General features: G+C 38.9%; 1 protein-coding gene across 2 annotated transcripts; it reads right to left on the bottom strand.

Moving 5' to 3' along the window:
• Window positions 1-30,993: 30,993 nt before the first annotated feature.
• LOC128655669 (gastrula zinc finger protein XlCGF8.2DB-like) lies at window positions 30,994-101,503 on the bottom strand. Of its 2 annotated transcripts, XM_053709255.1 has the most exons (6): window positions 101,475-101,503; window positions 88,946-89,117; window positions 88,571-88,697; window positions 79,002-79,085; window positions 74,091-74,206; window positions 30,994-33,874 (listed from the first exon to the last, which is right to left on the bottom strand). In XM_053709255.1, the coding sequence occupies exons 2-6, from the start codon at window positions 88,994-88,996 to the stop codon at window positions 33,737-33,739; spliced, it is 516 nt and encodes a 171-aa protein (XP_053565230.1). In that variant the 5' UTR covers window positions 88,997-89,117; window positions 101,475-101,503; the 3' UTR covers window positions 30,994-33,736. The 2 variants fall into 2 exon arrangements, with proteins under 2 accessions (XP_053565230.1, XP_053565228.1); XM_053709253.1 differs by lacking the exon at window positions 74,091-74,206.
• Between the last annotated feature and the right edge of the window lie 42,676 nt (window positions 101,504-144,179).

Genomic DNA, 144,179 nt, shown 5'->3' with positions numbered 1-144,179 from the left:
GAAAACGTTTAAAAAAAAAAAAAAAAATAAAATAAATATATACATATATATTCTGCAATATTCTGAAATAAATCAACATTCATTTGATTCCTGCAAAACTAGTTGGCATATGGATTTGTCTACAATTTCATGGCCGCCAAAATGTGGTTATTAATTAATTTAAAATATCTTTACTTTATACTAAATATAATATACTAAATCTCTATGGTGAAACCACTAAAACCAACACAAATAAATTGTGAAATAAACTCTATGAGAGGGTCTCCATTATTTCCAAACAGTTTATTTAGGAATCAATATATGTTAATAATAAGAGAAATATTTACAGGTATATATACAAATCTATTTTACAGCAACAGTCCAATTTAAGACAGGGCAACTCTACTACAATAACCCCAATTTGTCCAATACTGCTAAAATAATCATAGGAATATACTTAGCCACATTTTCCAAGGGGTCCACCATCAGCCACCTTTCCAGGATAAGTAAGATAAAGAAAAAAAGAGAGAGATAGAGAGTGCTCCACCCTTCTATACCACAATTCAATAGGGAGTGGCCTATCAAATGCCAGTCAAAGGCCATTAGAAGTGTCTTTAGTTCAGAGATCTGGGGGAAGGGGTTTTAATAACAGCTAGGTCAGCAAGCTATGTTACCACACAGGAGTATCCAGGTGCAACATAAATGCGTTTCAGCCTCTCAAAGGCCTTTATCAAGGTGACATGGTCTTTCACTTCCTTCCTTTTATAGGAGTTTTCCTTCTGTTGTGGGAGTGGTTATCTTGGGTTTACTTGTGCGGTGTGACTTTTCAGATTTCAATTAGCCTCAATTATGTCCATTGCTGTCTTGTTGCATTATATGTAACAGTTTTGCATATTAGAGAAAAAAAAGTTGCTATCATCTTATTTGTATATTGCTGTCTATACATTTAGATAGTTCATTCTGAATCTATATAATAACAGTAAAAAGTTTTCCTAAATATAAAAAAATATTGTTGGAATATATATATATATATATATATATAAACCCCCCAAAATAATATGTAAACCTAGAATACATCATTAGACAGTGCATCATAAGGCTGTACTGAGGAAAAAGTTGGGGGTTTTACCTAACGTTGTTTACACCAACAATATCAACCAAGATATAGTTGTTCTGTCTCTTTGTCCCAATTCGTCTTCTTCTAAGGAAAAGTTGTTACATAATTTGGATGTGGTCAGAGCGTTAAAGTTCTACCTTCACGCTACCAAGAACTTTCATCTTCCTTGTTTGTACTGTTTTCTGGTAAGTGCAATGGGCAGAAGGCCTTAGCTGTTACTCATTCCTTCTGAGTTCAAAGCCTGATTCGCGGGGCTTACACAGAAGTGGTCCAGCAGCCTCTATCCCGAATTACGGCACATTCTACACGTGCAGTGTCTACTTTCTGGGCCTTCAAAAATGAGGCTTCAGTTGAACAGATTTGCAAGGCTGCTTTATGGTCTTCCTTACACACTTTCACACACTTCTACAGATTTTATGTTTTTGCCTCAACAGATTAAGGCATTGTTTGGGAGATGGGTTCTACAAGTGGTGGTGCCTAGTAATTAGGACCGCTTTCCATACTTCCCTCCCTAACATTCTTGGGTATTGATTACCCACAGGTTTTTGAACGTTTTGTGGATTCTCACTGCCATTAGATGGAAAATATAATTTATGCTTACCTGATAAATTAATTTCCATCTTGGCAGTGAGAGTCCATGAACACATCCTGAACTTGTGTAGTGGCGGCAGCCTTGGCACCTCTGTACCCCTTGTGTCACTTCTCCTTATCCTTGGCTTGAACTATTGAGAGGGTACGGAAAGTGGGAGGGATACTTCAGTGTTCTGTTTGGGGTGTCTTTGCCACCTCCTGGTGGCCAGGTGGAGTATTCCCACAGGTTTATGAAGATTGCCAAGAAGGAAATTAATTTATCAGGTAAGCATAAATTAGATTTTTCCTTTTTAAATATATTTTTCTATATAACTGATGTTTTTTTTTTGTAATATATATATATATATATATATATATATATATATATATATACACACACACACACACACACACACATATATATATATATATATATTTAAATAGATAGATAGATAGATAGATAGATAGATAGATAGATACAGGTATAGGCGTATAAATAGAAATATCTATTTAAAAATACAATTAACATTTTCCCCTATGTGAAGAACATTGTAATTTAAAATATTTACATTAAATACACAGTAAAACACATTAATACATATTAAAATTGATTAAACATGATTTTTCATGTTTTCAGGAATTTGAATATACATATATACACAAATAAACACATAAATACACATGTATATATATATATATATATATATATATATATATATATATATATATATATATATATATAAATATAGTGGCCGGATTTGACTAAAACCGTGCTAGACCTGCATTATCTACTGGGAAAATGAGATTTTAGCTAACAATCAGCTAGATTACGAGTTTTCAGCGCTATAGGGAAATAAACGACCGCCACAAAAGCGGCATTATTTCACCTCCCTATAGCGCTGCTATTACAAGTTTAAAAAAAACAGGCTTGTGCAGGCAATATGGTGGCATTGAGCTCCATACCGCCCCCAAATACAAGCGCTGCTTTGACATGCTCGTGCACGATTTCCCCATAGACATCAATGGGGAGAGCCGTCAAAAAAGAAGCTTAACACCTGCGATCCCGGAAACAAAAGCTCCGAAACGCAGCCCCATTGATGTCTATGGGGAAAGAAAAAGTTATGTTTAAACCTAACACCCTAACATAAAAACCACGTCTAAACACCCCTAATCTGCCACCCCCGACATTGCCGCCACCTCCATAATGTTATTAACCCCTAATCTGTTGCCCCTATCATCGCCGCCACCTAAATAAAACTATTAACCCATAATCTGCCGCTCCGATATCGCCGCCACCTACATAGTTATTAACCCCTAATCTGCTGCCCCTAACATTGCCGCCACCTAAATACACTTATTTACCCCTAATCTGCCGCCCTTAACGTCGCCGCCACCTACATTACAGTTATTAACCCCTAATCTGCCACCCCCAATGTCGCCGCCACTATACTAAAATTATTAACCCCTAAACCTCTGGCCTCCAACATCACTAACACTAAATAAATATATTAACCCCTAAACCTAACCCTAGTGTAACCCTAAACCTAAGCATAACCCTAACGGAACCCATAAGCCTAAGTCTAACTCTAACACCCAAGTCTAACTCTAATAATTAAAATAAATCTAAATAAACCTTACAATTATTAACTAAATAATACCTATTTAAAACTAAATACATACTTACCTGTAAAATAAAACCTAAACTAGCTACAATATAACTAATAGTTATATTGTAGCTATCTTAGGTTTTATTTTTATTTCACAGCTGTTTGTATTTATTTTAACTAGGTAGACTAGTTACTAAATAGTTATTAACTATTTAATAACTACCTAGTTAAAATAAATACAATGTTACCTGTAAAATAAAACCTAACCTGCCTTACACTAAAAACTAACATTACAATAAAATAAAATAAATTAAATTATTAAAATACAATTTTCTATCTTACAAAAAAAACAAACACTAAATTACAAAAAATAAAAAAATAATCAAAAATAAAAACGAATTACTCCTAATCTAATAGCCCTATCAAAATAAAAAAAGCCCCGCCAAAATAAAAAAAAACCCTAGCCTACACTAAACTGCAAATGGCCCCTAAAAGGGCCTTTTGTGGGCATTGCCCAAAAGAAATCAGCTCTTTTACCTGTAAAACAAAATACATACACCCCCCAACAGTAAAACCCACCACCCAACCAACGAACCCCCCCAAATAAAAACCTAAGCTAACCATTGCCCTTAAAATGTAATTTGGATGGGCATTGACCTTAAAAGGGCATTTAGCTCTTTTACATTGCCCAAACCTTAAGCTAAAAAAAACCCACCCCAAAAAAATTAAAAAAACACTAAAATGCTATATATACACAAATATTTGCTTATGAAACCATTGGAAATCAAATAATAGTCAAAATCAGTGTCATCTTTTAGTTCTTTTAAAGCTTTTCTCTGATTTTTTAGTAAGATTGTCTGCAATCTGTCCCTCAGTATTTAATGAATCTATGTCCCTTTCTACCAGCTTGACAAAATTATGTATCATATATTTTGACTTGCTTTGAAAATCACTAAATCCTATATGGCTTTCTTCAGTTATGACATTTGCATGATCACTACTTTCCTCTGCCAACTCTTCCAAACTTTTTAAACTTTGTTTTTCATGAATATTTAAAACGGTTTGCTCTGTTTTATTTTCAAATACTTTTTTCAAAATAATTTTTCGTGCAAAAAGATGAAGGTCTTTAACCAAATCAAACTTGTCAATCCTATTGGTGAGAATGTTAAACCTTTCTCTAAAATTTCAATCTGTGAGGTTGTCAGGATTTTGTTTGATAAATTAACCACATTCATTGTTAAGTTTTGTTCTTCCTCCTCTGTCTAAGGGGATACCTTCGTCTGCCTCTTGGATCTGTGTTTCCTCCCCCCTCTCCTATATTTGTGGGTCTCTGTCCTAAAAAACGTTTTTGTTGGTCTCTATATGTTTTACTTGTCTTATTTTCATCTCCACTTGATACTTGTTTCTGAACCACTTGATGCACTAAATGCATAATCGTAGATTTTATTATCCTGTTAATCTGACCAATCTCGTTGGTATTTCTTTTTCTTCCTAAATTTTATTGAATCTTGAATTTTTCTTAGTTCTATTTTTGTTAACCCCATTAATCGCTCATATTCATCCTTTCCTTTACAAGCTTCCACATCATTTTTGGCTGTTATTAAATCACTTTGTATTTTATTTAGCCTTAATTTATTAAGTCAAAATATATGCCAGCCCTCTCTAGTATACCACTGATACATAATTTTGTCAAGCTGGTAGAAAGGGACATATATTCATTAAATACTGAGGAACAGATTGCAGACAATCTTACTAAAAATCAGAGAAAAGCTTTAAAAGAACTAAAAGATGACACTGAAATTACCATAAAGCCACCTGATAAGGGGGGAAACATAGTTATCTTAAACACCAGTGACTACATTGATGAATGTCACAGATTATTAAAAGATGTAAATCAATATAAGACACTACGCTTTAATCCTTCAAGGCAATATGGTGATGATCTGTTAAAAATATTAATCAGGGCCAAGGATTTGGTCTTATAAACCAAAGAGAATTTGACTTTCTCTATGTGAAATATCCAATAACAGCTACTTTTTATTGTTTACCAAAACTACATAAGAAGAAATTCCCACTTCCAGGACGCCCTATAATCTCGGGCATGGGATCCTTAACAGAAAGAATTTCCCAATATGTGGACTTTTGTCTTAGACCAAGTCTAATTAGCCTCCCATCTTATGTTAAAGATACCCTTGATGTACGGAAAAAACTAAATGGTATTACAATCACTTCAAAAACGATTCTAGTGGCAATTGATGTTGAGGCGCTCTATTCCAGCATACCCCATGATAAAGGGGTAGAGGCAAGCAAATTCTTTTTGATTCAGAGAGGTCAAGAACACAATAAGCATACCAATTTTGTTTTGGAACTGATGTCATTCATTTTAAAGCATAATTATTTTGTTTTTAAAGAGAAATGTTATGAATAAACTCTGGGTACAGCAATGGGGACCTGTTGTGCCCCAACATTTGCTTGCCTTTACCTGGGAAAGTGGGAGCATGACTGTATCTTGAACTGTGATGAGACATTTAATGCATCAATTGCTTTATGGTTGAGATTCATCGATGATGTGTTCCTCCTCTGGGAGGACACTGAGATGAAACTAATTGAATTTATGCATCGACTAAATAATAATGATCAAAATTTGAAATTCACTTACAATTATAGTACAGAGGAAATTACATTCTTGGATCTGAGAATCATGAATGTAAATAATGAATTAAAAATGGCCACATATAGTAAGGAGACTGCAGGAAATGTACTACTATCTTTTGATAGTCATCATCCAAAAAAACTTATTGAAAATATTCCATATGACCAATATTTGAGGCATAGAAGGAACTGTACAGATTTTAATCAATTTAAGACAGAAATAAACAGCCTGAATAAGAGATTTAAGGAAAGAGGGTATTCCCAACAATGTCTAAAAAATGCCTTAAATAAAGGTAGAGAAGTACTACTATACAATAAAACTGTAAAATCTGAAGATGTTTATCTAATAAGATTTATAGGTACATATAATAATAAATGGCAAGACATTTGTGCAATCCTTAACAAACATTGGCATGTTTTATTGATTGATCAATCTATAGCCAAATTTGTTGGAAATACCCCTTTAATGACACCCAAAAGAGCGCCGAATTTGAAAGATATACTAGTTCATAGTCATCTTAAAATAATGGCCGTAGGAAATTGGTTAAGTAATAAAAAGAAAGATGGAAACTTTAAAGGTACACATTGCTCAGTCTGCAACAATATGCTAACAGGGAAAACTTTCTGTGACAAATTTGGCTAATTTCATACAGTGAAGGGACACATCACTTGTAAAAGTGAAGGTGTAGTATATATGGTATTATGCAATTGTCCCATGTACTACATTAGGAAAACATACAGATAGCTCAAAGAAAGAATAAAAGAGCATAAAAATGATATAAAAATTAAGTGTATTAAAAATAGCAGCGTTGTTAGGAACTTTATGGAGCATCATGCAAACAACAAAAATCTTTTACGATTCAGAGGTCTGGAACTTGTTGATCTAAAAGGTAGAGGAGGGAATTTGGATCAGATTCTTCTACGTAAAGAAAGTAAGTGGATATTCAATACAAAAAGTTTAAAACCCTCAGGTCTAAATAAGGAAATAAACTTTGGTTCGTTTTTGGGAGATTATTACATATCATAAATGAATAGTATCAAATAAAATATTATGAAATATAATTATTAATTTATTTGACTTGAATAATCTCAAATGTAAATAGAATGTTTTTAAATTTGAATCTTCATAAATCTCTACAGCAAATAAGTAGTCCTTTACGCTTCACAGCGCACAATAAAAATTCTTAAAGAATAACAAAAAGATAATATATTGTAACTAAGGATTGTTGCTGTTCAATTCTGTATAAATTTATTGAATTTAACAACATTGTGCATAAGCAACGTGTTATTATATTTCACCGAGGGGCTCTACAATCCTAGTAGGAGAAAAAAAGAAGGCGGAGTATCCTGTTTAAAATCTAAGGAAGTAACACTCCAATCATACACAGCCGGAAAAAGCCCATATGAAGCATGGGTGAAACGTGCGTAGCTGAAAGTCTGTGGTGTCTTCAGCTGAGCACCACTGCCTTTTTCTCTGCATAAAGTTTTGTTATACATTCATATTGGTACCACCAAAGGCGTGCTTGTAACTTAAGGGCCTTTACATCAATGAGTGGTAAGAACTGACCAAAGTTTTACAGATCATGTCCGCTGCGGAAACCGGGAAAACTTTATTTGGATGGATGAAAAGCAGGTAATACACAGCTGATCTATGGCCGTTCGACAACAGGTAAATTGAAGCTTCACTCGTGCTGCAATGTTTGAATAATCTCCTATGACTACAGTCACACAAGTGATTTAAAAGGAGTGTTTGAAAGCATACAAGTGAGAAGTTATTTGTGCTGAATTAACCTGTTTGTTAGTTATTATGGCATAGTGCCGTGCCTGCATGAACTTTCCATTTTCCAATGTGGATTACAAATATACATCAGTTGGGATGTTTTCTTTTTTATAATGGATCCGGATAACGGACTTCTTTAAGAACTGATTACAGAGTATCTGTATACAAGGGTTGTTATACTTTTATACAGAGTTTTGATGTGATGTTGCTATAATCAAATATATTATTCTGTTATAAATGTACTACCTTGTTTGTTTTTCTCTTTTTTCACCTATGGCAGTGTTCATTACTTATGAGTTATAGTCTGTTGCTGGAACATAGGGATCCTTTTTCTCTTTATAGTTTTATATATATATATATATATATATATATATATATATATATATATATATATATATATATATATTAAGTTATACTATTATAATATTTATTTATTTTTTAAATTATTTTTATTGAGGATCAAGAAATAACAATACAATGCTTCATGAGACATAGGATGATACAAAAAAAGGAGAAAAGAACAGTCCAAATATCCATAATAGAAACAGAATATACAATTATGACTGTTACATCACAGATCAGTTCCAAAACATGAAGTAAACCTCGCAGTTTCTAATTCCTATATCTCAATAGCCTATCATCAAACTACACAATAGGATAAATGAAAAAAATAAATAAAAATCCTTAATGATATAAATACATTAACATTCCTAGAGAGAGACTTTCCACTACCTGATAAGACAAGCTCTCTGGATTTGGAAGGGATATCAAGGAAGGGGGGGGTTAAACTTACAGGCACTGGGAAAGGAGGAGAGAGGGAGGGAGAGGGCGAAAGAGAGAGAAAAAAAACAAAAAGAAACCCTGCAAACATCTTTTATTACCAAATGTTAAGGAGAACTGTATCTGAATGTCTGAAAGGATATATTAAGTAATTTATTTCTTCAACTGGAAGAATTCTAATGAAAGTGGACCATTTTTTTTTTTTTAAAAAGTGCTATTTCATGTTCAGAAGATAGGTTGGTATCTAACTGCTCTATGATGCATTGTTTTTTTAAAAAGTTTTTAATATCTGGAATACTAGGTATAGAATTATCTTGCCATTTAGAGAAAATTAAGCTTCTTGCTACCAAAATTGTCACATTCACAGTCTTTTTATGTTCAGGAGACAAAGTGCCATCTATGAAAAAAAACAATCTCGGCCAGAGAGAGGGGGAATTGGTACTTTCAATACACTAATAAGCCAGTACTCTATTTTCCGCCAGAACTGCTTTATCCGTGGACAGGACCAAAGCATATGAATTAGATCTGCTGCTGGAAGAGCACATTTAGGACATTTATTAAATTTTGAGTTGTTCCAGTTAAATCCCTTTAAGGGCTTACGGCTTACCCTCTCTATGCTGATATTTAGCTCAGGAGACGTAAGATTCCATTTTTGTGCAATGTTAAGTAGGTTAGTTTCACCAAACTGACTAACCATGAGGTCATACCAGGTTGAGATGGAGAATAAGTCATTCTGAGCTGACTTCCGGGGCGGTGCTCACAGGACCTGGCAGGTAGCAAGCCGGTTCCTCAATTGAGCGTACCACGCCAAACCGCTAGTGCACTCATCCCTGCCAGCAAACGGACCATTGCTGAGCGGATTCTGGAGCTGGATTGCCGGCTTCCAAGGCACTGAAGTCCCTAAAAAGGCATGAGGCCGATTTGCCACGGCCACGGCTCGAGTGTTGGAGACCATCGGGTCTAACGGCTATTAGCCGTCAAAGGATTCACAGCGTCCTCAAAACTACCAATAGACGCTACCTCGAAGCGAGCCTATTTTTCTACAGTTGCGGTATCTTTTGCAGAACTAAGTACTTGAACTGTTATCTGATTTACAGCGCATTACTGGATTGCCGGAGCTCTGGGTGCTGTCTGCTACTGCTGGGGCGGCCGTGCTGCCAGAACACTAAGTCTTTGTAAAAGAAGCGGGGGAGAGTTATACTTGGACCAGCCCTCTATTGAAAGAGAAAATTGACCGCTTCTCAGCTTAACTCGATATAAGACCTACTAAAGGCTGGAGTGATTACTGGAGAGACTCTAAGTTCCCTTAGGCTTCAGACATTTCTCACTGTGATAGGCTGAAGCTACAGGAGTCATCGCTGAGCCGGCTAAGGTTATACTGCTGCTCTCCCTATGCAGGGAAACCGAAAATCTATTTACCAGTGGGTATATTCAGCGCTGAAAGTGGTTATCTCTTCTTCTTTCAAGTAAGACGAAGCATTCAGAATCCGTTGCTCTCCTAATACTTTCAATCTATTGGAATCTCCAAAAAGCATAAGGTAGCCCTTTCCTTTTGCACTAAGCCAGTTGCGCAAGAAGATGGAATTTCTGGCTAACCCTCAATGACTGCCTAGGAGTGGATCCAGCTTAACATCCAAGGAAGGTGCTCCTTTTATCATCCAGGAGAACGCAAGTATCTGGGCCAGCCCGGCCTTCTACTGTTTTTTATTTTTTTTCTATTTTTTGGACATTGACTGTTTATCCTTAATAATTATGGAACTGACTGCAGTTTTTTGTCCCTAGATGGAACTATTCTATCTGTGGTCTGTTTTTTGTTTTGTTTTGTTTTTGCCTTTTTTCTTTTATCTCTGTTGTATTTTGTATCTGTCTAAGTTAAAATCCTTTAAATCATATTCTAGGAATCACACTATCTGAAAATACTTTGCAAAGAATATCCCTAATATTACAGTGATTTTTGTATGAAAATATATTTCTTGGCAGCAAATGGTTGAATTTCATAGAGAGGTCTCTCTCTGTCTAATGATTTAATATAGGGACTGTTGTGTTTTGTCAGCAGTACAATGTCAATAGCAATGTAAATTGTTAATGTTTAAGAGCTATTGCGGGTTGTATTATATATCCTTTAGTAACATTCTAAGATATATTACTATATTCTGATAGCTGTTGTTTGCTCCTGTTTCAGGTTATAATCGAAAAAAGTTACTGCAGATTTAATTAACCTGGATATAGATACAGAGAGTTCATTGTCTCTCTTTTTCTTTTACAAATAATATTAAAACTGCCCGACTGGAAATTTAAGAATTGTTGCCCTTAGACTTTAATCACCTATAGTCCCCAGGAGAGACCAACCAGTTCTGATAAGGTTAAATTAATTTGCAGTATATCTGCCTCAATTTTTACTGATATAAGCAGGCACTAGTCTCACAAAAAAAAAAAAAGGAAAAAAAAAAAAAAAGACACTTAAACACACATATTTGCTAGCTTTTGTGTTTGGTTTATCACTTATTTTATTCACAGGAATCTGCCCGACTCCTATTTTTTTTCTCTACACAATAAATGTGATTGTTTTATTAGAATTATTTACAATATTGTACTGGTATAGTTATATTCACTTTAATGGAAAGGTTTGTCACTCAGGTGAAACAAAATTCACCCATAATGCCTGCTAAAACTAAAGAAAAAAAAAGCAAATTAATTGAAGCTAATCCAGATTTTATGTCAGAAGCAATGGCTAACCCCTCTGACTCACAATTGCTAATAACACAGCTAAGTCAGTTGTTTATTCCCCAATTTGACTCTATCAAAAAGGATCTATCTAATATTACCTCCAGATTAGACTTGATTTCATCAGAAGTTAAACAGTTTGCTACTAGAATTTCAGATGCAGAATCTAGAATTTCAGACTTAGAGGACTTAGTTGATACACAGGATAATATTTTGCAAAAACAAGGAGATAAAATTTCTATCTTACAGACTCGCCTGGAGGATCTGGAAGATCGCGCCAGGCGCAATAATATTAGAATTGTCGGCTTGCCTGATACTCCAGAGTATGATGATTTAATGCATTTCACCTCGACTGTCCTGCCACAAGCGTTAGGATTTCCCTCCCATCTACTCCCTCTATCAATAGAGAGAGCCCATCGAATAGGCCCTAGGAGGTCTAATCAAGATGGTTCAGCCAGGAATAGAATTTGTATATTTAAACTTCTCAGATTTCAAGACAAAGTTCAAATGATTAAACTGTTCAAGAAAGCTGATCCTTTTACTATAGCGAATAAAAAAATATTATTATTTCAGGATTTTTCAAACGAAACTGCTTTGAAAAGAAAAAGTATGGCCCCTTTTTGTACACAATTGATTAACAAAGGGGAAACTGCTCGTATGCTCTATCCTGCAAGAATAATAATAATGAAAGAAGGTAATAGGATCACGCTTAGTTCTGTAGAAGAAGCCCAAAAATATCTATCTGATGGCTCTCAATCTTAGTTTTAAAATTCATGCCCTTTTGTGTATGTTTTTTTTCTCCCCTCTCCGCTCCCCCTTGTATTTATGATATTGGTAACCATGCGTGTCTTGCCAAATTTTAAAATATATGTTCACACCCGAATATTTCTATCTTAGAAAAGTAATTATATAAGATTAAATTTAGCTGAAGAATTTAAACTCCTATCCTGGAATGTAGGAGGGATTACCTCATCAATAAAACGTAAATCAGTTATTCAAAGACTCGGGAAGTTAAACCCAAGTGTGTCTTGCCAAGGATAGGAGTTTAAATTCTTCAGCTAAATTTAATCTTATATAATTACTTTTCTAAGATAGAAATATTCGGGTGTGAACATATATTTTAAAATTTGGCAAGACACGCATGGTTACCAATATCATAAATACAAGGGGGAGCGGAGAGGGGAGAAAAAAAAAAAAAAACATAGCCACTCCTTGCAGTACCAGGAAAAGTGGTGTTGCAATCCTAATTAATAAAAATCTTTTTATAAAGTTACAAAGATTGAAAAAGATCCGGAAACAAGATTTATACTTTTGCAAATCCAAGTTCAAGACGCTGAACTGTTTTTATGTAATATTTATGCCCCTAATAAGTTTTCCCCTAAATTCTGGAAGACAATTCAGTCTAAAATATTTCCCTTTATTAATCAACATATGATAGTTGGTGGAGATTTTAACATGTCTCTTTGCACTGAACTTGATAGATTTGATATTAGAAATAAAAAGGAATATGATAGACAAGCTAAATATTTCAGATCTTTTTGCTATAGGATGAAACTTATTGATATATGGAGAATTAAGAATCCAGAGTCCCGTGTCTTTACGTGTGAATCTAAAACATATAAAACATTTTCTAGAATCGATTATATTTTAATATCGGAATCATTATCTATCTTTAAGTCAGTCCCCCAGGTTAACGATATTGTTTTATCAGACCATGCTAGTATCTCAATACTGTTACCCTCTCTGACTCAAAACAAGAGTAATAATCAAACATTATATTTTCCTAGATATCTCTATAATAACTCTAGATTTTCTTTATGGCTGAGGCAAGTATGGAGAGACTACTGTACTAATAATTTATCTTATCTTAGCAAAATAGAGATATTCTGGGAAACTGCGAAGGCAGTCTTAAGAGGAGAGATAAAAGCCTATATGTGTGCCATAAAAAAGAAAGCTGCTGACCAAGAAAGATCTTTGGCCAACCAGGTTAAAAGCGCCTATAAAAGATATAATAATTTGCGTAGTGACCAAAACTGGAAAAAATACACAGAAGCTAGGCAGGAAAGAGATGTATCAATTAAGCAAAAAATTCAGGAGGAAGAAATAAAAAATAATCTCTATTATAAAAGCTTTCACGGGTGTTCGGCTAAATTTTTGGCTAAGTTAACCAGGAATAGGAAAAAAAACAACTATATTCTATCTTTAAGAGAAGGTAATAAAAAATACTTAGACCCTCAAGAAATTAGTAATTTCTTCCACTCATATTATCAACAATTGTACTCAAGTACAGAAATAGATGTTTTACAGGAAGAAATGTTTTGGTCAAGGATCAAGCCGCCAAAGATGCTAGACACAGATTTACTTTCATTAAATGCTCCTATATCTCAAGATGAAATAAGGAAAGCCATAGAAAAAACTAAACTTAATAAAGCAGCGGGTCCCGATGCTCTTCCAGCAGAATTCTTCAAGATCTTATCGGAAGAGATTATAGAGACCCTGGAAAAACTGTTTAATAATTATTTCATTAATGGTCAACAGATGTCGAAAAATTTTACTGCAGCAAATATTTCTTTAATTCTTAAAAAAGATAAAAACCCGGAAGATCCTGCGTCATATAGACCTATATCTGTTCTTAATACAGATTATAAGATCTTAACCTCTATTTTAGCGTCCAGGCTCTCAATCTCTTTCGATAAGATAATCCATCCGGATCAAACGGGCTTTATGTGTACTAGGTATTCTTCAAAAAATATCCGCAAAGTTTTAACATGCATTGATTATATCTATAATAGTGATCAAGGCCAACTGAGGCAATCTCAGCAAGACACAGCTTTAATTAGTCTCGATGCCGAAAAAGCATTTGATGCGATCACATGGAATCATTTATTCAGAGCGCTTGAGGAATTTGGCTTTAAGAATCAATTTACTCATTTTGTACATAATATTTATAAGAATCCTATCTCATATCTTCTAGTTAACTCTAGTATGTCCCCACCATTGACTCTAGGCAGAGGTACAAGACAGGGCTGCCCACTGTCGCCTTTTTTATTTAATATTGCTTTAGAACCGCTAGCGATATGGCTAAGAGATGCAATTAACGGTATTAGATTTGGCACACAAAATCTAAAATTACTTATTTATGCAGATGACCTATTAATATTTTTAGGTAATCCTGGCCAGGAAGTTCCTGTAGTTTTAGATAGTCTTAATATCTTTAGCTCTTTCTCCGGATATAAAATTAACTCTAAGAAAAGTGAGCTAATGTGGATTAAAAAGGTCAGCTCTACCAAGTTTAATTTTCCTTTTAAATCAGCGGAAACATTTAAATATTTAGGAATCCACTTGCACGCCAATCCTGAGTTATGGTATAAACTAAATATTCCTCCTCTTGTTAAGAAAATCAAAAGAGATTTAGAATCCTGGATCTCATTACCTTTGTCAATATCAGCTCGCGTCAGTCTTATCAAGACGATTATATTTCCTCGTTTATTATATCCCTTACAGAATCTACCACTATTTATTTCTATGTCAGATCAACGTAAATTATACTCTATCTTTTCCAGATTATATGGAAAAATAAAAAACCTCGTATTGCGCTTAAAAAATTAATGCACTCTCGCGAGTCAGCTGGACTCGCACTACCAAATATTCAACTTTATAATATCGCTTGTTTAGCTAAAATCGCTATAGACTGGTTAGCAGATACTAATATTTTTTCCTGTGCGGCTATGGAAAACTTTATGCTATCCCCGTTTTCTATCAAAGCCAGCTTGCATTATCCACATAAGGATTTACCTTATAATATTAAAGGTTTGTTAACTATTAAAAATATTATTTAAGCTTGCCAAAAATGTTGTACTCTGATAGGAGTTGATTATTCTTTCTCTGAATTTCTCCCAATAATTGGCATAATAGATTTTTCTCCAGGCTATTCCCAGGCTGTTTTCAAGAAATGGGCCGATAAAGGACTCATTAATATATATCAAGTCTTCCAGGAGGACGGCTATATTCGCTCCTTTGAATCTCTTGTCTCACAATATACTCTCCATAGACAGGACATGTTTGCTTTTTTCAGTTAAGGCATTACTGCAGTAGCCATAATTGGGAACTTAATCAATGTCTAGCATGGTCTGATATTAAAAAATGTATTTCGAAATTTAAAGTAGGACTCTCATCAATTTCTCTCATGTATGATATAATGCTCAATAAACAGAGCCTACTCAGCTTTAATAATATTCTTAGCTCTTGGTCGCGCGACTTCCCAAATTTGGAAGATGATGATATAAAAGCTAGCTGTATCTTAGTAAACAAATGTCGAACCCCATCGAGCTGGAAAGAATCACATCTTAAAATTATAAATAGATCTTATATAACGCCATTAAGACTGTCAAAGATGTATATCTCCCTATCTGCTTATTGTCCTCGTTGCTCATATCCTAAAGCTGATATATTACACATGTTTTATTATTGTCCCAGATTAAGACAATTATGGAATAAACTATCTTTTTGGTTAAAAAAGTCTTATGGTATTGATATACTATTTAGTCCAGATAATATTATTTTTTTCAATATTCATATTAACGGCTCCAATTTAAGGCTAAAACCCCTGATATCTATCATGCTGTCAATCAGACATCTTATAGCAAAAAATTGGAAATCCAAATCGGTTCCTCCCTTCTCCGTAGTCATCCAGGAAATACAAAATCAAATAATTTTTGAATCCTACCATCTTAAATCTGCCAAAGAGAAAAAAATTAAAAAATTTATAATAGACTGGCTACCTATTATTAAGTCTTATACACTTAATATCCAAAAACGTATCTTGTCTCCATTTTTAACTTCAGATAGTTTTGCTGAATTTGTACTACATAATGAATTCCCTGCATATTGGGTCTCCTGCTATAGGGAGCAGGGGACCTCATGAATATAAACCAGGATTGCACTGTATAACAAGGATTTGGGATAGGAGAGAGGGCGAGAGGGAGAGTTGTGTGTTTTTTTTTTTCGTTTTTTTTTTCCCTCCCTTATTGTTTAGTATCTGACTGGTTCTGTTTTTTGTTAAAGAAGAAAAGAAAGACAAAATTAAGTTAGTCTCTGGTTCTGATATTAACCATTTTGATAAAAGATTTAAGCATGTTAAAATTATGGTTGATATCATAAAGATTATCGCAAGTCAATTTAGGGCTACGATATTAATTATCTATGTACATAAGATATGAGTTTAATTAGGATTGATATGTTATAAATGATGACTGTCATTTGCCCTGCGTGGCATATATTATTTGAGCCATGTTCTTCATGTCTGTGGACTTCTCCTAATTTAACGTTATAGTAATTATGTAAATGTAACTGAAAGATTTAAGTTTGTCTAGCTAAAGAGTATATGTTCACACCATTAAGGAGTACTTTTAGACAATTTTATGTTGAAGACTCTTGTGTTTAATGATGTATGAATGTCGTTTAGATCGATATCTATGTATTAATTTGGTCAATATTATTATTTTTTGCCCTGCGTGGCATATACAATTTGACTTGTGACTCTATATTACGCTGACTTTCCCTAATAAAAAGTTTAAAAAAAAAAAGTAATTCTGAGCTAGAATGAGCCAGCTATCCAGTTTCCCCCACGACCAGGTCCATCCATATTTTTTTAATAAGTGTAAAAAGATAATGTCTAGCTTGGAGATGTGCGAAAAAATCCCTGTTATCAGGATTAAATTCTTGGCTTAGGATATCAAAGGTTTTTATAGATTGAGAATCTTGAGCGATAAATTGAGTTAAAAATGTTAAACCTGTTTTGTGCCATTTTTGGAAAATTTGAGAGTAAATGCCGTCTTGGAATTCTGGGTTGCCCCGCAGGCCTTGAAATTTTGGGATAAGTGTATTAATATCAAGTTTTTGACTCAGCTTTTTCCAGGCCTGAATTATATTGTATATAGAGCTGTACATTTTTACTTGCTTCGGGATTAGGTTCACAGGGCAATGTATTAGAGCTATAGAATGAAAAGGATAAAGTATATTTGCTTCTAGATTATTATTCGTAAAGCAGTCCTTGTTTAGTATCCAATCTATCACAATGCGTGATAGAAAGACCAAGCAATAGCAGTTAAGGTCCGGGAGAGCCAGTCCACCGAATCTTCTAGGAAGATAAAGTTTGTTGATGGAGATTTGTGGTCTTTTACATCTCCATATAAAGTATCGAAGTGCAGTGTTCAAGGTTTTCCAGTCCTTGATTTTAAGAATAACTGGTACATTTTGTAAAGGATAGATAATTTTTGGAAGTAGGACCATTTTAAACAGCGCTATGCGTCCTGACAGTGTTAGTGGAAGGTTTTGCCAACTCCTCATGTAATCTATTATTTTGGTTAAAATTGGTGAGATGTTAAGACTGTACCAGACCTTGTGATTTACTGATATGTTAATTTCAAGATATCTGAATGAAGAGACGACATTTTTGAACGGCATTTCAGTTAAGGAGGAGTTATTCTTATTTAGCCATAGAATCTCAGTTTTAGAGTTGTTAATTTTGTAACCTGAGAAGGTTCCAAAGGCTTCTATGAGTGATAATAGCTTTGGAATATTGGTCCTAGTGTTAGAGATATATACCAGGACATCATCGGCATATAAAGCAATTTTTTGTTCTATCACTCCAATCTGGATCCCCTGGATCAGCTGTCTGATCCTAAGAGCTAAGGGTTCAATAGCAAGATCAAAAAGAAGAGGTGAGAGTGGGCATCCCTGACGGGTGCCTCTTTGAAGACTAATTAGCTTAGATTCCAGTTGGTTAACACTAAGTTTTGTTGAGGCGTTTTCGCAAAGGCTGTTAAAGGGACAGTATACACTCATTTTCATATAACTGCATGTAATAGACACTACCATAAAGAATAAGATGCCCAGATACGGATATAAAAATCCAGTATAAAATGGTTTAAAAACTTACTTAGAAGCTGTCAGTTTGGCTCTGTTGAAAAGGTAGCTGGAAAGCCCACTGCAAGTGGCAAATAAGACACTCCCCCCTCCCCCTTCTTTTGCATATAAAAAGACCCTTTACACAAAACAGGAGCAAGCTGGAGAAGGTAGCTGACAGTATTCACATAAAACTTTTGGGCTTGGTTAGGAGTCTGAAAATCAGAGCAATGTTATTTAAAAATAAGCAAAACTATACATTTATTTAAAAAAAAAAACTTTATGAGCTATATAAATAGATCATCTACAAAACATTTATGCAAAGAAAAAATGAGTGTATAATGTCCCTTTAACATGAACCAAAAATTGTCTTTGAATTTCGAAACGAGCGAGTGTTGCTAAGAGAGGTTGATAGTGCACTGAGTCAAATGCTTTTTCAGCATTGATCGCAATGATTGCAGAGTCTGCTTGATCATGTGCACTATCTTTACGTAGATTATGGAAGTAATCAAGAACCAAGAATAGCTCTCTAATCTTTGATGCTGAATTGCGTTTGAATAAGAAGCCCACCTGATCTTTGTGAATAAGGGTCCCTAGTTCCTGTTGCTTTCGTTTAGATATAATAGATGTAAGTATTTTATAATCGGAATTAAGTAGTGCAATAGGACGATAGGACTCCTTTTTCAAAGGGTCTTTTCCTTGTTTTAAGATTAACGTAGTAGTGGAAGCCACAAAAGCTAGGGGGAACAGGATTATTATCAGTGTAAAAATAATTAAAAAGAGTTTTTAGATGAGGAGTAATGACCGGAGCCAAAATTTTATAAAATTCATTTGGTAATGCATCTGGACCAGGCGCTTTGTCCAGACGCAAATTTTTTATAGTTAGAAGAATCTCCTGATCCGTAATAGGGGCATTAATTCTAGCCAGTGCGGCAGCATCCAGAGATGGGTAACTAAGGTCTTCCCAGAATTGTACTAAAGCATTCATGTCAGAACTTCTGTAGGAGTATATGTCCTTATAATAATTGAAAAAAACCTTGATAATTTCTTTCGGGGTTTGAAACAAAATATCATGTTCCTGAATTGAATCAATTGCCGAATTCCCCCGAATCTTTTTAACTAAGCTGGCTAACAATTTGCCTGCCTTGTTACCATGACGGTAAAATTTAGCTTTAGTTCTTAAGTCCGCCTGAACGGCTGAGTGTAATAGATAAGTGTCTCTCTCTCATGGATGAGATATATCTTTTCCAGTTCACTAATGTAGATTGACTAAGGTATCTATTATAAGCGTTAGTAAGGGCTTTCAGGACTTCAATTTCTCTGGCAGTAGCCTTTTTCTTAAATGAGGTCACATAGGCAATGATGTCTCCCCTTAGGACTGCCTTCCCAGCCTCCGAAAATAAATTTGGGTTCTCTACTGTTCCTAAATTCATAGAAATAAATTTGGTCATTTTAGAGTTTAGCCAATTTTTTAACTTTGAATAGGAATTTTGGGAAAAAGAAGCGGCGTGGACTATGTGATTTTTTTAAATAGAGGAATGTCTAAAATAATTGGAGCATGATCTGAAACAGTAATTTGCATAATTCTGGCTCTAGCCCCCTTCTTAAACAAATTATCATTAACTAGAAATAAATAGATTCTAGATAAAGAATTAGTGTTTCTAGCTCTACAGGTAAAATCTCTTTGAGTTGGATGTTGTATTCTCCAAATATCCTTGAGAGCCAAATTTCTAAGTAGTATTTTAAACATCTTAGCTTCTGACTTGTCTCTTTTGGAGATAACGGAGTCCCGAGCGTGCCTGAGTCTGTCAAGTGGAACCTGGGGAGCCATATTAAAATCACCTGCTATAATTATATCTCCTTCTCCCAGTTGTAAAATTTGAGATTGTAGGGTCTCCCAAAAATGTATTTCAACGGTGTTGGGAGCATAGAGTCTGGTAGGGTAGCTGGTTATTTCATAAGATCTATAGGCACAATGTTCACACTGTTTTAAAGTTTTCAAAGTTTTTCAGACTGTTTGATCAGAATTATAATAGACTCACCTTTCTACTATACTCGTATGTTCAGAATATTTGTCTTGCTGATATTACTGTCTACGGATGTCTTTCTCTTTATTTGTATCATTTTATAAAACCTCAATAAAAAAACTTATTAAAAAAAAAATAAAATAATAGAATTTGCCATTTTGATTTTTAATAATAAGAACCTACTTTCCGGGTCGTTAAGTACCAAAATAACTTCATAGGTTACATTTTTACCTAATAAAATGGCCACCCCTCTTTTTCTACCTATACTGGGCGTAAAAAAAATTTCAGGGATTCTTTAGCATTAAGTTGAGTTTCTTGGAGAAAGGAGATATCTGCATTGAGCTTCTTTAGATGTGTAATAATCACTTTACGTTTTATTGGAGATGATATGCCTCCAATGTTCCAAGAAGTTATATTTTTAGGCATAACCATATGCCTTTAAAGTAAAAATATATATATATATTAAAAAAAAAAAGAGGCGCCCTCCTACCCCCAATCCCAGTGCCTGATCTAATTCCGTACTAAATAAGGGAAAAGGGAGAAAGAAAAAGAAATACAAAAAGGGCAAAATTCTTAACAGAGTCTTAAGAACTGATTATAGGATTGGGTACTACCTGCAGATTTATGACTCAAAACCTACTTTTTAATGCATTTTTCCTTACAGAATTTTTCAGCCTCAGAAGAGGAGTCAAAAAAGTACACTTGGCCATTCAGTTCTACCTTAAGTTTAGCAGGGTAGATAACTGTGGCCGATAGGCCTTCTTTAATCAATCTGCCGCAGACTGGGGAGAGATCCTTCCTCCTCAGGGATGTTTCGTAAGCGAAATCTTGAAATAGCAGGATTTTAGATCCTTTTAAAAAAATAGGTGCATTCTTGCGAAATAGCTGCATAATCTTAACTTTGTCCTGGAACTTTGAATATTTCACTATTATGGGTCTTGGTCTTGAATTAATACCATCTGATGAAGAAGGTCTCCCCAGTCTGTGCGCTCTCTCCCCCGAGAGGGGTAAAAATTCCTGAGGGAGATTAAGTAGTTGTGGGAGGCCCTCAGCAGTAAATTTTATTAAATCTGTGTATTGTTTAGACTCGGGGACCCCAATAATTCTTACGTTGTTTCTCCTTGAACGATTTTCTAGGTCTTCAATCTTATTCTGGAGCTTTGTCAAGGAGAGGGAGTTTGTCTGTATCCTAGTATTCTGGGTGTCTACCAGGTCTTCTAAGTCAGATACCCTTTGTTCCACTTCCTGAATTCTTGTAGAAAACTGCTTGATCTCATTGGAAAAGCTAAGCAGATCCTGCTTAATCTCTACCTTCAGTGACTCAAATTTAGGATTTAAGGCTTCTAAGATGCTATTGACTAACATTTGCGAATTAGTCGTGTCATTGCTTCTTGTACTAATTACTAACTCAGGGTGTGAGTCAACCAGGGTCTCAGATGAAGTTTTGTTCTTTCGGTCTCTAGGCCTAGAGTAGAGGCCATGGCTGGAGAGCGAGTCTTGTGGTGTATTGGTGAATTTAGGAATTTGTCCATACGAATACATCGCAGAGGAGAAGGAACACGAAAAAAAGAATTTAAATGAGTGCCAAGAGTGATTGAGTGAACAAGTGAATGAGTGAAAGCGATACAAAAAATAAAAATAAAAAAAATAAAATAAAAAAAAATAATTAGGGGGAGAGTGATGAGTGTTGGGATAGGGAAGTGAAAGGTGCTCAAAAAAAAAAGAAAAAAAAAAGTTGTGCTCAAAATGTGCACTAAGACCAGCCAAGGGCTCAGAGTCCAAGAGAGTTATGGAGATCCAAAGATTGAATTTAATGTCTACGTAAATTAGATAAACAAATATGAATTAGGCAGGAGATTTTGCTTTCTCCAGAAGGAGCCTCGATTACAAGATTTAAGGATGGAGAGGCGCAGTTACTAGGGATACTAATTAATCTAGTCTAGTTATAGTAAAAACAGCGGAGATATCTCATGCACTTTTGTAAATTTAGTGCCCCTTATTAAGATGCCGAGATCCAGCAGGGTCAGGAACAACAACAACAACAACAACAACAGCAGCAATATAGCCTAAAGAAGCCTAAAGAAAAAAATAAGTAGCATATAAATTTTTGTTCTGATGTAAGGATTGCTATACAGGAAAATTCAGACACACACAGATGTATCATAAAGCCAAATTATCTTCTGAAATAAAAGTATTTGACTAGATAAGAATGAGAGGCCTTAGCCCTAATGAGGAATTGGCTTCCCTTTTAAGATATTAATATAATTTTACAAGAAGAGTAGAATTAACCTTAACTAATACAGGGTTTATCAGCTTCTTAACTATACAATATCTTCAAAGAATTATAAAGTAGCTGGTAAATTTCAGAGAAAGCTAAGTCAAATTATACGCAGAACATTTTCAATAAGAATCATCTTAACTACCAAATACAGCAATACCAATATAGAGAAAAAAAATAAAATAAGAAAAAAGTGGTAACAACTTAAACCTATAAAAGTAACAACAAGGCGTCCTTGCTTGTACAAAGAGATCAAGTTATTGGAGATGATTCATCCTCAGCCAATGCAGGCAACTATAAGATCAATGCTTTAAGGACTTTTCCCTTTTATTAGAAATATAAAGATATGGGACCCCAATGCGCTTGAAGACAGGACTCCTTTATAATCCTCAGCTATTACACCAGTCTGAATTTAAAGTATTATGTTTCCTCCCCACTATCATTGAGGCTTCTTACAGAAATATTCAGGCTGTAGTTAATATGGCTTGTTAGAGAGTTATCTCTTGGAGAGGGCAGGGGATATAGGTAAGATAGAAAAGATTATAAGTCCCCACAATGTTTCCTTTATTGCCCCTCCTCCTTGCCCCCTTTCACAATTCAGGAGGTCCTGTAGCTGGAGCAGGTACTGCGCTTACAGCCAGTTTGAGAAATGTGCTTCTGTAAGTCTTTAGGAGGTAAGTGTACTTAAATCAGGGCATGAGCAACCTCACTTGCAGGTAAGAAGAGGGCGCTTCACAGCAGAGCCCCTGCAGTGGTAACCAGACAGGCAGGTAGTGGGTTATTTGTATTAAGACAATTAAGAGATGCTGCATCAAAGAAAGAAAAGATGCTTACCACTTCTCATTTGGAGACAATTCCTTTAACGGCCTGTCGAGTCAATCAGGCTAAAGAGAGTGCTTCTCTCAGTCAACCAGCCACATGTATTGTAGATTATAGAACCCCCCTCACGCAGCACCCGCGGGGGGGGGGGGGGAGAGCAGAAGACTTGCCAAAGTTAAAAAACCTTAAGCACAATCCTCTCACTTAGCCATTCTAAAGTTTGTCTTTAAAGAAACAACTCTGTTGCCCAAGAGATAAAGCACGCACACCCCCTCACACAGCACCAGTGGGGGGGGGCAGTCCACAGAATCAATTTAGAGAGCAACGAGGCAGAAGCAAGTGAGAGTACTGACCAGATTAGCTCCAAAACACTAGCGTGATGGAAGAAATCACTAGTGAGAGATCCGGACGGGTCCTTCCTTCAGTTCCCTGCCTGCCTGAGTCACTCAGGTTCCCAAGCGCAAGTATTGGCGTCCTCCGCCTCGGGTACAAGCTGGAGCAAACTACAGACGAACTCCTCAGCGTGACTTGCCGTCTGGCTCCTCCCCGGAACTCTTAAAGCACTAGATTTTTAGCATACTATTATAATATTACATTACTAATGTCAATTTTGAGAGGGGCCTGGAACCTAACACATTTACTTCCCATTGTATAATCCCAGTTTAAACTGAGGGATATATATATATATATGTATATATATATATATATATATATATATATATATATATATATATATATATATATATATATATATATATATATATATATATATATATATATATATATAAATAAATCATGAAGACACAGGTCCTTCTTTTGCAAACGTGTTTATTCCAACATTTTGGCTCCCATTTAGGCCTTTATCATGGTTACAAACATTTCCCACAATCCCCTTCCTTATATACCCATAAGCCCTTAATTACATTCAATACCTCACTCACAGATACAGTATTTCATATACTTTGCCATCTAATGGTCATTTTGTATATTGCATCCTTTGCATTTAACTTAAAGGGACACTGAATCCAATTTTTTTCTTTCGTGATTCAGATAGAGCATGAAATTTTAAGCAACTTTTTAATTTACTCCTATTATCAAATGTTCTTCATTCTCTTGGTATCTTTATTTGAAATGCAAGAATGAAAGTTTAGATGCCGGCCCATATTTGGTGAACAACCTGGGTTGTCCTTGCTGATTGGTGGATAAATTCATCCACCAATAAAAAAAGTGCTGTCCAGAGTTCTGAAAAAAAGAAGCTTCTTTTTCAAATAAAGATAGCAAGAGAACGAAAAAAAAATTGATAATAGGAGTAAATTAGAAAGTTGCTTAAAATTGCATGCTCTATCTGAATCACAAAAGAAAATTTTTGGGTTCAGTGTCCCTTTAATTTGTTATTTTTTCTTACTAAAGTGAACATAAAATGGGCATTTCACAATCTCAAAATCACCTAAATAGATATCAATTAATTTTCCCATATTCATTATATTTAAAGAAAGCTAGTCAGAGACAGATAGGTATTCAGGCCCTTAAGTTGTACTGTATCTAACTCATAGTCAACTTGGCCTCCCTTTGCAGCAACATTTTCCTCCTATCCTCTCCCCTTTTAGATGGGTGGATATGGTCAATTGGGCTACATTGTAAGCTTGAGCCAGAGTGTCCCTTCTACAAAAAAATGTTTAGCAACCAGCTGGTCTGTTTTAAAGGGACAGTCAACACCCACATTTTTGTTGTTTAAAAAGATAGCTATACCCTTTATAACCCATTCCCCAGTTTGCATAACCAACACAGTAATAACACACATTTTACCTCTGTAATTACCTTGTATCTATGCCTCTGCAAACTGCCCCCTTATTTCAGTTCTTTTGACAGACTTGCATTTTAGCCAATCAGTGCTGACTCCTAGGCAACTTTCCGTGCGTGAGCTCAATGTTATCTATATGACACACATGAACTATTGCCCTCTAGTGGTGAAAAACTGTCAAAATGCATTCAGATTAGAGGCGGCCTTCAAGGTCTAAGAAATTAGCATATGAGCCTACCTAGGTTTAGCTTTCAACTAAGCATAACAAGAGAATAAAGCAAAATTGGTGATAAAAGTAAATTGGAAAGCTGTTTAACATGCCCTATCTTAATCATGAAAGTTTAGATTCAGAATTAAGAGGATATTTAATCTTCTATATCTTTCCTGAATGGCTGTTTAAAAATGTGTCACCTAAAATCAGGTTGTCACGTCACACATCCATGGCAGTGATATACCCCAGGTTTTCTCAATAAAAAGTGTGGCTTCCTGTTCTCATATTTCTCCAATGGATCGGCATGTACCAATATGTCTTAAATACTTTTACCCTTTCTGTAAGAGAATATGGGGATATTTGCAACTATTGGTGTCAACCTCTCATCTGCCTGTAAAATCTTCCAATTATCAATAATAGCCTTCCTTATCTTCCAGTGGTATAATCAGTCACAAAATATAATCTTTCCTCACCTTTTTTATGTGTCACCTGTACTGTCCTCTCTCCTAGAATCCTTGCTTTACTCTCTTCCAGCATTTCCTTAGGATAAACCCTATCTGAGAAGCATTTTTCCATCTCAGTCACTGCTGTCTCTACCTCCTCTTCCACTGATGTTAGCCTCTTGGCCCTAAGCATTTGTGCCCTTGGCATTGACTAACAAATTATGCTTGGGAAAACTCTCAAGCCTAACCAATGTATTTCTGTCAGTTGCCTTTCTATATACCCTTGTCTCCAACTTGCCACTCCCTTTAAATAATTATATGCCAAGAAACTCAACACAAATAGGACCCGGAATGCAATTTAGAGCCTCAATCAAATTTCTTATCTAATCCTCACTGCCATACCAGAAAAAGAACACATCATCAATGAAGCGTTTATAATATTTACCATACTGTGCAAATTTTGGAAGAGAAAATATGTGCTTCAGTTCATAATGGTGCTTAAAAATATTGGCATAGCTGGGGGCTACTCGAGATCCAAAAGCCGTTCCCATTTGCTGTAAATAAATGTCTCCCTCAAATTGAAAGTAATTTTTATGCAAAATAAAATGTAGCAACAGTGCCACATATTCAATAGGGGGACCGTTATATTTACCCTCCTCTATCAGTTTCTCCCTTACTGCCTGCATCCCCTCCTCATGGGGTATACATGTATATAAGTTAGAAACATCAAGAGTTACAAACAAAAAGGTCACCATTCTCTATGTTAACCTCTTTTAATGTTTCAATAAAATGACTAGAATCTTTTATATAAGAAGGGATCTTTTTAACACTTAGTTGTAATATTTGATCTATAAAGCTTGCTACTGCTTGATTTAACAATTCCATGGCAGAAATTATAGGCCTGCCTGGTGGTGCCAGTAGGGATTTTTGGATTTTAGGCATCACATAAAAAACTGGAGTTTTTGGGTGTTCAGTAAACATACTATTTCTTTGCCCCTCACTGATCCAGCCATTTTGCACACACAGTGTTAGAATACTATCCAGTTCTTACTTATATTCAATAGTGGGATTTATATTTAGCAACAAATAATCTCCATTATTTAATTGCCTCATTATTGTATTCTTATAATCTTTATAACTCATCATCACAATGCTGCCACCCTTATCAGCTGCTTTCAAAATAATATCTTTATTAGCCTTTAACACTTGTAGGGCATCCCATTCATATTTACTTAAATTAGATGCATTTTTGATGGAATCTGCATAAAATCATTTACATCCTTTTCAACCAACTTCAAAAATGTGGTAATGTTGGCATTTCGTGAGGGGGGGGGGTGGGGAATCAAATCACAGTCTTGTATTTTTTCTCTCTCTCCCATATAGTTCCTACTACTGTGCAGAAAATAATCCTTAAATCTCAAATTCCTTCCAAATTTGTATTAATCAATCTTAAATTGAAACATATTGCCTCTTGATTTAGGAACAAAGTTCAAGCCACGGGTTAACAGTTTCTCTTCCTCCTTTGTTAAGATATGCTCAGAAACGGTAAAAAACATAATTTATGCTTACCTGATAAATGTATTTCTCTTGTAGTGTATTCAGTCCACGGATCATCCATTACTTGTGGGATATATTCCCTTCCCAACAGGAAGTTGCAAGAGGATCACCCAAGCAGAGCTGCTATATAGCTCCTCCCCTCACATGTCATATCCAGTCATTCGACCGAAACAAGACAAAAAAGGAGAAACCATAGGGTGCAGTGGTGACTGGAGTATTAATTAAAACTTAGATCTGCCTTAAAAAGACAGGGCGGGCCGTGGACTGAATACACTACAAGAGAAATAAATTTATCAGGTAAGCATAAATTATGTTTTCTCTTGTTAAGTGTATTCAGTCCACGGATCATCCATTACTTGTGGGATACCAATACCAAAGCTAAAGTACACGGATGATGGGAGGGACAAGGCAGGATCTTTACACGGAAGGAACCACTACCTGTAGAACCTTTCTCCCAAAAACAGCCTCCGAAGAAGCAAAAGTGTCTAATTTGTAAAATTTTAAAAAAGTGTGAAGTGAAGACCAAGTCGCAGCCTTGCAAATCTGTTCAACAGAGGCCTCATTTTTAAAGGCCCAGGTGGAAGCCACAGCTCTAGTGGAATGAGCTGTAATTCTTTCAGGGGGCTGCTGTCCAGCAGTCTCATAGGCTAAACGTATTATGCTACGAAGCCAAAAGGAGAGAGAGGTTGCCGAAGCTTTTTGACCTCTCCTCTGCCCAGAGTAAACGACAAACAGGGAAGAAGTTTGACGAAAGTCTTTAGTTGCCTGTAAATAGAATTTCAGGGCACGGACTACGTCCAGATTATGCAAAAGTCGTTCCTTCTTTGAAGAAGGATTAGGACATAATGACGGAACAACAATCTCCTGATTGATATTCCTGTTAGAGACTACCTTAGGTAAAAACCCAGGTTTAGTACGCAGAACTACCTTGTCTGAATGGAAAATCAGATAAGGAGAGTCACAATGTAAGGCGGATAACTCCGAGACTCTTCGAGCCGAGGAAGTAGCCATCAAAAACAGAACTTTCCAAGATAAAAGTTTAATATCAATGGAATGAAGGGGTTCAAACGGAACTCCTTGAAGAACTTTAAGAACCAAGTTTAAGCTCCACGGAGGAGCAACAGTTTTAAACACAGGCTTAATCCTAGCTAAAGCTTGACAAAAAGCCTGGACGTCTGGAACTTCTGCCAGACGCTTGTGCAAAAGAATAGACAGAGCAGAAATCTGTCCCTTTAAAGAACTAGCTGATAAGCCTTTTTCCAAACCCTCTTGGAGAAAGGATAATATCCTTGGAATCCTAACCTTACTCCATGAGTAACTCTTGGATTCGCACCAATACAGGTATTTATTATTTAAAGTGAAATCAATACATTTAGTACACATATTTCTATGGGGCTCCACACTGGCCTTCAAACATAGTGAACAAACAGATTCATCTGTGTCAGACATGTTTAAACAGACTAGCAATAAAACTAGCAGACTTGGAAAACACTGTAAATAATTTTACAAGCAATAAAGAAAAACGCTACTGTGCCTTTAAGAAGCACAAAAAAACTGTCACAGTTGAAATAACAATGAACCAAATCAGTTATAGCAATCAAATTTTTACAGTAAATGTATTAAGTTAGCAGAGCATTGCACCCACTTGCAAATGGATGATTAACCCTTTAATACCCAAAACGGATAAGTAATAAAGAAAAAACGTTTTTTTAACACAGTCAAAACCACTGTCACAGGTCTGCTGTGACTGATTACCTCCCTCAAAATGACTTTTGAAGTCCCCTAAGCAATCTGGAGACGACCTGGGTCATGCAGGAAGAAGCAGGAAGACTGAGCCTGAATTTTTACTGCGTCAAAAAAGCGCTAAAATAGGCCCCTCCTACTCAATATTACAACATTGGGAGTTTCAGTTAACTGTTTCTATGCAGAAATACCGGTCAGCCATGTGGAAAAAATTTATGCCCCAATAAGTTTTATCACCAATGTACCTCACAAAACGATTAAACATGCCAGCAAAACGTTTTAAACATCCTTTTTTAAGGAGTATGTATTTCTATTGATAAGCCTGATACCAGTCTTCCTACTGCATTTAAGGCTTATAACATCACTTCAGTATTAATAGCATTTTCTCAGTCAAATTCCATTCCTTAGAAAATTACTTTACTGTATATATTTTAATCAGCCTGATACCAGTCGCTTTCACTGTATTAAAGGCTTTACTTACATTACATCGGTATCAGCAGTATTTTCTTAGTCAATTCCATTCCTTAGAAAAATAATTTACTGCACATACCTTATTTGCAGGAGACCCCGCACGCTATTCCCTTTCTGAAAGTTACCCCACTCCTCAGAATGTGCGAGAACAGCCAGTGGATCTTAGTTACTTCTGCTAAGATCATAGAAAACGCAGGCAGATTCTTCTTCCATACTGCCTGAGAACAAACAGCACACTCCGGTGCCATTTAAAATAACAAACTTTTGATTGAAGAAATAAACTAAGTATAAAACACCACAGTCCTCTCACAACGTCCTATCTAGTTGAGGGTTGCAAGAGAATGACTGGATATGACATGTGAGGGGAGGAGCTATATAGCAGCTCTGCTTGGGTGATCCTCTTGCAACTTCCTGTTGGGAAGGGAATATATCCCACAAGTAATGGATGATCCGTGGACTGAATACACTTAACAAGAGAAATTACCTTCTCTTCAGTGTCTCCTTGTTGTTTTGCTGCATGTTACCCTTAGTTGCTCCTCTCCTCCCTCTCCTTGATCTCAGGGATCTAGCCTCCCCTGTTTGTCACTTTCTCCTCAAAAAGGTTCCACAATTGCTACTGCTTCAGAGTCACTCCCTGATAATGCCGAATCAAGTGTGGTGCCTTCGGGACGTCTCACACGCTGTGGCTCTCTCCGCCTTCTTCCAGGCATAGGGATCCCAATCTGCCACGGGTACACCAAGTTAAGCCGATAATCTTCCACCACACAGCGCTTATTCCTCTTGAAGGCGGTGAGTTCCTCTTTGTATTTCTGCACCTATTCCTCCAATTTACCAAGCCAATCCTCTGATTTATCTGTGGATAGGATAGGACGATGTTCCGGTTCAAAGCTAGAGCGCACCTGTTCAAGCAGGGTTAGTGTTCTCCTTAATTCCTCCTCTACCAGGAGGATAAGGTCAAGCAAGCACTTATTAAGTATCCTGCACCACCTCTCACAGTAATCCCTGGATATTTTGTTCTCTTTTAGTAAAAAAAAAAAAATATAAACAAAAAAATAATAAAAAATATAACAAAAGAAGATACATGCAAAGGATGCAATAAACAAAATGACCATTAGATGGCGCAGTATATGATATATCTGTGGGTGAGGTATTGAATGTAATTAAGGGCTTGAGGGTATATAAGGAAGGGGATTGTGGGAGATATTTGCAACCTTGACAAAGGTTCAAATGGGGACTGAAACGGTGGAATAAATACATAATTTTTGCAAAAGTAGGAGCTGTGTCTTCATGATTCTTATAAATATTTGGAATGAGTACAGCAGAAAGGTTTGTGAAGGCATGCTGACCCTTTATAGATGTGTATATATATATATATATATATATATATATATATATGTATATAAATAAAATAAATAATACACACACATACACATTGTGTGCAGTGTTAACGTAATTATTTGGCTCCAATTGATCATGGGAATCACAAAGCCATGATAACAGGAAAAGGTGACAACATAAATAATTAAAGTATATTGCAAAGTAGTTTTAATTCACATAATTAAAGATTTTATATTACAATCACAAAGTGTTTAATGTCCATTTAACCCCTTAGCTGCTGAACCATTTCCCACCCCTGTGCTGATTTGTTTTGGAACATTTAGATGCTGCTCACATTCAAGCACTACTAGAAGTAATTTTTCATTGAGAAACCCACACAAACTATATGTTGTTTTCTTTTTTAGCAGACCCAGAAGATTCAGACTGTACCATAACTGTATGTAAATATCATAATGTGAGAAAACTGTTAAAGGGACAGTCAACACCAGAATTTTTGTTGTTTTAAAAGATAGATAATCCCTTAATTACCAATTCCCCAGTTTTGCATAACCAACACAGTTAGAATTATACACGTTTTACCTCTTTAATTACCTTGTATCTAAGCCTCAGCAGACTGCCCCCTTATTTCAGTTCTTTTGACAGACTTGCATTTTAGCCAATCAGAGCTGCATCCATGGTAAATTCACGTGCATGAGCTCAATGTTATCTATATGAAACAAGTGAACTAATGCCATCTAGTGGTGAAAAACTATCAAAATGTATTTAGATTAGAGGCGGCCTTCAAGGTCTAAAAAATTAGCATATGAACCTCCTAGGTTTAGCTTTCAACTAAGAATACCAAGAGAACAAAGCAAAATTGGTGATAAAAGTAAATTGGAAAGTTGTTTAAAATTACATGCCCTATTGAAACATGAAAGTTTTTTGGGACTTGACTGTCCCTTTAAAATTACAATAAAAAGATGAATGTCACACGTTTTGTTACAAACAGGTTGTAAACAATATAAAACACAAACAGTATACAGAAGTGTCAGATGAAATAAAACACAATATTGGAAAAAAACACAATATTCTGTAACAAATGAACTAAGAACTGATACTCTCCTTTAGATTAGACCGCAGCCTTCTTGCAGTCTCTCCTCTGTGACTGTATAGAGATATGGTAATGGTGATAGATTGCTTAGAGCAAATAAAACCTTCTTTTACCTAAGTTGAAAGATTGTTAATATCTTTCTTTGCTGTGCCGGGCCAGATTCTCCTTTTATATGGAGTAAGTTAAATTTTTTCCATTTTACATTGGATATCTTTGTCACTTGGGTTTCCATTCATTCCCAGTCTAGTATTTGGATACTTTTTGGAAGATTGGCATTTGACACTAGAATCCTGTGGACTCTTGCCACCTGTTGCTACATTCCAGTTCAGCTGATCACATACAACTTATGGAGTGAGTATACTGCACCAATATTAATTGGCTTTTATATACACGTCAAGCCTTTTTCTCTTCATTTACTAGAGAAAAATCATCTAAACAGACCTGCGTCATCTATCACCATTACCAGATTGTAAACAATACAGTGTTTTTTCTTAACTCTAAAACTTTTGTGGATCTATCATTGTATTAGTAAAACCTTTTCTTATATAAGCAGAATTAAGAATCATTTAGTGTTTTTCCATTTAATTAATTAGCAAATCAAAAGTACATTTCAGTACAATGCATTTTATACAGACAAAGGGCTATTTTAATACAAATAAGAGCTTTTGGATGCCTCTTACATGTTTGATTTTAACATAGGGACTTCAGCATGTACACCTATACAACTGGTCAATTAAAATTCCACCTAGGGAAATACTGTCACCTCAGTGATCACCTGACTAGAATACCCTCAATAAATAATGATTTATCAACATAAATAAGGGTTTTGGGGTATATTTATAGAACTTTGATCTGCACATAAGGGCTCCCTTCTATAACTCTCTACTCAAACATACCAGGTGATCACTTGACTATTCAAACCTATATAGGAAACCCATATGCCCCCCCGGGGATGACAAACAAACTTGGCCACCTCTCATAACCACTTGAGCTCCCAAAAGGACGAATCATCAGCACTCTAGATATTGTGTGTCGCCCTGTGCATTTAAGTGGTTAAGCCGTAATTTATGTTAAATTAATTTTCTGATGACTAAAAAGATATCCTTTCAGGGTAAAATATTTCCCACATTCAGAACATGAAAATGCTTTCTTTCATGTGAGTTTTCTGATGAGCAACAAGATTTGATTTACGGTTAAATCATTTGCCACATTCATGAAAATTCTTTCTTCCCTGTATGAATTTTCTGATGCCTAATAAGAGTTGACCTCTGAGTAAAATATTTTCCACATTCAGAACATAAAAATTTGTTATCCCCAGTATGAATTTTCTGATGCCTAATAAGAGATGATTTCTGAGTAAAATATTTTTCACATTCAGAACATGAAAATTCTTTCTCCCCTTTATAAATTGTCTGATGTCTAATAAGAGATGATTTCCGAGTAAAATATGTTCCACATTCTATACAAGAAAATGATTTTTCTCTTGTATGAGTGGTCAGATGAGCAATAAGATGTGACTTCCGATTAAAACGCTTTCCACAATCAGAACATGAAAACACTTTCTCTCCTGTATGAATTTTCTGATGGTTAATAAGATATGATTTCCAAGTAAAAGATATCCCACATTCAGAACATGAAAATCCTTTCTCTCCTGTATGAATTTTCTGATGTTTATTAAGAGCTGACCTCCAGGTAAAACATTTGCCACAATCAGAACATGAAAATGCTTTCTCTCCTGTATGAACTTTCAGATGATCCATTAGAGTTGATTTCTGAGTAAAACATTTTCCACATTCAGAACATGAAAATTCTTTCTCTCCTGTATGGGTTTTCTGATGTTTAATTAGAAGAGATTTCCAGATAAAACATTTCCCACATACAGAACATACATTTCCCATCTGATTTCTTTGATTTTGAAAAAGATTGAAAGAAGTATCTCCACTCTGTCCATGACTAAGATTATTGCAGTTTGTGAATTTACCTGTTGAAAAGAAACACAATGTTATTTATTATTGACATAATTATTTTTTCTTGAGAATATTTTAACTGTACTGTATTACAAGGGGAAGGGACACATTCACCAGCTATCATGCTAAGGCTTAAAGGGACAGTCAACAACAAAATGTTTATTGTTTAAAAAGATAGCTAATGCCTTTACTACCCATTCCTTAGCTTTGCACAACCAACATTGTTACATTAATATACTTTATTACATTTAAACCTCTAAATTTCTGCCTGTTTCTAAGCCACTACATACAGCCTCTTATCACATGTTTTAATTAGCTTTTCACAACAAGAGATTGCTAATCCATGTGGGCCATATAGATAACATTGTGCTCTCTCCCGTGGAGTTGTGGCTGACACTACACTAATTGGCTAAAATGCAAGTTGATAGATAATAAATAAATAGCCATGTGATCAGGGGGCTGTCGAAAGAGGCTTAGATACAAGGTAATCAAAAAGGTTAAAAGTATATTAATACAACCACGTTGGCTGTGCAAAATTGGGGAATGGGTAATAAAGGGATTATCTATCTTTTTAAACGACATTTTGGAGTTGACCGTCTCTTTAAAGGGACACTGAACCCAATTTTTTTCTTTCGGGATTCAGATAGAGCATGAAATTTTAAGCAACTTTCTAATTTACTCCTATTATCAAATTTTCTTCATTCTCTTGGCATCTTTATTTGAAATGCAAGAATGTAAGTTTAGATGCCGGCCCATTTTCTGTGAACAACCTGGGTTGTTCTTGCTGATTGGTGGATAAATTCATCCACCTATAAAAAAGTGTTGTCCAGAGTACTGAACCAAAAAAAAAAGATTAGATGCATTATTTTTAAAATAAAGATAGCAAGAAAACAAAGAAAAATTGATAATAGGAGTAAATTAGAAAGTTGCCTAAAATTGCATGCTCTATCTGAATCACAAAAGAAAAAAATTGGGCTCAGTGTCCCTTTAAGTACATTTTACTGGACATTTTAAGGACTCCATGGCATTTCTCACTCACTGAAATAGATAGAAATTAATATTTATTTTCTTTATCTATTTTTTTTTTTATTGAGGTAATTAAATCAGGCATACATTATGCATACAGTTATGTGAAGATACTACTTTACTTCGGGAAAACAGTACTTTTAATATTACTGCTGCTTTAACTTGTTTTTTTTTTCAGTTTTACTGAACAATGTTTTCAGATTGTGTTTGTGATAATCTTTTAGGTTTGCCCAAGAATGCTAATTCTTTTATTGATGATGCTGTATTTGACATTATGAAAATTAATGTAACAAGCATGTATTTGCAGTTCTTGCCAGTAGAGCCTTAAAGGGATACAAAACCCATTTTTTTTCTTTCATGATTCAGATAGAGCATGCAATTTTAAGCAACTTTTTAATTTACTCCTTTTATACATTTTTCTTCATTCTCTTGCTATCTTTATTTGAAGAAAAAAAAAAAAAAAAAAAGAATGTAAGCATATGAGCGGGCCCATGTTTTGCTCAGCATCTGTGTAGCGCTTGCTGATTGGTGGCTGCGCTTAGGTTCCATTGGAGCCTATAGAAACACACTCTTGTGAGTGTAAAGCTTCCATGCAATGCGAACTTGCAATACCAGCGGACATTAGCGCGCACTAGTATTACTCAGTGGAGTGCAAATATCGCTTTTGCAAAATTTAGATTCTGCTATTGGAGCCTCTTTTGCCCTTAGCATTAATAATTTATGGGTAAATCTAAAGCCTTTAACCATTTCTGTTACTCTAGTCAGAATAAGGTACAAATGAGTAAAGTTTTCTTTGTTCAATAACTAGATACTTATAGCTCAGTAAGACCCCGATGATCGAAAGTGCTACAAGGCGGTGAGATATTCTAAGCGATCCGACGCTAAGTCGACCGAGCCTGTCGGAATATTAAAAGCTCCCGACATATTGGCATTGCCAAGAGGCGTTTACTATACACGTCATTGGTCAGCGATGCTGGCTTAGGCAACATCCAGCATTGCCGACCATGTTGGCAATGTATAGCATGGGATCCCTAAAATATCACTGACGTCTGCCTAAATACTAATCCTAATACCCCTAAACCGAAGTACCCCACAATCGCAAACTAACACTACACTAATAAATATCGAAACCACCAGATACCCACTGCAAGTCGCTAACTATTAACCCCTATGACGCCACATACCCACAAACTCTCTGTTTTGTAGCCACACAGGTTACTTAATTAACATACACCGGTGGGTGTTTAATCAATTATAATACATGTTAAGGCCAGGTAAACAATCACCTACCCCATCTAATGGTAAATCCTGAGTACTACAAGCTCAATTTATCAAATAGAAAATATATACAAAAAAGCAGTTTAAAAACATTAAGAAAAATACTTGCACACTGTACTGAATCGAATGAACTACATAAATACTGATACATCATAATCTTTATTCATTCCAAAAGGCCTCATTGAGTTAAGTGTAGATATCCAAAACAATTCTTTTCTTTTTAATAATAATTCCCTATTACCCCCTCTTCTAGGCAGTTTAATGTGATCAATGATCTGCCATCTTAATTGACTGATAGAGTGCCCTGCTTCCAGGAAATGAGATGAAACAGGCGCATCTTTATTATTGCGCCTAATGTTTGATTTATGTTCATTGATACAGTCACGTATCTTCCTTGTGGTCTCTACTAAATAAATCCTGGAACACGGGCACTTTATCAGATAAATCACATAACTTGAGTTACAAGAAAAGAAATCTCTAATATTATACAATTTACCAGTTCTAAAGAATTACAATTAGAGCATCCCAAAATATAGCAAAATTTCTTGATAAAATTCTCTAACCTCATGTGGAAAGTTTATCTTCCTATATTAAAGATACTGGAGACTTTATTAAAAAGTTGAACAATCTTGAGCTGGGCACAGATAAGTATATACTCTACACACTAGATGTTCAAAGTCTTTACACCTCTATCAAACATGAGAGTGGTATTGGGTGTGTAAAAAAAAGTCCTGTTAAATACAAACACCTACAGTATTGAACAGATATTATTCTTAGAAGAGCTATTGAGATTGGTCTTATTTTGTAACTATTTTTTATTTGGAGATACTTGGTATCTCCAAACCCAGGGTACGGCCATGAGATCGAATGTTGCCCCCTCATACGCCAACATATTTATGTGAATCTTTGAAGGGAAGTTTGTATATGAACATGAATTGTTCTTACAAAATGGAGCCAGATGGTGGCGTTTCATAGATGATGTGTTTGGCTTATGGGGGGGCAACCTAGATACCTTGTTGCAGTTTGTGACAGATCTAAATCAGGCAGTAATAGGTATAAAGACACCAACGGCTAGATTACAAGTTTTGCGTTATGAGCGGCTCGGTGCTAACTTGCAAGTTATTTCCACCGCTCACCCCACTATAGCGCTGCTATTACAGGTTTTCAAAAACCAGGCGTTAGCAGGCAATATAGCAGCGTTGAGCTCCATACCGCACTCAAATACCAGCACTGCTTTGAGCTGGTTTTACGTGCTCGTGCACGATTTCCCCATAGTCATCAATGGGGAGAGCCGGCTAAAAAAAAGCCTAACACCTGCAATAAAGGAGCATAAAGCTCTGTAACGCAGCCCCATTGATTCCTATGGGGAAAGAAAATTTATGTTTACACCTAACATAAACCCCGAGTCTAAACACACCTAATCTGCCGCCCCTGACATCGCCGCCACCTACATTACACTTATTAACCCCTAATCTGCCGCCCCCAACATCGCCGCCACCTACCTACACTTATTAACCCCTAATCTGCTGCCCCTAACATCGCCGCCACCTACATTGCACTTATTAACCCCCTATCTGCCGCCCCCGACATCGCCGCCACCTACCTACACTTATTAACCCTTAATCTGCCGCCCCCAACGTCGCCGCCACTATACTAAAGTAATTAACCCCTAAACCTAACCCTGATTCTAACAGCCAATAGAATTCAAGCTCAATCATATTGGCTGATTGCATCAGTCAATAGGATTTTTTCACCTTTGAAGGAACCTTCATTCTTCAGTAGCCTTCGTCAGAAGAGGATGCTCCATGCTGGATGTCCTGAAGATGGAGCCGCTCCGCGTCGGAAGGATGAAGATAGAAGATGCCATCTGGATGAAGACTTCTGCCTGTCTGGAGGACCACTTCTTGCCGCTTGGATGAAGACTTCTCCCGGCTTCGTTGAGGATGGATGTCCGGTCTTCAAAAACTGGATCTTCAGGGGTTAGTGTTAGGTTTTTTTAAGGGTTTATTGGGTGGGTTTTATTTTTAGCTTAGTGTTTGGGCTGAAAAAGAGCTAAATACCCTTTTGAGGGCAATGCCCATCCAAATGCCCTTTTCAGGGCAATGGGGAGCTTAGGTTTTTTAGATAGGATTTTATTTGGGGGGTTTGGTTGTGTGGGTGGTGGGTTTTACTGTTGGGGTTTTTTTTTTTTTACAGGTAAGAGAGCTGATTTCTTTGGGGCAATGCCCCGCAAAAGGCCCTTTTGAGGGCCATTGGCAGTTTAGTTTAGGCTAGGGTTTTTTTTTATTTTGGGGGGGCTTTTTTATTTTGATAGGGCTATTAGATTAGGTGTAATTAGTTTAAATATTTGATAATTTCTTTTTTATTTTGTGTAATTTAGTGTTTTTTTTTGTAATTTAGTTAATTGTATTTAATTAATGTAATTTATGTAATTGTAGTGTAAGGTTAGGTGTTAGTGTAAGACAGGTTAGGTTTTATTTTACAGGTACATTTGTATTTATTTTAACTAGGTAGTTAGTAAATAGTTAATAACTATTTATTAACTAGTCTACCTAGTTAAAATAAATACAAACTTGCCTGTGAAATAAAAATAAAACCTAAGATAGCTACAAAGTAATTATTAGTTATATTGTAGCTAGCTTAGGGTTTATTTTATAGGTAAGTATTTAGTTTTAAATAGGAATTATTTAGTTAATGCTAGTAATTTTTATTTAGATTTATTTTAATTATATTAAAGTTACGGGTGTTAGGGTTAGGTTTAGGAGTTAATAACTTTAGTATAGTGGCGGCGATTTTGGGGGCAGCAGATTAGGGGTTAATAATATTTAACTAGTGTTTGCAATGCGGGAGTACGGCAGTTTAGGGGTTAATATGTTTATTATAGTGGCGGCGATGTCCGGAGCGGCAGATTTGGGGTTAATAATTTTATTTTTGTGTTTGCAATGCGGGAGGGCCTCGGTTTAGGGGTTAATAGGTAGTTTATGGGTGTTAGTGTACTTTGCAACACTTTAGTTATGAGTTTTATGTTACGGCTTTGTAATGTAAAACGGTACAGATCTTGTAGTTATGGGCTGTACCGCTCACTTTTTGGCCGGACAGGCAAACTCGTAATACCGGGGCTGTGGAAGTACCATTGAAAAAGGACTTTTGAAAGCTGCGGTAGTTACGTTGCGCTACGGCCAAAAAAGTGTGCGGTACAGATATACCTGAAAAACTCGTAATAGCAGCGGTAGTGAAAAAGCAGCGTTATGAGGCTTTTTCACTCATAACGCAAAACTCGTAATCTAGCCGCAAGGTAGTTAAGAATACTGCCAAAAACTGCTTAGAATGTGATATACATATTAAATCTACTGACAAAAATAATCTTTTACACTTCAGCAGTTTACCCAGGAGTCAGTTAATTAGGGTAAAAAGGATTGTTAACATGGAGGGAAACACTACAGACAGACTACATGATATGGGTAAAAAAAAATTGGACAGAGGATACCCTGGGGAATTAAAAAAACCAAGAAATTACTAAGGTAAATCAAATTAAAAGATCTGAGCTGCTTTCACAGACAAAAATTCAAGATAAGGATGATCGTTTGGTGTTCGTCTCTAAGTATGGTAGCCACAGTAAGAAATTGAGTAGAATCATACTGAAACATTAACACATACTTAGAGACTGCAACAAAGTCCTACCCTGCTTTAAAGAACCTCCTATAATGGCATACAAAAGAAATCACAATATTAAAGATATTCTTACAAAAGCTGATATAGGTAGCCAATCTAAAATAGAAACAGGCTACATAACCAAGAAAAATTTGGGTTGCTATCCCTGTTTGGGATGCTCTAATTGTAATTCTTTAATTAAAGGAGATACGTTTGCACACCCTAGAACTGGTAAATTGTATAATATTAGAGATTTCTTTTCTTGTAACTCAAGTTATGTGATTTATCTGATAAAGTGCCTGTGTTCCAGGATTTAATTTAGGAGAGACCACAAGAAAGATACGTGACCATATCAATGAACATAAATCAAACATTAGGCGCAATAATAAAGATGCGCCTGTTTCATCTCATTTCCTGGAAGCAGGGCACTCTATCAGCCAATTAAGATGGCAGATCATTGATCACATTAAACTGCCTAGAAGAGGGGGTAATAGGGAATTATTATTAAAAAGAAAATAATTGTTTTGGATATCTACACTTAACTCAATGAGGCCTTTTGGAATGAATAAAGATTATGATGTATCAGTATTTATGTAGTTCATTCAATTCAGTACAGTGTACAAAGGTATTTTTCTTAATGTTTTTAAAGTGAATGTCAATTTTGATGCTAAAGTGCCCGATTTTTAAAAATTCGATTAAAAACAGGGGCACTTTAATTCATCAAAATTTACATTTCACTCCTGTTCAGAAAAAAAACAACTTACCTTTTAATCTTCACAGCAGTTCCAGCTTCCTCCGCCCGTCGCAAAGCCTCTTCCTGGGTCTAAAATGAGGAATCCGGCTTCCTTCAATCACGGTGTTGAATCAGACACCGATTCCCCCAGGGGGGGAGCCGTGATTGGAGGATGACCTATCCATCATTTCTGACGTCAGAAATGGCTTGCAACAACCGGAGGAAGCTGGAGCTGCTGTGAAGATTAAAAGGTAAGTTTTTTTTCTTAACAGGAGTGAAATGTAAATTTTGATGAATTAAACTGCCCCTGTTTTTAATCGAATTTTTAAAAACCGAGCACTTAAGCATCAAAATTGACATTCACTTTAAACTGCTTTTTTGTATATGTTTTCTATTTGATAAATTTAGCTTGTAGTACTCAGGATTTACCATTAGATGGGGTAGGTGAGTGGTTACCTGGCCTTAACATGTATTATAATTGATTAAACACCTACAGGTGTATGTTAATTAAGTAACCTGTGTGGCTACAAAACAGAGTTTGTGAACAGTATTACATTGTATGACTAAGGGTGTATAACCTGAAACTGCTATTTTTGTACCTTTGAATCCTTCCCTAAATAAAGAAAAGATTTGGAAGCTTATGCTGTGGACACCTTTGTTTATTGGATGTACTTTGGAGCTAGTAGTGAGCTCCTGTCTGCGTTTGCATTTGCATTGCATTGCTTGAAGATATTGCTGGTTTCCCTATACAGGATTGAGCCACATACCCACAGCAAGTACTATCTATTAACCCCTATGCTGACATATACCCACTGCTACTATCTATTAACCCCTATGCTGACATATACCCACTGCTACTATCTATTAACCCCTATGCTGACATATACCCACTGCTACTATCTATTAACCCCTATGCCGCAACATACCCACTGCAAGTACTATCTATAAATCGCTATGCCGACGTATACCCACTGCTACTAACTAATAATCCCTATTCCCGCAACATACCCACCGCAAGTACTATCTATTAATCCCTATGCCGACGTATACCCACTGCTACTAACTAATAATCCCTATTCCCGCAACATACCCACTGCAAGTACTATCTATTAATCCCTATGCCGACGTATACCCACTGCTACTAACTAATAATCCCTATTCCCGCCACATGCCCACCGCAAGTACTATCTATTAATCCCTATGCCGACGTATACCCACTGCAAGTACTATCTATTAACCCCTACACTGACATATACCCACTGCTACTACTATCTAACGCCTATGCCATGACATACCCACTACAAGTACTATCTATTAACCCCTACGCCAACATATACCTACTGCTACTATCTAACTATTAACCCCTATGCCGCCACCGCAAGTACTATTAACCCTTGTGCGACTTATACCCACTGCTAATATCTATTAACCTTTATGCCGCCACATACCCACCACAAGTACTATCTATTAACCCCTATGCCGACATAAACACACCGCTTCTATATAACTATTAACCCCTAAGCTGCCACATACCCAACGCTACTATCTATTAACCCCTATGCCGTCACATACCCACCACAGTCAACTTTTAACCACTATGTCGCTATTACCCACTATGCTGCCACAAACCCCAAACCTAAATTAACCTAACCCCCCTCTAAACTAAACCCCCTAAGTTAAAAATATATATTTTTAAAATCTAAAAATTAGAATTTGACAAAAACTATACTGAAAAAAACCCAACAAAATCTAACACCTAACCCCCCTCTAAAATAAAAAACCCCTCTAAACTAACCCCACTAAGTTACAAAAAACAAACAAAACAAAAAAACAGTTACAAAAAATAAAAAAAAGCTAAATTACAAAAAATAATAAACTCCATTATCCAAAATAAAAAAATCATTATATCTAACACTAAACTACATGCCCCATAAAATGACTCCCCTAAAAAAAAATAAACCCTAACAATAAAAGGTACTACCTTCTGGGAGGAATTGGGTACCAGATTTGTAGTGTCCCCCATTCTCCCAGAGGGTAGCACCCCCAAACAAGTGGTGTCACCCTTAGTGCCACATCAAATTGCCGACAACATAATAAAAGACCGACTTGATCCCTTGTACCCTAGTCATTCGACACCCTTTTTAAGAAGCGTCGGACCAGGGCTCAATTCTGGTCTAGCACTGAGTTCTGGGAGCCAGGATAGGCCGGTGAGGTTTTGCTGGTTCTCCGGCGGTCGGTTGCCGGGCGTTTTAGCGCATCTCTGTGACACATTATTTAAACATTGATGATAACTTTAGTGACATCGCTTCATAGTTATAATAAGGAGGTTTATTAAAGTGATTTATTTTTGGACAGTAGGCAGTTAGCTGGGCGTTCCATGGGAGTGTAGGTTAGACATTACATCATTGAAGGCGGTTTTAAGGACTTAGCAGGGCGTTCCGGGGGTGTGTAGGTTAGGTGTGACGTAGGTGTAGAAGGTCAGGAGGAGTTAGCTGGACGGTATAGGGGGAGTGTAGGTTAGTGGCGATATAGATGTAGGCGGTGAGTGGGAGGTAGTGAGGCAGAGCAGGGGGAGTGTAGCTTAGCCGTGACGTAGTTATAGGCATTCAGGGGGAGTTAGCAAGGCATGCAAGTGGGAGTAGCCTGCACTTTGCCTTGGACACAAGATCTATATGTTCAAAGCAGCAAAGTACAGGTTAAGAGGAGGATAGCGGCCATGTTTGCTATCAGCTGCCGAGACAACATCGTCTGAGCCAGTTAGTGTAGGTGTAAATCAATTTAGGTCCCCAAGGCAATATTTGAAGTGAGCCTACACAGTAAAATGCTGATGAGAGACGATGAGGACGATGGTGTCTATGGGATAGACATTGTCGCTCACTGGGATCACTCGGACATGTCCACTTTTTTAAGAATATTCTGACAGTTTGTTGATGCTTTGAATATTGCGGCCTAAGTCTGAATAGGCTAAGAGAATTACTTTTGCTGCCAAAAATGTTTGAAGGTACTCCCCCTGAGTCTGGTAGGGGGCAGGTTAAGTCTCCTTTTAAAGGTTTAATTCAGTCTGTCCTAGTTCACTTGCTATTGTTGAGGTTTCTTTAGGAAACATCAGATAGAACAGAAGTGCTATCTTCTGTGCTATGTTCTGAAAAATATTTTATAAGCTTTAATTTCTATTAACTAGGAATTAGATCACTATGCATATCAGTTCCTTTGTTGGAACTAAAAAAAAGTGTTGTGTTCAAATCCTTTAATTTTTTTAATACAATAAATAAAAATACTTTCAGTGCAATATTGCTTTTAAGTTTCCTAAAAACTATAAATAGGTTTCTAAGAGTATTTAAAGTCTGGTTTCCTCATGAGGTAAGATTTCCAATATAGGTTATAAAGTCTCTCTGCAACCTTTAAGGTTCTTTTAGGTTTAGCCACTGTTGATAGGAAAATTTTAATTTCCACTTACAGTCTAACAGGGTGACAGTAGTGACTTTGGTTACATTTTTAAGGGGGACCTTCAGTTTCCTAGTTATAAGAGTAATGCTTTGGCTTTTTCTTAGCTAAAGATCAATCAGATATTTAGCAAGCTTCTTAGGCACTTTGTAAAGTTCAAAGTCCCTTACTTATCATTTTAATGTTGTTGTTTTTTTTTTTTAAATGAGCCTAGAAAAATCATTAATGTTTTGTTATTTCTAGTGTGACTTTACAGATCTAGTTTTAATGATCAGTTGCATTCCTTTTCCTGTATCTAAATTTGTAAGCTCCTTCATTTGATCCTACACATAGGGCTGAAATTATGCTACTTTCCTGGAAAATTTGTTTTTTTTTTTAGCTATTTCATCTGCTTGTTTCTGATTTATCTTATTTTTTTTTCTTTGGATACAGTTTTAAGGACTATTTTTAGTTTTTAACCAAAGATAATTTCTTCTCATATCATTGGTAGAGAATTTGTTGTTCCTTTATTATTTATGGTTCCAAACATTGCTTCAGAAAGTTATTTACATAATGTAAAGGTTGTTAGGGCATTGACATATTACAATAATGGTACTAAGACCTTTAGACGAACTTCTAGTATGTTCATTCTCTTTTCAGGTTCTAGAAACGGTCATAGAAGGCTTCTGCTGTGGCTTCTTCACAAAGCTTATTTAAAGGCAAGTCTGTTCATTCTACTAGGTCAGTTGTCTTTTTATGGCCTTTAAAAGGGATATTAAACCCAATTTTTTCTTTCATGATTCAGATAGCAAATCAGCTTTATTCAAAATATGAAAAAGTGAATACAAGTGGTGGAGACACAGTTCCATTGTCGTCGATACAAGCTGACATAGTTTATGAAGAGTTAAATACAAAGAAAACAATTAACCTTTTTAAACCATATGATCAATAGAATGCGACTAATGTCTGGGATATGTGTGGAGAAACACCTAATAGTTTGATTTTAATGAAACAGAGTGGATTAAGCTAAACATTGAATATAAATAATGAGTTCTTATGAGATTGAGTATGTTTATTGTATTTATTAAAACCTGACGATTGTGTTGGATCAAGGGTGGTAGGTTTAGATTTATTTTGGGTGCATTAGTAATAATGTTTATATGTTCAGGGTGAGAGATAATTTTGCCATATGGATGTTGTTTCCGAAAAGGATGCTAGTTTATCTTGTTGGATATAGTAAAGTTTTTGCATTTTCAGATAGAGCATGCAATTTTAAGCAACTTTCTAATTTACTCCTATTATTAATTTATTTGTTCTCTTGGTATCTCTTTTTTAAAGAAGGAATCTAAGCTTAGGATCCAGCCCATTTTTGGTTCAGCACCTGGGTAGTTCTTGCTGATTGGTGGCTAAATGTAAAATTGATAATAGGAGTCAATTTGAAAGTTGCTTAAAATTGCATGCTCTATCTGAAACATGAAAAAAATTGTTGGGTTTTATATACCTTTAAGAATAAGGCCTCAGTTGAACAAACTGGAAAATCGTCTACTTGCTTTTCTTTGCATATTTTTTCAAAGTTCTAACATTTTTTTTATGTTTTGATATTTTTTTAAAGCAGCTTTAGGTAGAAAGGTGCTTCAGGAGGTTGATTTACTTTGACTTTTCACCTGTTTATTTTTCAAATGCATTTGAAAATTAATTTAACATTTTGAACATTTAAAATTTAATTGGGGTTGTGGATTTACTTTCTCAATGAAAAAACAAATTATGCTTACCTGAAAATTTCCTTTCCATCTGTATGAGGAGAGTCCATGGCTTAATTCCTTACTTGTGGGAATACAGAACCTGGCCACCAGGAGGAGGCAAAGACACCCCAGCCAAAGGCTTGAATACCTCCCCCACTCCCCTTATCCCCCAGTCATTCTGCCGAGGGAATAAGGAACAGTAGGAGAAATATCAGGGTATAAATGGTGCCAGAAGAACAAAAAATTTTGGTTCGCCCAACGGTAAAAAACGGGCGGGGGCCGTGGACTCTCCTTATACAGATGGAAAGGAAATTATCAGGTAAAGCATCATTTATGTTTTCCATCTTAATATGAGGAGTATCCACAGCTTCATTCCTTACTTGTGGGAAACATATACCTAAGCTCTAGAGGACACTGAATGAAAACGGGAGGGTAAAAGAAAGGCGAACCCTATTCTGAGGACACCACAGCCTGCAAAACCTTTCTCCCAAAAGATGCTTCAGCCGAAGCAAAAACAACAAATTTGTAAACTTTGAAAAAGTATGTAAGGAGGACCAGGTAGCTGACCTACAAATCTGCTCCATAGAAGCCTCATTCTTGAAGGACCAAGATGAAGCCACTAGTTGAATGAGCCGTAATCCTCTGAGGAGGCTTATGTCCTGCTGTTTCATATGCTAAGCGAATAATGCTCCTTAACCAAAAGGATAGGGAAGTGGAAGAAGCCTTCTGACCTCTGCGCTTCCCAAAATAGACAACAAACAATGCCAAAGTCTGTCTAAAATTTTTCATGGCCTGAAGATAGAATTTCAAAGCCCGAACCACATCCAGATTATGAAGTAATCGTTCCTTTGAAGAAGAAGGATTAGGACACAAGGAAGGAACCACAATCTCCTGATTGATGTGGCGATCAGACACAACCTTAGGGAGAAACCCCAACCCAGTGCGAAGAACAGCCTTATCAGCATGAAAAACTAGGTAAGGAGGCTTACATTGCAAGGCTGCCATCTCAGAGACTCTGCGTGCCGAAGCAATAGCCAGTAGAAAAAGAACCTTCCAAGACAGTAATTTAATGTCAACAGAATGCATGGGCTCAAACGGAGCCCTCTGCAAAACCTTAAGAACCAGATTTAAACTCCAAGGAGGAGCAGAATGTCTAAACACAGGCTTGATTCTAGACAGAGCCTGAACAAAAGACTTTATATCAGGAAGCTCAGCAAGCCTCTTTTCTAATAACACAGATAGAGCCGAAATCTGTCCCTTTAAGGAACTAGCGGCGAGTCCCTTCTCCAAACCATCTTGGAGAAAGGAAAGAATCCTGGACACCCTGACCTTATGCCAGGGGAATCCACGCTCTTCACACCAGAATAAGTAGGTCCTCCACACTTTATGATAGATGCGACGGGTGAACGTCTTTCTAGCTTCAATGAGAGAATCAATAACTCTCTAAGAAAAATCTCTCTTGGCTAGGACTAAGCGTTCAATCTCCATGCAGTCAGCCTCAGATAATCTAGATTCTGATGAACAAAGGGACCCTGTTCCAGCAAGGTAACCTCCATGGAGGAGAAGAGGACATCCCTACCAGGTCCACAAACCACATCCTCCGCGGCCACAATGGAGCAATTAGAATTGCTGAAGCTTGCTCCTGCTTGATGCGGGCCACTACCTGAGGTAGACGTGGTAAGGGTGGAAAATGTAAACTAGTTTGAACCTCCAATGCATCTATCAGCTCTGCCTGTGGATCCCTGGATTGCGACCCTTATCTGGGTAGCTTGGTATTGAGTCGGGACGCCATGAGATCTATCTCCTGCATCCCCCATCTGTTGCAAATCTCAGCAAACACCTCAGGATGGAGAGACCATACCCAGGATGAAAGGATTGTCTGCTGAGGAAATCCGCTTCCAAGTTGTCCACCCCCGGAATGTGGATCACTGAAAGTGAGCAGTTTTGGGCCTCTGCATATTCCATAATCCGAGACACGTCCCTCATTGCTAGGGAGCTCCTCGTCCCCCCCTGATGGTTGATGTAAGCCACCGAGGTAATGTTCTCCGATAAACTGGGACGAACCCAGAATAGGCCAGGCCTTCAGAACGTTGAAGATTGCTCGAAGTTCCAAAATATTGATCGGAAGAAGAGATACCTCTCGAGTCCACCGGCCCTGTGCCTTCCTGGCACCCCAAACGGCTCCCCATCCTGAGAGACTTATGTCCGTAGTCACAATCTCCCAGGATGGTCTCAAGAAGGATGTCCCTTGGGACAGGGGATCTGGACAGAGTCACCAAGAGAGCGATTCTCTCGACCGGTTGTCCAGAGAAATCTGTTGAGACAGATCCGAGTGGTCGGCGTTCCATTGCCTCAGCATGCACAGCTGAAGAGGTCTGAGATGGAACCTGGCTAATGGAATGATATCTATGCTGGATACCATGATCCCAATAACCTCCATACAACGAGCCACAGATGGCCTTTATGAGGTCTGGAGGGCAAGACAATTGGAAGTAATTTTGCAACATCTCTGGTCTGTAAGGAATATCCTCATGGATATGGAATCTATTATCGTGCCCAGGAATTCCACCCTGGTACTGGGTACCAGAGAACTCTTTCCTAAGTTTTTCTTCTATTCATGAGATTGAAGAAGAAGAAGAAGAAAAATAACTCTTGAATGGTCTTCTGGCAGCCGGCAGGACGGAGCCAGGACCAGGATGTCGTCCAAGTATGGCGCTATTGCAATACCTCTGGACCTTGCCACCGCGAGCAGAGCCCCCAGAACCTTCGTAAAGACTCTTGGAGCAGTAGCCAGACCAAATGGAAGAGCTGGTCCAGAAAAGCGAATCTTAAAGGGACAGTCTAGGCCAAAATAAACTTTCATGATTCAGACAGGGCATATAATTTTAAACAATTTTCCAATTTACTTTAATCACCAATTTTGCTTTGTTCTCTTGGTATTCTTAGTTGAAAGCTTAACCTAGGAGGTTCATATGCTAATTTCTTAGACCTTGAAGGCCACCTCTTTTCAGAATGCATTTTAACAGTTCTTCACCACTAGAGGGTGTTAGTTCATGTGTTTCATATAGATAACACTGTGCTCGTGCACGTGAAGTTATCTGGGAGCAGGCACCGATTGGCTAAACTGCAAGTCTGTCAAAAGAACTGAAATAAAGGGGCAGTTTGCAGAGGCTTAGATACAAGATAATCACAGAGGTTAAAAGTATTAATATAACTGTGTTGGTTATGCAAAACTGGGAAATGGATAATAAAGGGATTATCTATCTTTTAAAAAAATTAAAATTCTGGTGTAGACTGTCCCTTTAAGAACTTGAAGTGATCCATGTGAATTGGCACATGTAGGTAAGCATCCTTCAAGTCTATCATAGTCATGAACTGTCCCTCTTGAACTAAGGGCAGCAACTTGTTTAAGCACTTTAGGTCTAGAATCAGGCAAAATGTACTCTCCTTCTTTGGGACCACAAAAAGGTTTGAGTAGTAGCCTAGACCTCTCTCTGGTAGAGGTACTGGTACAATTACTCCCAGGGAGGAGAAATCCCTCACGCACTCTAGAAAAGCTTCTCGTTTTTCTGGTCTTGAAGACAGGTTTGATAAGAGGAATCTGCCCCTGGGTGGATGAGATTTGAAACCTATCCTGTAACCCTGAGTGATGACCTCTAGGACCCAAGGGTCTTGCATGTCCCAAACCCCGCCTCCACAAAGATAGATAGTCTGCCCCCAACATGATTCAACGCCGGATCGGGGGCTGCCCCTTCATGCCAACTTGGTTTCGCGGAGGGCTGCTGGCATTGGGATTTATCCGAACGGAAGGCACAAAAATTAGGACCCTGTCCTTTAGGTTTATTCTTCTTATCCTGTGATAGAAAGGCTCCCTTGCCCCCAGTGACCGTGGATATGATAGAGTCCAGGCCTGGACTGAAAATAATCTTCCCCTTAAATGGAAGGGAAAGCAATCTAGATTTTGAAGTCATGTCCGTGGACCAAGACTTCAGCCAGAGAGCTCTACGGGCTAGAACAGAAAAACCTGATGTCATGGCATTCAGGCGAATAATCTGCATGTTTGCATCACATATAAAAGAATTAGCTACCCTCAAGGCCTTAATTCTTTCCTGGATCTCGAGTTAGGGGCTCCAGCTACTGCAGCAACCGCCACTGCAGGCTGAAACAAGTACCCCGTGTGCTGAAACATCTTTCATAATTGTGTTCATAGCTTCTTATCCATGGGCTCCTTGAATGACGAACTATCCTCAAGCGGGATAGTAGTGCGCTTAGCGAGCGTGGAGATAGCTCCATCCACCTTAGGGACGGAACCCCACAACTCTAATTGGGAGTCCTGGACTGGGAAAAAATTCTTAAAGGAAGAAGAAGGGAAAAAAGAAGATCCAAGTCTCTCCCATTCATTCTTAATAATATTACCCATCTTTACAGGAACCGGGAAAGTCTGTGGCACCACCCTGTCCTCAACTTTTGATATAAGCACAAAAATAAAAGTGATATATATTGCGCTAGAGCGGTGTTAGTGCTAAATGTTTTGCACTCCACTTGTAATCTAGCCCAATGTGTTTAAAGGGATAGTCTAGTCAAAATTAAACTTTCATGATTCAGATAGAGCATGCAATTTTAAGCAACTTTCTAATTTACTAATTTTTCTTCGTTCTCTTGGTATCTTTATTTGAAAAAGCAAGAATGTAAGCTTAGTAGCCAGCACATTTTTGGTACAGCACCTGGGTAGTGCTTGCTGATTAGTGTTTAAATGTAGCCATATTTGGTGTCTAAATATAATGCACCTATATTTGCACCAGTTAATAGAAAAAAACTAAATTTATGCTTACCTGATAACTGTATTTCTTTCCAGGCATGGAGAGTCCATGAATCATTCCAATTACTAGTAGAATATTCACTCCTGGCCAGCAGGAGGAGGCAAAGAGCACCCCAGCAGAGCTGTTAAAGGGACATTAAAAGCCAAATTTTTCTTTCATGATTCAGATAGAGAATACAATTTTAAACAACTTTCTAATTTACTTCTATTATCTAATTTGCTTCAGTCTCTTGATATTCTTTCCTGAAAAGCATATCTAGATAGGCTCAGTAGCTGCTGATTGGTGGCTGCACATAGATGCCTCGTGTGATTGGCTGACCCATGTGCATTGCTATTCTTTCAACAAAGGATATCCAAAGAATGAAACAAATGAGCTAATAGAAGTAAATTTGAATGTTGTTTAAAATTGTATTCTCTGTCTAAACCATGAAAGAACATTTTTGTGTTTAATGTCCCTTTAAGTATCACTTCCCTTACCCATAACCTCCAGTCATTCGGCCGAAGGAAAATGGAAAAAGATAATAACACAAAGTTATAGCGGTGCCTGAGGTTTTTTTTTTTTTAAATATCTTTTTATTGTTGAGAAGGACAAAGTGTACATATAGATATCAATACAAACAAATCCAAATGAGATAATACAATCAAGTCTGAGGCAAAAACCTACCGTAGACCCAATGCATAGATGTTTCCTGTCTGTTTCGGTAACAGGTATTGGCATTACTAAGTCGCACTATCTAAGCTCCTTCTTTTTGTAAGTGTATGCCACTTTTTATATGTGTGTGCACTACTATCCCGCTTGAGGATAGTTCGTCATTCAAGGAGCCCATGGATAAGAAGCTATGAACTCTATTACGAAAGATGGTTCAGCACACGGGGTACTTGTTTCAGCCTGCAGTGGCGGTTGCTGCAGTAGCTGGAGCCCCTACCTATTGGTGTGACTCTTTTTCCAACAATTCTATAGTCTGGTTAGACTAAACCTAACTTTCTACTATAAACATTAAATAAAATAACTAACTAACTTAAAACCCTGGAACTTATTAACTTTGTCGATCCTGAGGCTGTGGTTATAAAAAAAAAAAAAAGGGGGGGTAGAGTGGAGGGATATTGAAGAGGATAGAGGGTGGGGAAGGAGAAATGCTGCTAAGTGTTGCAGAGTGGGGAAAGAACAGTGCTGCTATGTGTTGGCATTTGTGTCCGCTGTCGGTCCCTCAAAACAAATGCTCCCAATCTCCTCTCAGAATGTCCTCTGTGAAGATAACGGAGTCTTTAAATGGTATTAGAATCAGTCTCTGTATTTCTACCTCAAAGGTTAGTATGAGTCTACGCCATTTACGCAAAAATAAGCTCAGCCTGATCTGAACGTCCAGTCTTACGTCCATTTGTTCCGTACATATTTGGGATTTCAACAAGTTATTGAAGCCCCCAAAAGAGGGGCCCGTTTTCACTATCCAGTGTTTTTGTCTGCTTTTTCTAGCCACTAGGACTACTAAGCTCAATACTGCGTCATGTTGTTTGTGTTGGGGGTCCCATTGTAAGAATAAAATAGCTTCAGGATGTATAGTAAACTGTATCTGTAAAGCCTGGTTAATCCAATACTGTAGTTTACCCCAATACTGTCTGACTGGCGGGTGCCTGAGATTTTTACAAAAAAACACTACCGCCTGAATGTAAATAAGGGCGGGTTGTGGACTCTCCTTTCCTTGGAAAAAAATAAATTGAACAGGTAAGCATATATTTTGTTTTTTTACTATGGCATGAAGAGTCTACAAATCATTCCAATTACTAGTGGGAACCAATACCCAAGCTAGAGGACACAGAATGAAAGGGAGGGAGAACAAAACAGGTGGACCTAAACCGAAGGCACCACCACTTGAAGAACTTTTCTCCCAAAAGAAGCATCAGCCGAGGCAAAAGGTTTGTAAAATTTGGAAAAGGTATGAATAGAGGACCATGTGGCCGCCTTGCAAATTTTCTCCACCAAAGCATCATTTCTGAAACCCCAGGAAGAAGAGACAGCTCTAGTAGAATGAGCCGTAATTCTCTCAGGAGGCTGTTGTCTCATAAGCTAAACAGATTGCACTTCCCAACCAGAGAGAAAGAATGGTAGATGTGGCCTGCTGACACCTACGCTTATCAGAGAAAACAACGAACAGGGCAGAAGTCTTTGCTTGAAGGTAAAATTTTAAAGCACAACATCCAAGTTATCCAAAAGACGTTCCTTCTGGGAAGGAGGATTGGGACAAAAGGAGGGAACAACAATATCCTGATTAATATTGCGATCCGACACTACCTTAGGGAGAAACCCTAGCTTAGTATGGAGGACCGCCTTATCAGCATAAAAAAATAAGGTAAGGGGAATCACACTGCAGTGCGGAAAGTTTGGAAACTCTGCGAGCAGAAGAAATAGCAATAAAATAAGAAACAAAACCTTCCAAGATAGTCATTTAATATCAACAAAATGCATCGGCTCAAACAGAGCCTGCTGCAAAACTCTAAGAACAAGGTTAAGGCGTCAAGGAGGAGCAACAGGTTTAAACAGAGGCCTGATTCTGACCAAGGCCTGAACAAAAGACTGAACATCTGGCAGAACTGCCAGACGTTTATGCAAAAGGACAGTGCAGAAATCTGACCTTTCAGAGTACTGACTGACAAACCTTTCTCCAGGCCCTCCTGAAGATAAAGCCAAAATTGGTTTACGAGCCTGAAGCATAGTATCTATGACTTTCTCAGAGAAGCCACGTCTAGCCAAAACTAGACGTTTAATCTCCAAGCAGTCAGCTTCAGAGAAGCCAGATTTGGATGAAGAAAGGGACCCTGAAGAAGAAGGTCCTTCCTCAGAGGTAACCTCCAGAGCGGAAGAGATGACATCTTCACCAGATCCACAAACCATATCCTGCGAGACCATGCAGGAGCTATTAGAAGCACAGAAGCTCTCTCCTGCATGATGCAAGCAATAACTTGTGGAAGGGGAGCAAACTGTGGAAACAGGTATGCTAGATTGAAGTTCCAAGGAACCACCAGAGCATCTATCAGAACGACTTGAGGATTTCTTGACCTTGAACCATACTTTGTAAGCTTGGCATTTTGACGAGACACCACCAGATCCAACTCCGGAACCTCCCACCTGAGGGTCGTCGTGAAAACCTCTAGGTGTAGAGCCCACTCTCCTTGATGAAAAGTCTGTTTGCTCAGAAAATCCGCTTCCCAGTTGTCCACTCCTGGGATGTGGATGGCAGAGAGATGACAATCGTGAGACTACGCCCACTGGAGAATGCAAGTCACCTCCATCATTGCTAAGGAACTCCGAGTTCCCCCCCTGGTGGTTGATGTAAGCCACTGAGGTGATGTTGTCTGACTGGAATCTGATAAACCGGACCAAAGCTAGTTGAGGACAAGCTATCAAAACAATGAAGATCGCTCTCAATTCCAAAATGTTTATTGGAATTGACAACTCCTCCGGTGTCCACAGACCCTGTGCTTTTAAGGAACCCCAAACTGCTCCCCAGTCCAACAGGCTGGCGTCCATGGTTACGATCACCCAGGAAGGCCTCAGGAAGCATGTTCCCCCGAGACAGATGGTCCTGTGAAATCCACCACGAGAGAGAGAGAGAATCTTGTTGGGGAGTCCAGATTTATCCTGTGCAAGAGATCTGAGTGGTCCCCGCTCCATTGACTGAGCATGCATAGTTGCAGAGGTCTCAGATGGAACCGAGCAAAAGAAATGATGTCAATGGAATCAACCATCAGACCAATCACCTCCATGCACTGATGGACAAATAGCAGACTGGAGAGAAAGGCAAAAAGCAAGAAGTTTGGATTTTCTGCCGTCTGTCAGAAAAATCTTCATGGACAAGGAATCTATAATTGTTCCCAAGAAACATACCCTTGTATCTGGTACAAGGGAACTCTTTCCCAGATTCACTTTCCATGCGTGGGAACGTAGAATAGACAACATCTCTGTATGAGATCTTGCTAGATGAAAAGATGGCGCTTGAACTAAGATGTCATCCAGATAAGGCGCCAAAGCAATGCCCTGGGATCTGACCACTGCCAGAAGAGCCCCCAGAACCTTTGTGAAAATTCTGGGAGCTGTAGCAAGGTCAAAAGGAAGGGCAACAAACTGGAAATGTTTGTCCAAAAAGTCAAGCCTCAGATACTGATAATGATCCCTGTGAATGGGAACATGAAGATACGCGTCCTTCAGATCTATGGTCGTCATGAACTGGCCCTCTTGCACCAAAGGAAAAATGGAACGGGTGATCTCCATTTTGAAGGACGGAACTCTGAGGAATTGTTTGAGACACTTTAGGTCCAGTATGGGACGAAAAGTGCCCTCCTTTTTGGGAACTCCAAACATTTTGAATAGAATCCTAGACCCTTTTTCTTTAGAGGAACTGAAACAATCACTCCCCGAGAAGATAGGTCCTTTACACAGTTTAAGAAAGCCTCTCTCTTTATCTGATCCACAGATAACCTTGACAGATGGCATCTGCCCCTGGGAGGACAAGATTTGAATCCTATTCTTTAACCGTGGGACACTATGTCTATGGCCCAAAGATCTGGGACATCGTGTGCCCAAGCCTGCCGAAAGAAAGAGAGCCTGCTCCCCACTTACCTTCAATACAGGATCGGGGGAAATCCCGTCATACTGATTTAGGATTAGCGGAAGGCCTTTTGGCTTGCTTTCCTTTATTCCAAGGCTGATTGGACCTCTAAGAAGACTTGGATTGTTCCAACGAGGAAGACGTTTGTCCCTTAAAGTTACGAAAAGAACGAAAATGAGAATTCTGGCGACCCTTAGACCTATTCTTTTTATCCTGAGATAGAAAAGAGCCCTTTCAACCCGTAATATTGGAAATTATTTCAGCCAGACCTGGACCAGACAAGGTTTTACCCTTATAAGGCAAAGATAAAAGCTTAGACTTGGATGTGACATCTGCAGACCAAGACTTTAACCACAGAGCTCTGCGAGCTAAAACAGTGAAACCAGAAATCTTAGCCCCCAGTCTAAGAACTTGCATGTTGGCATCACAAATAAAGGTATTGGCTAGCTTTAGAACCTTGATCCTGTCTTTGATCTCCTCTACATTAGTCTCTTCCAAGATGAGATTAGATAAATCATTGCACCAATAACAAGCTGCACCCGCAACTGTAGCAATACTAGCAACAGGCTGTCACTGTAATCCCTGATGTACATACATCTTCTTCAAAAAAGCCTCAAGCTTCTTATCCATGGGATCCTTGAAAGAACAACTATCTTCAATAGGAATAGTAGTTCTTTTGGCAAGAGGAGAGATAGCTCCCTCTACCTTGGGCACTGTGCGCCACGAATAGTCAACAACAGGAAACATCTTTTTAAAAACAGGGGACGGGCAAAAAGGAATCCCTGGTTTACCCCATTCCTGACTTATGATATCTGCCATACGGTATGGAACTAGAAACACTTCCACAGATGAGGGTACATTATATACCATATTAAGTTTACTAGACCTATTTGGATTCTCCATGACAGACAAGTCGGATTCTTCTAAAATAGCAAGAACCTCCTTTAAAAGTACTCCAAGGTGTTCTAACTTAAATCTGAAATTAATCTCATCTGAATCTGCAGAATTTGTCACTACAGTATCAGAATCTGACAATTCACGCTCAGAAGCCACTGAGAAATCATCTTTATAAGATAACTGAAATAAACTGACTAACGCAGCCTTAGTGGTGTCAGAACCTTTATTAACATTATTATTTTTAGATTTCCTCTTGCGCTTACCAGAAAATTTCGAAAAGCCGATTAGGCTGCTGAAACAGCAGAAGTTATCTGCGCAGCGAAATCCCCAGGTAAATAAAACACCCCCAGGGAGGTTGTTGAGAGGAACCGCAGAGCACTGCGTGAGAAGCTTGGGAAGTTTGAGGGGAAAGCTGAGGCATTGCTAAAACAACATTATCCTGACAGACAGAAGGCTCTGGGGGAGAAATCTTATCTTTAAATAATAAAGTCTTATTTAAACAAGAGGAGCAAAATTGCACAGGAGGAACCACTTGAGCATCCAAGCAAAACAAACATTTGTCAATTGGCAAATTTAAATTTTCATTATTGTCCATAATGACAAGGAATAAGCAAAGTCTTTATAAGATACACTAGCTCTATCAAAAATAAACAGGCTAATATGTCTGCGAACAGTTTACTGAAAGCTGCAAAAACCCTAGACACCATAAACCTCAACTCTGCTAAGGGCTTGCCGCTCCTAAAGACCAAAAGAAAAATCCCAGTAAGTTCTTGGTCCTCACAAACATCCAATAACAGCGGCTGTCAAAGACACCTTAGAAAGACCTCCGCTGCACCGGAGCCAGAGGAAGTGCAAAACAAACGCGTCACATGACCGCAATTCAATTAACTATGTCACCCGCCTCTCACTGTGAAAGAAACGGCGCAAAAACAGAGCGCTTCCTATAGAGAGGCTAAACCTCTAACTAAGATCAAAGTGGAGCGGCTGACAGACAAGTCACATGACCACAACAAGAAGCTGCCGAAACACTGGCAAACAAGCACCAAAAACGTAAAGGAGGATAAATACCCCAATTTACAGAGCCCAGAAACCTATATAGTCCACTATATAACAAGAGTCCTCTCAGCCAGAAAGTCCCTAAATGCAGTGCCCCTTACATGTTCCCTGACCAGAAAATAATATGCTCTATATTAGCATACAAGTTACCATGATTACCGTCCACACTCCACAGAAATCTTGTACTATTAACTTCTAGAGTGCTGGCACCTTCTAACCAAGAAGGAAAAGCACTTACCTGTGGAAGCAGTAGTCAGGCAGGGAATAGCTTCTTAGGTGTGTCAGATTATTCCACATCTAACAGTGACCTGTAGAAAAAGAAAAATCAGAGTAACCAATTCTGGTTTTCTATAATGGGGATAGCATAGTTGTTAGAAATAAAGCAAGGACCACCTCGTCGCCTTCTAACTGCTAAAAGCCACCATTACTCTTACTAAAGAGACATTAGCACAGCCCCAAATCCTTGCTAGCAGGGAAAAGTACCCATAAAAGTATTAAATATATTCAGACACCAACTTCACACATCCGCCCTTGACAGAGGCAAAGAGAATGACTGGGGGTTATGGGTAAGGGAAGCGATACTTAACAGCTCTGCTGTGGTGCTCTTTGCCTCCCCCTGTTGGCCAGGAGTGAATATCCCACTAGTAATTGGAATGATTTGTGGACTCTCCATGCCACAGAAATGAAAATTACACTATGGTGTCTAAAACATAATGTCTAGTAGACCTAACTGCCCATCCTATCAGGTGAGCAGAGCAAAAAGAATGGCATTCTAAACAAACAGCAAACCGTTTTCCTGGCCGGGCCCAAGTCTTCACTGGCAATCAGGTGGAATACTGTTGTCTAGAATAAAACAAGCTGGAGTCAATATCTTACCCAACATACCACAAACCCTTATTGGGACACTGCAAGTTAAACTCAGTAACCAAGGAGAGGCTAGGGGAAAGAGAGCAATGAGACCAAACAGTCGGCCAGATTACAAGTTTTGCGTTATGAGGGGTGCAGTGTTAACTTGCACGTTATTCTCACCGCTCTCTTACCTACAGCGCTGGTATTACAGGTTTTTATAAACCCGGCGTTAAAAGGCAAGAAGTGAGCGTAGAGCAAAATTGAGCTCCATACCGCACTCCAATACCAGCGCTGCTTAAGTCAGTGGTGAGCTGGTTGTACGTGCTTGTGCACGATTTCCCCATAGACATCAATGGGGAGAGCTGGCTGAAAAAAGTCTAACACCTGCCAAAAAGCAGCGTTAAGCTCCGTAACGCAGCCCCATTGATTCCTATGGGGAAACACATTTTATGTTTACACCTAACACCCTAACATGAACCCCGAGTCTAAACACCCCTAATCTTACACTTATTAACCCCTAATCTGCCGCCCCCGACATCGCCGACACCTACATTATACTTACTAACCCCTAATCTGCCGCTCCGGACATCGCCGACACCTACATTATACTTATGAACCCCTAATCTGCCGCCCCCAACATTGACGACACCTACATTATATTTATTAACCCCTAATCTCCCGCCCCCAATGTCACTGCAACCTACCTACACTTATTAACCCCTAAACTGCCGCCCCAACACTATAATAAACATATTAACCCCTTATCTGCCGTCCCTCACATCGCCGCCACCTACCTACATTTATTAACCCCTAATCTGCCACCCCAACGTCGCCGCCACTATACTAAATTTATTAACCCCTAAACCTAAGTCTAACCCTAACACCCCCTAACTTAAATATAATTAAAAAATATATAAATACAAATTCCTATCATTAACTAAATAATTCCTATTTAAAACTAAATACTTACCTATAAAATAAACCCTAAGCTAGCTACAAAAACAGAATTTATGCTTACCTGATAAATTTATTTCTCTTGTGATGTATCGAGTTCACTGATTCATCCATACTTGTGGGATATTCTCCTTCCCTACAGGAAGTGGCAAAGAGAGCACCCACAGCAGAGCTGTCTATATAGCTCCTCCCTTAGCTCCACCCCCCAGTCATTCGACCGAAGGCTAGGAAGAAAAAGGATACTATAGGGTGCAGTGGTGACTGAAGTTTTTTAAATAAAAATATACTGCCTGTCTTAATAAACAGGGCGGGCCGTGGACTTGATACATCACAAGAGAAATAAATTTATCAGATTAGCATAAATTCTGTTTTCTCTTGTAAGATGTATCGAGTCCACGGATTCATCCATACTTGTGGGATACCAATACCAAAGCTTTAGGACACGGATGAAGGGAGGGACAAGACAGGGACCTTAAACGGAAGGCACCACTGCTTGTAGAACCTTTCTCCCAAAAATAGCCTCCGAAGAAGCAAAAGTATTGAATTTGGAAAATTTGGAAAAAGTATGAAGCGAAGACCAAGTCGCCGCCTTACAAATCTGTTCAACAGAAGCCTCATTTTTAAAAGCCCATGTGGAAGCCACCGCTCTAGTAGAATGAGCAGTAATTCTTTCAGGAGGCTGCTGTCCAGCAGTCTCATAAGCCAAATGGATGATGCTTTTCAGCCAAAAGGAAAGAGAGGTAGCCGTAGCCTTTTGACCTCTCCGTTTACCAGAATAAACAACAAACAATGAAGATGTTTGACGGAAATCTATAGTTGCTTGTAAGTAGAACTTTAAAGCACGAACCACATCAAGATTGTGCAACAGACGTTCCTTCTTTGAGGAAGGATTAGGACACAGTGAAGGAACAACAATCTCCTGATTGATATTCCTATTAGAAACAACCTTAGGAAGAAACCCAGGTATGGTACGCAAAACCACCTTATCTGCATGGAAAACAAGGTAAGGTGAATCACACTGTAAAGCAGATAACTCAGAAACTCTTCGAGCCGAAGAGATAGCTACTAAAAACAAAACTTTCCAAGATAGAAGCTTAATATCTATGGAATGCATAGGTTCAAACAGAACCCCTTGAAGAACTTTAAGAACGAAGTTTAGGCTCCATGGCGGAGCAACAGGTTTAAATACAGGCTTGATCCTAACCAAGGCCTGACTAAACACTTGAACGTCTGGGACATCTGCCAGACGTTTGTGTAAAAGAATAGACAAAGCCGATATTTGTCCTTTTAAGGAACTAGCTGATAATCCCTTCTCCAATCCTTCTTGGAGAAAGGACAATATTCTAGGAATCCTAATCTTACTCCATGAGTAACCCTTGGATTCACACCAATAAAAATATTTGCGCCAAATCTTATGATAGATCTTCCTGGTGACAGGCTTTCTAGCTTGAATCAGGGTATCAATGACCGACTCAGAGAAACCACGCTTTGATAGAATCAGGCGTTCAATCTCCAAGCAGTCAGACGCAGAGAAATTAGATTTGGATGCGTGAATGGACCTTGGATTAGAAGGTCCTGCCTCATTGGCAGAGTCCATGGTGGAACCGATGACATGTCCACTAGGTCTGCATACCAAGTCCTGCGTGGCCACGCAGGTGCTATCAGAATCACCAAAGCTCTCTCCTGCTTGATTCTGGCAACCAGACGTGGGAGGAGAGGAAACGGTGGAAATACATAGGCCAGATTGAAGGACCAGGGTACTGCTAGAGCATCTATCAGTACCGCCTGGGGATCCCAGGACCTGGACCCGTAACGAGGAAGTTTGGCATTCTGACGGGACGCCATCAGATCCAATTCTGGTGTGCCCCATAGCTGAGTCAGCTGGGCAAATACCTCCGGATGGAGCTCCCACTCCCCCGGATGAAAAGTCTGATGACTTAGGAAATCCGCCTCCCAGTTCTCTACTCCTGGGATATGGATTGCTTAGAGATGGCAAGAGTGATCCTCCGCCCGCCCATCGGATTATTTTGGTCACCTCCATCATCGCTAGAGAACTCCATGTTCCTCCTTGATGATTAATATAAGCTACAGTCGTGATGTTGTCCGCCTGAAATCTGATGAATTTGGCCGCAGCAAGCTGAGGCCACGCCTGAAGCGAATTGAATATCGCTCTCAGTTCTAGGATGTTTATCGGGAGGAGAGTTTCCTCCTGAGACCATAAGCCCTGTGCTTTCAGGGAGTTCCAGACTGCACCCCAGCCTAGTAGGCTGGCATCTGTCGTTACTATGAGCCACACTGGCCTACGAAAACACATTCCCTGAGACAGGTGGTCCTGAGACAACCACCAGAGAAGAGAATCTCTGGTCTCCTGGTCCAGATTTATTTGAGGAGATAAATCTGCATAATCCCCATTCCACTGTTTGAGCATGCATAGTTGCAGTGGTCTGAGGTGTAGGCGGGCAAAAGGAACTATGTCCATTGCCGCTACCATGAGTCCGATTACCTCCATGCACTGAGCCACTGATGGCCGAGGAATGGAATGAAGAGCTCGGCAAGTGGTTAAGAGTTTTGATTTTCTGACCTCCGTCAGAAATATTTTCATTTCTACCGAGTCTATCAGAGTCCCTAGAAAGGAAACTCTTGTGAGAGGGAAGAGAGAACTCTTTTTTATGTTCACCTTCCACCCGTGAGATCTCAGAAAAGCCAACACGATGTCCGTGCGAGACTTGGCTAATTGGAAAGTCGATGCCTGAATTAAGATGTCGTCTAGATAAGGCGCCACTGCTATGCCCCGCGGCCTTAGCACTGCCAAAAGGGACCCTAGCACTTTTGTGAAAATTCTGGGAGCCGTGGCCAACCCGAAGGGAAGGGCCACGAACTGGAAATGCCTGTCCAGAAAGGCAAATCTGAGGAAGTGATGATGATCTCTATGAATAGGGATGTGTAGATACGCATCCTGTAAGTCCACGGTAGTCATATATTGACCCTCCTGGATCATTGGTAGAATGGTCCGAATAGTCGCCATCTTGAATGATGGTACTCTTAGGAATTTGTTTAGAATTTTGAGATCCAAGATTGGTCTGAAAGTTCCCTCTTTTTTGGGAACCACAAACAGGTTTGAGTAAAACCCTAGCCCTTGTTCCTCTTTTGGAACTGGGCGGATCACTCCCATGGTATGTAGGTCTTCTACACAGCATAAGAACGCCTCTCTCTTTGTCTGGTTTGCAGACAATTGAGAAATGTAAAATCTTCCCCTTGGGGGGGATTCTTTGATTCTAAGAGGGGGTTCCACAATGGCTTCTAAACACATTGAACAAGGATTTTCCTTGATGTCAGACATGTTAAACAGGCTAGTAATGCAACAAGCAAGCTTGGAGAACACTTTATTCAATGAAAAACAACACTTTCAAAAAAACGGTACTGTGCCTTTAAGAGAAAAAAACATGTACACTTTCTTCAAAACTGCTTAAAAATATCACAAATCTTACGAATTTTTTACAGCATATGTAGCAAGCCTTAGTAAGGTTGCACCAAACCGGATTGACAAAAGTCTAAAAATCCGGAAATATACAGTCAGCACCTTGCCACAGCTCTGCTGTGGTGCCTACCTGCCCTTAGGGGTTGAAATTGGGGGAATAAAGCTTTGTTTTGGCTCCAAAACTGCTTCAGGACCCTCCTGTGTTGAAGCTTGCTATCCAGAAGTAAAAACAAATGCGCAACTAAGGCGCGAGATTAGGCCCCGCCCACCTCATACACGATGCCTGAGGGACCTTAAATTAACACCTCAAGTGTTAAAAACATAATTTATGCTTACCTGATAAATTCCTTTCTTCTGTAGTGTGATCAGTCCACGGGTCATCATTACTTGTGGGATATTATCTGCTCCCCTACAGGAAGTGCAAGAGGATTCACCCAGCAGAGTTGCTATATAGCTCCTCCCCTCTACGTCACCTCCAGTCATTCGACCAAGGACCAACGAGAAAGGAGAAGCCAAGGGTGTAGTGGTGACTGAAGTATAATTTAAAAAATATTTACCTGCCTTAAAAAACAGGGCGGGCCGTGGACTGATCACACTACAGAAGAAAGGAATTTATCAGGTAAGCATAAATTATGTTTTCTTCTGTTAAGTGTGATCAGTCCACGGGTCATCATTACTTGTGGGATACCAATACCAAAGCAAAAGTACACGGATGACGGGAGGGATAGGCAGGCTCTTTATACAGAAGGAACCACTGCCTGAAGAACCTTTCTCCCAAAAATAGCCTCCGAGGAAGCAAAAGTGTCAAATTTGTAAAATTTGGAAAAAGTATGAAGCGAAGACCAAGTTGCAGCCTTGCAAATCTGTTCAACAGAGGCCTCATTCTTAAAGGCCCAAGTGGAAGCCACAGCTCTAGTGGAATGAGCTGTAATTCTTTCAGGAGGCTGCTGTCCAGCAGTCTCATAAGCTAAACGAATTATGCTACGAAGCCAAAAAGAGAGAGAGGTAGCAGAAGCTTTTTGACCTCTCCTCTGACCAGAGTAAACGACAAACAGGGAAGACGTTTGTCGAAAATCTTTAGTTGCCTGTAAATAAAATTTAAGGGCACGAACTACATCCAGATTGTGCAAAAGACGTTCCTTCCTCGAAGAAGGATTTGGGCACAAGGATGGAACAACAATCTCCTGATTGATATTCCTGTTAGTGACTACCTTAGGTAAGAACCCAGGTTTAGTACGCAGAACTACCTTATCCGAGTGAAAAATCAAATAAGGAGAATCACAATGTAAGGCTGATAACTCAGAGACTCTTCGAGCCGAGGAAATAGCCATTAAAAATAGAACTTTCCAAGATAACAACTTTATAACAATGGAATGAAGGGGTTCAAACGGAACACCCTGTAAAACGTTAAGAACAAGGTTTAAACTCCATGGTGGAGCCACAGCTTTAAACACAGGTTTAATCCTGGCCAAAGCCTGACAAAAAGCCTGAACGTCTGGAACTTCTGACAGACGCTTGTGTAACAGAATGGACAGAGCTGAGATCTGTCCCTTTAAGGAACTAGCGGATAACCCCTTTTCTAAACCTTCTTGTAGAAAAGACAATATCCTAGGAATCCTAACCTTACTCCAAGAGTAACCTTTGGATTCGCACCAATATAGGTATTTACGCCATATTTTATGGTAAATCTTTCTGGTAACAGGCTTCCTAGCCTGTATTAAGGTATCAATAACTGACTCAGAAAAACCACGCTTTGATAAGATCAAGCGTTCAATTTCCAAGCAGTCAGCTTCAGAGAAGTTAGATTTTGATGTTTGAAAGGACCCTGAATCAGAAGGTCCTGTTTCAGAGGTAACGACCAAGGTGGACAGAATGACATGTCCACCAGATCTGTATACCAAGTCCTGCGTGGCCATGCAGGCGCTATTAGAATCACTGATGCTTTCTCCTGTTTGATTCTGGCAATCAATCGAGGAAGCATCGGGAAAGGTGGAAACACATAAGCCATCCTGAAGGTCCATGGTGCTGTCAAGGCATCTATCAGGACCGCTCCCGGATCCCTGGATCTGGACCCGTAGCGCGGAAGCTTGGCGTTCTGTCGAGACGCCATGAGATCTATCTCTGGTTTGCCCCAACGTCGAAGTATTTGGGCAAAGACCTCTGGATGAAGTTCCCACTCCCCCGGATGAAAAGTCTGACGACTTAAGAAATCCGCCTCCCAGTTCTCCACTCCCGGGATGTGGATTGCAGACAGGTGGCAAGAGTGAGACTCTGCCCAGCGAATTATCTTCGATACTTCCATCATTGCTAGGGAGCTTCTTGTCCCTCCCTGATGGTTGATATAAGCTACAGTCGTGATGTTGTCCGACCGGAACCTGATGAACCCCCGAGTTGTTAACTGGGGTCAAGCCAGAAGAGCATTGAGGACTGCTCTCAATTCCAGAATGTTTATTGGAAGAAGACTCTCCTCCTGATTCCATAGTCCCTGAGCCTTCAGAGAATTCCAGACAGCGCCCCAACCTAGTAGGCTGGCGTCTGTTGTTACAATTGACCAGTCTGGCCTGCTGAATGGCATTCCCCTGGCCAGATGTGGCCGATAAAGCCACCCTAGAAGAGAATTTCTGGTCTCTTGATTCAGATTTAGAGTGGGGGACAAATCTGAGTAATCCCCATTCCACTGACTTAGCATGCACAGTTGCAGTGGTCTGAGATGTAGGCGTGCAAAAGGAACTATGTCCATTGCTGCTACCATTAGTCCGATTACCTCCATGCATTGAGCTACTGACGGGTGTTGAATAGAATGAAGGACACGGCATGCACTTTGAAGTTTTGTTAACCTGTCCTCTGTTAGGTAAATCTTCATTTCTACAGAATCTATCAGAGTCCCCAGGAAGGGAACTCTTGTGAGTGGAAAGAGAGAACTTTTCTTTTCGTTCACTTTCCATCCATGCGACCTTAGAAATGCCAGTACTATCTCTGTATGAGATTTGGCAGTTTGAAGGCTTGAAGCTTGTATCAGTATGTCGTCTAAGTACGGAGCTACTGAAATTCCTCGCGGTCTTAGTACCGCCAGAAGAGTGCCCAGAACCTTTGTGAAGATTCTTGGAGCCGTAGCCAGTCCGAATGGAAGAGCTACAAACTGGTAATGCCTGTCTAAAAAGGCAAACCTTAGATACCGGTAATGGCTTTTGTGAATCGGTATGTGAAGGTAAGCATCCTTTAAATCCACTGTGGTCATGTACTGACCCTCTTGGATCATGGGCAAAAATGTTCGAATAGTTTCCATCTTGAACGATGGAACTCTTAGGAATTTGTTTAGAATCTTTAAATCCAAGATTGGCCTGAAGGTTCCCTCTTTTTTGGGAACTACAAACAGATTTGAGTAAAACCCTTGTCCTAGTTCCAACCGCGGAACTGGATGGATCACTCCCATTAATAAAAGATCTTGTACGGGGCGTAGAAACGCTTCCTTCTTTGTTAGGTTTGTTGACAACCTTGACAGATGAAATCTCCCTCTTGGGGGAGAGGATTTGAAGTCCAGAAGGTATCCCTGAGATATGATCTCTAACGCCCAGGGATCCTGAACATCTCTTGCCCAAGCCTGGGCGAAGAGGGAAAGTCTACCCCCCACTAGATCCGGTCCCGGATCGGGGGCCCTCAATTCATGCTGTCTTAGGGGCAGCAGCAGGTTTTCTGGCCTGTTTGCCCCTGTTCCAGGACTGGTTAGGTTTCCAGCCTTGTCTGTAGCGAGCAACAGCTCCTTCCTGCTTTGGTGCAGAGGAAGTTGATGCTGCTCCTGCTTTGAAATTACGAAAGGAACGAAAATTGGACTGTCTAGCCTTGGCTTTGGCCTTGTCCTGAGGCAGGGCATGACCTTTACCTCCTGTAATGTCAGCAATAATCTCTTTCAAGCCGGGCCCGAATAAGGTCTGCCCTTTGAAAGGAATATTAAGCAATTTAGATTTAGACGTAACATCAGCTGACCAGGATTTCAGCCACAGAGCTCTGCGTGCCTGAATGGCGAATCCTGAATTTTTAGCCGCAAGTTTAGTTAAATGTACTACGGCATCTGAAATAAATGAATTAGCTAACTTAAGGAATTTAAGTTTGTGTGTGATGTCATCTAGTGTGGATGATTGAAGTGTCTCTTCCAGAGACTCAAACCAAAATGCTGCTGCAGCCGTGACAGGCGCAATACATGCAAGAGGTTGCAATATAAACCCTTGTTGAACAAACATTTTCTTAAGGTAACCCTCTAATTTTTTATCCATTGGATCTGAAAAAGCACAGCTATCCTCCACTGGGATAGTGGTATGCTTAGCTAAAGTAGAAACTGCTCCCTCCACCTTAGGGACCATTTGCCATAAGTCCCGTGTGGCGTCGTCTATTGGAAACATCTTTCTGAATATAGGAGGGGGTGAGAAAGGCACACCGGGTCTATCCCACTCCTTAGTAACAATGTCAGTAAGTCTCTTAGGTATAGGAAAAACGTCAGTACTCGTCGGTACCGCAAAATATTTATCCAACCTACACATTTTCTCTGGGATTGCAACAGTGTTACAATCATTCAGAGCCGCTAATACCTCCCCTAGTAACACACGGAGGTTCTCAAGCTTAAATTTAAAATTTGAAATGTCTGAGTCCAGTTTATTTGGATCAGAACCGTCACCCACAGAATGAAGCTCTCCGTCTTCACGTTCTGCAAACTGTGACGCAGTATCAGACATGGCCCTTGCATTATCAGCGCACTCTGTTCTCACCCCAGAGTGATCACGTTTACCTCTTAGTTCTGGTAGTTTAGCCAAAACTTCAGTCATAACAGTAGCCATATCTTGTAATGTGATTTGTAATGGCCGCCCAGATGTACTCGGCGCTACAATATCACGCACCTCCTGAGCGGGAGATGCAGGTACTGACACGTGAGGCGAGTTAGTCGGCATAACTCTCCCCTCGTTGTTTGGTGAAATATGTTCAATTTGTACAGATTGACTGTTTTTTAAAATAGCATCAATACATTTAGTACATAAATTTCTATTGGGCTCCACTTTGGCATTAACACATATAGCACAGAGATATTCCTCTGAATCAGACATGTTTAACACACTAGCAAATAAACAGCAACTTGAAAATACTTTTCAAAGTAATTTACAAATAATATGAAAACGAACTGTGCCTTTAAGAAGCACAGAAAAAAATTATAACAGTTAAAATAATTAAGTTATAGCATCAATCTTTGTCAGAATATACAGTTTTAGCAAAGGATTGTTCCCCTCAGCAATTAAACAACACAACTTTAGCAAAGGTTTAATCCCATTAGCAAAGATAACAATTTCTGAAAGCAGGAAACAAATTACAGAATAAACGTTTTTATCTCAGTCAAACTATAATTCTCACAGCTCTGCTGACTGAAATATTTGATGCATAGTAAAAGCGCCCCTCCCCCACACACACAGCAGTGAGGGAGAACAGAAACTGACAGAAAAAACAGATTTAAGCAACTGCCAAGTGGAAAAATAGTGCCCAAACATTTATTCACTCAGTACCTCAGTAAATGAAAATGATTTTACATTCCAGCAAAAACATTAAACATAATCTCTAGTTATTAAACAGCTTTATGTCTTTCTTACAGTGTAATTCTAGTGAAGTACCATTCCCCAGAATACTGAAGTGTAAAGTATACATACATGACATTATATCGGTATGGCAGGATTTTCTCATCAATTCCATTGTCAGAAAATAAAAACTGCTACATACCTCTATGCAGATTCATCTGCCTGCTGTCCCCTGATCTGAAGTTTACCTCTCCTCAGATGGCCGAGAAACAGCAATATGATCTTAACTACTCCGGCTAAAATCATAGCAAAAACTCTGGTAGATTCTTCTTCAAACTCTGCCAGAGAGGTAATAACACACTCCGGTGTTATTTTAAAATAACAAACTTTTGATTGAAGATATAAAACTAAGTATAATCACCATAGTCCTCTCACACGACCTATCTAGTTGCTGGGTGCAAGAGAATGACTGGAGGTGACGTAGAGGGGAGGAGCTATATAGCAACTCTGCTGGGTGAATCCTCTTGCACTTCCTGTAGGGGAGCAGATAATATCCCACAAGTAATGATGACCCGTGGACTGATCACACTTAACAGAAGAAAACATAGCCATGTGGTAAAAAAAACCTTCTAATATAAGCCAAATGAACCCCTAAATAAAAGTCCCAAAAAAACGTTTTTCTCAAATCTATCAAAAACGTCTGTTTAAAACCTATGTGTCAACCAGCAGTAACTTAGCCCTTATACAAGCTTATAATACTACCCAAAGTGTCTGATTAAAGCTTACCCTTCCCCTCATGGGGATGTCAGCCCTTTTCTTGAAATATCCTGTCTTTCTAGAAAAATTGACTGAACATACCTCAGTGCAGTAGAGACTGCAAAACCGTTCCTCAGCTGAAGTTTTTCCTGTACTCTTCAGCCTCAGTGGGAACAGCACTGGATCTTAGTTACCAAATGCTAAGATCATCATCCTCCTTGCAGAAATCTTCATCCCTTTTCTGCCAGAGAGTAAATAGTACACACCGGTACCATTTAAAATAACAAACTTTTGCTTGAGAAAATAAAAACTAACATTTTTGTCACCACACTCACTCTGCCCTTCCTAGTACTTAGAGTAGGCAGAGAGAATGAATGGTGGGTGGAGCTAAGGGAGGAGCTATATAGACAGCTCTGCTGTGGGTGCTCTCTTTGCCACTTCCTGTAGGGAAGGAGAATATCCCACAAGTATGGATGAATCCGTGGACTTGATACATCTTACAAGAGAAATAACTAATAGTTACATTATATCTAGCTTAGGGTTTATTTTTATTTTACAGGCAAGTTTGTATTTATTATAACTAGGTAGAATAGTTACTAAATAGTTATTAACTATTTACTAACTACCTAGCTAAAATAAATACAAATTTACCTGTAAAATAAAACCTAACCTAAGTTACAATAACACCTAACACTACACTACAATTAAATATATTCCCTAAATTAAATACAATTAACTAAATTTAAAACAATTAGCTAAATTACAAAAAAAAACAAAAACACTAAATTACAGAAAATAAAAACAAAATTACAAGATCTTTAAACTAATTACACCTAATCTAATATCAAAATAAAAAAAGCCCACCCAAAATAAAAAAAAACCCTAGCCTAAACTAAAACTACCAATAGCCCTTAAAAGGGCCTTTTGCGGGGCATTGCCCCAAAGAAATCAGTTCTTTTACCTGTAAAAAAAAATACAAACAACCCCCCCAACAGTAAAACCCACCACCCACACAAGCAACCCCCCAAATAAAACCCTAACTAAAACAACCTAAGCTCCCCATTGCCCTGAAAAGGGCATTTGGATGGGCATTGCCCTTAGAGGGCATTTAGCTCTATTGCGGCCCAAAGCCCTAACCTAAAAATAAAACCCACCCAATACACCCTTAAGGAGTCCTCAACAAAGCCGGTGTAGTGGTCCTCCAGACGGGCAGAAGTGGTCCTCCAGACAGGCAGAAGTCTTCACCCAGACGGCATCTTCTATCTTCATCCTTCCAACGCGGAGCGGCTCCATCTTCAAGACATCTGGCACGGAGCATCCTCTTCTTCAGACGTCTTCTTGCTGAATGAAGGTTCCTTTAAATGACGTCATCATCAGCCAATAGGATTTTTTCAACCTTAATTCCAATTGGCTAACAGAAATCTATCAGCCAATCGGAATATAAGGGACGCCATCTTGGATGACATCATTTAAAGGAACCTTTATTCAGCAAGAAGACGTCAGAAGAAGAGGATGCTCCGTGCCGGATGTCTTGAAGATGGAGCCGCTCTGCGTCGGAAGGATGAAGATAGAAGATGCCGTCTGGGTGAAGACTTCTGCCCGTCTGGAGGACCACTTCTGCCCGTCTGGGGGACCACTACACCGGCTTCGTTGAGGACATCTTGCCGCTTGGATGAAGACTTCTCCTGGTAAGTGGATCTTCGGGGGTTAGTGTTAAGATTTTTTAAGGGTGTATTGGGTGGGTTTTATTTTAAAGTAACCTTCATTTAGCAAGAAGACGTCTGAAGAAGAGGATGCTCCGTGCCGGATGTCTTGAAGATGGAGCCGCTCCGCGTTGGAAGGATGAAGATAGAAGATGCCGTCTGGGTGAAGACTTCTGCCTGTCTGGAGGACCACTTCTGCTGGCTTTGTTGAGGACATCTTGCCGCTTGGATGAAGACTTCTCCCGGTAAATGGATCTTCGGGGGTTAGTGTTAGGATTTTTTAAGGGTGTATTGGGTGGGTTTTATTTTTAGGTTAGGGCTTTGGGCCGCAATAGAGCTAAATGCCCTCTAAGGGCAATGCCCATCCAAATCCCCTTTTCAGGGCAATGGGGAGCTTAGGTTTTTTTAGTTAGGGTTTTATTTGGGGGGTTGGTTGTGTGGGTGGTGGGTTTTACTGTTGGGGGGGGTTGTTTGTATTTTTTTTACATGTAAAAGAGCTGACTTCTTTGGGGCAATGCGCCACAAAAGGCCCTTTTAAGGGCTATTGGTAGTTTAGTTTAGGCTAGGTTTTTTTTTATTTTGGGTGGACTTTTTTTTTTGATAGGGCTATTAGATTAGGTGCAATTAGTTTAAAGATCTTGTAATTTGTTTTTTATTTTCTGTAATTTAGTGTTTGTTTTTTTTGTAATTTAGCTAATTGTTTTGAATTTAGTTAATTTTATTTAATTTAGGGAATTTATTTAATTGTAGTGTAGTGTTAGGTGTTATTGTAACTTAGGTTAGGTTTTATTTTACAGGTAAATTTATATTTATTTAAGCTAGGTAGTTAGTAAATAGTTAATAAGTATTCTACCTAGTTAAAATAAATACAAACTTGCCTGTAAAATAAAAATAAACCCTAAGATAGCTACAATGTAACTATTAGTTATATTGTAGCTAGCTTAGGGTTTATTTTAGAGGTTAAATAGGAATTATTTACGTAATGATAGTAATTTTTATTTATATTTATTTGAATTATATTTAAGTTAGGAGGTGTTAGGGTTAGACTTAGATTTAGGGGTTAATAAATTTAATATAGTGGCGGCGACGTTGGGGCGGCAGATTAGGGATTAATAAATGTAGGTAGGTGGCGGCGATGTTAAGGACAGCAGATTAGGGGTTAATATTTAACTAATGTTTGCGAGGCGGGAGTGCGGCGGCTTAGGGGTTAATATGTTTATTATAGTGGCGGCGATGTCCGGAGCGGCAGATTAGGGGTTAATATTTAACCCATGTTTGCGATGCGGGAGGGCCTCGGTTTAGGGGTTAATAGGTAGTTTATGGGTGTTAGTGTACTTATTAGCACTTTAGTTATGAGTTTTATGCTACAGCGTTGTAGTGTAAAACTCATAACTACTGACTTGTAGTTACGTTACGAATCTTGACGGCGTAGGCTGTACCGCTCACTTTTTGGCCTCCCAGGACAAGCTTGTAATACCGGCGCTATGGAAGTCCCATAGAAAAAAAGACTATACGCAATTTGCGTAAGTTGATTTGCGGTAAGGCCAAAAAAGTGTGCGGGACAGCTGTACCTACAAGACTCGTAATACCAGCGGTAGTAAAAAAGCAGCGTTATGAGGCTTAACACTGCTTTTTTACTCACAACTCAAGACTCGTAATCTAGCCGTTTGTAGCTGAACTCTCAATAATTTTTATTTTTTTAAAAGATAATCCTTTTATTACCCAGTTTTGCATAACCTTGTATATAAAACTCTGCACACTGCCCCCTTATTTTAGTTCTTTTGAGAGACATATAATAATAAAATAAATATATATATATATATATTTTAACTCCTAGGTAACTCAACGTGCGTGAGCACTGTTATCTAAATGACACACATGTCTAACACACATGAACTAACGCCCTCTAGCTGTAAAAAACTGTCAAAATGCCCTGAGATAAGAGTTGGCCTTCAAGGGCATATAAATTAGCATATGAACCTACCTAGGTTTAGCTTTCAACAAAGAATACAAAGAGTACAAAGTAAATTTGAAGATAAAAATAAAGTGGGAAGTTGCATAAAATTGCATGCCCTATCTGAATCATGTAACATAACATAACATAGTAACATAGTAGATAAGGTTGAAAAAAGACTGAAGTCCATCGAGTTCAACCTATACAAATCTAAAATACTTACAAAAAGCTCCATTTAAGCTTAAATAACCCCACTAAAAGGTGACCCATTTAATACTAACAATCATATCCATGAATTTTGTTTTATATACAGAAATGTATCCAGACTATTTTTAAATGTATCTAGGGTATTGGCATTCACTACCTCCTTTGGTAATGAGTTTCAAAATGTTATTGTTCTTACAGTAAAAAAAGTTTCCGTTGCAGGAGATTAAATCTCCTTTCCTCCAACCTTAAATTGTGACCTCTTGTCACAAACAATTTTCTTGGAATAAACGGAGCTTCTGCCATCTCTGAATATGGGTCTTGAATATATTTATATAAAGTAATCATGTCACCTCTCAAGCGCCTATTTTCTAAAGAAAACAGACCCAGTTTGGCTAGCCTCTCCTCATAGGTTCATTTCTCCAATCCCCTTATTAGCTTTGTGGCCCTTCTATGAACTTTTTCTAGTTCTGCAATATCTTTTTTTTGCGGATTGGTCCCCTGAACTGCACTCCATACTCAAGGTGAGGTCTTACCAGGGCTTTATATAGTGACAGAATTATGCTTTCCTCCCTTGAATCAATGCCTCTTTTAATACATGCTAGTATCTTATTAGCCTTTGAAGCTGCTGCCCTGCATTGTGCACCCATCTTTAGCTTGTTATCTATTACTACTCCCAAATCCCTTTGCTCCTCTGTTTGGCTAAGTCTTGTCCCATTTAAAAAATACGTTGCCTGCTTATTTTTACTTCCAAAATATAGAACCTTGCATTTTTCCGTATTAAATCTCATTTTCCATTTAGTTGCCCATACTTCTAATTTTTGCAGATCCCTTTGTAATGAAAGTTCATCCTGCTCTGACCTAATGACCTTACTTAACTTAGTATCATCTGCAAAAATAGAGATGTTGCTATTTAATCCTTGCTCCAAGTCATATTTAAAAATATTAAAAAGAACAGGGCCCAGTACTGATCCCTGGGGGACTCCACTGATTACATTTGTCCAATCTGAGTATGATCCATTTACTACTACTTGTTGCTCCCTATCTTTTATCCAATTATTTATCCATGAGCTAACATTTTCAGCTATTCCCAGACCCTTAATTTTGTGCATTAATCTCTTATGTGGCACTGTATCAAATGCCTTTGCAAAATCTAAGTATATCACATCAACTGATTCCCTTTTATCTATATTTTTACTTACTTCCTTGTAGAATCTAATTAGATTAGTTTGACATGATCTATTTCTCCTAAAACCATGCTGATTAGAACTCATAATCTTGTTTACACGAATATGCTCATCAATATAATCCTTTATAATCCCTTCAAATATCTTCCCCACTATTAATGTCAGACTAACTGGTCTATAGCTTCCTGGATTATCTGCTTCCCTTTTTGAAGAGTGGCACCACATCAGCTTTACGCCAATCCTGGGGTACCATGCCTGAAGATAATGAGTCTTGAAAAATTAAGAGTAGAGGTTTGTCTATAACAGTGCTAAATTCCCTTAACACCCTTGGGTGTATTTCATCTGGGCCTGGAGTTTTATTTACCTTAATATTATCCAGTTTTTTCCTGATATCCTCTAAACATAACCCAGCTAATGGTATGGACTGGCATGTTCTATTTTCTTCCAAAGTATCATCCAATGGTTCCTCTCTTGCGTATACTGAAGAAAAAACAAACTGGTTTAGTACCTCAGCCTTCTCCCTGTCATTATTTATCATGCTACCTTCCACGCATTTTAATGTGCCTATATTATCCTTCTTAGATTTTTTACTATTTATGTACTTAAAGAACCTTTTAGGGTTAGACTCCTTTGCAATTAATTTTTCATTTTCAATTTTGGCTAATTTGATTGCTTTTTTGCATGCATTGTTACATTCCTTATAAATATTGTATGTTGAGTCTGTACTATTTTCTTTGAATAATTTAAATGCCCTACGTTTTTTCCTAATTTCTCTTAACACATTTTTATTTATCCACAACGGCTTTGATTTTTGATTTTTTTTTATAACCATATGGTATTTGTTGATATGCATATTTATTTAACAAAGTTTTAAATATTATCCATTTATCCTCTGTATTTTTATTAGAGAATAAATTTGACCCAACTTATATTATTTAATGATTTCCTTAAATCGTTGAACTTTGCTTTTTTGAGATTAAAAGTCTTAGTTAAACCTCTCTAAAAGAGATTTCAAATATGACCATGTTATGATCACTGTTACCCAAATGTTCTTTGACTTCTATGTTTGATATTATATCTGTATTGTTTGATAGCACTAAATCCAATATAGCTTTACTCCTAGTTGGCTCCTCTATTAATTATGACAAGAAGTTATCCCTGAGAACATTTAAAAATCTATCCCCCTTAGCTGAATTACTAGTTTCATTGGCCCAGTTTATATCAGGGTAGTTAAAATCTCCCATAATTACAGCACTGTTATTAGCAGCCTTACCTATTTGCATTAGTAGTCGAGTTTCCTCCAGGTCGCTAATGTTAGGGGGCTTGTAGCATGTTCCTAGTAATATTTTTTTAGGATTTTTCCCCCACTCTTTATTTCAACCCACAGGATCTCTACATTGTCACTTGTATCATAAATATCTTCCCTTATTGTAGGTGTAAGGTTAGGTTTAATATACATGCAGATTCCTCCACCCCTTTTATTATTCCTGTCCCTCCTAAATAAAGTATACCCCTCTAAGTTAACTGTCCAGTCATGTGAATCATCCCACCAAGTTTCAGTTATACTAATAACATCATAGTCCTCTTCTGCAACTAAGAGCGTCAGCTCCCCCATTTTACCTGTCATGCTTCTTGCATTTGTTGTCATATATTTAATTTTCATGTGCTTTCTGCTGCTACTTGGTGAGCTTTTCTCCATACTTTCTAATGTGACATTTCTTAAGTCATCCCTTCCTTGAGATATTAAAGGACCAGTCAACACATTAGATTTGCATAATCAACAAATGCAAGATAAGACAATGCAATAGTACTTAGTCTGAACTTCAAATAAGCAGTAGATTTTTTTATAACAAATTTCAAAGTTATGTATATTTCCACTCGCCTTGTACCATGTGATAGCAATCAGCCAATCACAAATGCATATACGTATAGTCTGTGAATTCTTGCACATGCTCAGTAGGATCTGGTGACTCAAAAATTGTAAATATAAAAGACTGTGCACGTTTTTTTAATGGAAGTAAATTGGAAAGTTGTTTAAAATTACATGCTGTATCTGAATCATGAAAATTTAATTTAACCTGAGTGTCCCTTTAAGGGAGTGACATATTCACAGACTGATCTCTCTGTTCTATTGTGTTCTGACCCTCCCCCCCTTTGCCTAGTTTAAAAGGTTCTCTAAACGTGCTACCATCCTTTCCCCCAACACACCAGCACCCATGTCATTCAGGTGAAATCCATCCTTACTGTACAAATTGTACCCTAATGAAAAATCAGCCCAGTGCTCTAAAAAGTCAAACCCCTCCTTTTTACACCATGTTTTTAACCATGAATTAACAGACCTTAGCTCCTTCTGCCTTACTGAGTTAGCACACGGCACTGGTAATATCTCAGAAAATATTATTTTGGAGGTCCTTGCTTTAAGCTTGCTACCTAACTCCCTGAAGTCATTTTTTAGGACTCTTCATCTCCCGCCGATTCCTTCATTAGTACTAATATGCACCATGACTGCAGGATCAGACCCCCATCCCTCTAACAATATATCAATACACTCCACAATATGCCTAAAACAAGCCCCTGGAAGACAGCAAACTGTTCTATTTAAAGGGTCTGGCTGACAAATGACCCTATCAACCTTCCTAATAATAGAGTCTCCTACCACCAACATCTGCCTCAGGCCCTGACTTGTATGCCCCTCTTCCATGACTGAAGGACTGTTAACTATAGTATGCCCCTCTACCATGTTTGAAGGACTGCCCACCATAGTATGCTGCTCTTCCACAACTAAAGGACTGTTCACTATACTAGGCAACACAGCCCTCTCTGACACTGACACCCCCGAACTGATATCCCCAACATCTTCACTTAATCTGGCAAATCTATTGGGGTGTATCAGCTCAGAACTGGCCTGTCTCTTCCGCTTACCTTTACTTCGCCCTCTAACTGTGACCCAGCTACATCCTGGAGTCTCCTCATCTGAATCATCCCGATTCCCACTGCTAGAAACATTAACAACCAGCTCAGTCCTATCCATTTCCCTTTCAAGTGTCTGAATTTCATGCAGTGTTGCAATTCGTTCCTCCAGATCTCCAATACGAGTTTCTAAAGAGACAATATTCTCATACTTGCCACAAACATATAATCCCAGAAGCGGCTGCTCCAGTGATGCAAACATGTGGCAAGCTGTACACTGAATGAGAGTCTCACACATTATTAATAAAAGGTTTAACTTAAAAGTATAAAATAATTATATTTCCCCTTGGTTACTCCAAACCCTTGAATCATCCCGATTCCCACTGCTAGAACCATTAACCAGAAAATTCAAGAAGTAAATTGCCAGAGTAGAGGTAGCTAGCACACTCAATACACAAGAAGCATCATGTTGCAAACAGAGAGCTTATAAAGACTGCTATACTTAAGGCCTAATTAATCTTCTAGGCCACCTTAACCCGTTAGTGACCAGACCATTTTTCAATTTTCTTACCATTAAGGACCAGGGCGATTTTTACATTTCTGCGGTGTTTGTGTTTAGCTGTAATTTTCCTCTTACTCATTTACTGTACCCACACATATTATATACCGTTTTTCTCACCATTAAATGGACTTTCTAAAGATAACATTATTTTCATATCTGATAATTTACTATAAAAATTTATAAAATATGATGAAAAAATGAAAACTTTGACCCCCAAAATCACACATCTACAACCACCAAAAAACATCCATGCTAAATAGTTTCTAAATGTTGTCCTGAGTTTAGAAATACCCAATGTTTACATGTTCTTTGCAAGTTATAGGGCAATAAGTACAAGTAGCACTTTGCTATTTCCAAACCATTCCCCCCCCCCAAAATTAGCAAAAGTTACATTGTAACTGATATCTGTCAGGAATCCCTGAATATCCCTTGACATGTATATATTTATTTTAGTAGACAACCCAAAGTATTGATCTACGCCCATTTTGGTATATTTCATGCCACCATTTCACCGGCAAATACGATCAAATAAAAAAATTGTTCACTTTTTCACAAACTTTAGGTTTCTCACAGAAATTATTTACATACAGATTGTGCAATTATGGCACACATGGTTGCAAATGCTTCTCTGGGATCCCCTTTGTTCAGAAATAGCCTTCATATTTGGCTTTGGCATTGCTTTTTGGTAATTAGAAGCCCTCTAAATTCAGCTGCGCACCACATTTGTATTATGCCCTGCAGTGAAGGGGTTAATTAGGTAGCTTGTAGAGTTAATTTTAGCTTTAGTGTGGAGATCAGCCTCCCACCTGACACATCCCACCCCCTGATCCCTCTCAAACAGATCTCTTCCCTCCGAGTATGAAAATAAGTTTGTTTTTTTTTTAAAATAATAATAAAATATATATATATATATATATATATATATATATGTTTATTTTTTTTTAGACATATTTTTTGCAGTGTAGGAACCCCCCTTACCCCCCAAACCTCCCTGATCCCCCCAAACAGCTCTCTAACCCTCCCCCCCCTCTACCTATTTACTGCCACCTTAGGTACTGGCAGCTGTCTGCAAATTAGGTGCTTTTAAAAAAACAAAACATTTTTTCCCCTGAATACCCTCCCCCTCCTCGATCCCTTTCCCGAAACACTTATCCCCCCCTCCCTCCTTCCCACTCAATAATCCTTTTTCTGTAGCGTAGCAGTCTCAACCACTCCCGCCCCCTCCCACACGCTCCCGCCCCTCTTACATCCTCTACCCCCCCTCCAGCAATGGGCCACCTACCCGCCTCCCTCCTTTCCTTCCAAAGCCATCAACGATTGGCACCATCGCTGGCCGATGCAGAGAGGGCCACTGTGCACAATGCCTCAATATCGAGGCATTGCTGCAATACCCTGAAAGCGCCTGGAAGCGATCAGGATCACTTCCGCCGCTTAAAACCTCCGAGGACTTAAAAAGTATGTCCTTGGTCATTAACAACTGTTTTTTGGTCTTTAAGGGGTTAAAAATGTATGCTCTATCTGAATCATGAAATACATTTTTTCGGGTTTCAGGTCCCTTTAAAGGAGCATGCCATTCTACAGCAAAGTCAAAAATGACTCTCTTTGTCCAGTGTCTGTTATGACATGCATCAGGTATGAGGAGAGGCTCTGGATTTCTGTCCATCCTTCTTAAAGGTAAACAACGTGTTATTGGTGAGTGCTGTTAGAGTGAGTTAAAATATAAGGATAAAAGCAAATCGATTTACTAAACAAGAAAAGTTACTTTAAAATAAACTGTCACATAGTTACTATTTCATTACTCACCCTTTGTAACTGGAAAACTGCTCACATACAGCTCCTCTCTGCGCTCAATCTTAGTAACAAGTAAAGGTTTCACATGATCATATCCTGTATAGGCATAAACCACAGGTTAAAGGGAAAAAAACAAAACATTATACTGCACAATATATTAATAATAACTCTTAACTGGTTACTCAATAAAATATAGATTGCTAGGTCTTAAGATTGAAAATTATTTTAATTTTACAAGAAATAAACACACTAAAGCTTGTATATAACTACCTTCTGTGAATTTAAAAAAAAAAAATGGGCTAGATTACAAGGGGGGCACTAATTTATCAAGCACCTGTATAAACGGGCAATGTTGCCCGTTTACGGGGGGCACAATAAATAACCAGCCATTACAAGTGGCTGGTTATTGCTACTGTGAGCTTGCAGTAGCAATTAGCACTCAGAAGATTAACCAGAGGTCAGACCTCTGGATAATTTTTAAAATATCCCTAAATTTCCCCTAAAATAAAGTAGACTGTTTTTGTTTTTTTTTATTAAAGAAAAATTGTATCATTTTTAACCCTTTAAGGACACATCTTTCAGTTTGCTCAATTGTTTTATGACGGAAAAATTCCGTCATATGTCCTTAAGAGGTTAATTAATAAAAAATAAAACTGCAAATATAGCTGCAAGCAGCGATAGAGGTGGCCATGCGCATCGACATTGCAATGACATAAAAGCAGCTAAGTGACAATATAAAGCTTTATAGAAGTTTTTACAATTCTAATATTAGCAGTTGGAAAGAAAACACATTTTTGAAATGTTTGCGTTTTTCAAGATGGCATTGCATAAAACAAAATGGCTGCCAGATCATATGATATACAGCCTCCATATTATGCACAATAATTGTCACCATAGATCTCAATAAACATGGCAAAAATAAAGCATTTTTGTAAAACAGTTTTTGTTTTATTATTCATTTAAAAATATCGTTAAGCGTTTTTGAACAATTCAAAATGGCTGCCAAACCACATGACCTATCAACTTCTCTTGAACAAATCTGAATGTTAGTCATAAGATAACTCTGTAAGCAAAATTTCAAGTCTGTGCCATAAGCGGTTTCGGAGAAGAAAATGTTTGTAGTTTTTTAAAAACGCGCATACGCAACAAAATGGCCGCCAAGCTATGCATTGTATGGCTTTCAAATTGCACATACTAATGCTCACTATAGACCTCTACAATTTGCAGAAGTTTTATGAAAATTTGCAAATGTTTTATTTCACGAAGGCGACTGCGCAGTGTGAATTTTTACTGCAATATTGCCTTTAGGGGTCATGACTATGTGTACTCATGTGTCTGCTACACTGTAATATAGTTAAATAGTGTAAACATAATGCATAAAGTGCAAATTTACGCAATTAAACAGCGATACAAAGGCGAATGGCTCATAGCAGCCATGTTGATTATGGAAAATTCGCAGTTTGAACAAACTTAGTAGAGGACCTTACAAGGAGCACATGTGCAAAATTGCGCTTCATTGCACTTAGCGGTTGCAGAGAAGAAGATGTTTAAAGATTTTCACACAATTCAAAATGGCAGCTAGGTCATGTGAGTAAATCACTTCTCTTGAACAAACTTTATTCTAGGTCAGTACAGCAGTACACACAGCAAGTTTTACAGCTGTAACATAAGCGGTTCTGGAGAAGAAGATTTTCAAGCGGTTGTCAAAATTTGTCGCAAAAAGCAATATGGCTGCTAGATCACATGACCTATGAGATTTATTTTGCATAGGATTATGCACAGCATAGATCTTTAGCATAGTGCCAAGTTTCATGAGTTTTAGAGTTATGCTGTTGTTTTTATAAGCATTTGAATAAGTGGCGGAATAATAATAATAATAAATATAGCTGCAAGCAGCGATAGAGGTGGCCATGCGCATCGATATTGCAATGACATACAAGCAGCTAACTGACAATATAAAGTTTTATTGAAGTTTTTACAATTCTAACATTAGCAGTTGGAAAGAAAACACATTTTCAAAATGTTTGCGTTTTTCAAGATGGCTGCCCCACCTTATGACCAATACTTTCATCACGATCAGATGTAACTCTAGGTGACAATATATGGTTATACAGCAAATTTCACAGCTTTAACATAAGCGGTTGGAAAGAAAACACATTTTCGAAATTTTCGCGTAAACCAATATGGCTGCCACAGTTTGTGACCAATTCCATCAACATGAACAACTGTGACTCTAGGTCACAATATAAGGTTATACAGCAAGTTTCACAGTTCTAACATAAGCAGTTGCAGAGAAAATCGATTTTTGAAATATTCGCATAAAACAAAATGGCTGCCAGATCATATGATATACAGCCTCCATATTATGCACAATAATTCTCACCATAGATGTCAACAAATATGGCCAAAATAAAGCATTTTTGTAAAACGGTTTTTGTTTTATTTTTAATTTAAAAATATCGTTAAGCGTTTTTGAACAATTCAAAATGACTGCCAAATCACATGACCTATCAACTTCTCTTGAACAAATCTGAATGTTAGTCATAAGATAACTCTGTAAACAAAATTTCAAGTCTGTGCCATAAGCGGTTTCAGAGAAGAAGATTTTTGTATTTTTTAAAAAACGCGCATACGAAACAAAATGGCCGCCAAGCTATGCATTGTATGGCTTTCAAATTCCACATACTAATGCTCACTATAGACCTCTACAATTTGCAGAAGTTTTATGAAAATTTGCAAATGTTTTATTTCACGAAGGCGATTGCGCAATGCGAATTTTAACTGCAATATTGTCTTTAAGGGTTATGACTATGTGTAATCATATGTCTATTACACTGTAATATTGTTAAACATTGTAAAACTAATGTATAAAGTGCAAAATTACGCAATTAAATGGCGATGAAAAGGTTAATGTCTCACAGCAGCCATGTTGATTATGGAAAAATCGCAATTTTAACAAACTTGGTAGAAGACCTTGCAAGGGGCATATGTGCAAAATTGCACTTTATTGCACTAAGCGGTTTAAGAGAAGAAGATGTTTAAAGATTTTCGCAAAATGCAAGATGGCGGCTACATCATGTGACCAAGGCACTTCTGTTGAGCAATGGCAAATCTAGTTCATAGCAGCACTGAGCACAGCAAGTTTCAAAGTTGTAACATTAGCAGTTCCGGAGATAAAGATTATTAAGCGTTTATCGAAATTTGTCGCAAAAAGCAATATGGCTGCGTAACCTTATGACCTATGAGTTCAATATTGCATGAGATGTAGCAGAGCAATAGGCTGTACTAGCATACCTGATTTCAAGAGCTTTGCTTTAGCAGTTCAAAAGTTATGGGCAATAGAAAAAGTGGCGGAATAATAATAATAATAATAATAAAAATAATAAAAAAAATAATAATAATAATAATCCTGACAATAACAATAGGTTGTCCTGCAACTTTGTTGCATGGCCACCTAATAAGCAGTTATGAGGGGTTAAAGATGGCGGGTGTGGGGTGATCGGCACTGAAAAGTGCCTTTACATTGCGGTATATGGGAAACTGTGTGTTATATATATATATATATATATATATATATATATATATATATATATATATATATATATATATATATATATATATATATATATATATATATACATATATATATATATACATACACACACACACACACAGAGAAGTGCACTCACAGGAACGAACAACTGGCTCAATACCATTGTTAGCCTGTTCTATGGCGATTTACCACCTGGGTGCAGCTTTTTAGCCCAGTAATGCTTTTCACAGAGTAGAACTTTCCTGTAGTATATCAGTCTGATCCCGCCTATTACGGTCAGTCCAGCGCCGAAATACCAGGCAATTCCTCTCTGAACAAGGAACACAGCAACCCCACAGCAACCTCAGACTGATATACAACAGGAAAGTTCTACTCTGTGAAAAGCATTACTGGGCTAAAAAGCTGCACCCAGGTGGTAAATCGCCATAGAACAGGCTAACAATGGTATTGAGCCAGTTGTTCGTTCCTGTGAGTGCACTTCTCTCTGTATGTATTTAGTCTCCCTATGGGAAAAAGGGGCAACCAGACGTGGACTCCTTGCTCAGTGTGCTTAGAGGAATATGGCTACACCTCACTGACGAGGCCCAATGAAGGTCGAAATGATCGTCTGGGGTTGCCGTGTTCATTGTCCAGAGAGGAATTGCCTGGTATTTCGGCGCTGGACTGACCGTAATAGGCAGGATCAGACTGATATACTACAGGAAAAGTTCTACTCTGTGAAAAGCATTACTGGGCTAAAAAGCTGCACCCAGGTGGTAAATCGCCATAGAACAGGCTAACAATGGTATATATATATATATATATATATATAGTTTTCCTCTGACGAAGGAAGGGACCTGTGGGTCAAGAGCCTTCGAAACGCTTAAGGATCCTTTTACAGAACGGCTTATTATATCTGATTCCCAAGTGAACTGTTACTACGGTGCGAAGGGAGATTTGCAGTTATCAGCTGGACTGTTTTTTATTATTACTACACATTACCTCATATGTATTGAGGGTATACATTGTAAGCAGCTTGTATTTGGAGGGTTTTTGTACAAGGGGCAATAAACTTTACGGTATCACACTATCTTTCCCTCTTCTCATTATTAAATTCTATGATTCGGTGAGAGGAGTGGAGGAGGATTCGGTGAGAGGAGTGGAGGAGGAGTCTACCATTCCCCAATTGAACCAAAGCAAGTACAGACTGGAAGATCTAATCACCCTCTGGATTCACTAAGTGGAATTGATCGGACCCCCCAGTACAGGGTTTCTCCTTATGGTGCGGCTCTTACCTCATAAGATTGAGGTTGAAGAATGTAAGTAGGAACCCCGACGGGGATTTATGCTTCTCTCCACAACATTCTTTACTGGATGTTTTAATTCAACTCACAATTGTACTGTGGACATATTAATACTATTTGTACGTTTTGGACTGTAATTTAGAGGGAAGAAATACCCTCATTCTGTGTCAATTACCTCTTTTCTGCAATTGTCTTTTTGAAGGTGGGAAAGTATTATTTTGATACTCCAAATAGGGTGACTTTATACCAATAGAGTGTTGTTTTTGCACAATTTGTATGAAATACTCTTCACCTATAATAAGACCTACTTTCACTATCTCTCAACTGCTCTATATATACAGTGGAATACAACAGGATAGTGTGTTATTTCATTTTATATTTATTTGGGTTTATATTACTTAGCGCTGCTCCAACACTTTTTCTTTTTTATCACTTTCAGTACCTAGTGGGACACTGAGGGGTGTCACACTATTTACTTATTAGGTTCAGCTGCTGGCAGATATTAACCATTATTGTATAATAATTTTTTATCTTAGGACCACCTACTCAGTGCCTAGCGCTTTTTATCCCTTTTATACTATATATATATATATATATATATATATATATATATATATATATATATATATATATATATATATATATATATATATATATATATATATATATATATACACACACACACACACACATACATATATATATATATATACACACACACACACACACACACATACATACACACACACACATATATATACATATATATATATATATATATATATATACAGGGAGTGCAGAATTATTAGGCAAGTTGTATTTTTGAGGATTAATTTTATTATTGAACAACAACCATGTTCTCAATGAACCCAAAAAACTCATTAATATCAAAGCTGAATATTTTTGGAAGTAGTTTTTAGTTTGTTTTTAGTTTTAGCTATTTTAGCTGTGTGTGCAGGTGACTATTACTGTGCATAATTATTAGGCAACTTAACAAAAAACAAATATATACCCATTTCAATTATTTATTTTTACCAGTGAAACCAATATAACATCTCAACATTCACAAATATACATTTCTGACATTCAAAAACAAAACAAAAACAAATCAGTGACCAATATAGCCACCTTTCTTTGCAAGGACACTCAAAAGCCTGCCATCCATGGATTCTGTCAGTGTTTTGATCTTTTCACCATCAATATTGCGTGCAGCAGCAACCACAGCCTCCCAGACACTGTTCAGAGAGGTGTACTGTTTTCCCTCCTTGTAAATCTCACATTTGATGATGGACCACAGGTTCTCAATGGGGTTCAGATCAGGTAAACAAGGAGGCCATGTCATTAGATTTTCTTCTTTTATACCCTTTCTTGCCAGCCACGCTGTGGAGTACTTGGACGCGTGTGATGGAGCATTGTCCTGCATGAAAATCATGTTTTTCTTGAAGGATGCAGACTTCTTCCTGTACCACTGCTTGAAGAAGGTGTCTTCCAGAAACTGGCAGTAGGACTGGGAGTTGAGCTTGACTCCATCCTCAACCCGAAAAGGCCCCACAAGCTCATCTTTGATGATACCAGCCCAAACCAGTACTCCACCTCCACCTTGCTGGCGTCTGAGTCGGACTGGAGCTCTCTGCCCTTTACCAATCCAGCCACGGGCCCATCCATCTGGCCCATCAAGACTCACTCTCATTTCATCAGTCCATAAAACCTTAGAAAAATCAGTCTTGAGATATTTCTTGGCCCAGTCTTGACATTTCAGCTTGTGTGTCTTGTTCAGTGGTGGTCGTCTTTCAGCCTTTCTTACCTTGGCCATGTCTCTGAGTATTGCACACCTTGTGCTTTTGGGCACTCCAGTGATGTTGCAGCTCTGAAATATGGCCAAACTGGTGGCAAGTGGCATCTTGGCAGCTGCACGCTTGACTTTTCTCAGTTCATGGGCAGTTATTTTGCGCCTTGGTTTTTCCACACGCTTCTTGCGACCCTGTTGACTATTTTGAATGAAACGCTTGATTGTTCGATGATCACGCTTCAGAAGCTTTGCAATTTTAAGAGTGCTGCATCCCTCTGCAAGATATCTCACTATTTTTGACTTTTCTGAGCCTGTCAAGTCCTTCTTTTGACCCATTTTGCCAAAGGAAAGGAAGTTGCCTAATAATTATGCACACCTGATATAGGGTGTTGATGTCATTAGACCACACCCCTTCTCATTACAGAGATGCACATCACCTACTATGCTTAATTGGTAGTAGGCTTTCGAGCCTATACAGCTTGGAGTAAGACAACATGCATAAAGAGGATGATGTGGTCAAAATACTCATTTGCCTAATAATTCTGCACTCCCTGTATATACACACACATACATACATACATACACACACATATATACATATATATATATATATATATATATATATACACATACATATATATATATATATATATATATATATACACATACATACATACATGTGTGTGTTACAGTAAATGTAAAGTTGAATGAATGAAATTAAACTTTACATTGCAGCGTTTCTCTTAAATACTGGTTGCCCTCAGTTTACGCCGGGGTTAGGTTCCAGAAGGAATGGTTGTAAATCGAAACCGTTGTAAATTGAAACCCAGTTTATAATGTAAGTCAATGGGAAGTGAGGGAGTTAGGTTCCAGGCCCCTCTCAAAATTGACATAAGTAACACCTAATACATTATTTTTAAAGCTTTGAAATTAAGACTTTAAATGCGTAACAGCATTGTTAACCTAATAAAATAGATTGTATCATCATCAAACTAAGTTTAATAAACAAAAACATTTGCTAAACCGCACCTAATAAAATTATCACACAAACACAGATTGTATCATCATCAAACTAAGTTTAATGAACAAAAACAAAATAATCACACGACAGACTGTATCATCATCAGACTAAGTTTAATGAAGAAAAACATTTTTTTACTTGTATTTTTCTGCAGCTAAGGGAAGTGGCTGCTAGATCTTGTTCCTTTAAAAACGGCTCCATTGCTCAGGTCTGGTTATACACTGATTAATTTCAGCCTGCCTGTGTTTAATCACACAACAGACTGTATTATCATCAAACTAAGTTTAATGAACAAAAACGTTTTTTACTTGCCTTTTTCTGCAAACAGTTCTCTGCATTGAGTCTGCAGCTAAGGGAAGTGGCTGCTAGATCTTGTTCCTTTGAAAGATGATCCATTGATCACGTCTGGCTTGCTTTTCTTTGCATGTGTTTGCTGCAACACAAGCGGACAGCTCCACCTACTGGCTATTTTAATGTATGCCATGCTTCTCAATGCTTTTAATAGCAGTCAATGCTTTTCAATAGCAGTCACATGACTGAAAAAAAAGGGCGTTATTCTGAAACGGCGCAAATTGAACCGTCGTAAACCGAGGGCCATCTGTACTTACCTTTTCTTTAGCAAAACCAGACCGGCGATCCTCCGCCCGCTTGCTGTACTAAGAACCTCAATAACGAAACCGGCTTCCTACAATCACTGTGTGGCCTCACGAGATGGACACTCTGGGGTGCACGCCATGATTTGAGGAAGTCGGTTTCATCATTGCTGAAGTAAGTACAAAGGAGCTGCGGGCGGAGTTTCGCCGGTTCGGCTTTTCTAAAGAAAAAGGTAGATATTTAAAAAACAAAAAACACGCTGCAATGTAAAGTTTAATGAATGAAAGTGCCCCTGTTTTTAATAGTAATTTTAAAAACCGGGCACACATTCATTCAACTTAACATTCACTTTAATATGTGTATATACACATATAAATACAAAAAAAAATATGTACATAGTCATATCCATATATATTTAAAATCTTCTGCTCATCACTCCACGACTTATCCCCTTCACTGCGCTAGTTTCTCATGCCGTGTCTCAAGGCATGAGAACGAGGCTCCCATTGGAGCCTATGGAAGTGCATTCTCATAAGCGCAATGCTTCCTGCAATGTGAAAGCGAGGTCACGTTCGGATTACGCTCTACCTGTAATACCAGCGCACATTTGCGCTCGCTGGTATTAGCAAGTGGAGTGCAAATATTGATTTTGCGAATGCGATATTTTGTGCTCCACTTCTAATCAAACCCAATATTTCTAATTCAAACTGATAACTTTACAAGCCCATTGTTTTAGATAATGGTTATTGCGTGCTGTATGAGTTTATTATTATTTTGATGTCATATTAACCACCGACCACTGATATTGACGTAAGACTTCTCTTAATTAGAACACCATAAAGAGGGAAGTATTACACATATATGCAGATAATAATAAGGTCTATGCTATAGCCTATGACTCCTGTTTATTAAATTCCCTTATGTATAATGCATTTGAAATAAGGGTCATCTGCCCCTCTGAGTGGTGACAACAGACAGATACTAAACCCTCCAAGCGCAGCTGCTTCCTGCACCCAGAACTATGATGAAGAGCCTATGACTCTGGGCATTCACTGTGTGTTATGACATCATGCACACTTATGACAGAATCACTATGGGCCAGTAGCTCAGTGTGTGATGTACAAAATGGGGGTGGGACCTCAGCTAGATGAACAAGCAGGGAGCAGTGCAAGGGAAGGGTACAGAGGGCTGTATATCTCATAGATGTTTTTATTAAGTAACAAATGACTGTAATAAACAACACATAGATTTTATACCTATTTAACACAAAACCAGATTATGTGTCACTTATATGTGTTTTCCTCTTTGTCCCATTCCCTGTAGAGTTATATAAATTATTACCTAGAGAACTGAGGATCTGGTAATTCTCCATCATCACATCCTTATAAAGCTCTTTTTGTTCTTCAGTTAAACAGCCCCACTCCTCCTCCGAGAAATAAACTGCAACTTCATCAAACTCCATTTGTTCCTTCAAATTAAAAAACAAACAAACCATAAAACCGAATTTAATTTGTAAAGTGTAAACCACATAGAGCAAACTGACTGTCACAATAACCATGAAATACCCCAGAACTTGGCCAGTGACCATGAACAGATTATATGGTCAGTGATCTCACTCCCCCTGGGGTTGTGCTGTTTGTGTTGTATAAAGGCCGCTCATCACCAGACAGCATCACACAGCAGCAGATAAGTGACAATATGACTAATCGTCCTCACCTCCCTAGTCAGAGTGAAGATCTCTGAGGTTTGGTTCTTCTCAGTCGTCATCTTGTTGGTCACATGTGAATCAGCCCCAATACTCCAAGAACTGGTTCTGGTCCTTTAGTGACATATGTGACACTGAGTAACAGGTACTCACCTTGTCACGCACAGTAACAATGACCTATAACTAGAGAGGAAGATGTAAAATGTTACATATAAAAGTACAGATCTATGTCTATGTCACACAATCTTCACTGACATCAAAACCAATCATTTTAGGGCCTAAATAATTAGTGCTAGATTACAAGTGGAGCGCTAATTTACTGCGTGCCAGCAAACTGGTAAATTACAAGTGGCTGGTTATTGCTACTGTGAGCTCGGGGTAGCAGTTAGTGCTTATAAAATTAAGCAGCGATCAGGTCTATGACGGCATGAGAATGAGGCTACCATTGTAGCCATATGGAAGCACGCTCTAGTGAGAGCAATACGAACGCGAGCTCACGTTCACATTGCGCTCAACTGGTAATACCAGCGCACATTAGCGTGTGCTGGCATTACCCAGTGGAGCACTAATATAGATTTCGCGAAAGCGATATTTAGTGCTGCACTAGTAATCTGGCCCTAAGTTAGATATGTAGGCCTCTTCCCTCTTCCAAGAGTAGTGGTTTCTTTTTTATTACAATGATAAAAAAAAAATTATGTTGTATCATTTTAACTAAAAGCATTTACCAATTGTGATGGCAAAGAGTTAACGATACAGTAAAACTACAATAAATAAAAAATAACCTCTGCCCCCTCCTAAGATGATACAATTGACACCCCCTGCTAGCGGCCTTGCACAAGTGGGGGACGGCATTGCACAAGTGGTATTGGCACAGAGTGTGGTCCAGATCGAACCCAAATTGGGTTCGATCCGGACCACACTCTGTGCCGATACCGGCTGCAGGAATACAACCAGGATGTTTTACCTGTTCCGGAAATCGCCTGTGCTCTCACCTGGAACTGAGCTGATTACCTGACTGGGAAACTTAAGAACGCACTGATGCTATCTGGCTCTTACTACTGACACTGCCAAATCCACACGCTGCTCCTACAGTTTGACTGCTATTGCCAGTGTGTTTTGCTGGGGGGACCGGAGTGCCTCAGCTTGTGTCACGCGCACCACTAGTGGTGCCTTTCCAAACGTGAGTTGCCCTTTGTCTTCTCCTGTGTTTTTTTTTTACCTTGTATGAACTTACTCAACCTATGAAGCGCTTCCTTTTTCTCCTTTATATATATATATATATATATATATATATATATATATATATATATATATATACACACACACACACACAGATACATACACATATACATACATGCAGACATATATACACACATAATACATACATAGACACATACACACACACAGACACATACCTGTCTGATACATACATACAGAGTAGACACATATATATATATATATACACACACACACATACATATATATACAGGGAGTGCAGAATTATTAGGCAAATGAGTATTTTGACCACATCATCCTCTTTATGCATGTTGTCTTACTCCAAGCTGTATAGGCTCGAAAGCCTACTACCAATTAAGCATATTAGGTGATGTGCATCTCTGTAATGAGAAGGGGTGTGGTCTAATGACATCAACACCCTATATCAGGTGTGCATAATTATTAGGCAACTTCCTTTCCTTTGGCAAAATGGGTCAAAAGAAGGACTTGACAGGCTCAGAAAAGTCAAAAATAGTGAGATATCTTGCAGAGGGATGCAGCACTCTTAAAATTGCAAAGCTTCTGAAGCGTGATCATCGAACAATCAAGCGTTTCATTCAAAATAGTCAACAGGGTCGCAAGAAGCGTGTGGAAAAACCAAGGCGCAAAATAACTGCCCATGAACTGAGAAAAGTCAAGCGTGCAGCTGCAAAGATGCCACTTGCCACCAGTTTGGCCATATTTCAGAGCTGCAACATCACTGGAGTGCCCAAAAGCACAAGGTGTGCAATACTCAGAGACATGGCCAAGGTAAGAAAGGCTGAAAGACGACCACCACTGAACAAGACACACAAGCTGAAACGTCAAGACTGGGCCAAGAAATATCTCAAGACTGATTTTTCTAAGGTTTTATGGACTGATGAAATGAGAGTGAGTCTTGATGGGCCAGATGGATGGGCCCGTGGTTGGATTGGTAAAGGGCAGAGAGCTCCAGTCCGACTCAGACGCCAGCAAGGTGGAGGTGGAGTACTGGTTTGGGCTGGTATCATCAAAGATGAGCTTGTGGGGCCTTTTCGGGTTGAGGATGGAGTCAAGCTCAACTCCCAGTCCTACTGCCAGTTTCTGGAAGACACCTTCTTCAAGCAGTGGTACAGGAAGAAGTTTGCATCCTTCAAGAAAAACATGATTTTCATGCAGGACAATGCTCCATCACACGCGTCCAAGTACTCCACAGCGTGGCTGGCAAGAAAGGGTATAAAAGAAGAAAATCTAATGACATGGCCTCCTTGTTCACCTGATCTGAACCCCATTGAGAACCTGTGGTCCATCATCAAATGTGAGATTTACAAGGAGGGAAAACAGTACACCTCTCTGAACAGTGTCTGGGAGGCTGTGGTTGCTGCTGCGCGCAATGTTGATGGTGAACAGATCAAAACACTGACAGAATCCATGGATGGCAGGCTTTTGAGTGTCCTTGCAAAGAAAGGTGGCTATATTGGTCACTGATTTGTTTTTGTTTTTGAATGTCAGAAATGTATATTTGTGAATGTTGAGATGTTATATTGGTTTCACTGGTAAAAATAAATAATTGAAATGGGTATATATTTGTTTTTTGTTAAGTTGCCTAATAATTATGCACAGTAATAGTCACCTGCACACACAGATATCCCCCTAAAATAGCTAAAACTAAAAACAAACTAAAAACTACTTCCAAAAATATTCAGCTTTGATATTAATGAGTTTTTTGGGTTCATTGAGAACATGGTTGTTGTTCAATAATAAAATTAATCCTCAAAAATACAACTTGCCTAATAATTCTGCACTCCCTGTATATACACATACATGCACATATACACACATACACATTTATTAACCCCTTAATGACCACAGCCCTTTTCCATTTTCTGTCCATTTGGGACCAAGGCTATTTTTACATTTTTGTGGTGTTTGTGTTTAGCTGTAATTTTCCTCTTACTCATTTACTGTACCCACACATATTATATACCGTTTTTCTCACCATTAAATGGACTTTCTAAAGATACCATTATTTTCATCATATTTTATAATATACTATTAAAAAAAATTATAAAATGAGGAAAAAAATGGATAAAAACACGCTTTTTCTAACTTTGACCCCCAAAATCTGTTACACATCTACAACCACCAAAAAACACCCATGCTAAATAGTTTCTAAATTTTGTCCTGAGTTTAGAAATACTTAATGTTTACATGTTCTTTGGTTTTTTTGCAAGTTCTAGGGCAATAAATACAAGTAGCACTTTGCTATTTCCAAACCACTTTTTTTCAAAATTAGCGCTAGTTACATTGGAACACTGATATCTTTCAGGAATCCCTGAATAACCCTTCACATGTATATATATATATTTTTAGAAGACATCCCAAAGTATTGATCTAGGCCCATTTTGGTATATTTCATGGCACCATTTCACTGCCAAATGCGATCAAATAAAAAAAATCGTTCACATTTTCACAAATATTTTCACAAACTTTAGGTTTCTCACTGAAATTATTTACAAACAACTTGTGCAATTATGGCATAAATGGTTGTAAATGCTTCTCTGGGATCCTCTTTGTTCAGAAATAGTAGACATATATGGCTTTGGCATTGCTTTTTCGTAATTATAAGGCCGCTAATGCCACTGCGCACCACACGTGTATTATGCCCAGCAGTGAAGGGGTTAATTAGGGAGCATGTAGGGAGCTTCTAGGGTTAATTTTAGCTTTAGTGTAGTGTAGTAGACAACCCCAAGTATTGATCTAGGCCCATCTTGGTATATTTCATGCCACCATTTCACCGCCAAATGCAATAAAATTAAAAAAAAAAAAAAACGTAAAATCTTTCACAATTTTAGATTTCTCACTGAAATTATTTACAAACAGCTTATGCAATTATGGCACAAATGGTTGTAAATACTTCTCTGAGATCCCCTTTGTTCAGAAATAGCAGACATATATGGCTTGGTGTTGCTTTTTGGTAATTATAAGGCTGCTAAATGCCGCTGCGCACCACACGTGTATTATGCCCAGCAGTGAAGGGGTTAAAGGGACAGTCTAGTATAAATTAAACTTTCATTATTCAGATAGGACTTGTAATTTTAATCAACTTTCCATTTTACTTTTATCATCAAATTTGCTTTTTTCTCTTGGTATTCTTAGTTTAAACTAAACATAGGTAGGCTCATATGCTAATTTCTAAGCCATTGAAGGCTGCCTCTTATCACATGCTTTTTAAATCTCTTTTCAACACAAAGAGACAGAAAGTACACATGGGCCATATAGATAACACTGTGTTCAGGCACAGAGAGTTATTTAAGATCTAGCACAAAACAATGCTAAATGTAAGACAATAGATAATAAACAGTCAGTCATGTGATCAGGGGGCTGGAAGAAGGTTCTTAGATACAAGGTAATCACAGAGGTAAAAAGTATATTAATATACAGTGGGGGAAAAAAGTATTTAGTCAGCCATCAATTGTGCAAGTTCTCCCACTTAAGAAGATGAGAGAGGCCTGTAATTTTCATCATAGGTATACCTCAACTATGAGAGACAAAATGTGGAAACAAATCCAGACAATCACATTGTCTGATTTGGAAAGAATGTATTTGCAAATTATGGTGGAAAATAAGTATTTGGTCAATATCAAAAGTTCATCTCAATACTTTGTTATATATCCTTTGTAGGCAATGACAGAGGTCAAACGTTTTCTGTAAGTCTTCACAAGGTTGTCACACACTGTTGCTGGTATGTTGGCCCATTCCTGCATGCAGATCTCCTCTAGAGCAGTGATGTTTTGGGGCTGTCGCTGGGCAACACAGACTTTCAACTCCCTCCAAAGGTTTTCTATGGGGTTGAGATCTGGAGACTGGCTAGGCCACTCCAGGACCTTGAAATGCTTCTTACGAAGCCACTCCTTCGTTGCCCGGGCGATGTGTTTCGGATCATTGTCATGCTTAAAGACCAGCCACATTTCATCTTCAATGCCCTTGCTGATGGAAGGAGGTTTGCACTCAAAATCTCACGATACATGGCCCCATTCATTCTTTCATGTACATGGCTCAGTCGTCCTGTTCCCTTTGCAGAGAAACAGCCCCAAAGCATGATGTTGCCACCCCCATGCTTCACAGTAGATATGGTGTTCTCTCTCCTCCAAAACACGACAAGTTATGTTTCTACCATACAGTTCTACTTTGGTTTCATCTGACCATATGATATTCTCCCAATCCACTTCTGGATCATCCAAATGCTCTCTAGCATACTTCAGACGGGCCTGGACATGTACTGGCTTAAGCAGGGGGACACGTCTGGCACTGCAGGATCTGAGTCCCTGGCAGCGTAGTGTGTTACTGATGGTAGCCTTTGTTACGTTGCTCCAGCTCTCTGCAGGTCATTCACTAGGTTCCACCCGTGTGGTTCTGGGATGTTTGCTCACCGTTCTTGTGATCATTTTGACCCCATGGGGTGAGATCTTGCGTGGAGCCCCAGATCGAGGGAGATTATCAGTGGTCTTGCATGTCTTCCATTTTCTAATTATTTCTCCCACAGTTGATTTCTTCACACCAAGCTGCTTTCCTATTGCAGATTCAGTCTTCCCAGCCTGCTGCAGGTCTACAATTTTGTTTCTGGTGTCCTTCGACAGCTCTTTGGTCTTCACCATAGTGGAGTTTGGAGTGTGACTGTTTGAGGTTGTGGACAGGTGTCTTTTATACTGATAACAAGTTCAAACAGGTGCCATTAATACAGGTAATGAGTGGAGGACAGAGGAGCCTCTTAAAGAAGAAGATACAGGTCTGTGAGAGACAGGAATATTGCTTGTTTGAAGGTGACCAAATACTTATTTTCCACCATAATTTGCAAATAAATTCTATCCAAATCAGACAATGTGATTGTCTGGATTTCTTTCCACATTTTGTCTCTCATAGTTGAGGTATACCTATGATGAAAATTACAGAACTCTCTCTTCTTCTTAAGTGGGAGAACTTGCACAATTGGTGGCTGACTAAATACTTTTTTCCCCCACTGTAACTGTGTTGGTTATGCAAAACTGGGTAATGGGTTATAAAGGGATTATCTATCTTTTAAAACAATAACAATTCTATTGTAGACTGTCCCTTTAATTAGGTAGCTTGTAGGGTTAATTTTAGCTTTAGTGTGGAGATCAGCCTCCCACCTGACACATTCCACCCCTGGATCCCTCTCAAACAGATCTCTTCCCTCCCAGTATGAAATATATATATATATATATATATATAGCTTGTATGGTTAATTTTAGCTTTAATGTAGTGTAGTAGACAACCCAAAGTATTGATCTAGGCCCATTTTGGTATATTTAATGCCACCATTTCACTGTCAAAGGCGATCAAATAAAAAAAATTGTTCCCTTTTTTTTTTTACAAACTTTAGGTTTCTCACTGAAATTATTTACAAACAGCTTGTGCAATTATGGCACAAATGGTTGATAATGCTTCTCTGGGATCCCCTTTGTTCAGAAATAGCAGACATATATGGCTTTGGCGTTGCTTTTTGGTAATTAGAAGGCCGCTGCGCATCACACGTGTATTATGGCTAGCAGTGAAGGGGTTAATTAGGTAGTTTGTAGGGAGCTTGCAGGGTTAATTTTAGCTTTAGTGTAGAGATCAGCCTCCCACCTGACACATAACACCCCCTGATCCCTTCCATCCCCCACCCCACAATTGTCCCCGCCATCTTAAGTACTGGCAGAAAGTCTGCCAGTAATAAAATAAAAAGGTATATTTTATATTTGTATTATTTTTTTTTAAGCATATTTACATATACTGCTGTGTAGGATCCCCCCTTAGCCCCCAACCTCCCTGATCCCCCCCAAACAGCTCTCTAACCCCTCCCTCTTCCTTATTGTGCGCCATATTGGGTACTGGCAGCTGTCTGCCAGTACCCAGTTTGAAAACAAATATGTTTTTTTTTTATTTTTATTAAAAAAAAAAAAACTATTTTCTGTAGTGTAGCTGAACCCCCTCAACCCCCAACCCCTCACCCTCTCCCAGATTGCTAATTTTTTTAATTCCCACCCTCTCTCCCACTGATTGCAACTTCAACCTTGTTCCATAATGTAGGGATCCCGCCCCCCTCCTCCACTGATGGCCGCCCACCCGCCTCCCTGGATCAGCTCCCACCCACCAACGAACACTGCCATCAATGGCCGATGCAGAGAGGGCCACATAGTGGCTCTCTCTGCATCGGACTGCTCAAAATTGTTATTGCAGGATGCCTCAATATTGAGGTATCACTGCAATAACATGAAAACGGCTGGAAGCGATCAGGATCGCTTCAAGGGCTTTCAAAGACCAACGACGTACAGGGGTCCTTGGTCGTTAACTGCATTTTTTTGCAGGGCTTACCCCATACGTCGTTGGTCGTTAAAGAACAAAAAAAATGGCTCCTAAGTATTTTGGTTGGCTCCTAGACTTAAAATGAATTTGCTATGCCCTGACTTACCTTTTCTGCAATGTGCTTTTACCCTGTACCGCACTGGAGTTCAGGAAGGGGGAGGAAATTCACACACACATTTATACATATACACACAGATACACACACGCACACATTTATTAAAGAACAAAAAAGAATCTGGCTCCTAAGTATTTTGGTTTGCTCCTAGACTTAAAATAAATTTGTTAAGCCCTAACTTACCTTTTCTGCAAAGTTATTTTACCCTGTACCGCACTGGAGTTCAGCAAGGGGGAGGAAATTGACATACACACACACACACCATATTCCAGTATTATGGAGTTGTTCCCTCTCTGAGACACACACAACATATCCTCAGTACATTTTACAGAGATATATAATATTATGGAGTAATTTCCTCTGACACACACACACCATGGGCTTGATTTATCATTGATATTTTCCCTTAAAGTGAAGATCAATTTTCATGTGAAAGCTACTAGGGGGGCTGCATAAATATTTCTACTGGTTTATATATGACTTACATGGAAAATACTTGCATATTTTCAATGATAAATAAGGCCCAGATACTAATCTGACTAGAGAAACAGATTAGCTTCTCTAAAAGGAGAGCTGAGGAAAACCCTTGCACTTTATAAATCTAGCCCATATCCCAGTGCATTATATACTGATTTATAATATTATAGAGTAGGTTCCGATGAGACACAACATATTTATAGTGCATTATATACTCATTTATAATATTATGGAGTAGTTTCCTCTGAGACACATACCATATCCCCAGTACATTATACGCAGATATATAATATTATAGAGTAATTTCTTCTGAGACACAAACACACACCATATCCCCAATATATTATACTATTACCAGGGGGGCCAAGATAGAATATTATGGAGTAGTTCCCTCTGAGACACACACACCATATCCCCAATATATTATACTATTACCAGGGGGGCCAAGATAGAATATTATGGAGTAGTTCCCTCTGAGACACACACATCATATCCCCAATATATTATACTATTATCAGGGGGGTCAAGATAGAATATTATGGAGTAGTTCCTTCTGAGACACACACATCATTCATATCCCAGTACATTATACACATATATATAATATCATGGAGTAGTTCCCTCTGAGACACACACACACCATATCCCCAGTACATTATACACACATACATAATATTATGGAGTAGTTCCCTCTGAGACACACACACACCATATCCCCAGTACATTATACACAGATATATAATATTATGGTGTAGTTCCCTCTGCGACACAAACAAACCATGTCACCAGTACATTATATACAGATATATAATATCATGGAGTAGTTCCCTCTGAGACACACACATCATATCTCCAGTATATTATACACAGATATATAATATTAAAGAGATACACTCTGAGACACACACACACACATCATATCCCCAGTACATAATATTATGTACTAGTTCCCTCTGAGACACACACACCATATCCCCAGTACATTATACACAAATATATAATATCATGGAGTAGTTCCCTCTGAGACACACAAACACACACACATCATATCCCAGGACATTATAAACAGATATATAATATCATGGAGTAGTTCCCTCTGAGACACACACACCCTATCCCCAGTACATTATACAGATATATAATATTATGGAATAGTTCCTTTTGAGACACACATACACACACCATATCCACAGTATATTATACTATTATCAGGGGGGCCAAGATAGAATATTATGGAGTAGTTTCATCTGAGACACACACATCATATCCCAGTACATTATAAACAGATATATAATATCATGGAGTAGTTTCCTCTGAGACACACACACTATATCCCCAGTACATTATATACACATATATAATATTATGGAGTAGTTCCCTATAAGACACAAACACCAACACACACACACAATATCCCCAGTACATATACAGATATATAATATTATGGAGTTGTTCCCTCTGACAAACACACACCATATCCCCAGTACATTATACACAGATATATAATATTATAGAGTAGTTCCCTCTGAGACATACACACCATATCCCCAGTACATTATATACAGATATATAATATTAAAGAGTAGTTTCCACTGAGACACACACACCATATCCCCAGTACATTATACACAGATATATAATATTATAGAATAGTTTCCACTGAGACACACACACCATATCCCCAGTACATTATACACAGATATATAATATTATGGAGTAGTTCCCTCTGAGACACGCACACACACACCATATCCCCAATATAATTATACACAGATATAATATATTATGGAGTAGTTCCCTTTGAGATATACACACCATTACCACAGGACATTATAAACAGATATATAATATCATGGAGTAAGTCCCTCTGAGACACACATCATATCCCAGGACATTATAAACAGCTATATAATATCATGGAGTAGTTCCCTCTGAGACACACACATCATATCCCAGGACATTATACACAGATATAAATATTATTGAGTAGTTCCTCTGAGACACACATCATATCCCAGGACATTATAAACAGCTATATAATATCATGGAGTAGTTCCCTCTGAGACACACACATCATATCCCAGGACATTATACACAGATATAAATATTATTGAGTAGTTCCTCTGAGACACACACCATATCCCAGTACATTATACACAGATATATAATATTATGGAGTAGTTTCTTCTGAGACACACACACACCATATCCCCAATATATTATACTATTATCAGGGGGGTCAAGATAGAATATTATTGAGTAGTTCCTTCTGAGACACACACATCATATCCCAGTACATTATACACATATATATAATATCATGGAGTAGTTCCCTCTGAGACACACACACCATATCCCCAGTACATTATACACACATACATAATATTATGGAGTAGTTCCCTCTGAGACACACACACACCATATCCCCAGTACATTATACGCAGATATATAATATAATGGTGTAGTTCCCTCTGCGACACAAACAAACCATGTCACCAGTACATTATATACAGATATATAATATCATGGAGTAGTTCCCTCTGAGACACACACATCATATCTCCAGTATATTATACACAGATATATAATATTAAAGAGATACACTCTGAGACACACACACACACACCATATCCCCAGTACATTATTATACACAGATATATAATATTATGTACTAGTTCCCTCTGAGAGACACACACCATATCCCCAGTACATTATACAGATATATAATATTATGGAATAGTTCCTTTTGAGACACACACACCATATCCCCAGTACATTAAACACAGATATATAATATTATAGAGTAGTTCCCTCTGAGACACACACACCATATCCCCAGTACATTATATACAGATATATAATATTATGGAGTAGTTCCTTTTGAGACACACACACCATATCCCCAGTACATTATACACAGATATATAATATTATAGAGTAGTTCCCTCTGAGACACACACTATATCCCCAATACATTATACACAGATATATAATATTATGGAGTAGTTTCCACTGAGACACACACACACCATATCCCCAGTACATTATACACAGATATATAATATTATGGAGTAGTTCCCTCTGAGACACGCACACACACCATATCCCCAATACATTATACACAGATATAATATATTATGGAGTAGTTCCCTTTGAGACATACACACCATATCCCCAGCACATTATAAACAGATATATAATATCATGGAGTAGTTCCCTCTGAGACACACACACACACATCATATCCCAGGACATTATAAACAGATATATAATATCATGGAGTAGTTCCCTCTGAGACACACATCATATCCCAGGACATTATACAGATATATAATATTATGGAATAGTTCCTTCTGAGAAACACACACACCATATCCCCAGTATATTATACTATTACCAGGGAGGCCACGATAGAATATTTTGGAGTAGTTTAATCTGAGACACACATATCATATCACAGTACATTATAAACAGATATATAATATCATGCAGTAGTTTCCTCTGAGACACATACACACACACCATATCCCCAGTACATTATACACACATATATGATATTATGGAGTAATTCCCTATGAGACACAAACACAATATCCCCAGTACATATAAAGATATATAATATTATGGAGTTTTTCTCTCTGACACACACACCATATCCTCAGTACATTATACACAGATATATAATATTATGGAGTAGTTCCCTCTGAGACACACACACCATATCCCCAGTACATTATACACAGATATATGATATTATGGAGTAGTTCCCTCTGAAACACACACTATATCACCAATACATTATACACAGATATATAATATTATGGAGTAGTTCCCTATGAGACACACACACCATATCCCCAGTACATTATACACAGATATATAATATTATGGAGTAGTTCCCTCTGAGACACACACTATATCCCCAATACATTATACACAGATATATAATATTATGGAGTAGTTCCCTATGAGACACACACACCATATCCCCAGTACATTATACACAGATATATAATATTAAGGAGTAGTTCCCTCTGAGACGCACACACACCATATCCCCAATACATTATACAAAGATATAATATACTGTATTATGGAGTATTTCCCTATGAGACACATACACACACCATGTCCCCAGTATATTATACTATCACCAGGGGGGGCAAGATATAATATTATAAAGTTGTTCCCTCGCTCTGACACACACACACCATATCCCCAGTACATTATACACACACATATATAATCCTATACAGAGCCCGTTTCCCTGCACCTTACATACAGACAAATAATATTATAAAGCTATAGTTCACAAAATGAAAATTACACTTTATATTTATATTCACCTTCGTAAACCCACCATTGTGATGTGAGACCATAAAAGCTAGTTCCACTTCTGCTAGAAGACCCGTGTCACAGCATTCACATGGCCGCAGGGGGCAAATGGTATTTTGAGTTACATTTTAGTCTCCTGCAACTCTATTTACTTCTGTACTATTTGTTCTCTTCAGTCATGTGACAGTTGTGACATCACGAGTCTTTTAGCTGGATGGAAACTAGCTTCTTTTATTCAAATGCTCAACGTTGCAGGAAGGTATCTATATTAGCAAAGACACATTTGTTTTATGTTATATAGACCTGTATATACTGTACTGAGGTTGAAGTTTGTGTGTACTGGAGAAAATGTAATGTGTTACCCAGGGAACCTCTCAATTATATAGATCTGTAAGGTACTGCGGTTGGTGCTTTGTGTGTGTGAGGGAGAGGGACCATCTATAGTATTATGCAACTATATATAAGGGAACCTCTCTATAATATTAAATATCTGTATATTTTATACCTTATATAAGGTGCTGGGAAGAAGGTGTGTGTGTGTGTGTTTCAGGGAGACCTCTCTATAATATACCTGTAAATAAGGGGTAAAATCTGAGTTTAGCGTTCTAAATTATTTTCTCAGCCATATCGCATTATTTTACTTAAAAAATTGCTATGGGGGTTCAGATGAGGGCTACCAACAATACTACAGTGTTTGTGTCTCCAGGAAATAAAAGGGGAGCCATATTTTGGGCTGTAAAGTCCCTGTTCTCTCCATAGACTTTCCCCAGCTAGCTCTGCTCACCGACATGGATACAATGTATCAAACCCTCAGCCTACAGGTTTTTGTTTACACTTGTAACTGTTTACTGTACACAGACACTTAAAGTGAAGGTAAATTTAATCACTCTGCTATGAAAAAATCGATATAGTATTAAAATTTAACCTTTTAAAGCCGTTATGCCGTTCCATTCCGTCATAATTAGACTGGGCTTTAAAGCCGTTATGACGGAATGGAACGTCATAACTAACGGCTGTCCTGAAGCCTTCTGTGCTTCAGGGATTTAATCGCGGTCTGGAGGGCGTTCCTAGGATTGTAGGGACGCCCCCCAGATGCGATCCAATAATTGAAATCTCGCGATCGTATGCACGATCGCGTAGTTTCAATTTGTCTACATCGGAACAGTTGTTCCGATGTAGGCACTTTAACCCTGTCACGAAAGGGTTAATAGGATGTTCATTCATGATTTTTTATATTTTTGTATAGTACCTTTGTTTTCTTGTTTAATTTGCTCCGATTTCGCTTGGAAAAAAACAACCCGTCTTTTTTTTTTTTTTTTTTTATAAACAACGATCACGTTGTTTATACAGCCAATTGATTTTCTGGCCGTTAGGCGGCCGTCAATTGACGTCACAAGCTGATGCTTGATTGTGCGCATGCGCAACTTATTATATCTCCTCCTTGAAAGCGAGTGCATCCTCGTTTTGCGTATGCGCATTAGGCGTTTCAATTGTTATTCACACTTGCGATAGTGTCGCTTCACAAATATAGTATTGAATGAGTCTCGCAACTCATTCAATACTATGTTGCTGATTTGGGACGCATGCGCTGCTGAGGACTTCGTTGACCGCGATTAACGCATGCGCTTTTGCGAGCGATCATTTTTGTGCGCATGCGCGGTAAGAAGAGGATAGATGTGCACGAGTGTAGTTCTGACGTATAGAGCGGGTGGGACCGCTCAATACATCTATGTATTGAAAACACGGAAATGCTGGATGGGAGGAGATTAGGATCGTAAGGAATAGTAAAATAACGGTTAGTAAATATGGTCAAATAAAAGTTTTTAAAAAAAATAAACCTAGCGACTACCTTGTACGTTAGAAAAGGAAAATAAAGAGCTATTTGTATGTGAATAACTTTACCTTCACTTTAAAGTGAATGCCAATTTTCAGCAATGAGTGCCCGGTTTTTAAAAATACTTTTAAAAACAGAGGCACTTTCATTGATGAAAGTTTACATTGCACCGGATTTGTAGAAATACTTACCTTTTACTTCTGCAAAGCCGGATCGATGATCCCCCGCCTTCTTCTTCCTGCTGTACAGCCACAGCATTGACGAAACTGGCTTCCTCCAATCACAGCCGGGCATCACAAGATGGACGCTCTGGGGTGCAAGCCATGATTGGAGGAAGCCGGTTTTGTAATTTCTGACGTCAGTACAGAGGAACTGAGGCTGGGATCGGCGATCCGGCTTTGCAGAAGTAAAAGGTAAGTATTTCTACAAATCCGGTGCAATGTAAATTTTCATCAATGAAAGTGCCCCTGTTTTTAAAAGTATTTTTAAAAACCGGGCACTCATTGCTGAAAATTGACATTCACTTTAAATCAGCCCTGTCAGTATCCAACTGTACAAACTGCTGAGAAAAAAATAATTACACAGCACAGGCTTAACCCTTTCCTGCCAGGGCTAAAGTGTCTACATCGGAACAACTGTTCCGATGTAGACAAATTGAAACCACGCGATCATGCACACGAGCGCAATATTTCAATTATTGGATTGCGTCTGGGGGGCGTCCCTGCAACCCTAGGAACGCCCTCCAGACCGCGATCAAATCCAGGAAGCACAGAAGGCTTCATGACAGCCGTTGGCTATGATGTTCTATTCCGTTATAATGGCTCTAAAGCCCAGTGTAATTATGACGGAATAGAACGGCATAACGGCATTAAAAGATTAAAGGGCAGCTCACCATCTGGTCACAGTCTTAAAGGGACAGGCAAAAAAAAAAACACCCAGCCTTTAAAGGGTCAACTAGCAACACATGCACACCGTTTTAAAGGGACAGGTCGCAGTCATTTCCACTGCCACGCATCGCAACTTTAAAGGGCAGCTTGGCACCTGCTCACACCATCTTAAAGGGGCAGGCGCACACACCCTTTATGTTTAAATAGATTTTTTTAAAGTTATAAAGATAAAGGGTAAAACAGAAATGACAATGTCTGCTCCTCTTATTTCCCCCTCAAGGAGACAGTCCAGATGGCTATATTTATAATAATAAGTATGAGAGGATAGCCATGGCTTACAAATATAATACAAATTAAACCATCTCTCATTATTTAAGTGCAAGTGTCCGATATCACAGTTTCTAACATAGCTAAGTCCACCAATCTTCGGGTTCTTTTGGTGTCTGCTCCATCTCTGTCTCACTGTGTGGAGACTAGTGCAAGGCGAGATTGCCCTTACTTGACATCAATCTCTTTGTCTTCAGCTATAGTAATTCTTCAACAAATTCAGTCAAAACATATATGTATTAAGAACTAAAAAAATGATAACAGCGAAATCAGGGAAAGAAGAATAGAAAGAAAAAAAAAAAAAAAAGAGAGGGGGATGGGTGGGTAAGGGATAGGTGACGACACAGTCTTTATAGTCTGCTTATTCACCAAATGCTCGCTTTCCTTTTTTCGCGATGGCCAGCCAGTCCTCAACCATAAGGGGTTTGTGTTGCTATAGTGCCTGCCTTCCAATCCAGTAAAACCATATCTTGTGAACTACTTCTCTGTTATCTAATATTCCTGAGGCCAATTCATACATGTTATAGGTGTGTTGTATTTTATTATAAATTTCTGTCCATGTGGGGGTTCCAGTCTTCCAATATCTAGCTATACAGGTCCCAGTGACTGTGCAGATGATTCTGATAAAGGTGTTGATATATTTCTTGTAAGTGCCTATGTGTTCATTCAGAAGGGCCTGTTGTATCGTGAGTTTTATTTCCTCTTCTAGAATTTGACCAAGAAAGGAAGACAGCCGTCTCCATATCGCTTTGACTTCCCTACAGTCCCACCACATATGTCTATAGGTTCCCAACTCTCTGCATCCCCTATAGCACAGCCTACTACCCTGTGGATGTATATGTGCTGTTCTTATTGGCGTCAGGTACCATCTAAAGATAGTCTTGGTAACATTTTCTTTTAAATCCATACTCAAAAGAATCTTATCAGCCCCCTGAAGCAGTCTCTCCCATTCCTCTACTTCTTTATGTATGTCTAGGTCTTCCTCCCACGCTAGCATAATGGAGGATTTGGAGTTACCTGAGGAAGATTGTATGGCCAGGTATAGTGTGGAAATAGAGTGTTTAGTTCGTTCCTCGGTTTTACAGAACATTTCTAAAACCGTGGGGGCCCCATTTTGGGCCTTCCTCAAGTAGGTCTGCAAAGAGGAGTTTAATTGGAAATATAAATACCAGTGCAATTTTATTGGGTCTAGTTTCAACTGTAGCTGACGAAATGTTAGTGTTTTCCTGCCCTCTATATAATCTGCCACCCTATATAACCCCTTATTTTCCCATTTCCTGAGCTGAGTCCATAGGTCACTGGGTAATATGAATCTGATTGGGATGATTAAAGGATGTTGTGGTAAGAGATTGGTTTTAGTCCTTGCCTTCCTCCAAGTAGCCTTCGTAAGATCTGCAGTAAAAGGTCCATGGGATTCCCCCTAGTCTCTAGAACCCCTGTGTCCCATAATATTGAGTCTGTTTCTCCCCAACCTCCCAGTTCAGCTTCCAGGGATGGCCCTTGGGCCAGTCTGGCCGCGGTGTAGTAGTCCATTAAATTTGGGGCCCCCATCCCCCCCAGGGATCTATGCCTACTCAATATCACTTTTGAAATCCTAGCTGATTTGTTTCCTCTTATAAAGGCAAGCATGTCAGTCTGTAATGATTCTATGTCCGCTCTAATGACTTTGATAGGTAAGGCTCTAAACAAGTACAGGATCCTCGGAAGGGCATTTATCTTCACTGCAGTCACTCTACCTAGCCAGGAAAAGTTATGACCCCTCCATTTCACCAGGTCCTTCCTTATCTGTCCAATTAATGGGATATAATTAACTTTGTATAGTAGTTGAATATGTATCGGGATGTATATTCCCAAGTATTTGAGTGTGCGTTTCATCCATCTAAAGTTAAAGTTCGATTCTAACAGTGTTTGGGTCTGATGGGGGATTTCAATGGGTAGGGCCTCACATTTTTCTGCATTTATCTTGTATCCCAATATTGTCGAGAAAGTCTCTAAAGTGTCATACAAGTTGGGTAATGATATAAGCGGTTTGGTTATAGTTAATAGTATATCGTCCCCGAAGAGAGCTAGTTTGTATTCTGATGTAGCTACTCTGACCCCCATGATATCTGGGTGTATATGGATCTTGGCCGCGAGTGGCTCTATACAGAGGGCGAAAAGCAATGGCGATAGAGGGCAACCCTGTCTAGTTCCATTTTGAATTGGGAAATTTTTCGATTTGTAGTCTGCCGAAGTTACTTGAGCTGCGGGGGTAGAGTATATAGCCCATAGGGAGTTTACAAAGGAACCCTCAAACCCCATCTTTTGTAGCGTTAGAAACATGTATTCCCAATCAATTCTGTCGAACACCTTCTCAGCATCCAGTGAAAGGAGCAGAGAAGGCGTACGTGTTTTCTCTAGAGCCTGAATCAAATTAGTTATCCTGCGTATGTTGTCCGGGGCTTCTCTACCTTTTATAAAGCCCACCTGGTCCGGATGAACCAGGTGAGGCATAATTAGTTTAAGTCGATTGGCTATTATTTTCGTAAATATTTTTAGATCTTGGTTAATTAGGGAGATTGGGCAGTAGTTTTGGCATTTTTTATGGTCTTTGTCAGGCTTAGGTATCACCACTATCTTCGCGTCTAGCAACTCTGGTGGAACAGGGTTGCCATCCATTATATGATTGCAAAATTTGGCAAGGTATGGGACTAACGTAGCTTTAAATAATTTGTAGTATTCGCCTGGGAATCCGTCCAGACCCGCTGCCTTACCCGGTTTGAGGTCTTTAATGGCCCCCAACACCTCTACACTGGTAACAGGGGTATTTAGTGCCTCTCTTTGTTCTTTAGTAATGTTTTTAGTGGGGTGTGACCGAAAAAAGCTGAGGCGAAATTTGCTGCCTCATTAGTATGGTTAACCTTCTTCCCGTCATATAGTTTACTGTAATATGAAGCAAAGGTGTCCACTATCTCCTGTGGGTGTGAGGTCATAATGTCTTGGTCTGTTTTGATTAAGGGGATTGCCGAGGCTCTACATCTTTCTCTAATCTAATACGCCATGTATTTGTCCAGCTTGTTAGCAAATATGAAGTATTGTGATTTCAATTTTTGAATGGCTCTGGTCGCTTGTGCGTTGAGGAGGGAGGCCAGCGATGCTTTTTTAGTGTGGAGAGTGTGTAGAGTTGTCGTCTTGTTTGTAAGTTTATGCTGTCTTTCTAGTGTTTCTATTTCCTTATGTAGGTGTGCAAGATGCTGCTTATATTTCTTAATTTCGACTTAATTTCGGATAGGCTACTAGTGACGGAGGTGTGTATGGAGTCAATCTTCTCCCACAGTTTTTAAAAGTTGTGGGCAATATCTTTTTTGGATATTAGGTTTCTAAGATCGGCCTTTGTTAAAGGACTGTTGTCTTCTAATGGTTGTATCTTTAGACAATCTGCTAGACTGAGGAGGTCTGAAGAAAGTGGTCATGGCTGTAGAGTTCAGCGTTTTGTCACTCTTTGTTGATCTCCTGGAGGCCATTACTAAAGTGTTAGAGTTGATAAACACTTCTGTGTAGCTCTAGGCTAGGGTATCTCATGTTTTTTGTCTTGAAGCAGGTGATTATAAGTATTAAGGTTGTGTGGAGGAGCAATAGAGGGAAATTGACGATGTCTGAGAGTCTCACTCAAGTTATGTAGCTAAGCAGACACTTCATCCGGCATATCAAAGATCTGAAAATAATTTCTGTCACATATAGACCTCTAGGAGAGTTGTGAGTTTAGATACTGCAGTTTAAATCTTCAATTAGTTCCCCCAGCATGATAGCTTTTCCCCCCCCCAAATTACATATTGTTTGGATTTCTTCACACTGTCCTCATCTAGGTTACTATCTGCAGTGTGTAGTATACCCTTTCAGCACCTCAAGCTGTGTCAATTCTTTCTGCAAGGGAGGTTCGTGCTGCCTATGTTAAGACACTGCTTCTCAATGACTAATTCTGGGTTTATGAGTACTGTGCCCCGAGTTGGTGGGTATGGCTTAGTGGAATCAGGTTTCCCCACTATGTATTATGTACAGTCTATTGATTAGCTGAGTGTGCTTAAAGGGACATTCAACACTTACTGTAACATGTTTTGATATTGTAAATAAAAAAACGGAGGTCCGCCTACACTATACCCCTCCTCCCTTGCCGCCTTGCTTCTGTCCTAATCAGCGGCGCTAACTACTCTAATACCCGGTAAATATGGATGCCGAACTCCCCCCACTATTACGTAGCTGCCTTCTTCTTCAATTGATAAGGAAATCAGAATCCCGTCCTCGGACAGAAATTGCACGCGCGTCACAAGGCTGTTGGAGCTCTTAAGAATTGCGACCGCTCAGGATCGCTGTACGGACACGCCCCCATATTACAGCCTTTTTAACAAAAACCTAAAATAAAAATAATTAAAAAAAAATTCAATTTTTTTTTTCCATGAAAAAGGTGACCACCCCCTACCCCCCCACCCCCTCCACCAAATTCAGTCAGTAGTAGTTTATAAACTTTATTTACTTTTATGTTTAAAAAACGTAATATTAATAACATTCATATTGCGCAAGAAAGTAGAGGCCAGCTACCCTTCCATTGCGCAATATGAATGTTTTTTTCTTGTATGGGCCGCTAGAGACTGCCATCCAGTGGCAAATAAGGTCAATTGCAGTCTCTTTAGCGGCCCATACTGCTCCCACCGGAGGCTTGTCTCTTCAAGCCTCAGGAGCCCTCAGCCCTGCCTGCCCGCCCCTCAGCCAATCAGACATGAGCAGTCTGACTCTGGGCTGCCGGGCGGGAATACTACAGCGCTGGATTGAGCGTCTGGTCACGTGCGGGTGCGTCTCACTGCTGCAGCCTGCTCAGTGCAACGGTCGGTCACGTCACGGTCGGTGTCTGTGTCTGCTGTCAGGACAGGAGTCCAGACTCAGGAGGATTCGGTTCGGTCCGCGGGTCCGGTGGTGCGTGTGGTGACTCACGGTGAGTGACGGTGGCTGGCTCAGGCCTCTCTCAGGCTGGCTAGCTGGTGTGGGGTTAGCCTACATCATATGGAGCTTAGGGTATCCTTCAAGAGGTATACAGTGTGGAAACAGAAGAGTGCAATACAGGAGATATTGATACTCACTGTAAGTACTCCCGGGGTCTTCAAATTGTTACCTTAACTTTGGGGTGAAATCCATGTTAAAGGCTTGTTACTAAATGGCAAATAAAGTGTTTGGGTACACTGTGTGATTAACTTGTCTTTGTACTTAATGCTTTCTCTAGAGATAATATAAATGTTCATGAAGTGTTTTGTTCACTAGTCTAGTATTTGTGAGCTATTACAGAAATCGTATTGGTCTAACTCTCCTGTTCACAAACATATGGTGTGTGTGTTTAGTAAATACAGTTATGATTTTCTTTGTATCTTCTAATCATACATTAAAGTATGTAATTGGCTGAATTAGCTCATTTTGTTACCTAGTGAGTAAATCCAGATGTTCACCTTCTACAATGGTGTCTCTGGGGAAAGTGATATGTAAACAGTTTCTGATAAACATAACTAATAGCCTGGTACAGAGATGCAATTTCAATGTTAAAATTATTCAGTTGCATTATTTATTTATTTAAAAAGATCTTTCTATGGGTTGTATGCAGATTCATACAGAACCTTGATTTATAAATGATCAGACACTTGTTCCTAAGTAGCAAAGTATTGTTTTTATTTTTATTTTGGATATCTGTAGATTATCATAAGATTAAAATATTTTTCATAGTTTGGAGATGGGCTGTGGCACATTTAAAAGGAAAAAATAGTTGCTATCTAACTGTATTTCTAAATGCATTAATGGCAGCTCATTTCCTATATCATTTTATAAAATATCATTTTTTATTAGGGAGAGCAAAAACAGAACGCACAGAGGATACATAGATTCAATGTACAATTTACAGTTAATAGGTAAGATTACAGTATATAACAATAGCAGGAGTAAACATAATCATGAGGAGTGTTATTCACTGATACATATTGACATTTCCGCCAGTCATTGATCTACAAGTGAGTATAAAAGTTACCTCTGTACGTGTCTGCCATCCCCAGGCATTTTAAAGTGTTTTTTTTTAAAACCAAAACGTTCCTAAATACACTAACTTAATAGCTAAAAAAAAGAAAAAAGAAAAAATAAACTAAACTATTACTAAACCACTTAAGGCCCTACTGTGGGGCCGGTCGAGGTCGAGGCCTGGCAGAGGGAGAGAGAAAAAAAAAAAAAAAAAAAAAAGAGAAGGGGGTTGGGGGGAGGAGGGAAAGAGGGGGGAGGTGGTGTAAAGGGGTGAGCGCGATGGTTTGGAGGATGAGATGCGGGTGCGTGTGGAGCACGATGCGGGGCCTAAAGCTAAGCCACTAACCATGCTCCTGAAGCAGGTGAGCCCAGTCACCCCTTAAAGTGTTTTCCATAAAAATCACAGAGTCTTTAAATGGCTTGAGAATGAGCCTCTGTATTTCCAGTTCAAAGGTGAGAATTAATCTGCGCCACTTACGTAGGAATAGGCTCAATCTGTTCTGTACATCTATCCTAACGTCCATTTGCTCAATGAATAATTGGGATTGTAAAAGGTTCTTAAAGCCTTTAAATGAGGGGCCAGTGTTGTTAATCCAGTGTTTCAATATGTGTTTCCTAGCCACTAGCATGATTAAGCTCAGCACTGAGTCATGTTGTTTGTGTCGGTCATCCCAGCATAGGAATATGATGGTTTCGGGGCGTATCTCAAGCTGTATCTGGAGTTTTTGTTTCAGCCAAAACTGGATTTTACCCCAATATTGCCTGACCGGAGGGCACTCCCATACATAGTGGAGGAGATTAGGGTTATCTAGTGAGCATTTAGAGCATTTATTTGTATGGGTGGGAATCCACTTGGCCATAACTCTGGGTGTGAAGTATGCCCTATGTAAGAAGCGTACTTGGGATTCTCTGAGCGTGGCTGAAAGGGTTGCTTTCCTGGTTTTTTCCATACTATTCTTAATTTCCACCCATGTAGTCTCTCCCAGTCCCTCTCTAATCCAGCCTGTCTGTATAGATGGTTGTAACTTTGGGAGATGGCGTTGCAATAGGGTTTGATATATTTCTGAGAGAGAAAACCTGCCCATGGCATATAGTGATTGAGTGAGGCGGAAAGGGGATCCCTCCCAAAAATCTGTTGTGTCTCTGACCAGTGTCCCAGCATAGTGGCGTATCTGGAGGAATGCGTAAAAGTGAGTTCTTGGCAAGCCATAGTCCCTCTGTAGGGCCCCAAATGTCGTGAAAGTTTTTGTTAGCGGATCAAAGAGAGGCTTGAGAGATTTTATCCCCTTCGCCTCCCACATTCTGAAAGGCTGGGTGTCAGATCCTGTCGGAAAATCTGGGTTACTCCTGATAGGAAGATAAGGCGAAGCGTGGCAGGTTTTGCCTAGATATTTGTGGGCAAGGAGCCAGGCCTTCAGGGGGTCGCTGAATAAAGCGTTGAGACCCAGGTTCTTCAAGGCCTTCATGCTTGCAAGATGCGGAAGGTAGGCCAGGGAAATGTCCCCCAGCACTGCCTGCTCCAGATCTGGATGACAGAAGTGATGGGTGCCTACCTGCCAATCCACTACCAGACGAATCAGAGCGGCCCAATTGTAAAGCCGGAAATCAGGGAGTGCTAAGCCTCCATTAAGGAATGTCATAGTAAGTTTTTCCCTCGAGATCCGCGATTTTTTCCCTTGCCAGATGAACTCTCTTGTTGCAGAGTTTAGAAGCTTGAGATCAGCTTTGCTCAAGAGTAGGGGAAGCATTAGAAGTGGGTATAAAACCCGGGGGAGCACCACCATTTTAAGCAGGGCAATTCTACCCGTCAACGATAATGGTAGGGATCTCCAACTGTTCATTTGGGCTTGAAGTTTAGCGCAAATGGGGGTTAAGTTGTCAGCATATAGCCTATTGGGGTTGGCTGAAATCTTAATACCGAGGTAGGTAATATTATGTTTGGCTATTGTAAAGGGGTAGTTCACCCCAGGGGTGGTTTTCCTGTTTAGCCAAAGGATCTCCGACTTTTGTACGTTTATTCTATAACCCGAGAATAGGCCAAAATTCTCAAGATCATTCATGATATTAGGCAGGTGTCTTTGAGGGTCCTGTACAAAGAGGAGCATATCATCGGCATATAGTGCCAAATGCTGTGGAGATCCTGCTATATCCACACCCGGGAAGGTCTGCCGTAGTTTAACGGCCAGGGGTTCTAACGCTATATTAAAGAGTAGGGGCGACAGGGGGCACCCCTGTCTTGTGCCCCTGTGTAGCTGGAAATCAGGCGAGAAGACATTGTTAACAATCACATTAGCCGTGGGCGAGTGGTAGAGATTTTTGATGAGAGTGAGAAAGGGACCAGAGAAGTTGGCTTGGGACATAGTGTGGAGAAGGTGGTCCCATTCCACCCGATCAAAGGCCTTCTCTGCGTCAAGCGACAGCAGGAAGGCCTCCGAGTCAGCTGTCTCCGCTTTTTTCCTCGAGCCAGGCCAGAAGAATTGAGTTATCTGTAGGACCCTGCGTACGTTAACTACTGAAGAGCGCGCATGCATGAAGCCAGTCTGATCTTCATGGATGATAGTGGGTAGAATGAACTTAAGTCTCTCGGCGAACAATTTAGTAAGGATCTTATAGTCCGCGTTTAGCAGGGATATCGGTCTATAAGATTCGGGTAACAGGCAGTCTTTCCCTTCTTTATGAATCAAAGTGATGGAGGCCGATACAAATTCTGGGGAGGGTGCCGATTCCTCTCTAAGGTAGATAGAGAATAGATCCACAAGAGAGGGAGTGACCTGTGACTTAAGTAATCGATAAAATTCGATAGGCAATCCATCCGGACCTGGCGCCTTGCCCAGAGACATGGCCATGATGGTTCTCTCAACCTCGTCCCTCGCTATCGGAGCATTCAGTTTATTTAATTGCTCCTCTGAGATTTTTGGGAGCTCAACAGATTCCCAGAATCTGTCTCTCACTTCGTTCCCCGAGGGGAGCTCACTTGCGTAAAGGGTAGAGTAATAGGAGGCAAAAGCCTCCGCTATTTGATTGGAGTCTTTGAGCACTCTGCCACCCGCTCTTAAAGCAGCAGTGTGTCTGGAGGAGTTATTGAGCTTCACTAGGGTAGCCAAAAGCTTCCCGGATTTATCCCCATAGCGATAGTATTTACCGCGAGTCCGGAGGAGCGCTTGCGAGGCCTGGTGCGCCAGAAGCGCATCGTATTCTGTTTTGGTACCAACATATTTATGGTAGGAATCGTTGGAGGGGGTAGAACAATATTCGCGGTAGGCCTCTGCAAGGTTGTTCCTCAAGTTAACAACCTTTTCTAGACATTGTTTCTTTCTCCGGGCTAGGTAAGCGATAATATCACCCGAGAGCACCGCTTTGGCCGTAGTCCAGAAAAGTTCTGGAGTATGTATGTGTTGGATATTATTTGCCTTGTAATCATCCCAACAATGCGTTAGGTAGGCTTGGAATTCCTGGGATGTTACAAGATATCTCGGGAAGCGCAGAGTGCGCCTGTTGCCAACCCTGGGAGTTATATCCAAAAAAAGAGCTATGGGGGCGTGGTCAGAGACAATAATCTCGCCTATTTTAGTATCGATGACTCGGGTGATTAGAGAGTTTGAGATCATGAAGAGATCAATGCGCGACATAGAGGGTGTGGCCCGGGATACGCAAGTGTAATCCCTACCATCCGGATTAAGTTGTCGCCAAATGTCTGAGATATCAAGGGAGGTGGATAAGCCTCCAAACACATCTCTCTCAAATTTATCTGATACCCTAGGCAGGCTTCTCTCTGTGCATCTGTTGGGGTCTTTAAGCCTATCACAGTGAGGGTTTGGGGCCAGATTGAAATCCCCTCCTAGAATGATATGAGTCCCTAGAAAGGGAATGAGTGTTGTCAGTATGGAGTCCCAGAATTTTCTATCTTTTTGATTAGGGGCATAGATGTTACATAGTGTGTAGATGTTGTCTGAGGTGCGAATCTTTGCGACAATGAATCTACCTTCAGGGTCTTTAAGTGTTTCCAGAACTTCATAGTTCAATTGTTTACCAAAGAGTATGGCCACTCCTCTGCTAGCTGACTTGTATGAGGCATACTCTACTCTACCCACCCAGTCAGTCTGTAGTTTACTGTGTTCCAAGTCCGAGAGGTGTGTCTCTTGTAGAAACACAATTTCCGCTCTTTTTTTCCTGAGGTGTGTTAGGATCGATTTTCTCTTGATGGGGGAATGAATTCCCCCTACGTTCCAAGAGTACAGATTAAATGTTTACTACTATCAATGATCCTGAGGTGGAGACTACATGTATGGCAAGGAAGTGTACAGTGCATACGGCATAGTAAGTGCAAAGGAGAGACATCAGAGAGAGGATAAGAGCATAATCATGAAGGAGGGAAGGGGGGGAACGAAAGAGAGGGAGAGGGGAGGAGGGGGAAGAGAGAGAAGAAAAAAAAAAAAAAAAAAAAAAAAAAAAAAAAAAAAGGGGGAGAGGAAGTTCACACCTCATACTTTGGTGACCTCCCATGGTGCGCGGCAAGACTCCCGGTTCAGCCTCACAGCACACCAATCCCTCGCCAGACCTCGCCAAGTGGAATTTCACCTTTAGTGTACCATGACTGCTACACTGTAAAAAAGAGTATATGATTGTCATTGAAAACCATTCTAACCCACAACTCAAAACATAACCACTAGAAGGTGACGTGTTGCAACAAGGACATTTACCTTTAGATTTATGCATAAATAACAGAAGTACAAACACGGTAACTCTAACAAGGGACTCAAAGTGGTCCTCATAGAACAGTTTTACCCTTGGATTCCATGGCAGAGATTTAGTTTTAACATAATTAAAAGTAGGAAATATATTGAGACAAAAACAGTGTTCTTTATACTGGAATCTGAATGGAGGTGGTTTCCAAGAGGTAAGTATAACAAAGAGTTCAAAACATTTCAGGCAGAACTGAGTGAGGGGGGAACACCCTAGTCGACCCTCCCTATTCTTCAGCTGGGGCCTACACTGCATCTCACCCTCCCGCAGCTCACTAGGGGGACCAGGACCAGGGACCCCAGCCCGCTCAAGATTTTTCCCCAGGGAAAGGCTCAGTAGTAATACAGTCAACTGGATCAGCGTCAATACCATTCCAGCCATAGTGTTAGATTGTAGATGTAGTAATTAGGTATAAGGATTTAAATACAGTAAGTATGAATCTATCAGAGCCATTCAGCCCTCACCTTCTCTCATCTGTCTCACTGGGCTACGCGTGGGGCTGCGTACAGGGGGTTCATAGTTATCAAGGAACTCCTGGGCGGCTGTTGGGGAATCAAAGAATCTAAGGCCCCTGGGGGTAACCAGTTTGAGTCTGGCAGGGTATAAAAGATACGCTTGTCTGCCCTCCCTATGCAGTCGAGAGCAGAGAGGCGCGAACTCTCTGCGGCGTCTCATGAGATCCGCAGAGTAGTCCTGAAACAACAGCAATCTCGCATTCTCAAACACCAGCTCATGCAATTTCCTGTAAGCTCTCAGGATGGCTGTTTTGGTCTGAAAATGTAAGAACTTTATCATTATGGGACGGGGTTGTGCCGGGTCCTGGCCCCCCCTTTCCAGGCCCACTCTATGTGCCCTCTCCACTCCTCCAATTAAGTCTTTAGGAGAAAGTTTTAACAGAGACGGCAGGGTATTTTCAACGAAATGAATTAGATCGGATTGTTTGATGGATTCGGGAAGGCCAAGGAGACGCATGTTATTGCGCCTCGATCTATTTTCTAGATCATCTATTTTTGATTGGAGGGTTGCGGTTTGTCTCTTTAGCTGCTCTATCTTATGAGTGGTGGTGACATTAGAGTCCTCCAGGTCTGAAATTCTACCCTCTGCCTCCCCCATCCTGGTGGAAAACTGTTTAACCTCACCCGCTAGGGTGTCTACTCCCCTTTGAAGGTTGTCAATTTTAGGCATAAAGAGCATGGTAATTTGTTTGACAATGGGGTGTGTATCTAATAATTCGCCTTCTAGTGGAAAATCAGAACTGTGGCCTTGTGTAGTGGGATCATTTGTAGCCCTGAGACGGCGGTCATTAGCTTTATTGCGACTCGCCATTGGTGTGTTAGTTAGGTATTTCTCCATAAACCAATGAAAGATATGAGATAGATGGGTAGTGATCGAAGGGCAATATCGGGGAGCAGTGTTAAACTTGGATAAAATTTAGTTGTATACCTCGCCAGCAGGGGCACTAAATCACAATCAGGCAGTCAAATCTCGTAAGAAACAACACCCCTGAGTATGTCTAGCCTGAATGAAATAAAGTATGAATGGTTAAGTGCCAATGTGAACAATGTCAAAATCTGAGATTTAAGTTTCGAAAACCAACACAGTGTATATAGACAAACATTCACAAGGTCAGAATAATCACAGCAGAGTACTCTGGTTGCTGGGGAGAGAAAAGGGTTATGAACAGAAATTATTAGCAGTACAAAATTTCAGGTTCTATACAGCAAGCTCCACAGAAAAGCAAATGTGGTGGCCTGCAGCAAGGTGTCCACACATTCAGTATCCTAAGGATAGGAGGCCAAGAGTCCTTGTATGTGCAGTTCAATGAAACAGGTGGCTGTATGGTTAAGTGCCAATGTGAGCAATGTCAAAATCTAAAATTTGAGTTTCAAAAACCCACACAGTGTATGCAGACAAATATACACAAGGTCTGAATAAGCACAACAGTATGCTCTGGTTACTAGGGAGGAAAAAAAAGAAAAGGATTATGAACAGAATTTAGTAGCAGTGCAATATTTCAGGTTCTGTACAGCAGGCTCCACAGAGAAACAAATGTGGTGGTTTTGCAGCTAGGTGGCCACACATTCAGTATCCTAAGAATAGGGGACCAGGAATCCCTGTGTGTGCAGCTCAATAAAACAAATGGCAGTAAGCTCCACAGCCAAGAATCTGGGATCGCCGGGTCAGTTCTGCCTCAAAGCTGCTGAAGGGTGATAGGAGGCTATGCAGTTTAAAGGAGGCCTAGCATGTTAGGTAGGCTCTATTAGTTTAGTTTAATAAGAGGCTCTGTAGGAGTTGGGATCAGGTCTAGTGGTATTTGCAGTGTCCCGGAGGAGCGTGGGTTGCCAACCCTGCTAATGTGAACCCGAGGCCTCCCAGTGATTAGTGTCCCCAGAGGGAAGAAATAGGAGAGCTGGTCATTTATGGATGGGCCTTAGGTGGAGCGGGTGTGTCCGGCACTGAGTAGGGGGCCTTCAGTTAGGGCAAAGTAAATAGGCTTACCCCCGGTGGGTCCTGTGGCTCCTGTTTGGCGTCTGCTGCAAGATGGGGCCCCTCGAGAAGGAGCCGTTTCGCGCCAAAAGAGCAGTTCCGTGGCGGAGGCGATCTGCGGCGTGAGTCCCTTTCACCAGACCCTATTGAGCAGTCTGGGGGGTGATGTGAGGTAGCCCGGTGTCAGTGTCGGCAACTGCCGCGATCCCTGGTTGTTGCAAAGTGAGCGGTTTTCCCTCAATTCGGGATGGGGGTATGCCACGTGGGGCCAAGATGGCTGCTCGTCAGAGAGGAGATGTTCTCACCCGGTCCGGGAGGATGTCGGCTCAGATGGTTGCAGGCCGGCTTCTAGTGGTATTCCGGGGGTCAGGTATTACCCCTTAGCTGCGATCTGTGTCCCGGTGTTTAGCAGCCCAAGCGGCGGGTCACAGTGGTGGAGCGATGTTAGCTCTCCTGAAAAAGACAGAGGGGGTCCCAGACCTAGCGATCCCTCCGCTCCGGGCAGCTGCATCTGCCAAGGATTTTTCAGTGGGCAACCGGTCAGCAGCAGGGCAGGCAAGAAGTAGATTCAGGGTGAAAACAAGTGTTCCAGGTCACTTTTTAAAAGTTTTCATGTAGGTTCCGAGCGGAGCTCAATTCACCTGCTGCCGACCGCGGCGCCCGCCCACCGGAAAACCTCTTCCTATATCATTTTGAACTAAAATATTATGTTATGCTTGCTCTAGTTGTTTTTTAAAGATGTCTGTGAAGGTGGCTTGTAATTCCTTTACTGAAAAGATTTTACTGGGGGATAATGAGATTTGTGTGTGGCTAAAGATATGGGAGCCTCGTGCTCTGAAACTGTATTATGTTTGCAAGGTCTGCTGGGCCTGCCCTCTTTATACAGGCTGTCAGAATGATGTTTTTTGTGACTTTGTGAAGGGTACAAGACTTTATTTCCACTCCATTTTGTACCCGTTTCTTTCTTCCTCTGTCACCTTTCTCATATGATTTCAACTGTACATTGGAAATGTATTGTTTTTTTGGATAATTTGTGCGTATACATATAGCTATAGGATAATTGTGTGTGTCTCTCTATCTATCCATCTCTCTCCTTATGTGTCATTCTCCCCCATGGTCTCTTTCTCTCTCTGTCTCTCTTCCTCCCCCTCTGACTCTCTCATCCCTTATGTGTCTCTCTAACCCTCTGCGTGTGATTGTGTCTCTCTCTCTTTCTCTCTCTCCTAACCCTCTGTGTGTGATTGTGTCTCTCTCTCTCTTTCTCTCTCTCCTAACCCTCTGTGTGTGATTGTGTCTCTCTCTCTCTTTCTCTCTCTCTCTAACCCTCTGTGTGTGATTGTGTCTCTTTCTCTCTCTCTAACCCTCTGTGTGTGATTGTGTCTCTCTCTCTCTTTCTCTCTCTCCTAACCCTCTGTGTGTGATTGTGTCTCTCTCTCTTCCTCTCTCTCTAACCCTCTGTGTGTGATTGTGTCTCTCTCTCTTTCTCTCTCTCTAACCCTCTGTGTGTGATTGTCTCTCTCTCTCTTCCTCTCTCTCTAACCCTCTGTGTGTGATTGTGTCTCTCTCTCTCTTCCTCTCTCTCTAACCCTCTGTGTGTGATTGTCTCTCTCTCTCTTCCTCTCTCTCTAACCCTCTGTGTGTGATTGTGTCTCTCTCTCTTCCTCTCTCTTTCTAACCCTCTGTGTGTGATTGTGTCTCTCTCTTCCTCTCTCTCTAACCCTCTGTGTGTGATTGTGTCTCTCTCTCTTTCTCTCTCTCTCTAACCCTCTGTGTGTGATTGTGTCTCTTTTCTCTCTCTCTAACCCTCTGTGTGTGATTGTGTCTCTCTCCCTCTTTCTCTCTCTAACCCTCTGTGTGTGATTGTGTCACTCTCTCTTTCTCTCTCTCTCTAACCCTCTGTGTGTGACCGTGTCTCTCTCTCTCTTTCTCTCTCTAACCCTCTGTGTGTGATTGTGTCTCTCTTTTGTCTCTCTCTAACCCTCTGTGTGTGATTGTGTCTCTCTCTCTCTCTCTCTCTCTCTCTCTCTAACCCTCTGTGTGTGATTGTGTCTCTCTCTCTCTCTTTCTCTCTCTCTCTAACCCTCTGTGTGTGATTGTGTCTCTCTCTCTTTCTCTCTAACCCTCTGTGTCTCTCTCCCTCTCCCCCCGTCTCTCTCTCCCCCGAGTGCTTTTCTGTGTTTCTGTCTACCTTTTATTTATTTAATTAATGAATTGGTAGTGCCATCTGAGGGTGTGGCTTTATTTAAAGCGGTGGGGTCAAGCGCCCCACCATCTTTAAATTTCACCAGCCGCCACTGGATCAAGACATTTTTATATTTACTGAATAATGAAGGAATCTATAAGCATAATTTGCAGCATTAAAGTAAAAAGTATGTTTTATTTTATTTTAATGGGCCTGGATTTCTAGATCTCATAATCAGAGCAAGCATTTTGTTATCTGGCAAGAGTTTCTGTTACAATCCTTTAGACTAAAATCAGATGTTTACAAAGTTGACCAGTTTTCCAAGACACCATTTAAAGGGACATGAAACCCATATGTTTTCTTTCATGATTTAGAAAGAGCATGCAATTTTAAATAACTTTCCAATTTACATCTAATATCTAATTTTCTTCATTCTTTTGATATCCTTTCTTGAAAATCATATCTAAATATGCTTAGTAGCTGCTGATTGGTGGCTGCACATAGATACCTCATGCGATTGGCTCACCCATGTGCATTGCTATTTCTTCAACAAAGGATATCTAAAGAATAAAGACGTATCCTAGCCACTGCCTCACCAGCCTCTGATGTCACTGCAGTAATCATTCTAGCATAAATAGCGATTGCGCTCAAGCGAGACACGTTTACTTTGAACTCATAATAAGGTGGTAAGCCCAATGAGCGCAAAACCTCACAATAAACCACTTATTGCTCGGGCATAAACCTTTGCGCTCCACTCGTCATTTAGCCCATAGTGTGCAAGCAATGTCTGTGTGGAATATTATGACTAAATACCCTATTGGATAGTCACTTTTACACTGCACACAACCTTTCGGCTAGATTACGAGGTTTGCGTTATGAGGGGTGCGGTGCTAACTTGCACGTTATTGTCACCGCTCACTTACCTACAGCGCTGGTATTACAGGTTTTCCTAATAAAGTGTTTTCAACAAAGGATATCCAGAGAACAAAAGTAGTAAAGAACAATTCACATTATTGTTATTAATCTTTATTTGATGATAATACAAACTGTTTCTTTAAACATTAAAAAAATAAAATTGCAGCATGATATGTAATGGAGTATTTCAATAAAGGCTTTTCAACAAAGGATATACAGAGCACAAAAGTAGTAAAGAACCATGCACATTATTGTTATTAATCTCTATTTCATGATATTACAAACTGTTTCTTTAAACATTAAACAAAAAATTGCAGCATGATATGTATTGCAGTATTTCAATAAAGTGTTTTCAACAAAGGATATCCAGAGAACAAAAGTAGTAAAGAACCATGCACATTATTGTTATTAATCTTTATTTGATGATATTACAAACTGTTTCTTTAAACATTTAAAAAAAAAATGCAGCAGAATATGTATTGGAGCATTTATAAAAAGTATTTTCAACAAAGGATATCCAGAGAACAAAAATAGTAAAGAACCATGCACATTATTGTTATTAATCTTTAGTTGATGATATTATAAACTGTTTCTTTAAACATTAAAAAAACACTAAAAAATGCAGCAGAATATGTATTGGAGTATTTCAATAAAGAGTTTTCAACAAAGGATATCCAGAAAACAAAAGTATTAAAGAAACATGCACATTATTGTTATTAATCTTTATTTGATGATATTACAAACTGTTTCTTTAAACATTAAAAAAACAATTGCAGCAGCATATGTATTGCAGTATTTCAATAAAGAGTTTTCAACAAAGGATATCCAGAAAACAAAAGTATTAAAGAAACATGCACATTTTTGTTATTAATTTTTATTTGATGATATTACAAACTGTTTCTTTAAACATTAAAAAAAACAATTGCAGCAGCATATGTATTGCAGTATTTCAATAAAGAGTTTTCAACAAAGGATATCCAGAGAACAAAAGTAGTAAAGAACCATGCACATTATTGTTATTAATCTTTATTTGATGATATTACAAACTGTTTCTTTAAACATTAAAAACAATTGCAGCAGAATATGTATTGGAGTATTTCAATAAAGGCTTTTCAACAAAGGATATCCAGAGAACAAAAGTAATAAAGAACCATGCACATTATTGTTATTAATCTTTAGTTGATGATATTACAAACTGTTTCTTTAAACATAAAAAATGCAGCAGAATATGTATTGGAGTATTTATAAAAAGTATTTTCAACAAATGATATCCAGAGAACAAAAGTAATAAAGAACCACACACATTATTGTTATTAATCTGTAGTTGATGATATTACAAACTGTTTCTTTAAACATTAAAAACAATTGCAGCAGAATATGTATTGTAGTATTTCAATAAAGATTTTTCAACAAAGGATATCCAGAGAACAAAAGTATTAAAGAACCATGCACATTATTGTTATTAATCTTTATTTGATACAAACTGTTTCTTTAAACATTAAAAAAATGCAGCAGAATATGTATTGGAGTATTTATAAAAAAAGTCTTTTCAACAAAGGATATCCATAGAACAAAAGTAATAAAGAACCACGCACATTATTGTTATTAATCTTTATTTGATGATATTACAAACTGTTTCTTTAAACATTAAAAACAATTGCAGCAGAATATGTACTGCAGTATGTACGAAGAGCATTAGGTATTCGAGCTGTCTAATGAAATATTGAAGGGAGCAGGGAGGGTGTGACAAGCTGCCTTACATCAGCAGAAGAAGCTGTGGCGAATGCAGAGTGGCGGGGGAGGGGATGTTTCTCATGCACGAGCATGGAGACTGAGCTTTCAAGACGGGATAATAATATGGAAATGTATGAGGTGGGAGGAGAATGGGAGTGGGTAGCTGCGGTGGGGGGCGGAGTTCCGATTGTTTCCGAGGAGCCGGAATTCTACAGGGGCACCATTTCTGATACAACACCGTCTGTACTATTTGTTCTCTTCAGTCATGTGACTGCTGTGACATCACTGGTCCTTTAGCTGGTTAAGAACTAGCTGCTATTATTCCATTGCTCAACGTAGCACTGTGGCAGGAAGGTATCCATATTTGTAAATACACCTTTGTTTTGTGTTATATAACCGTATATACTGTACTGAGGTTGAAGTTTGTGTGTGTACTGGAGACAATGTAGTATGTGTTACTGAGGGAACCTCTATATTATGTATTTGTAAGGCACTGCGGTGGGTGCTCTGTGTGTGTGAGGGAGAGGGAACATCTATAATATTATGTATCTGTATGGGCGCGTTCGGGCAGCGCTCCAAGCGAACTGGGACTCGCTTGGAGCGTTTTTCTCACACTTGCAAGTGAGATGCCTGGCGTTTTTTGAGCGCTCTGATGACGTAATTCCCAGCGCTTCCAGTGTGCTGGAAAAGCTGGGACTTTTCAGAGCAAGCTCAGACGCTTGGCAACATGGCAGCCTCCACACACATGTTGCTGTGGAGGCTGCCATGTTTTTATAAGCAGCAGAGGAGGCGGATAAATCTGACAGCAGCATTTAGTACAGTTTGCCCTGTACTAGATGCTGCTGTCAGACATCCGATGTTATGCCGAGAATGATTTCCTCAGTCTCTTGGCAAACATCGCAACTCTGACCCACCTCTATTCAGTGCAGGATAAGCTACAGGGGCTGAGCTGAGAGCAGCTGAATGGAGGTGGGTCAGAGTTCCGATGTTTACGAAGAGACTGGGGAAATCATTATCGGCATAACACTGGTGTTGTGTAACAGCTACAAGGGAGCTTAGTAAAAACGTTCGCATGCGCAGTCCATTATTGTGCAGCAGATCCCTTTGCGCATGCGAACGTTTTTTCTAAGCTCCCTTGCTTGTGACGTCACCTAGCGCCACGTCATCACTGGGAGTGAAGCACCCCCACTAGCTTCTGAGCGCTGCCCGAACGCAGCCTATATAAGGTATTACGAGGGTCTGTGTGCGAGGCACAGGAACCTCTCTATAATATGAAATATCTGTATATTAATTACCTTATATAAGGTGCTGGGAATAAGGTGTGTGTATCAGGGGAGACCTCTCTATAAATATCTGTAAATAAGGTACTGTGTGCGTCTGAGGGAACCTCTATATGATATATGTCTGCACATAAGGTATGTGTGCCTGTGCTTTTGTTTGTATTTTAGAATATTGTGCTGATCTTTTTATTAAAGGAGCAGTAAAATACGGTAGATTTGTATTATCAACAAATGCACTATAATAAGACAAAGCAATAGCACATAGAACTTCAAATGATTTGTTTCTGACAATTTTCAGTTATGTCTTTTTTCCACTCCTCCTGTAACATGTGACAGCCATTAGCCAATCACAAATATGCATATAGGTATATACTGTGAATTATTGCACATGCTCAGTAGGAGTTGGGGATTCAAAAAGTGTAAATATAAAAATTCTGTGCACATTTTGTTCATGAAAGTATAATGCAAAGTTGTTTAAAATTCCATGCTCTATCTGAATCATGAAAGCTTAATTTTGACTTGATTGTCCCTTTAAGGGGGGTATCTCACCTGTCTGGCCTCACTCTGTTATTACTGTGATAAGGCATGGGTGTTTCAGGGATCAGGACATGTGACAGTTTATTAGACTTTTCAGATGCTTGTGATTAATTTCAAGCAAAATACATTGGACGGAAGAGATAATTTTCTAGTTTTAAAGAATCTCCTTTCATGCATTTGTAGCAATTAAAATGTTTTTATTTTCAGCTTTTTAAATTGATATGAAACCACCAAGAACGCACATTTGTGTATAGTCCATGCCCAGTGATGGAACGCTGTCTGATAAAGACGATTCACACAGATTATTGCTAGGTATATCCAGGACAAGAACATTTATTAACAAATAAATAGCAATAACAAATAAAACAATTTAAAGTTTTAATATGTTTAATACTTATATTATATAATTGTCTTCAATTATCTTGGTATATGCTGTTGACGAAGCAACAATGCACTACTGGGAGCGAGCTGAGAAGATTGAGTGAGCCAATAACATGAGGCTTATATGTGCAGCCACCAATCAGCAGCTGCTGAGCCTTCCTAGGTATCCTTTTCAACAAAGGATACCAAGACAACAAAACAGATAATAGAAGTAAATTGGAAAGTTGGTTAAAATCACATGCTCTATATGAATTATGCATGAAAAACATTATGTTTCATGTACCTTTTTAAATATAGCTTCTTAGGAGATAAAAATGTTAGTTGTACTTACTGCAGTATTCTTATAGTTACTATAAGGTCAAATTGTAAGAGTAAAAATGTTAAGTAAAACAAGTCAGTTTTATATCATAGACATGTACCATTGTCATCAAAATAGAAATTACTACACAGGGAAGAGGGGAATGGGGCTAAATAGCTAATCAATTTGTAGCCACAGATTCTTCAGTTTTCCTGAAGAATCAAGATGTCAGTGAGGTTTGTGTGACTTAGACAGAGATCTGTGCATTAATATGTAACATGTACACCCTCCTCTTTAGCTGTAGGTCAGTGTTACTGTGACAAGGCGAGTACCTGTTTCTTGGAGTATTGGGTTGATTCACGTGTGACCAACAAGAAGACGACTGATAAGAAACAAACCTCAGAGAACTACATGCTGACTGGGAAGGTGAGGACGATTAGTCATATTGTCACTTATCAGCTGCTGTGCATGACATCTGGTGCTAAGTGGTCTTTATTATTATTATTATTATTATTATCGGTAGTTTGTAGAGCGCCAACAGATTCTGCAGCGCTATAAACATAGGTGGTATACAAGGAAACATTTATAGGGATCAAATGGGTAGAGGGCTCTGCCAAGAGTCACACTGTTGTAGTCAGCTCTCAAGAAGGTGATCTACAAACAGCTGGGCTCTTAGGCTTACATGCTAAGGGGCCTCAAGGGGATAGCAATGGAGGAGAGGAACAGGTATAAAGAAAGGTTAGTGTAGGTTGTATGCATCCCTGAACAGTAGAGTCGTAGGGAGCGCTTGGAGCTTTCAAAACTAGGGAAGAGTCTTGTTGAGCGAGGCAGAGAGTTCCACACACACACAGCACAACCCTTGGGAGATTAAGGACAGTGAACATATGAACTTTTCATGGTCACTGGCCGAGCTCTGGGTTGGTTCATGGTCATTGTTACAGTCAGTTTGCTCTATGTGGTTTACATTTTACAAGTTTTTATGGTTTGATTTATTTTTGTAATTTTAAGGAAGAAATGGAGTTTGATGAAGTTGCTGTTTATTTCTCGGAGGAGGAGTGGGGCTGTTTAACTGAAGAACAAAAAGAGCTTTATAAGGATGTGATGATGGAGAATTACCAGGCCCTCAGTTCTCTAGGTAATAACTGACACATAATGGGCTTGTTTTAAACAGGCATAAAATCTGGTTGTTTGTTATTACAGACATTTATTACTTAATACAATCATTCATGAAATATGCAGCCCTGTGTACTCTTCCCTTGCACTGCTCCCTGCTTGTTCATCCAGCTGAGGTCCCACCACCATTTATACATCACACACTGAGCTACTGCGCCATAGTGATTCTGTCATACATGTGCATTATGCCATAACACACAGTGAGTGCCCAGAGTCCTCTTAGTTCTGTATGCAGTGTCAAGGTACTGTCTCCACTCAGAGGGGCAAGTGAACCTTATTTCCAATGCAGGGTCTTATGTTACTGTACGCTGCAAGTACACATACATATATCTTTGTCAGAATATGAATAGTGTGTATTTTAAATACAAACCTCTTACATTAAAAAAGGGCTCTATAAATATGAGAATGAGAAAATCAAACAAAGTTATATAAAATATATTTAATTTTATACTTGGTTTAAAGACACATATTATACACTGCAGTGCATTTCACATTTCATTAGAATCATTTTTAGAATATACTTTATATTTAGAAATGTGTTTTTTTTTGGGGGGGAGGGGGGTTGCTATAAAATCTTTTCCTCAAAGTAATCTGTAGTTAAATTAAAATAAATTTTAGCAGCAGTACCTCTGAATCCTTCTTTTTCCTGAATAATTCTTTATTTTTGGCACCTTATAATGGGTTTTTCCCACATAACCTGTGATTTATGTCCATACAGGATATGTTCATGTAAAACCTTTACTTGTTGCAAAGATTGAGCATGGAGAAGAGCCATACGTGTGCAGTTTACCAGTCACCAAAGGTGAGTAAATTCCTATGTGACAATTTAACATAAAGTAACCTTTCTTAGTAAACTGATCTGCTGGAGACCATATATCTTGGCTCAACCTAATAGCACTCACCACCAAAGAGTTGTTCCCTTTTAAGGATTATGGACAGAAACACAGAGCCTCTCCTAATACCTGATGTTTGTTCCGCTGTGCTAATTAGATTGGCAGTTAGGACTATTTAATGGTACCAAATGTATTTATTTATTTTCTGGTGCAAATATCTGTACATTTTATTTATGTGTTACTTGTAGTAACTGGAGTTGCCTGCTTTCTGTTATATGTAACCTGGATTTTTTTTTTTTTTTTTGCTACCACCATTAATTTCTACATTTATCAGACAATGTTTATTTTGCCTTTGGTCTATATGTCTGAGTGTTTATTGGGAAGTTAGATGTATAGTGTTAACTGTGTGTCTTACTTGTTACAACCCTTAGGATGCCAAGTGCCTTAATCACTATAGATGCTAGATGCTTGTCCCGTATGCTCTTTATGTGCTAGAGAGGCCTAGAGAGACAGGCGTTTCTGTAGTTCCATTAATAACTATTTGGGATAATTGGTCACCATGTTCAACCTTCTTCTTATAAGTTATGTGGATTATGAGGCAGATGTTCTGTCTAACTGTAAGAAGCTTAGTTACCTCCCTTATTACCCAACGAGGATGAGTTTGATCCTGAAGATAGACATTGTTAAGGAGCTTATTTCCTTTGCTCTATCTTTGTTTCTGCACATTAATAATGCTATATGCTCCCTTATTCATGAGGGTGCTCATACTACATTGGCCATAGGAATTACAAGTTGAGCATAATGCGACCGCGACCTTGCATTCGCATTGCAGGTAAGCATTGAGCTCATGAGAGCACTCTTCCGTAGGCTCCAATAGGATCCACGTTCTCATGCCGAGAGACACTGCATGAGAATTTAGTGCAGTAAAGGGGATAATTCGTGCAGTGATGGGCAGCAAATCTTAAATATATATGTATATGATTATATACATATATTTCTGTTTTTGTATGTGTGTGTGTGTATATATATATATATATATATATATATATATATATATATATATATATTTAAACAAATACATATATATTTACAGGGAACACACAGTTCCCCATAGACCGCAATATAAAGGCACTTTTAACCCCTCGTAACTACTTTCTGCAGGTTTTTTTTTTTTTTTTATATATTAAATCATTTTTAATGAATCATTCATGAGATATACAGCCATGTGTACCCTTCCCTTGCACTGCTTGTTCATCTTGCTGAGGTCCCACCACCATTTATACATTACACACTGTTCTACTGGCCCTTAGTGATCCTGTCATACATGTGCGTGATGTCATAACTCACAGTTAGTGCCCAGAGTCTTCATAGTTCTGTGTGCAGTGTCTGGGTGCTGTCACCACTCAGAGGGGCAAGTGACCCTTATTTCCAATGCAGAATTTAATGTCACTGTAAACTGCAGGTGATAGCCATAGAAACCAGCACCCCATGCAGCACTAGACACCAGGGGATATATTATATGAGGGACAGAGGCTGTAACAGAGATCGTATTATCTGCATATATGTGTAATATTTACCTTTTTGTCAATGTTCAGTGGTAAGCCTCATAATCCATATCAGTGGCAGGTGGTTAAAATGGCAAAGCAGTACCTATCCCCAAATAACAGACACAAAGAGCACACAATGCTAATTATGTAAAAAATATATATATATATATTTTGGCAGTATATGGATCTTGTGTATTTTAAATACAAACCTCTTACATTAACATAGGGGCTCTATAAATATGAGAGTGAGAAAATCAAAGTTATATAAAATATATTTATTTTTATACTTACTTTAAAGACACATACTGCAGTGCATTTCATATTTCATTAGAATGATTTTTAGAATATAGTTTATATTTAGAAATGTTTTTTTTTTTTTGCTATAAAATATAATCTTTTCCTCAAAGTAATCTGTGGTTAAATTAAAATATTTTTTAGCAGCAGTACCTTTGAATTTGATTTTAACTGAATAATTCTTTATTTTTGGCACCTTATAATGGGTTTTTCTCACATGGCCTGTGATTTATGTCCATACAGGATATATTCATGTGAAACCTTTACTTGTTACAAAAATTAAGCATGGAGAAGAGTTTTCCAGTCACAAAAGGGGAGTAAATACCTATGTGACAATTTACCATAAAGTAACCTTTCTTAGTAAATTTATCTGCTAGGGACCATATATCTTGACTCACCCTAATAGCACTCACCACCAAAGAGTTGTTCCCTTTTAAGGAGGATGGACAGAAACACAGAGCCTCTCCTGATTCCCGTTGTTATTCTATTTGTTCCACTGTGCTAATTAGATTGGCAGTTAGGACTATTGTATCTTAACAAATGCATTTATTTATTTTCTGGTGCAAATATCTGGACATTTTATTTATGTGTTACTTGTAGTAACTGGAGTTGCCTGCTTTCTGTTATATGTAACGTGGTCTTTTTTATTTATTTGCTTGCTACCACCATTACTATCCACATTTATCAGTAGTGATGTCGCGAACCTAAAAATTTGGGTTCGCGAACGGAGAACTCGAACTTCCACAAAAGTTGGCGAACCGGGCGAACCGCCATAGAGTTTAATAGGCAGGCGAATTTTAAAACCCACAGGGACTCTTTCTGGCCACAATAGTGATGGAAAAGTTGTTTCAAGGGCACTAACACCTGGACTGTGGCATGCCGGAGGGGGATCCATGGCAAAACTCCCATGGAAAATTACATAGTTGATGCAGAGTCTGCTTTTAATCCATAAAGGGCATAAATCAGCTAACATTCCTAAATTGTTTGGAATAATGTGCTTTAAAACATCAGGTATGATGTTGTATCGATCCGGTAGTGTAAGGGTTACGCCCGCTTCACAGTGCGCAGTGTAGGTGATATACCTGCCCTGACCATGCTTTGCAGACCAGGTATCAGTGGTCAGATGGACCCTTGCCCCAACACTGTGTGCCAGACATGCCATTATAGCAGACTTATATGGCTTTGGCGTTGCTTTTTGGTAATTAGAAGGCTGCTAAATGCCACTGCGCACCACAAGTGTTTTATGCCCAGCAGTGAAGGGGTTAATTAGGGAGCATGTAGGCAGCTTGTAGAGTTAATTTTTGCTTAAGTGTAGTGTAGTAGACAACCTAAAGTATTGATCTAGGCCCATTTTGGTATATTTCATGCCACCATTTCACCGCCAAATGCGATCAAATAAAAAAAATTGTTCACTTTTTCACAAACTTTAGGTTTCTCACAGAAATTATTTACAAACAACTTATGCAATTCTGGCATTAATGGTTGTAAATGCTTCTCTGGGATCCCCTTTGTTCAGAAATAGCAGACTTATATGGCTTTGGCGTTGCTTTTTGGTAATTAGAAGGCTGCTAACTGCCACTGCGCACCACACGTGTTTTATACCCAGCAGTGAAGGGGTTAATTAGGGAGCATGTAGACAGCTTGTAGAATTAATTTTAGCTTAAGTGTAGTGTAGTAGACAACCCAAAGTATTGATCTATGCCCATTTTCGTATATTTCATGCCACCATTTCACCGCCAAATGCGATCAAATAAAAAAAAAAATGTTCACTTTTTCACAAACTTTAGGTTTCTCACTGAAATTATTTACAAACAGCTTGTGCAATTATGGCATAAATGGTTGTAAATGCTTCTCTGGGATCCCTTTTGTTCAGAAATAGCAGACATATATGACTTTGGCGTTGCTTTCTGGTAATTAGAAGACCGCTAAATGCTGCTGCGCATCACACGTGTATTATGGCTAGCAGTGAAGGGATTAATTAGGTAGTTTGTAGGGAGCTTGCAGGGTTAATTTTAGCTTTAGTGTAGAGATCAGCCTCCCACCTGACACATCAGACCCCCTGATCCCTCCCAAACAGCTCCCTTCCCTCCCCCACCCCACAATTGTCCCCGCCATCTTAAGTACTGGCAGAAAGTCTGCCAGTACTAAAATAAAAGGTTTTTAAAAATGTTTTTATTTTTTTTAGCATATTTACATATGCTGTGGTGTAGCATACCCCCTTAGCCCCCAACCTCCCTGATCCCCCCCCAAAACAGCTCTCTAACCCTCCCCATCTGCCTTATTGGCGGCCATCTTGGGTACTGGCAGCTGTCTGCTATTATTTCACTGTCAAAAAAGTGTTTGTTTTTTTAAATGTACACTACTGTTACACCAGATATGAGTGGTGGCACTGGGCAAGTGGGCACAGTATACGCTGTCAGCCTGACACACACGCTGGCAGGCAGGCAACTGCAATTAGATTACACAGGAAAAAAAACAAAAAAAGCAGACTGATGTTCTAGCCCTAAAAAGGGCTTTTTGGGGTGCTGTCCTTACAGCAGACATCAGGTGAGTCCTTCAGGACTGTAGTGGACACTGAATACACTAGCCTAGCTATCGATTTCCCTATTAAATCAGCAGCAGCTACACTGTCCCTCCTCTCACTTAGAATGCAGCTTCCAAATGAATCTAAAATGGATGCTGTCTGGGAGGGAGGGTCTGCTGCTGATTGGCTATAATGTGTATTCTGACTGTGAGGTACTGGGTCAAAGTTTACTCAATGAAGACGAATAGGGGGCGGATCGAACATTGCATATGTTCGCCCACCGAGGCGAACGCGAATATGCTGTGTTCGCCGGGAACTATTCGCCGGCGAACAATTCGCAACATCACTATTTATCAGACAATGTTTATTTTGCCTTTGGTCTATATGTCTGTCTATTTACTGGAAAGTTAGATTTATAGTGTTAACTGTGTGTCTTACTTGTTATAACCATTAGGATGCCAAGTGCCTTAATAACTAAAGATGCTGGTCCAGTATGCTCTTTATGTACTAGAGAGGCCTGGAGAGACAGGCTTTTCTGTAGTTCCACTAATAGCTCTTTGGGAAAATTGGTCACCATGTTCAACCTTCTTCTGATAAGTTAAGTGTAGTCTGATGCAGGACATACTTGAAAACAAGAGAAATCTCAATGTATCCTTCCTGGTAAAATATTTTATAAATAAATAACTAATGAGCTTAGTTACCTCCCTTATTACTCAATGAGGAGGAGTTTAATCCTGAAGATAGACATTGTTTAGGAGCTTATTTCCTTTGCTCTTTCTTTGTTTCTGCACATTACTAATGCTATATGCTCCCTTAATTCATGAGGGTGCTCATACTTCATTGGAATTACAAGTTGAGCACAATGCGACTTTGCATTGCAGGGAAGCATTGCGCTAATGAGAACACTCTTCTATAGGCTCCAATGGTAGCCACGTTCTTATGCTGTGAAACACTGCATGGGAACCTAGTGCAGTGAAGGGGGTAAGTCGGGCAGCAAATTTTAAATATATATGTATATGATTATATACATATATATGTATGTAAAAAAATATTCACAAGATAAGCACTAATATTAAAAAGACTCAAAAAGAGAAATATATGATAAGTGCTCGAGACTGAGGTATACTCCTACCAAACTACCTCAAAAAATATTATCAATATATATAATAGTCTCCGCACTCAAAAATATGAACAAAATATGAAAACACATAAATCTGAAAACACAGAAAATGTTGCATCAATGTATCAGCAGTTTAATAAACATAAAAAAGAAAAAAATAGAGAACAAGACATAAAAAAAAAAAGATGCATAATAAGAGCAAAACGCATACAAAACATATATATCAACACAGAATATACTGGGCGTCCCCGTTAGCAAGAAGCAATATTAAGTGTCAGTCCAGACTGCAAAGTAAAGGCCAGTCCCAACAGCTTATACAAATAATGAAAATAGAGCTGTATAAGCAAAGCACTAGCTGTAGCAGGGTTAGATGCAAGCGATAGGGCAGTTCATGCATATATGGTAAAGCAGTTCATGCATATATATCCACGTACTGAATCGTGAGTGTAGTGACTTAGAGAAGATAAGGCAGTTCATGCTATATAATTCATACACTCATATCAGCATAATATGCAGAGAAATGATGGCTTGTGAATAAACAATTTTCTTTGTGCCTTAAACCAAATAATACTTGGTGATGTGGAGGTTAACTTTCCTCAATGTGGTAAAACATGTTTGTAAGGTATACGGTAACACCGGCACTCCAGGACCAAAGTCCGCCAGTGAGAACAGAAGAAATGCACTTTTTACGCTCTGTGAGCAATCTCACCCAATCCGTCCGGAATACGGGGTAACTTGGCAGCAATCTTCGTTACACACTCATCTAAGCATCACAGCAATGGATCAAGGTAAGGCAAGGAGTGAAGCAATCATGCGGATAGTTCAAACAAGCCCGCTTGCATCGGCTCCAGTCTGGCGTCTGACGTCACAACAGGCAACGCGCGTTTTGGGCTCCACCCTTCAACTTGGCCTGTTACTTCAAGAGAGCTACCTTCTTTTAATGCATGATCAGTAACAAAAGTGACGCCTACTTAACGTCAAACATCAAGTTACTAACAAAAGGATAAATGTAGCATCCTGAAAATGGACACAGTGTCTGTGGAAATTGAAACATATATGTATCTAAATGATTTAAACTAATAATATAGCTTAAACGAAATAAACCCATTATCTGTAGATAATTAAACAAACAATTTTACTTATGAACAATAGCAACACTGGAGTGCTTATATGAAGCAACATAGTATGAGAGGCAACATTAGCCTAATATCTCCTTTATTCCCAAACACTACAGTTTTGCAGCCAAATGATAGCAGTGATATTAACATCTACAGTAAAGAACAGAACCAATTCTATGCATTTGTAATAGAGTATATACGTCACAAAAGGGGGCAATTTTTCAAAAAATAAAAAAGGGAGAAAAAATTAAATAGTGTAAAAACACAACCTACAATAAACCTAATCATTCAGAAAGACCCTGTAATACCAGTAATCTATTGTTTACCCAAGGTACACAAATGCCTTAAGAATCCACCAGGCAGGCCAGTTGTGGCCAGTACCAATTCGATCTTCCAACCAATTTCAATTTTTCTTGATAAATTATTACGTCCTTTATTAGACTATGTACCTTCATATTTGTAAGACACTTCGGATTTTTTGCGGAATATTAAGAATTTGCAAGTTGATCAAGACTCTATTCTAGTAACTTTAGACATTAAAAGCCTATACACCTCCATACCACACAAAGGGGGTCTTAAATGCATAGGAGACCAACTGAATAGGGCGGCACTCTATTCACCAAGGGAAGCATGTTTATCATGGATCTGTTGGATACGGTGTTAACAAGAAACTATTTTCTCTTTGAGGATGCTTTTTATTTGCAGACAAAAGGCTCTGCAATGGGGGCCAACATGGCACCCACATATGCAACTTTATATGTATATGAATTTGAAAAAAACTTTTTGTATATCCGTGATACTTTCAAAAAACATTGTAAGTTTTGGAAAAGGTACATTGATGACGTCTTTATCTGGATAGGAGATGTGAATTCTTTATTATCTTTTTTTGAAGAATTAAATAAATTTGATGTAAATCTCCAATTCACCGTGGAATATGATCCAAGTACCCAGAACTTTTTGGATATTACTGTATTATTGAGAAATGAACTCTTGTCCACCGATGTATTCAGAAAACAGACGGATAGGAATAATCTTCTGGCATTTACCAGTTTTCATCCTCCACAAACATTAAAGAGCCTTCCTTTCAGCCAACTTTTAAGAGCAAAAAGGATCATCAACGATGAGACACGGTTGAATGATCAATTTAATAACTTCTTTTGTAGGTTTGAAAGTAGGGGTTATCCTACGGATTTATTAGAAACTAATACACTCAAAGAAGATCTTATTCCTTGTGAACAACTAATGGAGAAAAAATATCAAGAATAGAACCCTTAATGATAGAATTCCATTTGTGGTACCATATGGGTACCACATCCAGCCTCTAAAGAAGGTAGTCAAAAAGCACTGGTCTGTGTTATCTGAAGATAGGATTCTAGCTAATACTTTTAAAGATTTCCCTTTATTTTCGTACAAAAGGAATCGTAATTTGAGAGATACTTTTGTTAAGGCTGAGGTGTGCCCTGGTCAGAATAGAGTAGTCAACAGTGAGGTACCTAATGGTACCTTTCCGTGCAATAACTGTGCACAGTGTAACTCGATTCAATCAGGAGACACCATAACTCATCCGCGATCCGGTAAACGACTTTCTATTAAAGGCCACTATATATGTGAATCACAATTTGTGGTTTATGTAGTCAAATGTCCGTGTGGTCTGGCCTATGTTGGTGAGACCACCAAAGCCATCAAAGAAAGAATCAAACAACATAAAACAGCCATAGGCAAATTGGACCCCTTGGCCCCTGTAGCTCACCATTTCACACTGTTGGGACATAATAAAAGACCATTGAAATTCCAAGTTGTGGATAGTGTAGGCGCTTTGAGGGGTGGGAATAGACAGAAGTTGCTATTTGAAAAAGAAGCACTTTGGATACAAAAATTGGATTCCATGACTCCCTATGGTTTAAATAGGGAGATTACTTGGGGTTCGTTTATATAGTGATTGTGGCCCATCCATATCTTCTAACAATAAAAATAATTTTTCTGATAATTAGGTTTATTGTAGATTGTGTTTTTACACTAATATTTTATTTTTTCTCCCTTTTTTATTTTTTGAAAAATTGCCCCCTTTTGTGACGTATATGCTCTATTACAAATGTATAGAATTGTTTCTGTTCTTTACTGTAGATGTTAATATCACTGCTAGCATTTGGCTGCAAACCTGGAGTGTTTGGGAATAAAGGAGCTATTAGGCTAATGTTGCTTCTCATACTATGTTGCTTCATATAAGCACTCCAGTGTTGCTGCTATTGTTCATAAGTAAAATTGTTTGTTTAATTATCTACAGATAATGGGTTTATTTAGTTTAAGCTATATGATTAGTTTAAATCATTTAGATACATATATGTTTCAATTTCCACGGACATTGTGTCCATTTTCAGGATGTTACATTTATCCTTTTGTTAGTATCTTGATGTTTTACGTTGAGTAGGCATCACTTTTGTTACTGATCATGCCTTAAAAGGAGGTGGCCCTCTGTAAGTAACAGGCCAAGTTAAAGGGCGAACCCCGAAACGCGCGTTACCTGTTGTGACGTCAGACTGGAGCCGATGCAAGCGGGCTTGTTTGAACTATCCGCATGATTGCTTCACTCCTTGCCTTACCTTGATCCATTGCTGTGATGCTTAGATGAGTGTGTAACGAAGATTGCTGCCAAGTTACCCCGTATTCCGGACGGATTGGGTGAGATCGCTCACAGAGCGTAAAAAGTGTATTTCTTCTGTTCTCACTGGCGGACTTTGGTCCCGGAGTGCAGGTGTTACCGTATACCTTACACACATGAGTGTATGAATTATATACCATGAACTGCCTTATCTTCTCTAAGTCACTACACTCACGATTCAGTACGTGGATATATATGCATGAGCTGCTTTACCATATATGCATGAACTGCCCTATCGCTTGCATCTAACCCTGCTACAGCTAGTGCTTTGCTTATACAGCTCTATTTTCATTATTTCTATAAGCTGTTGGGACTGGCCTTTACTTTGCAATCTGGACTGACACTTAATATTGCTTCTTGCTAACTGGGGACACCCAGTATATTCTGTGTTGATATATATGTTTTGTATGCATTTTGCTCTTATTATGCATCAGTTTTTTGTTTTTTATGTCTTGTTCTCTTTTTTCTTGTTTATGTTTATTAAACTGCTGATACATTGATGCAACATTTTCTGTGTTTTCAGATTTATGTGTTTTCATATTTTGTTCATATTTTTGAGTGCGGAGACTATTATATATATTGATATACTGTATATGTACGGTATGTGTTTATACATATGTATTTACAGGGAACACACAGTTCCCCATAGACCGCAATATAAAGGCACTTTAACCCCTCATAAGGGCTTTGTGCAGTTGTTGTTGTTTTTTTTTATTAAAAATAATGCTAAATTTTTTATTTCCAAATAAAAAACCCCTAATAGCCTTTTTATTTTGGGGGCAATTGGGGGATATTTTAAAAATTAACCAGAGATCTGACCTCTGGTTATTTTTGGAGCACTAGTTGTAGCACTAACCTGCCACTTGTAATGGCTGGTTATTTATTATGCGGCCGTAAACAGGGGGAATTTGCCTGTTTACGGGCGTGCAATAAATTAGCCCTCCACTAGTAATCTGGTCCTAAATTGGCTATTATATCTAATCCTACATTTCATTTATGTTAGTGTAGATCATCTTCCTAAAATTGATGCCACCATTACATGATTAAAGGGGAACATTGTGTTTGCAATGACTGGTTCTAGTGCATTTCATGATCCCATGTATGAGAAAATGATGACCGATTTTGATCAGCTGACCTAGTAAGATATCTTTTTAAATCTGATTTGTGCATGGATCTCACAGAAGGGTTGCAGTGCAGGAGTTTAATCTGAGGTCTAACATGGTTATGAGGTTGCAGTGTGTGAGGGGTTTGATTTGAAGAATCATAGGACAAAGCTCCTGCAGGGCCTTTTGCGTTATTTTAGATTTTATGTGGGTGTATGGCTGACAGAGCAGCTTCAAGGCCATGGTAATGATTTGGTTATGGGAATGACAGAATTTGCAGGGCCATGGGTATGATCTGAGGCCTGTTTTGGGTATGGGATGACGGAGGTTGTAGGGTCAGTAACCTGATTAGCTTATAGAGAAGATTTAGGGCCAGTAGACTGATCTGAGTTTTTAAGTGAGAATTGGGCTAACAGAGCAGTTAAAAGACCAGGGGTATGATGTGAGTATGGAGCTGCCAGAGCACTTGCATAACCTGAGGTCTGATGTGGGTATTGGGCTTGCAGATCAGTTGCAAGACCAGGGGTTTGATCTAAGGTCTGATATGGGTATGGAACTGATAGAGTGCTTGCAAGGTGAGGGGTCTGATGTGGCTGGCAGAGTAGTTGCAAGGTCTGATGTAGATTTATGGCTTACCCAGGGGTATAATCTGAGCTCCGATTTGAAAATAAACAAGTCTTCCCTCTGGGGCACTTCATAGTACAACACCCATAAAAGTTTAAAAACTCCTGTACTAGAATCATTATGTGCAAATAATTTTACTTTTTTTTCCAGTCACAGACTGGTTATGTTTAATGATGTCACATAATAAAGTCTATCGGCTACATTACGAGTTTTGCAGTAACAGGGCTGCGGTGCTAACGAGCAGTTTATGCTCACCGCTCACTTACATACAGCGCTGGTATTACGGGTTTTTATAAACCCGGTGTTAACAGACAAAAAGTGAACGTAGCTAGCTTAGGGTTTATTTTTATTTTACAGGCAAGTTTGTATTTATTTTAACTAGGTAGAATAGTTATTAAATAGTTATTAACTATTTAATAACTACCTAGCTAAAATAAATACAAAAGTACCTGTAAAATAAAACCTAACCTAAGTTACACTAACACCTAACACTACACTATAATTAAATACATTAACTAAATTAAATACAATTGCCTAAATTAAATTAGCTAAAGTACAACCCCCCCCCATTTAATTACAGAAAATAATAAACAAATTACAGATATTTAAACTAATTACACCTAATCTAATAGCCCTATCAAAATAAATAAAGCCCCCCAAAATAAAAAAAAACCCTAGCCTAAACTACCAATATCCCTTAAAAGGGCCTTTTGCGGGGCATTGCCCCAAAGAAATCAGCTCTTTTTCCTGTAAAAAAAAATAAAAAAATACAAACAACCCCCCAACAGTAAAACCCACCACTCACAGAACCAACCCCCCAAATAAAATACTATCTAAAAAAACCTAAGCTCCCCATTGCCCTGAAAAGGGCATTTGGATGGGCATTGGCCTTAAAAGGGCAGTTAGCGGGCCCAAACCCTAACCTAAAAATAAAACCCACCCAATACACCCTTTAAAAATCCTAACACTAACCCCCTGAAGATCGACTTACCGGGAGAAGTCTTCATCCAAGCCGGGCCGAAGTCCTCAATGAAGCCGGGAGAAGTCTTCATCCAAGCCGGGCCGAAGTCCTTAACGAAGCCGGGAGAAGTCTTCATCCAAGCCGGGCCAAAGTCCTTAACGAAGCCGTGAGAAGTCTTCATCCAAGCCTGGCGAAGTGGTCCTCCAGACGGGCAGAAGTCTTCGTCCAGACGGTATCTTCTATCCATTCAATCCAATCAGCCAATAGGATTGAGCTTGCATTCTATTGGCTGTTCCAATCAGCCAATAGAATGTGAGCTCAATCCTATTGGCTGATTGGATCAGCCAATAGGATTGAACTTCAATCCTATTGGTTGTTTGCATCAGCCAATAGGATTTTTTCTACACCAATTCCGATTGGCTGATAGAATTCTATCAGCCAATTGGAATTGAAAGGATGCCATCTTGGATGATGCCTTAAAGGTACTTTCATTCAGTGTTAGTCTTCGGATGAAGAGGATGATCCGCATCGGATGTCTTGAAGATGGACCCGCGCCGGATGGATGAAGATGGAATATGCCGTCTGGATGAAGACTTCTTCCCGTCTGGAGGACCACTTTGCCCGGCTTGGATGAAGACCTCTCGACTTCGTTGAGGACTTCGGCCCGGCTTGGATGAGGACTTCTCCCGGTAAGTCGATCTTCAGGGTTTAGTGTAGGTTTTTTTTAAGGGTGTATTGGGTGTTTTTTTTTTTTAGGTTTGGGTTTGGGCCTGCAAAAGAGCTAACTGCCCATCCAAATGCCCTTTTCAGGGCAATGGGGAGCTTAGGTTTTTTTAGATAGTATTTTATTTGGGGGGTTGGTTGTGTGGTTGGTGGGTTTTACTGTTGGGGGGGGTTGGTTGTATTTTTTTTTTTTTTTACTGGAAAAAGAGCTGGTTTCTTTGGGGCAATGCCCCTCAAAAGGCCCTTTTAAGGGCTATTGGTAGTTTAGTTTAGGCTAGGGTTTTTTTTTATTTTGGGGGGATTTTTTTATTTAGATTAGGTGTAATTAGTTTAAATATCTGTAATTTGTTTATTATTTTCTGTAATTTAGTGGGCTTTTTTTGTACTTTAGCTAATTTAATGTAGGTAATTGTATTTACTTTAGTTAATTTATTTAATTATAGTGTAGTGTAACTTAGGTTAGGTTTTATTTTACAGGTACTTTTGTATTTTAGCTAGGTAGTTATTAAATAGTTAATAACTATTCTACTTGGTTAAAATGAATACAAACTTGCCTGTAAAATAAAAATAAACCCTAAGATAGATAAAATGTAACTATTAGTTATATTGTAGCTAGCTTAGGGTTTATTTTACAGGTAAGTATTTAGTTTTAAATAGGAATTATTTAGTTAATGATAGTAATTTTTTTTTAGATTTATTTAAAGTATTTTTAAGTTAGGGGGTGTTAGGGTTAGACTTAGGTTTAGGGGTTAATAAATTTAATATAGTGGCAGCGACGTTGGGGCCGGCAGATTAGGGGTTAATAAATGTAGGTGGCGGCGATGTTAGGGACGGCAGATTAGGGGTCAATAATATTTAAGTAGTGTTTGCGAGGCGGGAGGGCGGCGGTTTAGGGGTTAATATATTTATTATAATGGCGGCGATGTCCGGTTCGGCAGATTTAGGGGTTAAAATTTTTATTATAGTGTTTGCGATGCGGGAGGGCCTCGGTTTAGGGGTTAACAGGTAGTTTATGGGTGTTAGTGTACTTTTGAGCACTTTAGTTAAGAGTTTTATGCTACAGTTTTGTAGTGTAAAACTCTTAACTACTGACTTTAAAATGCGGTACCAGTCTTGACAGGAGAGGGTCTACCGCTCACTTTTTGGCAGACTCGTAATACCGGCGTTATGCAAGACCCAAGTAATACCAGCAGGCGTTAAAAACAGCGTTAGGACAGGCTAACACTGCTTTTTAAGCTTACCGCAAAACTCGTAATCTAGCCGATTGTTATTAATGTGTTCAAAGTGGAGAACATAGGAATTTAAAGTATTCCTAATGCACCTCTGGCTTTAAAGCAGTTGGTCTAGTGCAGTTTAGGGTTAGCTCGCAAACAATAAATAGAAAATGTTGTTTTCTCCAACATAGGTGTGTCCGGTCCACGGCGTCATCCTTACTTGTGGGATATTCTCTTCCCCAACAGGAAATGGCAAAGAGCCCAGCAAAGCTGGTCACATGATCCCTCCTAGGCTCCGCCTTCCCCAGTCATTCTCTTTGCCGTTGCACAGGCAACATCTCCACGGAGATGGCTTAGAGTTTTTTGGTGTTTAAATGTAGTTTTATTCTTCAATCAAGAGTTTGTTATTTTGAAATAGTGCTGGTATGTACTATTTACTCTGAAACAGAAAAGAGATGAAGATTTCTGTTTGTAAGAGGAAGATGATTTTAGCAACCGTTACTAAAATCGATGGCTGTTTCCACACAGGACTGTTGAGATGAAGTAACTTCAGTTGGGGGAAACAGTGGGCAGACTTTGCTGCTTGAGGTATGACACATTTCTAACAAGACTTGGTAATGCTGGAAGCTGTCATTTTCCCTATGGGATCCGGTAAGCCATTTTCTTAGTTTTAAATATAAGAATAAAGGGCTTCACAAGGGCTTTAAAGACTGGTAGACATTTTTCTGGGCTAAAACGATTACTTTATAAGCATATTTAATGGTTTATAACTTTGAAGAGTTATTTTAATCTTGGGAATTGTGTTAAAAAAACGGCAGGCACTGTATTGGACACCTTTTTCACTGGGGGCCTTTTCTAGTCATAGGCAGAGCCTCATTTTCGCGCCACTAATGCGCAGTTGTTTTTGAGAAGCAAGGCATGCAGATGCATGTGTGAGGAGCTCAGATCCACTGAAAAAGCTTATTGAAGGCGTCATTTGGTATCGTATTCCCCTCTGGGCTTGGTTGGGTCTCAGCAAAGCAGATACCAGGGACTGTATAGGGGTTAAATGTAAAAACGGCTCCGGTTCCGTTATTTTAAGAGTTAAAGCTTTCAAATTTGGTGTGCAATACTTTTAAGGCTTTAAGACACTGTGGTGAAATTTTGGTGAATTTTGAACAATTCCTTCATACTTTTTCACATATTCAGTAATAAAGTGTGTTCAGTTTAAAATTTAAAGTGACAGTAACGGTTTTATTTTAAAACGTTTTTTGTGCTTTGTTATCAAGTTTATGCCTATTAACATGTCTGAACCATCAGATAGACGATGTTCTGTATGTTCGGAAGCCAAGGTTCCTCTCCATTTAAATATATGTGATGAATGTGACAAACAAAGTAGGGACACTGATGCCACTGATAATAATGTTGCCCAAAATGATTCCTTAAGTGAGGGGAGTAAGCATGGTACTGCATCATCTCCTTCTATGTCTACACCAGTCTTGCCCACTCAGGAGGTCCCTAGTTCATCTAGTGCTCCAATCCTCCTTACTATGCAACAATTAACGGCTGTAATGGATAATTCTATTAAAAACATTTTAGCCAAAATGCCCACTTATCAGCGAAAGCGCGACTGCTCTGTTTTAGATACTGAAGAGCATGAGGACGCTGATGATAATGGTTCTGACATGCCCTTACACCAGTCTGAAGGGGCCAGGGAGGTTTTGTCTGAGGGAGAAATTTCAGATTCAGGAAAAATTTCTCAACAAGCTGAACCTGACGTTATTACATTCAAATTTAAATTGGAACATCTCCGCGCTCTGCTTAAGGAGGTGTTATCTACTCTGGATGATTGTGACAATTTGGTCATTCCAGAGAAATTATGTAAGATGGACAAGTTCCTAGAGGTCCCGGTGCCCCCCGAAGCTTTTCCTATACCCAAGCGGGTGGCGGACATTGTAAATAAAGAATGGGAAAGGCCCGGCATACCTTTTGTCCCTCCCCCTATATTTAAGAAATTATTTCCTATGGTCGACCCCAGGAAGGACTTATGGCAGACAGTCCCCAAGGTCGAGGGGGCGGTTTCTACTCTAAACAAACGCACTACTATCCCTATAGAAGATAGTTGTGCTTTCAAAGATCCTATGGATAAAAAATTAGAGGGTTTGCTTAAAAAGATGTTTGTTCAGCAAGGTTACCTTCTACAACCAATTTCATGCATTGTTCCTGTCACTACAGCAGCGTGTTTCTGGTTCGAAGAACTAGAAAAGTCGCTCAATAAAGAATCTTCTTATGAGGAGGTTATGGACAGAGTTCAAGCACTTAAATTGGCTAACTCTTTTACCTTAGACGCCACTTTGCAATTAGCTAGATTAGCGGCGAAAAATTCAGGTTTTGCTATTGTGGCGCGCAGAGCGCTTTGGCTAAAGTCTTGGTCAGCGGATGTGTCCTCCAAGAACAAATTGCTTAACATCCCTTTCAAGGGGAAAACGCTGTTTGGCCCTGACTTGAAAGAGATTATTTCAGACATCACTGGGGGAAAGGGCCACGCCCTTCCTCAGGATAGGTCTTTTAAGGCTAAAAATAAACCAAATTTTCGTCCCTTTCGCAGAAACGGACCAGCCTCAAATTCTACATCCTCTAAGCAAGAGGGTAATTCTTCTCAAACCAAGCCAGCCTGGAGACCGATGCAAGGCTGGAACAAAGGTAAGCAGGCCAAGAAGCCTGCTACCGCTACTAAGACAGCATGAGATGTTGGCCCCCGATCCGGGACCGGATCTGGTGGGGGGCAGACTCTCTCTCTTCGCTCAGGCTTGGGCAAGAGATGTTCAGGATCCTTGGGCGCTAGAAATAGTTTCTCAAGGTTATCTCCTGGAATTCAAGGAACTACCCCCAAGGGGAAGGTTCCACAGGTCTCAATTGTCTTCAGACCAAATAAAAAGACAGGCATTCTTACATTGTGTAGAAGACCTGTTAAAAATGGGAGTGATTCATCCTGTTCCATTAGGAGAACAAGGGATGGGGTTTTACTCCAATCTGTTCATAGTTCCCAAAAAAGAGGGAACATTCAGGCCAATTTTGGATCTCAAGATCCTAAACAAATTTCTCAGGGTTCCATCGTTCAAAATGGAAACCATTCGGACAATTCTTCCTACCATCCAGGAAGGTCAATTCATGACCACGGTGGATTTAAAGGATGCGTATCTACATATTCC

This window comes from Bombina bombina, chromosome 4, assembly GCF_027579735.1.
Source record: "Bombina bombina isolate aBomBom1 chromosome 4, aBomBom1.pri, whole genome shotgun sequence".
Taxonomy (NCBI): domain Eukaryota; kingdom Metazoa; phylum Chordata; class Amphibia; order Anura; family Bombinatoridae; genus Bombina; species Bombina bombina.
This window is presented reverse-complemented; position numbering and strand designations above follow the sequence as displayed.

What these genes read in the sequence shown, in the direction of transcription:
- LOC128655669 (XM_053709253.1), bottom strand. Translation starts at nt 88,996, where the DNA reads ATGACGACTGAGAAGAACCAAACCTCAGAGATCTTCACTCTGACTAGG. An exon ending in CCAGATCCTCAGTTCTCTAG is followed by an intron (nt 79,086 to 88,570) that starts GTAATAATTTAT and finishes ATGCCTATACAG; the next exon opens with GATATGATCATGTGAAACCT. An exon ending in CAGTTTTCCAGTTACAAAGG is followed by an intron (nt 33,875 to 79,001) that starts GTGAGTAATGAA and finishes TCTTTTCAACAG; the next exon opens with GTAAATTCACAAACTGCAAT.